General features: G+C 37.0%; 2 protein-coding genes across 2 annotated transcripts; one reads left to right on the top strand and one right to left on the bottom strand.

The window, feature by feature from the left end:
* Positions 1-39,722: 39,722 nt before the first annotated feature.
* On the bottom strand, positions 39,723-50,694 carry LOC113969111 (cytosolic beta-glucosidase-like). The gene is given in 4 exon segments (XM_027686316.1): positions 39,723-39,742; positions 45,861-46,088; positions 50,242-50,304; positions 50,649-50,694. Coding segments are annotated over 4 exon segments (357 nt in total).
* Positions 50,695-79,294: 28,600 nt separating this feature from the next.
* ADGRA3 (adhesion G protein-coupled receptor A3) lies at positions 79,295-134,979 on the top strand. Its single transcript, XM_027686553.1, has 19 exons — positions 79,295-79,569; positions 93,255-93,326; positions 100,160-100,231; positions 101,558-101,629; positions 102,884-102,955; positions 104,475-104,635; positions 105,560-105,773; positions 106,628-106,792; positions 114,507-114,708; positions 117,815-117,964; positions 120,732-120,893; positions 121,155-121,358; positions 122,462-122,675; positions 122,824-123,032; positions 127,724-127,848; positions 128,396-128,519; positions 130,307-130,452; positions 132,755-132,850; positions 133,039-134,979. Exons 1-19 carry the CDS (start codon positions 79,295-79,297, stop codon positions 134,279-134,281), a joined length of 3,978 nt encoding a protein of 1,325 aa, XP_027542354.1. The 3' UTR covers positions 134,282-134,979.
* The last annotated feature ends 9,200 nt before the right edge of the window (positions 134,980-144,179 follow it).

Genomic DNA, 144,179 nt, shown 5'->3' with positions numbered 1-144,179 from the left:
TAATTAATACTAATTAAGGCTGAGGCTCTTAAATATGAAATGGTTGAGAAAATCTGCAGGGATTGGTTTCCTATTTGTCAACTTTCATTTGAAAACAGCAGGTTAAATTCCAATCTGTGGAATGTTTAGCCTCAAACTATCACGCAGATTGTTTTGTATCTATGTAATTGCCAAAAACTGCTTTGGTCAAAACTCCTTAACACCTTTTATTGTTAATTTTGGCAATAAACCTGTTAATTAGTTAATTGTAAAGCATTAGTGAATCAAGTAAAAAGGACCCATCTGTTTATAAAATAAGATTTCTTCTGGGCGTAACATATACAAATCACAGTGGTAGACACCGTACCACCAATTTTTTGGTAAAGTCTCTCACTCCTTCCAGAGGTAAAATGTGACTTTGAAGGAGATTTATATTGTATCATGCACAGTTAATACCGTTACAATCTGAATATCATCAGAGGGACTTGAGACAGCAGCAAAGGACTATAGTCCCTCTCTTCTTTATGTCACCGATGTGAACCTGGCATAGACCAACAGCAGCCAGAGAGGTGGCCATATGAAGGGCGTTCAGTTTTCACAGCAAATTCACGGTATCTCTAGTTGGAGAAAAATTTTAAGAACACGGCATATTTTCATAAGGATTATTTTTATGGACAGACTTAGAAGCTAAATGAAGTACCAAGTTTGAGGGAATTTTACCATTGATTTGAATGGGAGCAGGATCATAGATTTTTTTCAGGAGAATGCGTAAGCAGTCTAGGAATCTTACACTGCTGCTACTTATCTCTTCCATGGCCAATTAAATAGGCTTCTTTTCTCAGAACTGTCAATGTGGCAGCTTTCATGAACACTAAATTAATCCTTTAAAGGAAAAATATGTTAAAAAATGTAATATCTTTTCTGATTTAAAGATACTGTAAAGAAGATCTCTTTCAATACAGAAAACAAATCTCTTGTATATTCATGTGGATTACAGAGTAGTTTTCATACCAAAATATTACATTTCTTTTATCAGAGCAAAGTAAAGATGATACAATATTCTTGTCTGAGATTAAAATATATAAGAATGGAATATTGATAGCAACATATAAAGTAAAGGAGGATTGGATGATGTACTATGGGAGCTGATAAGAATTGTATGGCTTCTAGCAAAGAAGTAAAATGACATAAAAAGATACAGACTGATGGCAATAGAAAATGCATTTATAAGGTGAATCATAGGAGTAAACAGGGAATAGTTTTTATAACAGCAGACAAACATTTAAGGAACAATGCTAACTGAATTATGGTTTGTAGCCAGGTAGGGTAGACTGATGCTTCTACATGCTAAAAAAAGAGCTGAGGCATCTTGGCCTGCAGTGGTAGCCTCCATTGCCTCAGGTCTCTCCCCAAGAGTTTTAAAATCTAAATAAAATGGGTTGTAAACAACTATTTTATTGGTGGCCATTGGGGCTCACTTATTCCACTTTGGATGCAAGGGAGCTACAAATGGGTCCCTAAAAAGATGCATAATTAGACCAAGTTAAGAGTGGGAAATCATATGAGACCCATTCCAGAAGCTGTGGAGAAAACTACTACACATGGAGAGAGAAAATATTGCCTTAGAATGTGACTCATCTAAATCTCATCATCTAAAATCAGACGCCTAATCAAAGCTATTCAGCTAGACGCCCTCTAAGGTTAAAGGAGAGATCAGGGGACACTTTCAAAGCATGATTAAATCTTTCCATCTTTCATTTCTGTCTAGGGATGGATGTAGACTGCAGGCTGCTGTTAATGCTGAGATGAAAACCAAGTACCTCATCAGTGGAGGAACCCAGGACCACGTTTAAAAAATGACTGGCGTGCTTTGAAATTAAGAGGTAGGTGCTGCAAACCCTGCAGTTCAGGTAGCTCGCCCATCCTGGCTGTGGCTCTGCCCTGGAGAGCAGTTAGAGTGGGTTAGGTGATGTAGCTCAAGATTCACCTCCTTCTGCCTCATCTCCGGCAGGAGTCTGCCCACAACACTGACTGAATAGGTTCATGATCATTAAAGTACATACAACTGGGAAGACAGCATACTTGCTGTGATGCCTGCTTTCCAGATATCTGACCTCTGCAGAGGCATTTGGAGTCTGGAGGGAGATGTCTGGCTTACCCTGCACAGCACCCAAAAAAGAGGGAGATCTGCAAGAGGGGAAGCTGTTTGGGGAGGGAGGCTATTGGGAGCCCCAAACAGGAAGTCAGAGAGTTCAGAGATTGTCTTCATCTGTGTTTCCTCAGATCCTATTGTAGGAATTAGGCCACTGCAGGTGCATGAGGGACATACTTCCTGCCATGGTTTAGGAATGGTATTTTCCAATTTAGTACTCCTGCTAAAACCATGCCGCTGCTCTCTCCCCTTCCCACTCCAATTGGAAGCACAAAAGGCAAAGATCACAGGTTGAAATAAGAATAATTTAATGGAAACAGCAATGAAATAAGAAAATGGACAGTAACAGCAAAAGTATTAAAAACAAAAGGTATAATACAAGGAAAGGATTTATATGGAAAGCCATAGCAATACCGATTGGCTCTTCCCTGACACATTTTCTCCTGACCAGAAAGAACGCCCTTCTCCTGGGAAGTGAGAGAGAGCCCCTTCCTCCTGTAACCAGCAATTATGTGAAGTGGTATAGAATAACATCTGGGACCTGGCCATGCCCCCTCCTGGTTACTGCAAAAAATTAACACTGTTCTGGCAAAAACCAGGACACTTCCCTAGTGAGAAACAGGATTAGGGATAAGTTTCTGCATGAAGGAGGTGGAGGTGATGGAAACACCCAGCAGCACACTGAGCTGTGCACAGTTCTGAAGCAGGAACTGCAGCTAGTAGACCTTGAGGCCATTACCGAAATACAGCAAGACCAGGTTGACATGAAACAAACCCACAGACTACGGAACGGACACCTTCCTAGCAGAAGTTTCTTTACAAACATTCAACTGTTGAGACTGGTCATCAGGTGTAACCAGTCTTTGTCTGAACTTGGATGTCAGACTCACTGTCATGAGGTATCTGATGAGGAGTGATGACAAAATAAATTATTTGTTAGAAGGGGTAAGGAACAACTCACAGCACTAATCTTCAGCTGGAAATATGTCCTTTTCCCAGTGTCAAAATTTTAAGCGGGGAAATACTAATTTGATCTTAAAACACTGATGCGCTTTAGACACAGCCGGCAGAAGGCTGCAGTCAACTGGTGGAGCTGCGCTGCTACCAGGTGGCTTGGGGAGTACAGGCACAGAAACATCTACAGAAAACTTGGGTGACAGGATGAAGCTAAGACGCTCAATTTTAAAATCCAACTCTGGGAATGCATAGTCAGAATATGTTTCACTGACTTTTGAAGTTAGCTTTGGGTCCTCGCACTTTCTTGAACAATATTTCTCAACCAGGTTTTGTAAGAAGGGTGTATAGCATGCTGCTTTATTGCAGCTGCCTGGAACAAAAACTACTGTTAAAAACAAAAGAAACAATATTTCACCCAACATACACAAATAATCTCACTACATAATAGATTTAGTTTAGAGCAGAAAACCAAACCATTCTGCATCCATCAGTCAAGGGATTTTAGAATTCACCTTAGGCATCTTAATTTGGAAGAACAGTAAGTAATACTTCTCCAAATACCATTGTTGTTTGTAGGCTTGAAATGCAGATGCCTTAATAGCTACTTTTCCTCCAAATCCTGTTACACTATTTGATTATTATATAGCTTCTTACTAAAGTTGGTGAGTGAGAATCTTAATTGTCAATATAAGTGTCATTTAGTACATTTATTTTAAAATATATTGACCCTGCTTTTTAAAACAAGTTAGAGATATTTTAGGACAGGCTGGGAAGCTACCACCCTTGACAAGACTAATTTAATAACTATCATAAAATTTCTGACAAAGTAAAAAGAATGGAATTACAACAGGAAAGCTACCAGTAAGAGCCTTAGCTTATTCAGAACAGTACTAATATAATAGACTGAACAAATCAGGTATATAAATTTCTGTCAATGTAGACTACCCATACAAGGTCTCATGCATCAGCCAAACTTAAACGACGTCCTTGTACAAACCCTGTGAACAGGAGTGAATTTCACCCTCAACAGTTAAAAAACTACCTTTCATTCTAATTGCATCAGAAAATTAATTTGTTCTATGCTCCAGTAAAACTGAAACTGATTCAGTCATCAACACATTGAATAACACAGTTTATACCACATTAACAAATAATTTGCTTTCAGACTAAGTAGAGGATTTTTGCTGTTTCCTTAGTAAAATCTGATTAATAAAAATATTGACATGTACAGTGCATTAACTGATGTAAGTGGGAGTTATAAAATGAAATAAGACCTTGACAAAAGCTTTTTTGAGGCACGTGAAGACATACTAGTACAGAAGAAAATGAAGAAAAATGTCAGGAAAATTACTGAAACCAAGAAAGCAGAGCTTTAGTAAAAGGCTAAGGAACAGTAAGGGTGAATGCAACAGGTTTTGGGCTTTTTTGGGTAGGAACTGGAACAAAATGACTAATACAAAGATATTTAGGCTACAGAGAAACAGCACCAGATCACTCAAAAGGAAAAAAAAAATAACAAAAGCAAAGGAGAGAGGCGCTAGAGCATTGAGTTTGAAAAGTACTATTGAAGAACATTGAGTGCTATATCCTTAGAAAGACTTCTAGTGACTGGGGCTCGGAGTCCCACTCCTTGGCTTAAGTAACTTCTCACATAGGGCCCATATACTTCAGCCTCCTGCAGGAGTGTTGATTTCACTCAATATGCGTATCGCATCCTCCTAATTATCCATCTCTTTGTATTAATGATGAAATAATACAATCTTCTATTTTCTCTAATTAAGTTTATTATGGAGACATTTTTATGTGCCTATTTTTGAAAAATGAAATTCCATTAAAAGTCAGTGTATCAGATCTTATTAATTCTATTACATTACAACATGAAACATTTAATCAGGAAAAAAAAAAAGACTAAATCAAAACCAACCCCAGACTTTGATAATACAGATAAAAAAATGCAATGTATTCACTCTTCAATCTCATTTTAAACACTGCAAAACTTTCCTCATGTGAAGTTTTAAAATCAATAGAGAATGACTTACCACATTCTCCTACGGAAATATATTTTGTCTACTTTACTGGGGATTTTTTCCCCTGAAAACACAATGAAATGCCAATGCATCTCACTAAGTCATTTTTTCTTCTTTTTGTAATTAGGAAAAACTAGATAAATAAATTGATATCAATTACCTTTGGGAAAATCAGGTTGGACTAAGAGACCTTTCAATAATTGGAATGGCAGTGCACTTTGCATTCTGTCAGCGCTCAGTGACAATTGTTCCAAGACAATTGATACACGGTGACGTTTTCTTTGTCATTGCTGGACAGTAGGGACTTTAGTGCCAATGATTTTCTGCCATCTTCTGAAAGTGATAGGGGCCTATGAATGGCTGTAGCAAGATAAAGTATCCCTTGATATCCCGTAGAGGAATTGCAATGTTTTGCTGCTCTCCTGACATGTTCCATGGTTGTGACTCCGGGGTACACACAGCTGAACGGTTTTGCTGAGGTTTGAAGTCTTCTTGTTCCTGTGAAGCTGCTGCTCAGCATCCCTGGTGCACCACTTGCACTAAGGAGAGACCATGGGGGGTGGCAGCAGCAAAAACATGGGGCCGCTGAAGCAGACTGAGGGATTCTTATTCTGCCGTTCTAGAAAAGAGAGTTCTAACCAGGAGAGTTGTAGCACAATATATTGACCACGTCAGAAGACTGAAAATTTCACCCTTAAAGCACTCAGTAGAATGACCAGCACATACCTAACTGACTCCAACTGCTTATTTTGGTTTTCTGTAATCCACCAATTTATGTCATATAATTTCATCTGTTTTCCTTGCACAGCAGTTTCATTCAAGAAGGAAGCACAGGCACTGAAATTATATAGATATACTTCTTTCAGTAATTACTGCAGCTGGAGTTCATAGACCACATTTTTCCTCTCAGGGCAATGTAGTTTGCCCAAAGTTCATCCCCAATGTTCCTCTTTGGTATGCAACTCTGTTTCAGGTAGACAGATTATCTGACATTAACAGAAATTCATTAAGGAGCATTGTGTCCACCATTCCTCCCGCACTTGGAGAGGTGAGAGCAGTGGATATTGCTCTTTCCTCAGTATAGCAGTGGCATGGCCATACTGGAGACAGTCCAGTGAAGTGTCGCAAAGATGATGATGGGACTGGAGCATCCCTCCTATGAGGAGTGTCTGAGAGAGCTGGACTGTTCTACATGGAGAAGAGAAGATTTGGGGTGGGGAATCTTATCAATGTGTGCAAATGCCTGAAAAAAGAAGGAAAAGACAACAATACCAGGCTCTTTTCAGTGGCACAGGACAAGAGACAATGGACAAAAACTCAAAAACAAGAAATTCCATTTTTACATAAGAGAAAACTTTTTCACTGTTGAAGGTGACTGAGCACTGGCAGGGAAAGTTCGAGGAGTCTCCATGTTTAGCAATACTCAAAAGGCATTTGGACATGGTCCTAGGGTACTAACTCTAGGTGTCCCTTCTTGAGGGAGAGTTGGACCAGGTGACTTCCAGAGATCCCTTCCAACCTCAACCATTTTGTGACTCTGTGAATTCTGTGCATGCAAAGAATGAGTGGAGAAGTGCATTTTGAAAATGCAAATTCATCATCATCATTCATAGGATTCTAATGCTTCCTGGGAGCAAGATATTAATTGCAAGTAAGGCCAGGAGTGCCTGACTTTATTGCACAGTACTTTGATGCAGATAAAGCATTCACAGAACATGTTTACAAACAGCTCAGTGAGTTATGCGGAACATTCCAGGACATGGCTTCCCCTGGGATTTAAACAACAGTATGTAGCCTGCCAGACTGAAAGGGTCAGGAGCTATATGTTACATTTTTCAATCTGACTGGGATCAGGCCTATATGTCTACCTTTCCCTGAGCTGCCCTTTGGAACAAATCCATCCTTTTTGGCATCTCCACTCCCAGCTTTCCTAAGTGCATGGCAATAAAGAAAAATACAGGTGAGAGTCTAGCAGCATGCCTAAAAGAAATGCAAACCTGGCTGATAGGTGATTTTCAGAAGAATTGATCAAACAAATGAAAATGAAAAGGCAGTGACATTCAGGAAAAAGAAAACCCAACAGATAACCATGAAATCTTTCCCTTGCTCTGCCAGCTCCAATGAGGATGTGTAAATGTGTAAATGATGGCAGTCACATCCATAAAACCTGAACAAACAACACGTATGTTTTGTGCATAGTCCTGCTTGGAAAAGATGTATAAGGATATTTCTGTCTGCTTGCTGTGAAAAATTTGGCTCAGGAAATAATTCAACAAGTGAAAATAAAGAAAATATATGGACCAAACAATGCAGATCCAGGCTAGATCAGAAGAATAATTAAACCTACACATACCTGAGTGTGCTGGTTCTTCTGAGATTTCATTATTCTTGTGAATACTATCTTCACAGCCCATCTATAATCTGTAAACATTTGCTTCCGTGGAAGGCAACATCAAAACAGTTTTAAAGCTCTTCTTTGCCACTAGGCCTGTCTATATAGCCAATGCTGGTCCAACAGTATCATCAAAAGAAGAAAAAAACTGTCAAGCTAGGTGCAATGTGCAGTAAGACTATGATTACACAACCTAAATTGAAGGCACACCTTAAGGCAACTCTTTATCCCTTCCAGAGGTTTGCTCTAATAGGTTAATTTGCTCTAGTTCTGATCCAGAGTGCCCTCCAGAGGGGAAAAGGTGACTGTGAAATTGCTCTTAAAATACAGCCTTGAGATGCACAAGGACATGCTTCTCTCTCTGCTCCTGGGAACCCAAGAGATGTAGACCCCTTCAGTTCTCTTTCCTCTTCCAAGCTTTACCTTTTCAAATTAAACTGAATGATGAAGCAAGGACTGTATTGAATTCTCTATGGCCTAAACATAGGATCCAAGGACCTGGCTCACTCGGGACATACAAACACGCCTCCAGTAACAGGGCACAGTGTAAGACAAGCCCAGGTCTCTGACCCTCTGGCTCAAGGTCTGACTACATCTTTTTGCTTTCTCCATTACTTCTTTCTCCTTACTGTTCAAACCCACAATAAATCTCAGAAACATTCTGAGGAAGATTCAACAGCCTTAAGACAGTGCCACTGTAATGATCCAGTGTTCTAGACTTCTCTGTGGGGCTGGCAAAAACTAAAGAGGATCTGTGAAAGACCTGTGCCTTTCTAGAGTGACAGCTGGAGGGCTGGTGGGACACCCTATAGCATTTACAATGCCACTGAGCATCTATATTCATAAACCTGAATAGCTCCCTCATTTGCTCCTTATAGTGGGAGGGATGAAATACAAAGATATGGGACAAATTCTACTTATATTCCTTGATGTATCATTATTCACACCATTCAAATAATACTATGATAAGAGTTATTACTCATTTAATTATTCCATGTCTGGGAACTTTCCAGGCTATTTGGTTAAAGATGCTTTAAGAATTCTAGTTAAATTGTTAGTCTGGCCCTTTGTACTCAAGCTACAGTAAATGTCTCACATATGATCCAAGTTCGATTTTGTTTGTTTTACTAGGAAAGAATGCTATTGAAAAAGCTTTCAGTAGTATTTACAACAACAACAACAACAACAACAAAAAACCCCCCAGGATAAAATGACTGCTGTTTTAAAGGCTGATAATAGTACAGAGATTGCAAACTGTAGTTTCAATACAGTTGTCTCTGTCTCCGTGAGAGCTGGCTGTTTTACATTACAGGGAAGCTAAACATCAGCTATTTCATAATATCTGTAATGGAAGAATTGTTCTTCCATTAGAACCCCATTGTATCTTGAAAGCATAAAGTTTCATTATTGCTTAATGCCAGAACAAATGTTATCCTTTTACTTTCAGAGAATTATAAACTGTGTCTTTATTTACTTTCATGGCACAATTTTCACACATTTGACAGATCATTGCTCATATTCTTCATTGTCATGATATTAGTGAAATGTAGCATAAGCTCTAAATTTGCAACTGCTGTCCAATCAATAAAAAGATCACACCATCTGAATAATGCTATGATATGTGACATTATCTATTCAACCGTTCTATTTCTTGGGACTTGTGAATACTGTCATATTGAAAATGAACACCATTTATGCTGACAGATTTTTCACCACTCAACACTTTTAATGAATGTATTTCAAAACGAGGTACCAGATTAAATAAATTTCATGTCATATCAAAACAGAGATATTATCATTATTTGTAGCAGCAAAGTTCCAAGTAAATTACAGTGAACTTACATATGCAATGCATTCAGCAAGAATAGAGTTTTTCAAATAGCATAAATCTTGTTGGATGTCAACTTGCCACAGCAATGATGTGTAAACCTTATTCTCCATATTTTCCTGACAGGAACAAAAATGTGCTTTGGCATACTTTTCTAATGCATCAAATTACTATCCAACCCATAATTTACTGCTAACACAAAAGTTTACTAAAGAAGGTCTGTAAACTTCAGTAGCAGACTCCTATATCCTTCATTAGCTAAAGAAGGCTGTTTCTGTGCATTCTTGCCAGAAAATCTTCTATCTAGATATTTTTCCTGTGGCCATGTTAATGTGTGCATTGGATCTAACAGTCTTTTCCCCTCCATGACATATCCTTTCTAACAGAATCATGCCATTTCTGGAAGAATGGCTCATGGATAGGTTTTCATTGGACTTACCAAGTCTTATTCTACAGGGAAAATATCATGCTTATGGTGCAACAGGACTTATACAGAATAAACCAGTACTGCTGCCCAGGTCCTGCACAGCAGGATTGTATTTGGATGTATTTGTATGGATTTGTATTTTTGCTGAGTGTTATATCTTGGTGCATGAAGTCTTTCAGTGTCTTCAGACAAGTGCAGCTCTTTCTTTCGATAAAGAGAGTCCTAAGAGGGTTAAATGAAATTTATGTACAATTAGGTAAAGATTGAAATTAGGAAAGATTATATGAGAATGATTTATCAAAACTTGTATGATTTAGAAACGTTTCAGTAACCGATGGTATTGAAAAAATGAAATTGCGAGACACTTCATTCTCAGACATATACTCTCACTTTTTCTATAGTGAAAGCAAATCAATTCACATTCCATTAAAATAATATGAATTGTATGTCATAAAAATACACTTACAAGCAAACTGGAAATATGATATAGAGCTCCTATCACAGACCCATCTATTTCTTGTGTAGTGGTAAAAACCCCCATGATTTCAGGTCTGTCTGACAGTACCTTACAAAGTTATGTAAAACCTGTCACATGAAAAGAGCTGAGACTGGATTCCTAGAGTGAAATTCTAGCTCCTAATTCTCCTAGCAGTAATATTCAGCAGAGATCTTTCTTGTGTCCGGCTCTCTATATGCTCTGTAAGTACAGTAGAACTTGTGAGATGTTAATTCTTTGGAATAGCATTCTTCCAGTTGCCAAGGCACAATCTGAAAGTAGCAGCTCCTCAGCAGAGAGATACCATGCTGTTCAGTCACTGTTAGACAGAAAACATCACCAAAATCATCCTAAAGGAAAGGTCTGACTTTTGTTTCATTCGTAAACCAGTTATGAGTGCCCTCTTTCTCTGTCACCTTCCTTCCGTAGTTTCACAGACAGTGAGGTAAGTTTCCTCACCTTCTTTGGATCGTTGTCATTCTTTCTGGAGCTAAAAGAACCTACACAGCCATACTGCAATCCTTGGAATTAGTGGGTAAGTCACCGAAGAGAAGATCACCTCTTACTTACTAGCCCAAAAGAAGTAAATGTCTTCAAAAATTAGGGCTGTATACATATCAAAGTTTCAGCGATCAGAAATCCAAGCACATCCTTAACTGCTCTCTCCTAACAGAGCAATGAGTTTAGAAAGCCCTTTAGAAATCAATCTTTAAGTCTAGCCTGAGAAAGTATTTTTATATCCTTAGTTTTAATGAAGGGAAGAGAGAAAAAATGTTTAGCATTACAACTAATGTCCTCTCGCTCTGATTCTGTGCATTTGTAAAACAGTAAGTTGGTACTTAGATATTAAGTGAAGGCCATCAAGAAATAGATTTTGATTACACATATAAGTAGGTAGACATTTTCCCACTATACAAATAGATAAAATAAGACACAGATATTAACTGAATCTCCTCACTGGTATAAGAAATTAGGCAATAACTTATCAATCCCTCAAGAGGCATGATTTGAGTAAAAAATATTTAAAAATAAGTAATGTGCATTTTGTAAAGTTTTCAGGAACCCAGTATCCCCAACTGTATTTTAGGACTTCAAGTATGATTATCCAGCATTTTGCAATATCCATTTGTAAGTTTGTACCATTCCTCGACATCAGATTGTTCCAAGCTGATTTATTTGACAGGTTAAGAAGAAACAGATTGTGTAAACCTCGAGCAGTTTGAACTGGAATGAACGGAAAGATTTTATCTTCCTTTTCAGCCAAAGATCATGTCACAACACTGTTACGACACAAATAAGTCAAGTTAAAGAAGCCACAGTGTAAAGCATTTCTTTTTAAAATAAACTAATTTTTCAAGCAGACTTAGTACCACATTTCCAGAGTCACAGCTCTGTAGAAAAAAAGAAATTAAAACATTTTAAGGATAGTCTTGCTTTTCATAGATCAGCAGAATATGTTTATACCAGTCATACAATACATTATCTGAAGATTCCTAAAAATGCCATGCATAGTGATTTCCTTGAACCTCGAGGTTGTTATGCAAGTATTAAAAATAAAGTACTGTTTTTACTCTCTCTCTTTTTAATGTTTTTCTCTAAGGTTTATTGTACTTCAGGCTCTGTATTATAAGCCATGAAGATCAATTATATCCTAAAGTATGGTGATCACTGCTGAATATGATACTCCAGATGAAGTATATAACTAGTAATCAGGTGCTATTAATTCAATTTAGTCTGATTCATCATCTGTTTCTCCAGGAATTAAATGTAGTGTTCTCTTTGACATGTGTATTGCAGTTAGAAATTCAACAGCATGTTAGATGAGATTAGTATGATAATGTCTTGTTGGTCATTACATTGCAGCTTTTTTTAAAGCATTAACTGTGAATAAACTATTTGCCCACTTATATATATATATAAATATTAATAACTGAAACTTTTGACCTTGACAAACTGTGATCACTAGTACTTGAGCTATCTTGAATCACTTCATTTGCTATATTCTCATTAGATAGTCAAATTAGCTCTAAAATACACCTTCTAATTGCCTCTAAAAAAATCCTGGTCCTCTGATGAGTTGACACACTGTTTTGACATATGTAGCTGAATTTTTTTGCATGAAAGCTATTTCAGCTGAAAAATCCTTTTCCAAAATGAAAATTTTCAGTTAAAATGTGGTTTTCTTTTGCTTTCCTAACAGTGAAAAATAACAGATTTCATTTTTTATTTATCTCATTTTTAAATTTCATTTTCATTTATCTTAATCTCCCTTTCTTTTACTTCACTTCTTACTATTACCTAGTTAGAAAATGTAAAGCAGTATGATGCTAAGCAGCAGTTCCCTCATATTACAATTATTGTAGAACAGCTAGTATATAATTACTTACAATCTGCAATAATTTTTTTTCTGTAAGTGTATGAGTTGAATAATGAGGTCAGTAAGGGAATGTGAATCAAATAGCAAGAGAAAGAGGAACCACACGGAAGACAGAACAATGCTGTCAGTACTGCGGTCTTTGCGATCAAGATAATATCCATATTCTTTGCTACTCTAATGGTATGAGCCAGGCTCTCCTTGTGTCGTATTCAAGATGTATAAAAGAGTCAACTTACGAGAATCTGAATGACAAGTCAGACTTGTCTGCTACCTGAGCTACATTTCTTAAGTGCCACAAATTTTGATAGCCAGTGAAGTTTCTCATGCATTGATACCTGTACTTTGTTCTATATCCCAGTGTGTATCAGTTCTCCTTGGTATCTGTCTTATGCTTAAGGCCAACAAGAATCTACAGTTTGATGATCTCTCAGCAAACTTATCTCAGAGCCTTAATGCAGCAAAGGGACCAAGGCACCAAAAGTAACAAGTTCCACTGGCTTTCAAAGCAGAATCTGACATGGTACACTTGCTATATCCATAAGTTGATGATTACAATCCTCCACCTGTGATAATCTGGCTGAAAAATAATTGACATGGGGGAAAAAGAGTATTCTTAGCCATGAGTGGCTAAGATAACCATATTCAACAAAGTATGTGTCTGATAAGCCAAATGAGCGGTGGGGACAAGACGTCCAGGACAGAGCACTTTCTTAGACCAGCCCAGCTGACGACAAAACAGACATGGAACTACATGCTGCACTCTATTTGCAGTCTGAGCTGAAGGTTCCAGTTCAGCAAAGCTTTTAAGCACACACCCAAGCGTCACTAAGGAAGCAGACCTCTGAGTGCACTTCATGAAGAGTTAATATTGTACATCAGCTGTGACTCTGCCCCACTAACTATGGGGTAATTAAGCAAGTGCTTAAGGGCTACAGCCAAAAATTATACAGTTGGAAAATATACCTCTGTTCTTCCAAAATACTGTTAGGATTCAGGATCTATAGAACTAAATAAGTCTAAATAGTTAGGTTTACTTGACCACTCATGTTTTCATAGAATAGAATCATAGAATCGTTAGGATTGGAAAAGACCTCTAAAATCATCAAGCCCAACTGTTAACCAAAACAGCACAGCTTCCGTGGCCTGGTTAGAAGAAAAAACTTTTGTCTTTCCATCCATCATGCTCCCTAGTGGTCTGGCTGTTAATATATAACTCTGTGACATAGGTGAGGTATTTAAATTCTTTCAAGCTGAAGGACATGAATCCAGGTGCTCTTCTTCCCAGATTGCTCCTCTAAAGGGCCTGTTAAATAATGAAGAACTATTTAATTCTCCATTCCTTAATCTTATAAACAACAACTACACATATATTCCGGAAAGATTAGTAGCCTGTGGCTACCTTGTTGGACACAGGTATCTCTGTAAGGTGCTACACAGCACAATTCACCTCAGAATCTTTATCAGCTTGCTACTGGAAGATGTCTGCTGTGCTTGTTGGCTTTTCTCTTTCCTGGTCTGATGTTTTTAAATCTGCCTTGGGTAGGACCTTGAAATTGGGGATGAAGTGGCACAAGTCCTGTCTCAGAGCTAACCTTTGAGACATAGCAAAGAGCTGCTATTTGCTGAATTGTTGTCTACAAAGGAAAACTCATGACAGCTTTAGGAGAGATTTCAGGTCTTGTCACTTTAATCACAAATTGAGAATTAACTAATCACTTTAAAGTTAAACAACTTCTAAAATTACTTTCTATAAACAGATGCACTATTAAAGCTGTTTTGTTTTTAGAGTGATTTTGGAGATGTTAATTTGCATGATCAATTAGAAGAGAGCATGAGAAATACATGTGGCTCTATGCAAACATTTTTAATTTTTATTTAAACAGAACAGAAATATACCCTCTTTAGTACTCAGATGACCTTCCAAATTACCATGTACAGTATCTATGGATTTTTAAGTATAATTAACAACTTCCATTTCAGTATTTAAGAGCTTCAAGTTCTGTTTCTTTGACAGTCAAAAGCTAATCAATCTTGTTCTCAAATGCTAATACAAGCAATTAAAAATAACATTAATTGAAATACTGCAGGGGCTGTTAGGTTTTTTTTTTTAACCTCATGGCAACACTAATTTACAGTACTAATTAGTGAATTGCCCTTTGTATTATAAATCTTTAGAAGGGAGAACTGGCCTTTAAAGCCCAACAGAGAGATGCAGATGGTCACTGTACTTTCAGTAAGCTTTCATGATAGCTATCAGGATATTCACTTCACTACATAGGCCAAACATGATGGATTATATTGTTTACAATGAAGAATATTAATTTCTGCAAAGAAAAATGCGTTGCCCATTTGTCCTGCTGTAAAACATGCAAATATCCTTTATAGGATAGATTATATTCTGCCCAGTTGTCTTAATTAGAAGAAAGAGTATAACTGCTTCATACGAAATAGAGGAGAGAAAGGTAAATGGGCAATATGTTATAAAATGGAACAAGACAACCTACGAAACATGGATAAAAATATATAATACATATTGTTTGCAAGCGAGCATAATTTAAAACTTTTTGCTGACCAATTAAAATTTCAAAAGAACAAAAAGTAAAATTAACACCTATCAAGTAACAGTTAAAAAATTATTACTATATACCAGAAGATCCAGTTTAATGTGTTGGTATGGCAAGTTTTAGTGTCTTTAACCAGGGCAATTAGAGTAGTTTCTTTGCCAGGAAATTACCGAAGGCTCAGTGAGACTGATTTAGGAGCAAGGTTGGGCGTTTTTAGTGATTGCACTGTAATCTACACAAATAAGAATACTGATTCTCCTTGGAAGTACCGTTATAGTATCACTCTAACATAGAAACATGAAAGTGCACTTAAGTCCCTCTATAGTCATGCAGACTGATTTTTCATGTTATTTTCTTATATTACTACTGTCGGTTTTGGAAATCTGATAACGTTTTGCATTTTAGTATGGAGAATAAAAGTATATCATATTACATTTTCCAGGGAAGACATCATCTGTGCATGCAGAATACCTGCTATTATACTATGTATATTCACTGGGCTACAGCAATGGAAGGGTGAGAAAAGGTATTGTTTGAAACGGTAAAATGAGAGGTGAAAGTAGGTAAGTACAGTAAGGTGTCATAAGTGAAGTCAGTCTCCAAGAGTCTGTACATGATATACAGGGGTTGCTGTTGAAACGCCAACCTTCCAGGAATGCAAATATTCCTCTTAGAACAATGGAAACCATGTTGGGTCCTATTTGCCACCAGGAGAAATAACTGGTATGTTTGACATCCTGCCAATGACAACTCTCACAAGCAGAAAGCATACATATAGGGAGATTTAAAACATATAACACACTTAGGGCTCTGGATGTGAAACTACAAATAATGCAGTCAGCCTTAGAAAAGGAGAATGAAAGTAGATTTTTAGACCTTTACTGGTATTTTACTATTTAAACAGTAAGAAAATAGGATGGTAAAGACAGATAAGGTAATGATTAGTTACTAATAAATGTTGAATTAGGTAACCTTCATTTTAATTGATTCTGTCCTGTTCCTGAAGATGAGTATTTCTTAGGATCCTCTCCTGTCCAGCTTTGTTCCAGACAAACTTGTTTGTAAATAACCACTGTGGAAATCTGATGCTGGCTGCAAGTTTATGATCTAGTTCTTTGGCTGAAGCTGAAGCACCTGAAGAATAACATAGTAGAGCTTCTCTGAAGTGCAAGATGAAGGTATCCTTAAGCAATCAAAATACCTGAACATTTGTGATACTGGGTATATCCACATTAACAGGATTATACTTTTAAGCACGCATTCAGACTCCTGTATGCAGCGGCAACATGATTCCCAGCATGGGCTTATGTGGTGCACTGTAGGTCTCCTAATGTTGAAATCACCCATGGTTTGTTTGAAATGGACCTTAAAGATCATCTAGTTCCAATCCCCCTGCCATGGGCAAGGACATCTTCCACTGGATCAAGTTGCTCAAAGCCCCATCCACCCTGGCATCGAACACTTCCGGGGATGGGCCATAAACAGTTTTGTAGTCTAATCTCTGTTCCAGAACCATTTTAAAATAATTGTTGCCATGCAACCTCAAGCTGTAGGTGGTCATATCAACTCTGCCATCAGTTGTATGAAAGATCGGGAAGCTAACATTATGACAGAGGCTGGACAAATATTGAAATATTGTTGGAGCTCATATATCACTTGATTCCTAGATCCTGAGAAACTGAACTGCATAGAGGTGACATGTACCAGCTACTGAAAAAGAAAGAGCAATTGTAGGATTAACCATCAGTGTAAGATCTGAATGTAAAGTACTTATTTTTCATCTAGTTCCTTCCCCATCTGTTAAATGTGAGATGATACTTAGTATTCAGAGTCTTAGAAAATCACTTTAAAGAAGAAGCATGAAAGATTCCTCTCAAAGTAAAAGAAAGATATTATTACTTTTTCCTCTTTCCCTCCCTCTCAAACGCCAAAAGGAGGAACTCTGGATTCAAGGACAGCACCTTGATGTAACACTGCAAGAGGTAAGTACACGTCCTTTATAAGAATAAGAAAGAACAAAGCCAACAACCTTACTTATTTATATATTAAGTCTTCCTGTGTTTTGTGAACAGCTGCAGATTGCAAGCATCATGTATAAAGGCAAAACAACTTTTTTTTAATCTAAGCATCTGAGCTATGTGATTCCCCCCCCCCAGGAGTATACAGACTTTACACATGACTTTTTCTTATTGTAGATCCTTTTCATTAAATAAAAAAAAAGTTCAACTTTTTGTCTCCATTGTCATAAGGCAGCAGCTGTTTAGCTAGTGCAATGAACCTCTTACAGTAAGAGTGTGATAGAGCAAGGGATGACTAAGAAAATTTGAATCTGTGTTATATTTAGGACAAGAGGAAATGGCCTTGAGTTGCTTCAGGGGAGGTTTAGTTTGGATATTAGGAAAAATATCTTCACAAAAGTGTTGTCAGGCATTGGTACAGGCTGCGCAAAGAAGTAGTCGAGTCAGCACCCCTGAGGGTATTTAAAAGGCATGTAAATGTGGCATTTACAGACATTGTTAAGTGGTGGACTTGGGAGTTATTGGTTAATGGTTGGACTCAATGATCTTAAGAGTCTTTGTAATTCTATGATCTTACAGGGATGGAACCTCAACTTTCTGCATTGCTTCTGCCTGAAAACTTTTTGCCTAGTCCATTTTAGATTGTGCCCTTCTAAAACAGGGTTAATTCGAACTGGCCCTAGGGTAGGCTGGTGCACCATGAAATTAAATACTCCTGAGATGCTCATCTGAGAGAGATTTCTATTGTTTGTTTCTTCTTCTTAGAATAAAGTGAGGAGCCAGGGCAGTGACTTGCTGCTGGTGTTACAAGACCCCACATCAGTACAGCACTGGCATTTAAAGGAGGTGGAGCTTTGTTCCAATCTTCTGCTGCTCTTTCTCACAGAATTTCTCTGGGGATGGGAAAGCATGTAATCAAAGTTGTCAGAGGGATAACATAAAACATACTGTAAGCTGGACAACATCAAAGGAAATGGCTGAAGTTAAAATACAACAACGTTTTTATATTCCAGTTTTAAATGAGTCAATGATTGAAAATGCAACACTCATTATTTATAACCTGTCTTTCTATGTAATCCAGGGGATTAGTCTTTCCCTTATGTTCATAAAGAATTGGCAGTAAAGTCGGCAGACCTGAATACAATATTGTTTTAGTCATGGAGGTTGTTCTACTCCCCTTCCCTACACTTGCACAAGTTCTGGTGTAGAGTGTGTTGAAGGACTATTGTAGGATGTTAAGCTGCTGTAGTGGGTTGACCTGGCTGGATGCCAGGTACCCACCAAAGCCACTCTGTCACTCTCCTCTGCAACTGGACTGGGGAGTGAAAATAAAACAAAGGGGTCATTGGTTGACATAAGGACAGGGAGAGATCACCCACCAACTACCATCAAAACAGACTCAACTTCAGGATGTTAATTGAATTTATTACTAACAAAGTCAGAGCAGGATAATGGGAAGTAAACTAAATCTTAAAAACGCCTTTTTCTCATCCCTCCCTCCTTCTCAAGCTCTACCTCCTCCCTGTTCCTGCTGCTGCTCAGAGCAAAGAGTCCTTCCCCTGCTCCAGCATGGGGTACATCCCACAGGAGACAGTCCTCCATGAACTCCTCCAACCTGAATCCATTCCACGGGCAAGAGCTCTCCATCAACTGCTGCAAGGTTGGTCAGTCTTCCACAGGGCAAAGTCTTCAGCGTGAGTCCCCCACAGAGCCACAAGTCCTACCAGCAAACCTACTCCAGTGTGGACTCCTCTCTCCATGGGTCAGCAGGTCCCTGCCAGGAGCCTCCTCCAGCATGGACCTCCTGTGAAGTCACAGCCCTGTCTTGGGCATCCACCTGCTCCGGCATGGGTATCCTCCACAGGCTGCAAGCGGATCTCTGCATCCCCCCGGATCTCCATGGACCTCCATGGGCTACAGGGGCACAACTGCCAGTGTGGTCTGCACCACAGGTGGCAGGGGAATCTCAACTCCCGCATCTGGAGCACCTCCTCCGCCTCCTTCTACACTGACCTTGGTGTCTGCAGAGTTGTTCATATGTTCTCACTTCGCTCTTCTCTGGCTGCAATTTCATCTGCATGGTAACATTTTTTTGTTCTTAACTGTTATCACAGAGGTGTTACTGTCACTCCTGATTGGCTCAGCCTTGGCCAGCAGCACCTCTGTCTTGGAGCCAGTTGGCACTGGCTCTGCCAGACACAGGGGAAGCTTCTGGCAGCTTCTCACTGAAGCCACCCCTCTATCCCCCCCACTACCAAAACCTGGCCACACAAATCCAACACCACTTCTCTCCCTTTCCTTTATCTTTGCCTATTAAAACCAATCTCCACAGCATCCTTCTACCTCTGTCCTGTAAGCTAATGAGTACAAGACAGTGTTTCTTTCTCTTCTCAGCTACAATTTTTTCAAGACAGAGTTGGTTTGAGAGTCTAATTTGGGTGATCATTTATTGTTGTGAAATTCAAGTTGAGTAAAGCAGATAATTTAGGATTTTTTAAATGGAACTTTTCACAACTTCCTCTCAGCGTGACAGCTTTTATGAGCTTTATCTGAAATGCACTGTGTATATTAAGTACAAGGCTACACACCAACTCCCAGTTACATTCTGCAGCACAGTAGACAAGTGGCATGCATGATTTAGCCCCCATACAACCCCTAAATTAAACATAATAATATGCATATGCCATGAAGCAAATTAGTATAACTATGTTATTGCTTGACTTCTCTGTGTCACATATGTTGTGGTGAAGATTTTGTGAGATAAGTAAGGCACAGCTTAAAGACACTCCGGCAACCCTCCTAGGTCTTTGTTCTTTCATTAATACCAGACTGTATTGCACTTCCCTGTATCATATGTCAGAGGCTTGGCCATACCTGCACTCATCTATCTGCCTAAATATGATGGTGGGTGTGAGACAAGAGTATAAAAAATGATCCTGGAACAATTGCTGGGGCAGCTGTTTGCAGATTTTCTTGGAAAAAGTATCAAGAGAAATTGTATGAAACTTTACGATGATCATATAACCCAAATAATCAAAACCAGGCAAAAATTAAGAGAAGAGAACCTGGATACTTTTGACTGGTTTAACTAAGAAGATAAACCAAACCTAATCTGCCTATTTCTTCCATATTCCTAGAAACATAAGCATTAATGCCACTAATCATATATGTGCATAATTTTTAAACAAAATGTAACACTGAAAGCCCATCTCTCAAGAATAAAGGATGTTGCTACCATAAGGCAAAGAGAGAAACAGAAAAAATTAGTCCTTAAAAACACCACTGGGACCATAGCTGCTACATTTATGTGGACTCAGTAGTGGAAATATGGCTCTGGTTTTGTGACAGGAAAATATTTCCTGGGTAAAACCTATGAAAATCCTGTTGTCATATCTGAACTGCACTACACTATGTTTTTGTTAGAAAATAAGCTATTCAAGAATCTATGGTACACTCATGTCTGTGTTCAATAGACTAAATAGGGAAAGAAGTCCCTTCATGTGGTCTGTTTGATTTATGACGTGCCTAAATCTTGAGGAAGAAAACTTATACCTATCAAATCTCTGTTCAAAGCAGTGTTGCATGGAAAGATAACTAAGATCGACAGGGATGTCTGTAGGTCCAAGGAAGTTGAAACAGATGTGATAAGCACTGCTCTTCTCTTGTTTCTGCTGCTTTTGACTTAAAACTATTAAAAGGGAGGGGCAAAAGCAAATCTAATTCAAAGATGAGACACAATAATAATATCCACAGTGAACTTTTGATGTTCTGCTGCCTCAGTAATAGAATGAACTCCAAATACAGTGAATTTCATGCTGACACTGATTAGAAAAACATATTAGGAACTCATTATTTCTAAGCCCTAAGCATGATTTTCTAACGCTGTTTGTTACATTGCGCACAAGTTCTTGTCTGCATAGGCTAGTCAAGTCATCCCAGTCTTTTATTTCTTCAGCAAGAGGGCCACCATTACAAAATTCTATAACAGATACTTTTATTTCAGCTTCAAAGAACAAATAGTCCCTACCCCTGAAGTTGTACACAGTAAATCACTGTAGGCAAGCCTTATCTGCTTTGTCATACTTGACAAAATTTTGCTTATTTAGGGTATCTCTTTGTTCCTAACATACCTAACCATAACAGAAGAAATATTCCACTACTGGATAGCATCTATCTTTCTTTAACTGCCTGCTGTGATATCTGGATACTATGATGACAGGCACTTTATAAATAGGCATAGATCTCCCTGCTCCTATCAGGCCATTTATCACTGTGTTTGGAAGATCTTCTAATTACTCTGCCAATGTAGGTGGTCACAGTAGTTGAAGGAGTTGCTTTAGGTAGACTGCCAAATATCTAATTTGTCTTGTCATCCTTCACATTAAGTGTCTATTTCTTGTAGGGTCATTTCTCTGTGCTCATTCTTCCTTGATAGCTTTGTTACCTTTGACACCATAGGCCACTTACTACTCCACAAGAAACTCCCACCTTTAGGTTCATGTGACACCAACTTATTGTTTCTTCATCTGGCTGACAGCATTAGAGAGTTAGTGCTGATGGATCCTCTATTTCTGCCCTGTCTCTGCTGGCATCTCTCAAGGCTCTGTCATCATTCCTTTTTCCCTCTTCCCAGTCCCTGCCTGAATGTCTTTGCCAGCTGTCCTGGACCCACTCAATTTCCCAGTGTTAATGCCTCCTAAATCTGCTCTTCTACCTGCAGCCTTGCTTCTGTGGTATCTTATGCTGGACTCCTCATGGCTTCCTTAGATGTTGCATGCCTAAGGATGAGTATGCAGCTTTCTTCATGGCAGCTATTCTCTTCATCACCAGCTTATGCACGTCTTATGGTTATTCTGACTACTCCTTCAGCCCTATCTCCTTGCAAACACTTCCTTCTAAGATACTGTTTCCTCCCATCACTGTTCTTCCATTTCCTCTGACTAATTTTACCCAAGCTCTTTTGCAAAGGGCTGAATTAAACTTTATTCTCCTTTGGTATTATCTCCTGTTCTATTTATTAGAAAGCTTGTTAACCAAAGCTATTTCCTACATTTTTTCTAAAACAGCAAGTTTATCATATGCATGCTAAAGTCTTTCAGACTAAGTCTGAAAAATAAGAGTTTATTAGTTCAAAATATAATATATTTATAAGCCATTATGATAAAAACCTTTGACACCAGGAATATTTGTAACTCTATCAAAGATATTTATTTTATACCATGGTGGGTAACTGTGTCTTTGTGACAGTACGGCTTATATCTTTGTGAATATGATATAAGATTTTCTATATCATATAATCATAAGATTATCTATAACTATGTAAATATTTCATTGCAATACATTACAATGTATTACACAGTAATTTCTCATTCTTTTCATCCAAAATGTACAGCTGTAGCAGCCGATAACTTGGGAATATTGTTTTTCCAGGTTTAAGCAAAGCTGATATTTCTATCTAGTCCCCCAAAACTGATGAAAGAGCAGAGATGAATTTTGAACCTGGGTATCACATGTTGTAGGCAAGTAATCTCAGAGGACACATCTAACTACTCTTTCAGCTTCTGTGATGGTAGACATAGGGAATGTTTTATTTTACAAATGACAACAGTCATGGCATAAGATAGGCAGAAAAATCTCATTTTAATCCTCTCTAATGCAATGATATAGCTTCATAGGAATGAAAACAGTTTAATAAATTACTTATCTGACAGACAACAAAGGCATCTAGGCAGGTAAGAAGAAGTTTCTTAATTGGTGAAACTGAGTAAATGTTAGGTCATTTTAAGCACACTGAGTTGGATTTGAATCATCATGTTAGAAGTTCATTCAGTGACCAGCTGACCTCCTTTGCAGGTATGAAATATTGAAAGTCTACTGCTGACTGCTCAGAGATTTTAAACGGTGGTACTGCTGAGTATTTTCCACTTTCCTCTATCTTTTCCTTTCATATTAAAGTTGCATTGCGAAGTTAAACACTGAAGATCAGTCAAGAGGTGTAGTGAGAAATAGTGAAAATTTCCTGAGAACAACATTTTGTCCTGATAGTGACAACTTTATAGCACCTAAAGTCTTCAGAGCAAGCAGATTGGTATGTATCAAAGCAAACATTATCAATTAATTACTTGGCATATCAATAAGGGAAATAATGGGGGAAACCCTGGATATGATGTAATGTAACAAACCTGTTTATTACAACTCTGCAGTTTTTATCTTCTCAGATTCTCAACTGGAAAGTGCTCCAGATATGGCCACTGATGCTCAAGATCATGAATATTTAGCACAGGTAAATAGCTGCCCTTTATCCAGCATGGATAAAGAGATTGACCTCAAGCTCTGACTGTGCAGAAATCTATAGTAGAGCTTTCAACTGTAAAAAAACCCAAACCCAAAACAAAACCCTTGACATTTCCATTAATGAGTACCAGCATGGAGGGTTAATTTATAAAGGAAGGGGTAGGTATGCTCAGAGTTGAACTGTGTCCCACCATGACAACTTGACTGTCACTCTTCTGTAAAAATGCACCTTCTGCTCTTCCTACCTTATAGCATCTTTAGAAATGCTCCTAGCTTTTTAAAATGTTACTATTAAAAAACATTGGACTGAGCCCAACCTGGGTTCATCTGCATTAACTATTTAATCTGAGAGATGGCTATATCTCCCTTACCTACTGCGACTTTAGCATAATAATCAAAATGGTGGTATATGGCATCTGCTGAGAATACTTGTTCACTGCTAATCTCTTCTTCTCCCTTTGAGGTCCTTTTAAGCAGACATTGGCTATTCCTTACCAATATACCTGGCAATACAGGATTATTTCACGCAAATTTGTGAGGACAAAAACCAATAGACAGTGTCCCTTTCTTAAAATGAAAATGTCAACTCTTGGTTTTCATAGCAATTTTACAGAAGTCATTGCATATCAACATTTGCACTTACCTAATTTTAGAGTAAGGACAATTACTAAGTTGCAGGTGTCAGGATATGCTTTTCCTACTGGATTGCCATTGTTCATAATCAACCATGCTCATTCTTTCTGAATAAAAGGAAGACTTGTACATTTGTACCAAGCAATCAATACTTATTCAAATAATAAAACTCCTTGTAGACTACAAAGCGAAAACTATGAAATACACTCTTCTGAAAAGTTCTGGAATTGGCATATTACAATATACAGAATCTGTTTCACTACCAAAAAGCATTCAACCATGCAAATTAAATGTACAAACAAATGATATATATGGATTTAAATAGATGTTTAATAATCCAGAGAATAAAAAAGAACATCAATTTAATACTGTGTGTATTACTGTGACTCATACCTGGACAGAGTTAGCAAATGTGACAGAAACACAAAGGGGAAAAAATTGGCCTGAACAATGGAATGAGATTAGACTGAGGCTTAGATTTCAACGGCGTAAACTAAAAAAGCAGAAAAGACCAAAGAAAGGAAATCAAAATTCCAGTAGAATAAGTGACAATCTGGATTGCTAACACCCATGTATGACATAAAGATGCCATACAGCATCACAATTGCCACACTTTACAAAAGTCTAAATATTTTAGTTATTTTTCTCTGTATGGAAATATGCAGAAAGAATCAGAAAATACTATCAAAAACATCTAAAGAGGTTTTCAACATCTGTACATCCACTGAGATTCAAAAGATATCCATTTCTTTTTGTGAATGATGAAGGGACTTAGGACTTCCTACTCAATGGCGCGTATATTCATGTCTAATCAGAGTTTGGTCACATTGATATTCAAATTGGGTCACATTTTCCATTGATTTTGGAATACTGAATTTTACCTATGTGGCACGTTCAGACATCTTCAGGCAACAGTTCCTCTGTGCAGTTTTGGTCACCTCTATATAAGAAAGATGTTAAGCTCTTAGAGACTGTACAAAGGAGGGCAATGAAGATGGTGAAGGGCCTTGAGGGGAAGCCATATGAGGAGGGCTGAAGGTACTTGATCTGTTCAGCCTGGAGGAGACTGAGGGGAGACCTCATTGCAGTTACAACTTCCTTGTGAGGGGAAGAGGAGGGACAGACACTGATCTCTTCTCCGTGGTGACCAGCGACAAGACCCAAGAGAATAGCCTAAAGTTGTGTCAGGGGAGGTTTAGTTTCGGTATTAGAAAAAGGTTCTTCACCCAGAGGGGGTTGGGCACTGGAACAGGCTCCCCAGGAAAGTGATCACCAAGCCTGATAGAGTTCAAGAAGCATTTGGACAATACTCTCAGGGATATGGGCTCCTGGGGATGGTCCTGTGCAGAGCTAAGTGTTGGGCTCAATAATCCTTGTGGGTCCCTTCCAACTCAGCATGTTCTGTGATTCTGTGATTCCTGTCTAACAATACCAGTCAACAAAAATGCTCAATATGTACTCAGGTAAACTAGAAAATTTTGTCCCAACTATACTGATACCATCTTAATGGAAACTTCAAGGTTGCTCTTGTGCAAGAGAAGGGCAGGTTTACAATACTATGCTTAGAGATCCAACCAACATTACACAAACCCCTCTCTTACCATGTATGTCTGAACTGATGAAAAGGCTGAATTTCAGTTCTGATTTCCAATTTCTCATTGTAAAAGAAATATTTTGAACTTGAATGTGATTTTTTCCTCATTGCCAGTCACATATCCTTTTTTTTAAAGGAAAGTAGGCACAGGAGGAAGAGAAGCACTATTAACAGTCCAGCAGCACACATGGACTTCCCCAAAATAGATGGATTAAGACAAGAAGAAAAACATTTTTGGTACAGAAACAGATTTGTATTTAAATCCTCTAAGGAATTATTAAAACCCTAATGAATGTTTTTAATTAACATTTACAGTGTCCTTTTAAGTGAAATCATTTAGGAGTTGCGGTGCAAACCTGTTAAACAAATTGCTAGTTTGGAAAAAAATCCAACTCTGTCCGTTAATAGCTCTTCTGTTTCAAATGGCCACACACACACACACATTAACACATATATATATATGTATGGGAACTGATAGTGGAAGATTTAAGCAATATTTAGGTAATTTTAAGGAGGAGCTGTGGATTAGACTTACATCAGGATTGTGAAAACTGGTGGCTGCAGTGCAGATATGCCATGCTACAAATAGATGTGTCTCTGCACCCCAGACTAGTAAAGAGAATTGATACCTTAAATAGATCATTTTCTATAATAGATCAATATTCTGTTGTTTTACAGATTCAGGTACATACAGTGGCTTGGCCAGTAAGAAAATCAATACAGAGATATATAATGCCATTTTTGCAGCTGGGACCAGTGTAAGGGAGCAGGATGCTATAGCAAAGTGTCTCCTTCAGCTCATCTCCAGTGACTCCTCTGCTCCCAAAATTCATAAAATTCTGCAGGACTAGCAAAGTGTTCACTGCTCCACAGGCTGAACTGCTTCTCAGTCTTGGAAAGTAAAAAAGATCAACTCTACAGCAGGGCTGTGGTTATTACTGGTAGGGGGCTAAAACAAGGGGTTGGTTTCACAGTGTGAAATAGCTTGCTTTCTTTTATCTGAAATATTTTGCATAACTATAGCAACCATACAGCATATTCACACTTCCAGCTGTCCATGACAGAGAGGGATGTCTTTGTGTTACATGGTTTGCTTTTGTTGCACACAGAACCAATGCTATTCCACAGTATGTTTTATATGTAATTTATAAACACTGCTTATAAATTAATAAAACTAAGGTCATGGAAAACCTTTTTGTTTAAGACATTTTTCATATCATATTAATCTTCTCTATTACAACTTTCAAACAGGTGCACACGCTTTGCTTATTTAAAAGCAATAGATTTAGACTGAGAGGATTAAAATGGACTTTCCATGACTAAAACTGACTATGGAGAGGATGCAGCAGAACACTGCCATCTCCAGTTACAGACCATGCACAGAATATAATGTGTGTATTATTCAGACACTTACTCAAAATAAATGAAAAACAGGCATGAGCTCTGGCAAAAGGCTCATACTGACTGCCAGGAAAGAGGCACATACACATTTGAGCCCTTGATCACAGCTGACACTAAAAAAAAAACCAAACCAAACCAAACCAAACCAAAAACAAAATAAAAACTGATACCACAGAAACAAATAAAACATTACTCCCCACATACTAGTATCAACAAATTGCCAAAATTCTTATGATGAGGGACTGTTCAATTAAGGACTCTAACTTCAGTGCTTTTCTCACTCAGCTTATATTTCATATAAGGAAAGGGAATCTACCTTTCTCTTTTCCTACGTCCTTGCTTTCTACTTGTCTATGACGAACTTCTGGAAGACTTATTACAAAATTCTGGGAGATAGCCTATGACATGGGATAAGGGAGGGAACATCCAGGCTGAATCATGAGGGTCTGTGACCCACAAAAAACAGAGGTGGAGGTTTAGACTGAAAGACTGCACTGATGTGGGGTGCTTTTTTGCCAGTGTGAAGAGATAAGTGTCATCCAAATACATATAAAACAAGGAGAGCAGATTTGTAGCTGATCAGATAAAGAGGATGATTATGTCTGCTGCTACCACTGTAGAGGGAATAAAAAGAGATGAGATAATACCAGTAAAACATATAAAGTGTGAGAATGCATCTCCTGAGATCCAGGTGGAAAAACGTCTCATAAAGTTTCTATACCTAATATCTCATGATGGCTAGAGCAGAGTTTCAAACTTAGGTTATCACGAAGGTTCATTGGTGCCACACTCTCCTTCTCCTTACCTCTCCTTTCCATCCAACCTGCCTTGGCCACACTCTTGAGACTTTGTGTTCCTGCTTCAACCACTAAGCCATGCTGCATATAACTCTGCCTTCCACACTGGATTGATATTTTTTCCTCTGTCACTTCCCCAGTCTTAGATCTGAGACTGCTCCTTGCCTTTTCCTTGCCTGAAATTGCATTGAAGTTCACTTGAAACACAAATTACCTGTCAGATCAGTCATCAAGCTGTAACACTTGTTATTAGTACAGTCTCATGTTCTGGGTATGATTTGTTTGGAAAGACAGTGAGAAATTGAATGAAGCCTAAAGAAAAGGAAAAGGGATCAAGAGATGGAAAAAATAAATTATGAGTTAAGACCAAGAGAAAAGACAAATATGCATGGCCTGGCTAAGAGATGTCTGAGGCTGGAGGAGAGGAAATAGATACTGACAGCTGTATGAATAAACACAAAAGAAAAAGAGAAAGTATCTAGCACAGCAGTTAGAAACAGTAGCAATAGAGAAGAAGGAAGTATATTGAGATTAAATGATAAATATTAGACAGGGAAATTGCTTTCCAAATTGGAGTCTTACAATAATATTAGCATTCTACTTTTAAAACAATTTGTGGAATATAATTAACCTTTTACAAAATCTTTATCTTTAAAGATAAAGTCATTACTGTTTCACACCTATATATGATTACATCATTTAAAAACCTATCACTGCCTGCATAAATGATAATGATTCTCAGAGAGGAGAACAAGTAAGAACAACCAATGAGCATTAGCATGAAACATGTTTCCCTGTATTCCTGGACAAAGCTTGAGTGGTTTTCTGATTGAAAATAAGCATACCGTAAGTGCAATTATGGTGTAAGAAGTGTAGAATTCTTTCAGCCAAAAAAAAAAAGCAATTGAAAAGATTTGAGAAAAACATAAATATTCAAATTAAAAATCTTCCCAAAGAATCAGCTTGACTTTTCTTTACAAATGGAAGTATATATTTTCGAAGTGTCCTGACTTCAAAAAATATAATAATTTAAAATAATCTAAATAATAAAATCATATACTGTGGATAACTCCATTCATTTTTGTTGGTTGGTTGGTTTGTTTTAGCTTTGTCTTTAGGCTAATAAAATAATTATTTATACAGATCTACTTCCACAAAATCAGTGTCTAATACTGTAAGGGTACATCCCATACCAGCTTTCTTGTAATGATTTACAAACAGTCATTGTAGCCAGGACTTTTAAATTTGTAGAATAAAAAAACCAGGAGATCAAAAGATCATCTAGGTTTACCCTCAGTAAATCATAGGCTCTTAAATTTCACTAGTTTCCCTGGAACGTATCCGAAACTTGTGTGGCTAAGGTATATCTTCCAAACTACACTCAGCACCGACGTGAAGGCAGGAGTGCAGAATCCAGTCCTTCTCATAATTTGTGCCAATATTTAATTGTTTGCACTGTTAAAAAAACGTGTCTGATTTCTCATTTGAATTTGTCTGGCCTCCAGCCATTGGCTCTTTTTATGCTTTTCTTCACCAGACTAAAGAGCCCTTTAGTACCTAGTATATTTTCCCCATGAAGGTACCTGTACACTGTAATCAAGTCACCTCTCAGTCTTCTTGTTGATAAGCTAGACAGATTGAGCTCTTTAGAATCCCACAGTAAGGCATTTTCCCCAGCCCTCAAATCATTTTTGTGGCTCCTTCCTGAGCTCTCTCCCATTTTTCACTGTCCTTTTAAAAAAGTGGACACTAGCGCTGATGAAATATTCCAGTAGCTGTCTCACAAGTTCCTTGTGCTCTTTGCCGTACTTATTCATCCTCTGAAGAAAGGCAGAGCTAGTCAGAAGGCACCATCTGGTGAGGAAGTCGGACTGGTAGGGGGCAGATTTAAATACTTAAAGAGTAGCAGAGGGGAGGGTGGAATGGGCAAAGGACATTTAAAGACTGACTTGCCAGACTATGATCATTTTTAGTTTCCCCAGGAGGTTAGTGAATTCTTCTCCCTTGGACTGCTATTACCTGTGTTTAAAAAGGTGAATAGCAGCACACTATAAAATATGGAAAATGAAAATTTCATTGGGATTACACATGGATGAGGAAAATCAGCATCTGCCTGCTGGAAAACACAGGACTAATGGGGGTAAGGGAAGCAGGGAATAAAAAAGTGGAGAAATGTCACGATAGTCAAAAAGGAACAGAAAAAATCCACAACACTCAAAAGAATATAAATGGGAAGGGAATTCCTCAACTCTAATTGCTGTTGAAACCTATATTAAGAAACACTGAATTACTGAAGTCTCAGGATGGAGATCCAGTATTGAAGCTAATGCCCACCCTGCAAAGTCAATACCTGAGAGAGGGGTGACATGATTTTTCCCCACTCAGATCTGCAAATTGTATTTCTTAGTGAAGGATCTTTTTTAGAAGCTTATAAAGATGTTGAGTAAAGGACAGGATGCAGAACCTGGAGACTGTTTACTTATGCACCCAGCTGCTCATAACTGCTGGGGTAGCTCATGAGAAAAAGACTGCCAGACAAGCATAAAGCTAGTTGCTGAGATCAGAGGCGACAGTTTGAGTTGCAGATATAAAAGGCATGCAAGTCCAAGAGAGAGCTTTCGAATGACTTTCAGAAGCTGCGGAAGCCAAAAGGACTCTCTTCTCCCCTTCTGCAAGGACTAAAGCATTTTCCTCTGGCTCTTCATTCAGCCATGCTTATTCATTCCTTTAAGATCTTTAGATTGGATTTTTACAATGCACAGTGACTGAGGAATAAATGTGAAAAGTGCATGGCAGTTTCAGTTGTTACAGCAGGAGCCGACGTACTACTGTGAGGTATTAGCCCAGGCAGAAAATATACTGCATGAGCTCTTCATTGGGAGTGCCGATCCTGTATCCGCAGTAACGGCAGCATTGGTTTGCCACTTCTTTTTTTTTTAAATCATCCAAGTAAACAGTAAGAATTCATTATAAGGACACACACCATTTAAAAATGTGATTTTGAACATTCTTTGTAAAATTATGCTTCACATAATTTCCTAGAAAGAAGAGTGCAAACTACTGTAGTACTGTCATTGGGTTCTGACTTCTTTTTAGAAACATTCAAACACCTAAGGCACATACAGTTGATCCTTTCTGAAAAATCAAAACTTTCCTTTGTTGCTAAAACCCTTTACTAAAACTCCCATAGCTGCTGCTGATGTCCGTATTGTTTCATATCAATGTTACCGGAATCCCAATAAATTAGGCAACAGAAAAAACATCAACAACAAAAATCACACTTTAGCTGAGAAGACAGTGAGGGTCTCTAGGAATTCAAAAGTCTTTGCTAGACCTAACCCAATCATGTTACTCAGGGAATAAAATGGAAGACTAACATGGAAGTGTCTTAAAGACTTCTTAAATACTGAAACACAGAGGAGATGGTGTGAGATGAAGGAGAAAGAACCTTTTCAGGTATTCTTTCCTTGTTTTGCAAACAGCCATTGCAGAGGAATTTACTTCTTTCCTTTAATTGGCAGTTAACCCCTTGAATCCAACACCAGCAAGCACTGTCATGCAAGTCCAGTTCACTCCAGATTTTATCTCCAATGCAAGATTGTTAAAAAAGCCCTGTATTCTGATGCTTCCAATTAACTTTTATGCTGTGTAAATGTGCCAGGATGCACAATTTGAAAATAGAACACAGAATTGCTATAAATATTAGGAAAGTCTTTATTTTCAGGTGTTACTTTTACAGAGTAAAATAGTGACACCAACAGAGAGTTCCTTCTCTCACGGAATAACAAGGAAAATACATTTCACTGGTACATTATGGTAAGAATATTAAATGTAAAAATAAATTCTTTTTAAGCATTCATGAACATGTTAAAATTAATTCTCCTTTTGAGAACCTAATTTTCTTATGTCCCTTTCTTTCTTCCTTCCTTAAAATAAATTGTTAGGGAACTCTAGAAAACATCATGTTACTGGTCTTCTGTTATTCTAGCATGAAGAAGTAAAAGCTATGTTTTATTTTCCAATTTATATATTCTAAATTTTATTATATCTGGACAGATGCAGCATTCTTACAGATGAATAATGTCTTGAACTTATTTTACTATTTGATAATTTGATTTTTCATTTCCCAGAAATATAATCATCCACCTTTTTTTTCTGAGCAAATTATTCCACCGTGTAATAGAATTATAAACTCCTCAAAAATCTGTTCAAACACTAGACTTGCCACACTAGGGATAAGTGTCCTTAATATATTTGAAACAGTAACATTTTGAATTTGATTTCCAGCTACCATAGAAGTTCAGTAGATGACTTTCCCATTAGTGTTTTTGAGAGACATATATAGTGCATTCAGGTACATCTTCATATTCTTTGATATGAATGTTTATTTCTAAATGTGTTAGCAGCAGGAATGTGACATTGCACATACAGAGTCAGGACAGGAGAGCAGAAAAATCCAGGTACTATTCCTATTATTATCCCATCAGCTTTTTGACCTCAGCTAAATTACACTGAACTTGTGCTACCTCAATTTCCATAGTTTAACACTGATATCAAGATACTTCACTCCCTGTGTAACGAAGCCAAGTACTTCTTTATGTAAAAATGGGAGATCCCTTAGCAAAAATTGATTCAATGCAAATAAGCTAATGCAATGCTATGGTTGGGAATCTGAACAGAGAACTATCAAAAAATGCAAAGGTAAACTCCCACAGCAATTATAAAGTAGGTCATATTGAACGTATGTGTTAATGCATTGAAGGAGCATATACTTGCTCGGTAAAAATTGCATTGGCTTTAAACACCCAGACATATGTGAGTTCAAATCCAATGCACTGTTACAGCCTGAAAGTTGTATTTTCATTTAATAAGACTGTATAAGAGATAATGCATTGTTTGCATTTTATCCAATCACTTCTGATATTCCCCTCTATTGATCAATATGGTTTCTTTCCTTTTATATTGACATTGTGGCAGGATATACATAGGTCTGCAATGACACTACTTTGTTTGACATTGTAATATTCCCTGTACAGCTGCATATATATCCTTTTCAGCTCCATAGAATGACAATAACTCCCATGAAATCAAATTATGAGTTATTATTATCACAGAACATAATGAAAAATAACTGGTTTGGAAGCTGGATAGCAATATATTAGCTACTCACCCAAGCATTTCAAAACACAGTTGTTTTTTAACGTAGCAGACTCTAACTAAGTTTATTTTTTAATTCAGCCTCCTATTTTCACTTCTAAAAATATGTCTTGGAAAAGATCCGTTCTTCAGTAATTGTCAAATGAACATTTGACAATTATATCACAGATCCAACTTCTTAAATGGTCAAGAACAGATATTTAGAGAGAAAGGTGAGAAGCAAGGCATGAATACTTCCCATGGAAAATACTCAGGAACACATGAACATCTTGCAATAAAAGTTGTATTAGCACCACTAAATTCAATAGCTTTCTCTCTAATTTTCTAATGCCTCTTGAATCAATTTTCATAATAATTTTAGTCATGCGCTCTGCTCTAAGAAGAAATATGTTTCCTGTTGTATATTAGAAGCCAAAATCTCATTTTATAGAACATAAATCTGTGACTAAGAGGTGATAGGTATCTAAGTACAGATGTTTATTCTAATAAACTGAACTTATCTCTTAACTCCAGGAAAGATATATGCCAATATGGAAAAGCTTAGCCAAACTGCATTACATATTAACTTAGTTTCTGCTATTACTGATCCTGTACATAATCCTAGGAAAGGCATTCAGAATGCACTTAATGGGCCTGAGTTATTTAAAACTGAATTATCCTAAAACAGGGAGATATAAATTAAAAGCTGTCTCAAAGATACAACATTACCATAGTATTTTTTAATGATGTACCACTGTGGATTCAGTACATTTACTCCTGAAAGGCAACTCCAAATGAAGCATGTGGCATAGAACTGATATCAAACCGAATGATGTGATGTGCCATCCACATCTGACGAATTTAAACTCACAATTTTCATAAAAGACTGCTTATTCATCATAAAGGCCAAAAATCTCTCCTTTTTATTTGTGAGGGTTGTTTTTTCTCAGCAAAGTTGTCATTGTCTTTCATCTTGTACAATAAAAAACAGAATCAAAAACACTACAGTAGCTACTTCTGATGTGGGGATTACATTGTGCATGTACAAATCACTTCCTATGGGAACTCTTTAAAGTGCAGGTGAGAAACAATTGCCCCTAACTTTCTGTCCACATAGATGTGATTTGGAGATTAAAAATTGGTTAGTGGTTGAGATCCCCAGTCTTTGCTTGCACAACTAAGGCAACCAGCAACAAAGCTGAAGGCTCCTGATTTTTGCTTCAACAATGCAGTAGTGCTGCTAAGCAAAGCAAATAATATGTCTGTAACAAGACTAATACCCCAAAGAGATTTCTAGCAGAGACTTAATCATGAGCTATCTGGCAGTAGTACAACATCCACAGTGCCTAATTGCTTAGACTATCCTCTCTGAGGTAACGAAAGCCTCCCACACAATATCTCTCCTTTACAGAACAGGAGTTATTCTTGTGCTGCAGTTGCTAACGCTTTTGAAAACTAACAGTTCACCAGAGGCTGGGGTCTACTTACTTCTGATCCAAAGCACATCCCAGGTACTGCATGAGGATGAGATACTGTCTACATCTCAGTTCCCAACTTCAACAAACTGCTGCACCACTCGGTCTAGCTGCCCTTTTTCCAACACTGCACACAAAGCTCCCATGTCTTAAACAGCCCTTTTCCCAGGGACCATCTGATCAACCCGTAGACATCTACCAGCTACTGCATAATCTGCCTTTTAATTTAATATTTTTTCAATCAAAATTAAGACACTGGCAAGGAAAAAATTCACTCACATATCTTTGTTTCAGAGACCTTCTTCTGTTGTTGTACTAACCTGGCTTCTAATACCCTAATTCCAGTAGAAATTTTCCCAACATGAGCTCACTACTGTGTTTTCACTGGAGATACTTGTGAAGGCAGATTACAGGTCATTTTGGAGAAAGAAATTGTTCCTTCATAATTTTGCATTGGAAAACTGCTGGTTAAGAGTTGAAAAAAAAAGTCTCACTTTTGCAGGTTAAAATATTCAGATTAAAGGATTAATGTGAAAAAATGAGGTCTGAAATTTCAGTAATGAGGAAATACTGCTACAAAGTCGCAATTTCTGTTGTGTAAGGTGGCCTCATACATTTTTCCCAAGAAATTATATGTGGCTGTTATTGTCATGATAGGAACTTTTAATACTGGCATGTAACTGGAACTTTATTGAATTTTACTTGTGTATTCTGGACCTTTTAAAACTATGCTAAAACCTGATAAAAATATTGTCCTATCCTTTCTATATCTTTATGATTTTAAATATTTCTTGGTTTATTTTTTTGGGGTTGGTTTGGGTTTTTAAAAGCTTTGAATCCCTTGTAGTATTCTCAATAAATTCAGCTTGATTTTAATGCTTCTGCAGTGACTACTGCAAAGCTTCTTAACTTTTACAGTATAATGCAGTCAATGTATTTATAGTTCTTGAAAATGTCACATGGCAATGTTATACCAGGGACAGCACATCTCACAGACTCCTTAATATGTCTGCATTGTTGTATTCTATTTGTAGAGGCATTTTTGTCAGTGGCAATGAAGAAACAGAGCTGCTGCTGCAGCTCTTTCAATAACATTCAAGCTTATAGTTGACCCGAGGGGCTCACATTATGACATCCATATTTAATTTAACAATAAATCATATTTTCATGGACTACAGTATTGCATTATAATCTCACTGTTTTATGTGCATGGTAATGCAGCAAAAGCAGGCTTGTACATATCTACAACACAGACTAAATGGTTAGTTCATGAGAGTGAGCTCCAAGTGTACAGTGACGAAAAGATATAAAAGGTTTTATAACAATTCTAAGAAGTCTGAGGGAAAAAGAGCACAAAAAGCTATCCAGAAGGAACTGCATTTAACTTAAAGTTCAGTTTTTAAAAATCTTCCTTAACTGCACCACCTTGCTTACTGTCAGTTTTAGTTCTGCTCTGCACTTCCCATTGCAGTCAGCATTCTCTGTATCTCATTTTCTCTTCTGCTTCATTCAAGCATATTTAAGGAGAAAATTAACACCATCTGAATCTTAAGGTTTACCCATCCTTTTCTGCTCACAATCATTTCTCCTATTTGCCCTGCATCCTTTACTGCTGACCTTCTAGCTGACTCCAAATTAAATGTTCATATGTTTCCTATTTACTTCCAAATCTAGTCCTGCTTGTTCACATTTATTCTTGCTCATCTCCCTTTTATTTGCCTCTGCTCATATCACATCACATCATCCTCAAATTCTTTACTTTCTATTTCTACTAACTTCCAATGCCTACTTCTTGCAGCCCTCTGCAACCTAAAACTTATTTAATTCATTCTTCCCTCCCCATCAGAATTATTAATAATCTTCTACCGGCCAGACTATGAAATACCTTCATTTCTTTTCTCCATCAGCTGCCTCTGGCAATAGTTTACCCATATTTGCACCGCTCTCCTCCATAGACTTCATGAAACTACATTATCTCTTTAAGAAGATTCCACTTTTCAAAACTAAATACTTTAAACTACTTTTTTTTTGGTAGCATTGATCTTTGGTCTAGATGTCATGCTTAACACAAATTACATAAAATTAAGGAAGAGCAACTGTAGTAAAAACCATTTGACTATTCTGACCTATGTTCTCTCTTTACCTCTCATCCAGCTTTTTGTTCATCATCTCTTCATGCATTGTATCTAAATTAGATTTTCAGTTCCTTGGGGTAAGAAGACATCACTTTCATTTATCTGTAAAGCACCATGCATGCTTATGGCTCTGTAGAGGTGCTAAATATGTATATCCACATTTATTAAAATATTGATGCTTTTATCTATTCATATATTGCAGAAGCAACATGGCAGCAGTTGTACCCATCTATAATAGCAATGATGTGATTTATAGTAGCTGCATGCTGTTCGCTCTCTGTTTTCTAATTTGTATCTATATTGCTCTTTCTGGTCTTGTTAACTAACCAAAAAACAAAAATCTCAATTTTCTGTGACAGCATCGGGGTAACATACAGAGGTTTTACTACTTACCCATATACATGATCACAATCTTAGGTGAAGGATGATGTACAAACTCAAGACTGCTCTTGCCCGCCAAGATCTTGTAATTTAAATAGTTCTGATGACAGTAAAAATATTAGAAATTTTGGACATGTAGCTTGAGAGGTGTTGAAGTATCTGACTTTCAGGCTACTAGAGCATAGCTCTTTCTAAAATGCAAGATCTTGAAAAGGGAAGATCCCTATTATTTTGAAAATTTTGGCTGTCAAAATTAACATAATTAGTGTAAACATGTATCCTAAAAGCTAGGAAGGTTTTTAATGAAAAAAAAGAAGATAAAATGGGGATAGTATCAATCCAATAAACATACTAAAATATTTTTATTAACAAGTGCAGTAACAAATTGTACATATACTCTCCTTTGTAGTGAAGCATATTTATTTCTTGGTTAGTAAAAAAGAATAAGTAGACATATCCAAATCCCTCAGCAGAATCCCTGAAGTCCTCTACCATGACTCAGAGCCTGTTGCGTGAATGAGCCAGTACTAATAATTTCAAAAGTTAGGTCAAAAGATAAGGAATTGTTGTAGAGTAGACACTGAATGCAAAGCAATTAAACTGTTCTGCTTCATGTAACACTTAATAAATGGTTAAGCATTTAAGCATTGAATAAAGTGAACATCTTTGAGTACCCTGCTTTGCATCAATCTGAGCTGAAAACTTGAAATAGGTTGCTCATTCCTGGGTCAGTACACACAGAGTGGCCTTGACAAACTGTTTACTCAGAGTAGTAGGAAAGAAGTTACATGGGGATAATGTTACTGAAATGTCTTCATAGAGTGCCTTACAGCTGATGGATTTAATAGCTATATTATCTTTGCATAGAAGGAACTGTTTCAGCCAGCATTCCACCATGTTTTTTCAGTGAATAAAATGATAAAGATCAATCCAACTTAATTTCGAACTGCATGTATAACAAAACCTGTGTAAGGTTGCACTAGTAACAGTCAGACCACATATGTGTTTAAAAGCTTTGCTGGACTGAATGGTAAAGCTAAATTTTACTCAACTCTTGAGGTTTCCCAATAAGCATGTATCTCCAAGCTAGTCCCCTTCATTCCTTACTATGCATGAAGAGAACAGTGTCAACAAATCCATCATCAGACCTACCCTAAGTATTTACTTCAGGATAAGCCATTGCACATTGTAAAACAACTAGATTCAGTAAATTAATTCCACTGCATCAAACACTGAGAATCCAGTGTTTATTCATTTCTTTACGTCTTCAGAGAAAGTCCGGATATCTTGTCTACAAAATTATAAGTAAAACTCCTTGAAAAAACTGCTGTCACATGCCAACTACTAATTTCCAGACATGGGGCCAGATATGGCACAGCCTCAGAAGCGCTCTCTTAAGACAGCTGGTAACTGGCCTGTCTGCCTCAGATACAAACGGGCCCTACTAGTTGGTTTCAGTGTCAGAAAATTGTCCTTTGCATCTTCTACTTAGTTGTAGAAAATATGTAATTGGCATGGATGACAAGTGTAAATTGCAACTTTAAACAAAAAGGAAGAAGATAGAAAGGTAGCTTTTAAGTGAACATTCTAAGAAAGAAGTAAGTATAAAATAAAGAATATAAATAGCAAAGGTAAAAAAAGCATGACGATGAAAAAATGGCTACAAAAAAACTATTGAACTATGATATGACATTCATGATTGTGATCACTTTGGACAAATACAACAGGGATGCTGTTATCTAAATGAACTGGCATCTTAAAGTACATTTCACTGGATACATAGTGAGAAGATCTACTTTCTGTAAATTACCTTAGAGAATACTATAATAAATAATGGCCAGTCTTTGCGAACGAAGATTTGGGGAAAGGTCTTTTACCTTTCCAGCCTGCGCAATGGATTTTTTAGGTGAGACACAGCTTGCGCTGAACTGAGCCCACCCTTTAATCCTAAGGTTCATCTGCCGGGGCCAAGCAAGCTTGGACAATGGCAGTGAGGTCCTCAGGACGTAGGTTTGTTTAGAGTGACCTTCTCATAGATGGATGGCCTCACAGGGCTAACGGGCTCCATCTGCCCGGGGGGACTGGGATTCGAACCTGGGTCGCAGCGGTGAGAGTCCCACATGCTAACCACTAGGCCACCAGGGGTCCCCTAGAGAATACTACCAACAGAAGGAAGGTAAGGAAGGAATTTCTAGAAGATTGGAAATTGGACCAATATAAAAACTACAGATAAAGCGTAAAAACAGAGCTTTACCAGTGCTGAACACTTTTGACCACTTTGACATAAAGGCAGAAGCTGAGTTATAATGACTTAATGGCCCTGTAGAGAAACAATTTGTTACACAGACCTCATTGTATGTGGGAGGCTGTATTGTGCAAGGATAATATGAGATGCAATGGTCAGGTTTTTAGATCCCCACAACTTTACATTCTTCACAATGAGAAGTATGAATGATAAGCACTTCTGAATGTGGTTGCTTTGCTCAATGAAGAACTTGACCTTACAAAACTGAGTTTAGAAATTATGTATATATGGAGCACCTTTTCATTTGTTTCTACATCAAGACGTGTGGGACAGCATTTAAACTATTTGTTTTCCTTTCAGCTAAACATTGTTTCCAATCACATCACTTTACTCTGATTTACAGAAGTTTTAACTTCAAGAATCATTGGTCGTTGCTGAATGAAAATAAGCACAAAGTAAAATTATATTAAATTTGCACAATTGATTTTTCATAATTTTAAATATCACCTTTTAAAATTTCCTGTAAAATCAGCCTGAAATACTCCCATCATTGACTGTCATCAAGTAGAGCAGGGTCACTCTGGGAAATCCATTCTCAGTGATGTAAATTATAGGGTTATTATATGTATCCTAGAACAAGAGAGCAGAAGTTTTATTCAGAACAGATGTAAGAAAGCCCATAAAATCAGATGCATTACCCTCTATCTTTTCTAAGCTACAAACTAAAACTAGTTTTCACCAAATTGCACTGACCCTATTAACTTAATTTTCCATGAACTGACCTTTTATGACTAACAATGGAAAAGCAAAACTGTGCAAATATCCATGAAGACAGTGAAATGACTTATTTTAATGAGAAGACTAAAATATCTTTCCTGCATTAGCATCCGCTTATTGTCACTGCTCCTTAACCCCTTGGTACTGGCAGTCACCACACGTCCCATTGCCAGGAGTAGATGCATGCCAGGAAAGCCTTACTGCTGGCATCAGAAAGATCATTTCTGGAGTTCAAAAGATGACATAACACTGGCGTGTCATTTCAAACCGCAAAATTGCTATCAAATACAAAGGCAATAGGAAAACATTAGGGTTCCTACACTTTATAGCCACCAAGCAAAATTAAATTACGAATCCCAAGGTGACTTGTTTATTTATATCTTGTACAATGTCTTGTGCCATCCAGATGGGCTCCTCAGAAATCTTCAACAGAATTCAGAGTGGTTCTATCAATCTGAGTTCAGAGCTATAGGCACAAATCCACAGTCTTTTCACCAAATACCTTACCACAACTGCATCAGCATGTGATTTTTATGCTTTATAATCTGCCTTCTAAGCTCTGATACCAATACTGGGGCTATGCCTTTTTCACAACCACCTATAGCAACAAAATAAGGCACATTAGTAATGATCACTCAGTCTCCAAATGTTCTGAAGCAATAATTTACATGAATATGAATGGCCTCAACGATCTATTCAGTTCTCCGGTGTCCTCTGTTTTCTAAGGATTGAGCTAAGCCAAGGTGATACAGGGAGCAAGATGCCATTTCTCAGGTTATTAATGGTTTTGTATTAATAATTGACTCCAGGAAATATTAAAGGGAACAAAAAAGGGTTAATAATAATTTTATTACATTTTATCATTTAAAGAAACCTCACTGCACATTTTCTCTGTTATAAGATGCAAATATTCCCTCTCAACTGCATGCTGACTACAGTTACAAGACCCTAGAGTTGGCAAAAATGCTCAGCACACAAAATCTTCCAACCAGGCACATAAAATGAAATGAGGATGCAAATTTTCAAAATAGATCAGTGGACAGCAATTCCCCAAGAGAAAAATAATTCTGATGGGTGCTGGTCACATGAAAATATAATCCTTTCATTTAAATGCCTGAATGGCAGCCTGACTGCATGTGCAAGATACAAGCGTGTTGGAAAAAGCCTGATGCTTGAGAGCGTTACAGGTAGATTTGTTCTAATGAAAGCATTTCTCTCCTTGAGAACTGTGTCTTTTTTAAAGAGTTTAATGCCACCCTCAGCAAGGTAACTAAACTGATCTTTTACAATTTGAACTTGGTTAGCTGGATAAGCTGTTTTCTCTAGAATATTCTATTCTTCATCACTGTGCCAGCATGAAGACAAAGATACTGTCATGTATTCAACATTTTGCAATAGTGTGAATTCAACAGTTCCCTCATTAGATCTGTATGATATTTAAAGCTTTTCATTGTGTTCTAGTAGATTTTAGATGGAGTTTAAGGCACTGGTTTCTTTAGCCATCAACTTCAATGGCTTGGCAATAGTTTATCGAAGAAATCATCTCTCATCCTTTTACACTGCCACTGCTGCAGACTGCTCGGACCCTCTAACTGCAAGAAGGAATTAGCTCACCTCTCTAAAAGCTCATGACTTCCAACCTTTCTTGTCCCCTCTTGCTAAGACAGAGATCAACTTTAATTTCCTGGATGTGTTGTTATAGTTGGCCAGCGCTAGGGATGTATTTCTAGAGGCTTAAAAGGAATTCACCTTCTGTTCAGATTTAGCAGTGGCTGACATGAATATGTTTCCTAAAGGACTATTTTTATGCTACTGAGAGGTTACTGTAAGTTTAAATATCAGGATACTTTAAGCTCTCAAATAGGCATTTTTAGTTTTGCTCACAACCAAACACAACTGTATTGCTTTTAAGCTTTCTGAAAACACTAGATATTGAAATATACATCATAAGCTCTGGTTCAAAGAGTATCAATTAACTTGCTCTTTAACTTGAACTATCTGCTTTAGTGCGGTAATTGGAAAAGGCCAACAGTGACCTTGAATTATTATTTGTTAAGCTAAGAGGCTCCAGCCAGGAATAGGTCTCTATCATGCTAGTGGAATGTAGAAATCAGTCAGCCTTTGTTTCAGAGACTTGGGCTAAGTATACCAAAGTGTTTAATAACCTCAGAAACCTAAAATTCATAATATTTTTGTGAGTCTTAGACTACCGCATATCCTAATAAGTCATAGGTGCTTATGAAATATGTATCCCAAGGTCTTGCTGTATTGAAACACAGAACTGAGAAAGGTCTACAGAAGTTGAAAGCACAGCAGAGAGGAGGGGGAGGAAGACTAAGTTGGAAGTTAATAAAATATATGCTTAGGAGATTATGTATGGCTTAGATTATTATTCTTAACAGTTTCTGAAACAGAGATTTTGTTTAATCCAAAACAAGAAACTTGTTCTATACTTTTACCATATATTTCCTGCTATTTTCAAGTTCAGTTTACTGCATATTGATGTTTAAAAATGCCAAAGCAGAACACCATACTACTTTCTTCCTAAAAGGATATATTACACTTCAACTTAACCCAACTTTAAATGATTGATCTTAAGGATTTCTGCCAAATAGCTTCTGCCAAACAGCAATCAATTATGAACCCCAGATTTAGACAGTGCCTTGTCCTAAACGAACAAGTGTATACACATCCCTTAGCACAGCAAGACTCAATAAGATTGTTTGCAAAGTAATTCACAATAAATCTCACTGGTGGTTTGCTTTTCCTTCTGAATGCAGCACCAAAAAAAACACATTCTGAGGAAATATGTGCCTCTGTCTGAGCACACACTCACGTAAAGAGAAAGGAATATACCAGAATTATAAATTTTGAAAAGCAAATTCTTACCATTTGCAAGAGCAATTAGCAGCAAATACATCTTCTTACTGTAACTTTTGAATGGGAACCTGTTTGACTTCAGTGGGACTAGGTGTGTGTTAACTCTTTGCTGGTGGGATTACAAATTTGACTAAATAAACTTAAACTGTGAAAAAATAAATCCTTTGCTGGTACAGGATCCTGTTCTACCATATTGAGAGGAATCCTTACCTAGAGGACACTAGCATTTCTCATTCTAATTTTCAGATTATAAATTATCCAGTACAATTTATAACATTTAAGTGCAACTAGCTATCATTTATTTTTTACACCTCAATTAAACACCAATATTGAAAAAGATTTATGCTTTTGATAGGAAATGAAGAGAAATAGAACTGCATCTCTGAAAAATGTGAATGTCAAGTCAATTTTCCAGGTTGTCTCATACCTTCCAGAGTAGGCTGATCTAGTTTCTCGGCCTGTATCTGCAGGTCAGGTAGAAGCAGAAATACAGAAGAAAACATTTTTCAGAGGAAGTGTATTTATAAGGGTTTTGAGGAGATATTGCAAAATTTTGGGATTAGAGATATTAAGGACCACTTTGTCACTGGAAAGTGAAGGATGTTCTTTTCTCCTTTCTGTTGTCTTCTCTCCCCATCCTGATTCCCCAGCTTCATGCTGAAGTGAGGTAAAACATCAAATTCTCACATACCCCCATGTCTACAACTTCTGTCTTCTTCTGCACCAATCCCTAATGTTTAGCAGCTGTTTAGCTGGGATGTTTAGCAGCTCGCTTGTTCTGCACTGAGCACCTTTTAAGGTAAAAATAATTGTACAGAAATACTTTTAAAACTTGGCGTAAACTTGAACCTAAAACCTGACATGCCTTAGGAACAATACATCTACAAGATCACTGCTTTAAAAGACCCTACCTCCACTAACTTAGAAACAGTGGTTTTAAAGGTTTTCAAATGTCCTACATCTTAGGTGTGAAATTGGTAGTGATTCAGTTGGTGTGAATGATTTTATTTGAAAGGACATAGCTTTAAGCTTTCTAATTTTTCACATGCTCTTTGTAAAAATGTTTATATAGAAGATGATGGCCTTTCCATGCTATGCAGTTACAATTGCTTCAACAGATCACTGCACAAGAGAAGTGAACTCCTGCTTAATGAAAGCTGGCCTACTTGGAGTTCCGCCAATGCCCTTTCGTTAAATGTAAAGTTCATAATATTAATCAGGCAACTGCTTATACTGGGGATCAAGTGAACATTTTCTGAAATTAAAGCTGAGTTTTGTCAAAATGTTAGCTTTCCTTACCAAGTGCATTCAGAATGTCTGCTTGCTATCTCCCACTCTGACAACTAAGTAACAAAGCCCATTCAGTCAGGAGCTCGGTGGGGTTTTACAGTGCCTGCAGCCCCAGCTGAAGGAATATCGGTACAGCAAAGAAACCACAACGATTCAGCCAAATTTAAATTCAACACACCACAAAAACATTCCTAGGGAAAGGCAAGCTGTGCCAGTGAAAGCAGGCCACATATTGTAAATTTTGGTGGCAAAGAAAAGGCTTCCATTCAAGCCTCTCTGGGATACTGGCACGGTTTTTGCAATCAGGCTCTGCAGGGAAAAATGGCTGGTTGGTCTGTTTACAGCAGATTTACCAGCCCCCCTTTCTGAAATCTTGAAACAAAGGCTCCTCCACTCTCTGGTGAAAACCTTAATCTGCAGGATGCAGAGGATAGGCTGCTGTCTACTGAACAGCCAAGCTCTACATGACCAAAATTCTGGAGGAAAATATTGCTTCTGCTAGTATCCACCTAGTACAGATAAGGATAAACTGAAGAGCATTTGCTAAGAAGTCCTATCCCTTGTAGCCTTCCATCTCTGTAATCTTCAAAACAGGAAATGAAAAGAATTTCCAATGCAAATACTACCCTAGAAGTACAACGATATATATCTTCTTTGTAGAACTGAGATGCGGAAGAGTAGGAGGCAGGAGTGAGATTCAGAGGTTCATCCAAATTTACCTTGCTTTTTTTCTCCTCGGAACATTATCCTCCCAGCATACAAGAGACCTCAGCCAACTACTTTGATTCTCACATCCTAGCTGGTTCAGCTTCAGTTGCTTTTATTCTTCACAATTCTCTTTATTTCTTCTTTCTTCCATTCCCTGCATTCTGTAGGAACAACTGCTCTTTCCTGTCTTTTCCTAGTGAGTGACCTTAATATCTCCCCCAGTCACCACCAATGGAAGTAAAATAAATGAATCAGAAGTGAAGCAAATTTTATATCTGACTTCTAGCAATCTGACCAGCTTATTTATGGGCTGTATCCCTTTACATATTTACACTGCCTGCTGAGTGAAAACCCTTTAGAGCAGGGTCTGGCTTCTGTTTGTCAGAGAACTAAGTTCCTATCTGAGTCTGAAGAATCCTCTCTAATTTGCTGAAGAAAAATGTCTGGGAAAAGTATGTCCCTCAGTGCAAAATAATCAATGTGAAGTTCAGTACATTAGAGTATACTGATAAGCTATCTAAATGCACTTGCCAAATAAGATAACTTGTCTATTGTAAGTCATCCAAAAATATTCTCATGGCTAGGATCCCTGTAAGTATAAACATTCTGATGAAGCAAAATGATTTAGAGTTACAATTAAAAAAACTAGAGTAAGCAAAAAGATACATAGGAAACATAATAATAATCCTATCCCAAAAGATTGTGCTATCCAAGGGGATCTACAATATTAATTAGTAAGTTGTTGCAAACCTATAAAAAAATCATCCCATAATTACTCTGAAAAAAAGTTGCAATTTCAGAGCTACACTGCAGAATAGCATACTGGATTAATTATGCCAGACTGCAGCAATAACCTTGAATTAAAGCTGCAACCTTCTATTTTTAAGAAACAATTGCCTTTCTGGTTGATGAAACCTGTCGTCCCATCAGGTAACAGACGTGACCAGGAAAGAGAAAAGCGATAATGAGTCAATCCAAGCTGTTTGATACATTTCAAATCTTCCTCCCACAGAGTGTAGCTGCCACAAGCTACATCACCAGTCTGGTTCTTGAAAACTCGATCTCTTCCCTGATGGGTGAATATGTCCCAGACATTAGGGCCCTTTCCATCTGCATTCCAGCCTTCTGCTTGAAGAACAAAACTTGGTCGTTACACTTTTGACATCAAAAGACATATGTTGCATGTAAATATTTATCACAAAGTAGGCACAAAACCTTAAAATCCCATAGGCAAAATGTGCAGTATTCCCTCCCTGCTCCTTACTTTATTTAAAGTAACTAGGAACTTTCAAGTATTAATACATATTTGCATTAGGTTTTGCATTTATTCATATTTTTACTTGCTACTAACAATTTGAAAATCCAGTTTTAAAAAAACATTCAGAGTTGTAACACTCTTCATAGTTCCTTAGCCAAAACTCAGATGTTTGCCACTCTTGAGATATTATAGGTTTTCACAAAGGGCATTTTCTAATGCAACTTCCATCCATAAATGTAAAAGATCAGTCCGTATCAAAGAAAGCCTTTAGGGTATGAGAAATACATCCAACAAATAGGCACTTATGGCTTTCAGGATGTCCTTTGAAAAGCTTGACAGTTTGTTAAAAAGAAAGGAATGCCATTATGAGCCACGGCCCTAGGCATATACAAGTTGAATTAATAACATGACTCTGCAAAACTTCTACTTTTTGTTTAGCCAGACATTCACAGAAATGAATTTTGAATGCTCAAAACCACTGCATCATTTTCCCTAAACTTTCAGAGTTTTGGGAAATTTCTTCACAATTCCAAAATTGAGATGAACAGATTACCTTTAAAATATTCAAAATTTAGTTTTTGTCTGACATTTAACAACATATAGTATTTAATCCAAATAAATGCAGCTTTTTTCATTACAAGTTTCTTTGTCTTTCCAGAGCAATGCTGTAGATGAGAAAAATATTTCATTTTTTTATGTGGAGAGCTCTGTAAACTTACTGTATTCCATAAAACCCTGCAAAGTGTGATTTAATCATAAAATTGCAATTAACCTCAAAATGGCCAACCTCATTTACCACCTAGATTTTTCAGAGTCCCAGTGAATGCACGGTTCCAGGATTACTCTTTAAAAACTAAAATGACATTGTGTGTTAAAATTATGTATAAATTAAATATCAGTTGGGTTGTAAGATTAATACCTATATAATAGCTACATATCAATCCTCAATAAAAGTGTTTTAATAATCAATTAGTATCATAGAAATTAGAGATGGAGGAGAACTATTAGGAGGTCATTGAGTCCATCCCCTGCCAACGCAAGATTGCTCCCTTAAGTATATTCAGTACTTAATACACATCTGTCTTATTAAATCTAAGTTTAATGCAAGGTTAAGCATATTGAAGACACTTAATTTAAATCGTTACTAAAATCTGTAATATCATTTCTATAACCTAGCTTTTCAAAGATCATTGTCACATTTCATGATCTTTACAGAATTTTATCGCAGCACACGAACACTGATACATCTACATTTGGTTGGTCAGTAAATTAAATTTTACATGGGACAACCTTCAAAGTAGGTCACATTTTAGATCCAGACAGTTTGAGTTTCTCTTAATCTCAGAATTTATCACAGACTTTGTGCTCTCTCTGTATGCTCCTTGGAAAAATACAGTACTAAAAGTTTTCTATATCCTGCATCTGACTTCAAACATGACTACTGAAATAAATAGTCATTTGAGAGAAGTGCAGAAAATAAAAAATAACAGTAATTCTTTGGTGGTACCTAGAATTTAGAAGCCTCTCAGAGTAGGCTTTTTGCACCATATCATTATGACACAGCTCCTTTTTTCACTATGGTTGGAGTTAAGGAAAGCCAAAATCTGCCATAACGGGCAGCTAACACAGCTTCATTTAAGAACCATCATCTAGAGCAGATGCTGAATGATTTCTTAGTACCTGCCTGCCTTCCTCCAGCAAAGGAGATGGGAGGGAGGGGGAAAGGCATTTGGTTTTCAGCGGAGTATACAGTACTACTCCAATGGACATTAGCCACTACAAAACCCTGACTGGGGCTGTAGCAAACAGACCCACTTTCAAGCATTCCTCATACTGTTTGAAGAGCCTCTCTGTACAGCCCTGAGTATCTGAGCTACCTAAATAGAGTAGGAAGGCAACAGAAAGCTCTACATACACTAACACATCCTGCTGAGCCACAATTAGTCTGCACAGAGCTCTCTCTGCTTCAATGAACCAAGCTTGCACCTCTAAGTATGCTCAGAAACCTCCATGTTACACAGCACTTCATAGTGTAGACATAACCGGAGTTTTAGTGTGCTTTGGGGTCAGGAAAGAGCAGTGATAAGGAACTGATTTTACATTTAAAACACTTAGGTGAGACTTAGATACGAAATCAGCACGATGCCATCAAATTCATAATATAAATTATGATACATGTTCCCCATTCTCTGCAATTATTACAGCAGAACAAAATAGAATGCTTTTCCATTTAAGTGCAGCTAGTAAAGCAGGAATATTACAGATCAGAGTGTGCAAGTTTTCAGGCACTTTTCCGAGTACACTTTTCTTCTAATTCAGTTGCGTTTTCACCTCTTGGAGTGAAATTTTCTTGATCTGGTCTCTGACCAAAAAGTGAAATTTTGTTAATGCAGTTTGACTATTTGGCATATGAAAGAAGTGGAAAAAACCCCACTTTTAACATGATAAGAATTTTTTGCAACTTTTCCCTCTCTCTCAAAAAAAAAAAAAAATCAAGCAGAGAGTTGAAATTTAGCATAGAAATGGCCCTCAGTAAGAAGAAGTGCTTTTGAGTGTTCTGGTGCAAATTGATTTTGATTTGACTGAGTCATGAACCTTTGAAATCTGCACTTTGAGCATGCAGAGTACAATTGGTATGATTTTTTAGCGCTTTGAAATATACAGAGTGGAGAAGGTTGTGCTGTGCATAAATACATAGCTTACAGTAAAAAAAATAAAGTAGCCTGTCAGCCCTTGCCTCATCCACTGCGTATCTTGCGATATGTGCAACAACTGAGTTTGGACTCTACAAGAACTATTGCTTCAATCATGCTGCCTCTAAGTCGGAAGCTGCACAGCCTCCAAAGCTTTCAGGAGAAGGAATTCCCTGTTGAGTTTCTTACTTCTGCAAGAAAAGGGTCATTTGAGTAGTGTCTAGACCATATTATAGATTTTTTTTTAACGTTTTTTCCCACTCAGAAGCCTTAAGAAAGCTCATTAAAAATACATTAAGAGAACATTAAAGTTGCACATCTAGCCACTCAAAAGGCAGGAAATTATAATGTCATTCTGTATGCACACACAATTCATATTTTAAAAATTAGTTAGTAGAGCTGTGTGAATTGCAGGACTCCAGTTAGAATCTGGCCCAGAATATTGATTCCCTGGGAACAGCGAGCTGTGCAGTCTATTAGGTGAACTGAGCTCGTTAAAAGGTACTGAGCATTGGCAAGTACTCTCAATTTCAGCAATAACCAAGAACTAAAGGCTACATCCTCAAAGACAATTTAGGATCTACAACTCCCATTTAGGTACGGAAATCAATGGGATTTAAGTGCCTGTATGCTGCAGGGCATAATATGAGAAAATCAGGTCTATATGTATTTTGAAGATTTCTAAAGACACATTTATGAAAGGATAAAGTTTGGAGGGGTTATGGCTGTGAGTGTCCCTGTGTTTACATATTTATGTGTTTACATTCCCTAACCTGCAGCACCTTTTCATATTCTGCTGGACAAATCACTTTATCAACCCCTCTATTCAGTTGGGAACATGACACATGTCCCTGGGGGATGATTTCCACAGATCCAACTGTTAACCTCTCAGTTCATTGTTTTTCATAATCTTTGGAGATGAGTTTCTAACCAAAGATTTCCTGTGAGTACCAATGTCTGATGAGGCAATTCTCCTGTCCAGTCTCAGAATAGCCAATAGTAATTTACTTAAATTAGCTCTACAGAAAGGAAATATGCAAGAAATAGTTGAAAAATTACTTATATCTGCTTTTTTCCACCCCACTTTCACTAGCTAGTGAAGGGTTTCTCCTCCATTTCCGCTACCTAGCCACATTTCTGAGATTTGAAACATCCTTTACACTCTTCTTACTGCTCAAGTGAGAAGCGTTTAAACAGAAATGCTACATGATTTGCATCAGGTGTAGTGTCTACATAACGAGGCAAAGATCAAACACTCTCCTTCCTGGGTCTAGACTTTTCGTTCACTTGAAACGTCCTCAACACTTTGACAGCTAAAAATTGACACCTTCAATTTGATATGCTGCTGTAGCTGCACCCTAAGCAAATCCAACTGGAAAAGCAATATCCTCTGGCACCAGTTGAAGAGGACAGGTGAATACACAGCATTATGTGTGCTGTGGAGATGCTGGCTTCATTTGCAGACAACGCTTTCTGGCTTGATCGCTCTTCCACTTTTTACAAGCAGATTCTAAACTGAAGACAAAAATAAACCCTGTGCAGCTTCACACACTGAAGGGTAAGCCATGCACTTTGCATATCTCAGGATTAAAGCAGAGAGGTTCAGTCTGTTATTAGTGAAAGTGGAAAAGGTAGCAGTGGAAAAGCCCAGGGTGGTCACGGTAAAGGGGCTCCTCCTAGTACAAAGCATTAGTACACAGAACAGAACTCTGTTTCCCTTCACTTCCCTCTCACCTCCTACCTCCCACACAGAGGACTTTGTGGGCCCTCTACTCAACATAATTCCTTTAGTCACCAGGCAAAAAGTAATTTCCTCCTCTTCCAGTAAGCTTCAAAATCCAGCAACACCTCTTCTTTTCTGGCATCAAAATTATTTTTCTTTTTCTTCCCAACACCAAAAAAACTTGCCTGCAGTGGCTGAGAAAGGATGTTTTAGCCATTACATGTTTTGCAGGGGAAACGAATGAGTAGAAGATTTGTATGGGAGTACAGAGAGAACAGCCATCTTTCTCCTTCTTTAAAACCCCGTGGATGCTCATTTTTTTAGAGCAGCAATGACAACCTTATGGCATGTGTGCCAGAATCAGCATCTGCAAAACAGCCCTCAGGTCTCTTCCTCTACCTTCTGTCAATGCTGTTACTGCTCTCCTGTCAGCGGGCTGAAAAGGGAGCAGCAGCAGGAGGAGTCAGGTAACAAGTGAGATGGGTTGCAAGTAGCTTACTGTCCCCTCCCAGAAAACTGCAACACCTGGCACACTAGATGGCACTACTGCAATTTTTCTTTTTTTTTTTTTTTTTTTACTTACTGGAGCTTTCCCCCCAATTATTATATCACTAGATTCGCACTGCTTTTGCCAAGGTCAGTATCTGCACCTATTGGACTGCAGGCTGTAATGTATGACCACTAGTATTTTTTATTCTTTACTCCACTTGCACCTTCTTGATTTTGAAATCTTTCTGGGTGAGGACCTATGTCCGCAAAGCATTTTACATGTAACTGACACTTTCTTTGATAATGAAAAAGAAACCTTAACATACACAGAAAAGCCACTAATAAAGTCAATGCACATACTTTTGGCAGAAATGCACAATAAAAGAGTCAACTTCTTAAGGAAAAAAATTCTTTGTACAGATGCAGAGAAGCTGATTTAATTCCAAAATGCACATTGCAGAACCAGACAGTGCAGATGCAATGCAAAATAAATCAGGCTTTCACAGCAGGCAAGTATTTCCTCAAGTGTCTTTCAAAGGAAAGGTAAAAGCACCTTGAATACAAAGGAACAAAGAGGGAAATGAGGTACAACATACTAACTTATTCCCAAAACACATGCTGACACATGGTCTAGACAAACATACACACGGTCTAGACAAACATACATATCCTTCACACGTATTATACATATGACAAAAAAATCAATGCAATGAACTAGTTAATGTTTTCTGGTTTCATCTGCAAGGTAAGGACAGTTAACAGTAAAACTCATCAGAGCCACCTTAAATCATGATCAATAAGTATTAATGAACCAGAGTAATAATGTTCATTTTTTACATCATTAAATGTTACTAGGCATCTTTGAAAATGTGACATTTAATCTTTTCCCACAGAATAATACAATTCAATTTCACAATAGATATAATAAACATGTAACTCAATAATAGGGGGGAGAGGGGCAGAAAGGAGAGAGTAGCAATAAAAATCCAATAAAAAGTTTTATAAAAATGCTTAACCATAAAAACAAGGCTAAAAAGTGTCACTGCTGATTCCCTATTAGGAATCAACAGAGACAGAGATGGGCTTTAGGAGAGATTGAGTAGGAGGAAAATATTCCATAAGCAGTCTGGGGAAGAGTGAACAAAATTTGCCTCAGAGGTTAAGGCAGATTCACAGTAATGAGATAGCAGGTTATGTCAGATAAGTAGGCAGATACTGAAAGATGCAGAGCTTCAAAATTCAGAGAAGCTGCACTTATAGCAACTAAGCTCAAACTTTTCCGGCAACCTAATTTCTACATTTTTGATCCCACTTCTGGTTGTATTTCTAAATTCATGAACCTGCTCCTTACTGCAGTAGAGGGAGTTGCAATTATATTTCCACTAGACCCACTGCATGTGATGGCCTCTAGGATGCACCCACCTTCTGACAACTTCCCCTACATCCAACAAATAACCTGGCCCCAATCTGGATTTCAGTATTTCACTTTCCCATTGTTTTGTTCATGACATGTAAGTATAAAACTTTGAGACCTGTAAGTTCTATCTAGAGTCAGTTTTTCCAGACTAGGTTTAAGGTCTTCACATTTGCACTGACACAGACTATATGTAACCAAATGAGCTCAAGCCAAGTACTCGTAATAAAAAAACAAGCAGTTCCTGGGTGTTCAAATGTATTTGAACAAAGATTTTTTTGGCACTTCAGTGAAGAGCAGGAGTAATTGGCCCTGATGATAAGGGTTGGCAACCTAACTTTACAAAATGCTAGATATTTTATTAAGGTGAAAGATGAATAGGCTTTGTGTTGGATTTTAAGTCATGGGGGTTAATTATTATCAGAGGAATTGTATCTTGAGAAAAGGAGATTTTCCTCACTGAATTGATGTTTCCTAATTATGTATCATAAATATGTTTAATAGTATTTACTACAGAGTTTAGAAAATGAACTTTAAAGGGGTGGTGAAAATTAAAATCTTGTTCCTGAAATTTTACACTGTGCAAGGAACAGCAGAAAGATATAGCTTCTTTGGAAGCAAGACTCTATGTTTCTGAAATGACCAAAGATAGAAGTTCATATCTTCTGAGACTTCTCTTTGTAATTGCTTCTCATTAATTTAGCTTCCCTCCCTGGCAACATAATGGAGCTGCTGTTGAGAAAACAAATTTACTAAAACACTTTGAAGTCTGCCAGACAAACTTGATTTTTTAATAATAATACAAAATTAATGAATAGAGAGCAGAAGCTATACTGTCATATGCCTGAATTTCAGCAGTATACTGTTTTCTTTAGGATATTTTAGCACTGAGCTTAAGGTGTTCTCAATTAAGTTATGGAGACAGTTTCCATCTTCCGTTCTGTGGCTGCAGCAGAGGACTTCTAACTTTGATCCTCTAAACTGAGTCTTAATTAGAAGCCTCTGCTGGATTGTCGATTAGCCTTTCTTCTCCCATCTCCAATGTGTCAAAATTCTGTTCCCAAACTTAAATCAAATTGGAAATGAACTATCATGTTGACTGAAATGAAGGGTGATGACAAACAATAAAGGGTAATGATAAACAATAACTTTGAAGGGACGTATTTAGTGCAGTACACAAAGATTAGTATTACTTCTGATCTCATTTAATAGCTTCAATAATGAACTAGAAGAGGGAGTAAATGGTACATTAATGAAATCTGCAGATCTATTAAACTAGGAGGAGCTGAGCACACTGCTGAAAATGGAGAAATAATTCAAGGGTTCACAGGAAAATTAGAAACACAGGTAGAATATTGCAATGAGATTCAGATTAGAAAACAGATGAATAATATTTGGGTAAAAAATCAACAGATGGTAACAGGTAAAAATCTGGAGAGCTGTAATGCTGTAAGAGATTTAAAATTAAGAACATCAGGAAAACTAGGCAAGAATCTGTAACTGAGCAGTAGATATAAACAGTGAAATTTGGGCAAAACTATTAAAGAAAAAGTAAACAAGTAATGACTCATCTTAAAGCAGGTCTACAACCATCAGTTCTCTTCTGCATATAGCATGGGCACTGGAAAAACAGACTATCAGTCGGATGGTTAGAGACTTTAGAGCCATGGAAGTTTTTCCTCAAAGAAAATTTAGAAGTAAGCCATCCATATAACAGTGTTGTTCTTCATGAAGTGAATGACATAACAGTGAGCCACTAGCTAAAAGACCATAAAAAAGCCTCAGACTGAAGAAATAAAATATTCTCCCACTGCTTCTGGTAATTGCATCATGCAGCTTGAATATTTTGATATTGCTGAGGAAACTGCCAGTGTAATGCCAGCTGCTACAAGCTTTCCAATGTCAGATATATGTACACAATATCTTGGAGAGCTAAAGCTAGTTGTGAGCAAGTTAATTGCAGTGGAGGAGCTCACACAAATTACTCTTGCTGGGAATAATTCTACAGAAACTATAATGGAGGGCAAAAGTAATGTTACATCACTCCCTGTACCAGAGACAATTTTGGCAATTCAGCATGGCAACAGCATTAGGATGTATGGTATGTATTTAAAATGATATTCCATATTGGTGATCAGTCTTCAAAAGTCCTTGGTAGTTCTTGGATGTGAAGGCAATTGTCCTTTATTGCTGAGTGCCTCCATACAGTATTTTTAAGTGGGCTTGTCCGCTCGGGAGTTTGTCACTGTCAGTATGTTGTGACCCAACAGTGAGTGTGCAGAGAGCAGGGCATTGATCCACAGATTTAAATTTGCACACTTCAGTAGAAAACCTGGCAGAAGCCCTTTCATGTAAAACCGTGCTCTATTCATTTATATCTTGGCATGTCCTGCCGTTCCGCACTTCTGGATCATTCATCTTCTAGGGGAATAACTTAAAAACAATGAGCCATCATGCAAAAATGTCAGGATAAAAAAAGGAGGATATGTATATATGAAAAACAATACAAAGAGTACTAGAAGCATAGGTAGACCCCTGGTCCCTTTCAATGTACCCTGTTTGATGAGACAGCACTCTTTCACTGATGTTTCAGGGAGAGCTGTCTACATTTTCTAGAAATTGAGAGCTTCAGGATGTTTGTAGAGCTACCTACTGGCAAACTTGTTTGATATGATTTTGCCAGGAAAATATCTGCTGTAACTAATCAGATTCGCTGTGACTGTTAGAAAGACACATCTGAATGATCTTAAACTAAACTTATTAACATTTTTAAATTACAAGGCAAAGTCTTCCACATGTTTGAAAGCAGCATAATTTCTCTATTTATGTCATGAATCCGTAGGCTATTTCACTACACAGCTAAATTTTCAAAATCATGTACGTAGAATCTTCACTGCACATACCAAGTTCTGCTTTAAAACCTGTATGCCCATTTTTTATCACTATGCATGCTTCAAAATCCCAGCACCTTATCCAAGGGTTACCTCACTGGAACATCATTTAAGTGTCCATATGAATACAAAACCAGAGGTCAAATTCGGTTTGTTGGAAAACATAGGCCCAGTATCTGATTGCTTTGGTGCTTCTGAAGCTTCTCCCTTGTTAACAGCTAAATCACATTTACTCTTAGAAACCTGTCATACTACTTGGCTTTTATTGCTGAAAGATTATATACATCATGTCTATATTATTCTCCCATTCTAACATTCACAACTTACATATTTCCCAGCACAGGAATTTTTTTTTCTTACTTCTGACCCCACATGCCATCAACAAGATGTCAGCAGCCCCTGTTACTACCTGCATTCCCAGGAGGCAGAGGTGTGTGCTCATCACATCACATGGTGGGTAGAAACGTTGCTGGGAAGTTTGAATGCTTATAGGCACAGTATCATTGGAAATCCCTAACCACGGCCAACCAAATTTGAAAAAAAACTAATGTTTGTGAGAATACGTCTGAATAAATGGATTGACTGATATTGTAACTGATACAAAGCCTGAAAAGCTGATGCAATTATAATATTAGGCACCAGAGAATATACTTGAAGGAGATACAATACAGATGCTGATACTAAGGGAAATGCTTCAAGCAAGATGCATAAGACCACAATAAAGCAAAAATCAAAACCATCAGATAAACCTGGTTTTAAAACTGAATGATCACAGAAACATTTCTTTTTTTCATTCATATGAAGGTTTTCTCACCAAAACACTAATAACCTAGAAAAATTCTTAACACATTTTACTGGGTTTTTTTTCCCTTCAAGTTATTGGTTTGGGGTTTTTTTTGTTTGTTTGTTGTTGTTGTTTTGTTTTGGTTTTGGTTTTGGGTTTTTTTTGCTTTTGGTTTGTTTTTTTCTAATTATCATTATTATTTATTTTAACACATTCAAGGAAATGATTCTGCTCAGACCAATTTTGTATTGGGGATATATTGACAAAACAAAACTATTTCAATATTTATGATATGTATAAATGATATGTATAAAGTCCTGTAGAGCCTCACAATTTGTTTTCAGAATTAGCTTGAAATAGTGCAACCAGTTTTTATAGCACTGAAACTTTACCTTTTATTTTCTTTTTCTTACAGAAATACTGTTTTTCATGTCACTGACTATGACTTCAGCAAATATGCTTGAAAAGCTTCTTCCACCAGTCAGGATTAAGAAATCCCATTATACTAGTGCATTTACATAAAATTCACTTCCCTATATCAGCAGTATAGAACTATCTACTATTAAGCAGCAGCATACTATGAGAGACAGTAGCTGATATTAGATTTGTGCTACACCATTATCCTGTAAGTATTTTTTTCTTTTTGCAAGAAATACTATACATTGTACTCCTGAATTTTATCCTGGAAAATATTAGTGAACAGTACTCCTTGCACCTGGAAAGGGAGATAAGTAATACGGCAGTACTCTAATTTGACAAAGTAATTCAAATACCTATTTGAAATTCAGTAAATACAGGTTATTTTTCAAATAACTTGTGTTTTATCTCTCTCTAGTCTTCCAAACAGTATTACAGATATGCAGTGATGTCTTAGGATTATGTTATTCCGGAAATATCACCAAACATGTTCCTGACCCTGAAGCTAAACTAATAGAATCAAAAGAAAAAAATTGATACAACTGTTTAGCATAGCTCTCTCTTGCTTGATTTCAAAACACAAATAAAAAAAAAAAAGATTAAGGGATATGGTAGGTATAATGGTGCAGCACTGCCTTTTTTATCATTAGAGGTTGTCTCCTTACCAAAGAAGTCACATGAATGAATACAGCATCTCATTCATTTAAGCTCTTTAGATCTTCCCTCATGTTTTAGCTTGGCACAGAGTAAACTGAGCAGTCACACAGTGTAGGTGAAATCATACACTTTTTTCCCCTTCTGATGAAATACTCCAGACTTTTATAAGCACGTAACAAAGCTGTTTATGGGTAAGCAAGCCTATTTTTTGCATCCATCTCCTTTGTATCTCTCTTAATTGCCTCTTTCAGACTGAACCAGTGAATAGACCTAGTGATGGTTGTTGTATTAAAGCTTTTGGCTTCTGAGTGATCAATATTGCATCAAAGGCAATATTTAGAGCAGTGGGGATGTAGATGTTGGGCGCAATTATACACTGAGCTCTTAGAAATGTTTCTGGTTTTGCACATTCCCATGGAGGTCTGTAGAAAAAATCATGGGTGCTTATGTAAATAAAAGACTACATCATGATCTGTGGCATAGATTGGGGTAGAGAGGGCAAAAGCAACCTTTTATTTTCTAGCTTTTGAAAAGCAGATTTTGTAAATTATCATTATTTTAGTAGAATATATAGAGCAGCATATTAAATGTATTTAAAATCTGCCCACTTGTGGTGCTGCTACCCACATAATTTTTCTCTCAGTCTGCACCTAGGCAAGAAGTTGTAGCAACAGAAAGCCGTTACCTTTTATGTAGGCTATTACTGCAGCTTGTCATTGGTTTCAATTATTTGTTTCCTTGCCAAAGAGTGAGTAATTTTACGCTGAGTTCCAAGTTCTCCAGCGGATTGTGCTCTACTGATTATCAATTATTTTTATACTCTGTTTCTGGCCTCTATTCATGAACTTAGTGTCGGTTTTGCTTTGTTTTATTTTAACATACATCCTTTGGCAGAAGCAGGAAAATGGCAGGCAAAGTTTTGTTGGGCCTCTGAATTCTAGCATGGAGCCTGCTCCATGTCTGTAGAAACAGTCCAATCCAGTTAATACAAAGAAGTTGATAGGGGCTGAAGCTTTCTAAAGCAGACTGAATCTTTGGCAGATTACACAACCAAAAATTAACAAATTCTCCACTGAGCTTATGTAATGTGTATTTCTTCTCCAAGGCTTATATTGGGTCCAAATTTAAGGAATCTTAATAAATAGGGAAAGAGAGGTATGCTGACAAGCATGAATCACCGGTGTCCCAATTTTGATTCACTCCTCATTCAGTGTCTAGAGATGCTAAAGCTATCTTGTTTTATTCTGGCAAAATCCTCATGTTTCAGACACTTCTGATCCATACCACCCATACAAATTGGAAACTGAAAAGAAAAAGGCAGACCAGACTTGTGGTCTAAAACAGTGAAGAATAGATCCAATGATTATTAGAGGTGTTAGCTAAAAGATTTTCAAGAATCCAGTCCTTGTTTAGCCTGAGTCAGGTTAGAATGTGCATTCCTCAATAACCAGGTGAGTGTCTTAAGCAGCATGTATTGGTTATCCAGTACTGAACTTATAAATTTCTCTCCTTTTTTCTTTGTGATCATTCTGGATATCTTTTTGATAAACAGTGTATCATAATGCTGCATTCTGACAAAATATCTTGGTTCTAAAAAATGTGTCAGTTTTCAACAGTTAAAAAAAAAAGTCGTAATAATCTTTAATTTTTACATCTCATCTTTCCATATTCACTGTTTTTTTCCTTTTAAACATAGTGCAGAATTCCTCAGTGTAGTGGAAAAATGCAAATTTTATCACACTTCCACAAGTAGAATACCAAAAGATTTCCATTGTGGACTCTATATGGACACAGGCTCTACAAACAAACTCGACACAAGCTTTCCATTAAAGTCATTGGCAGTCGGATCAGATCTTAACCTTCACCAAAATGAATTTAATCAACTGGACTAAAGGAGAAAATAACACATGAATGCTACCTAAATTTTTCTTCCATCAAAATATCTTTCTTCATATGACTGTAACTGACATTTTTAAAGCTATTTTTGCAGTCTTCTTTCAACATGGCTGAAATTCCACTATGGCAATAGGATGTTCAATGAGTATTGCAAAAATTATTTGCATTTTTATTTCACTCTCCTTCTTCTAATCAAGATTAGCCAAGTCCTCATAAACATATGCTATATATAAGATTTCTAAGAGTTTCCTAAAGGCTGCAGGTTCGGTATTTTTCCTGCAGTTACAGCACAGAGCCTTGGATTAATGCCTAGAACAGACCCAAGGTGCGTATCTCTCAGCATGCTCTGTCATGTGCTATTGGTTATAGAGCTTGCAATTGTTATCCAGCTGGATTAGTGCCTTAAGCATACCTTTGCCATTCAAGGAGAAGGTTTAAACAGAACAAAATCTTTGTTCTCCTACAATAGTTCAACGAGAATGTCAGCACAACAAAGCAAGCTGGGAGCACTTTCTTAGGAGATCTTCTGATTAGTGTAACTCCTGTTTGTTGCAATGCCTGGTTATTTGCATGGCATACTTTACAGCCATTAATTTCTCTAGGTATTGGTTTGTTCTGTATTTAAAAGTAAGGTGACATTACTTTTTTGATACTTTTTTTTCATTTTTTTCCCTTGAATGTGCTGAGGTTTAAAATGAGAAGAGTTCACAGATGAAACAATGGAAGGAGAATACAAGTAGGAAATAACACTGCCAAAAGACAAAGAATCCTTAAAAAAAAAAATAACTGATATCAATTGTTTCCTGCCACAATACTGGAAGCACTCCAGCGCAAAAATATTCTAGTGCTGTTATGCACAGATCTTTCTCTGTCCCTGGAAAGACACTACACAGGAGAAAAGAGTTCCTAATGAAAAGAGAAATGATTTCTCAAAAGCCACAGAAGAAATCAATATCAGGATTAGGAAAATATTTAGATCTTCCATCAAGCAAATGTCCCTTTCAGAGGACAATACCTATCTGTACCTTCTCACATCTACTGCAGAATTACCTGGCACTAAGCACATTTCTGAAGAGCAGAAACATGCAGATCTATGTTTACTTTACAATATGTAATTAAAAAAATGGAAAGCTAGAAGTTTTTTGTTAGCTTTAATTGTCTTTCATATTTATGTGTATTCTGAAATCAAGTATATTGTTCTGCTTTGTTCTGGAAAGCACGTCTGTTGAAATGCTCAACAGAATATGAAACTTCATACATTCCTTCAAAAACTGACATTAACAGAGCTTTGTAACTGAAAAGTTAAAATGTCAGAAAGAAGACCTGAAACCCAAATTCACATAGCTCTGCCCTTCTCTGCAGTAACCTGCATGTACTGCTGAGTGGATGCTGAAATGTATCTTTTCATCCATAACTTCGCAATACCATTTCCTGTACTTAATTTACTTTGTATTTTAAAACTTGAATGATTGCCTATTAAAGTCAATACTATAGAATCTCAGCTTCTGTGGGGAAGGAAATATTAAAGGCACGTGTTCAGTATACAACCAATTCAAATATGAAAATTGTAATGACATTAGAGATTACCTTTTTATCATTCAAATTTCTCCTGTGAATCTGTAAGGGAAATAGGTGATTTTATGAAAGACATAATTATAACTGCTTTTGAAGTCAGTTGTGATCACAATCTACTAAGAGGATGGATAAGTATTTGACTATAGTACTAGAATTTTAACAGATGTGACAAACCTATCTGCAAACAATAGCAGCATCAAAAAACTACTATGCTTTTCCATTGTGGTTTATCTCTATCATTGCCCAACTACCACTTTAAAATTTATCCTCTTGACAATCATTACAGCTTGAATACAAACTCTTCTCAAACTATATTTGTACATATATTCATAGGTTTTTGTAGACATTCATCACTATGACAAATGAAGAAAACTTTTGTTTAAAGCTGGAAATAGCAAAAAACCGAAAGTTTGGCTATTTGAGCATAATTCAGGGAATTCTATGGAATAATGCCAGTATCCCACTCACAGCAGCTGATACCTGTAAAATCCCATTAGTTCACTCATCTTACTCACTACTGCAGGCACTCGTCTCTTTATGATTCTTTGACCATTGTGCAATCTCTCCTAGGTGCTTGTTTCTCATACAAAGTCACTGCATCATTTAGCAAGATAAATACCTGTCTGCACTTATTGTGAGACAGGAATCCCATCAAGAGGAGAGGAAATCAATCAAGTTCCCAAACATTGGCAATTTCATAATTTCATTTGTTTCTTAAAGCTCTGTTTCTTTTCATACATGGCTCATACCATTTAAAAAGAAAAATAGCTTGGATAATCTGTATAACTCTACCAAATATGAACAGACTGACAATAAAGCACTGACAAGAACATGTCTATACTAAGTGTTCTCTGAGTTAAATTTCAAAGTCATCAGATATAAGCGTTGCTTAAAGTTTAGTAAGAAAAAATACACAACCCTTCATGTAAGAAAAAGCAAACTGTTACATGATCACAAAGATCACAAAACTGGATGAATTATTTTTCTTCTCAAACTTAATAAGTGATCCCTAGGATAAAACTGACCTTTAGTCTGAGAAATTTCTGAGAAATTTCAACTGTTAAGGTAAAAGTTTGACAAACTCATAAATAGTTGGAAAGGATAGAAAGAAAACATTAAAAAAACCCTATAAATGTCACTATGCTCTCCATCTGAAATACCATTACTAGTACTTTTACAATGCAGTACAGACAGCAGACTAAAGTGATCAATGGAACAACAATCTCTCCTTAATAAAGAGGAAAAACATCATGAAAACTGCAGATGAGATCATGGATCATCCAGAAGACCACCTACTGAAGAAAAAGACAAAGAGGAGAAGAAAGTCTGTTTTAGCCAGCTTCAGTTTCTTGCTGGACTGACCCTTGAAGCACTAAGTCATCAGTTTCCAAACATCCCGTTTTACTGGCCAATTACTCAGCAGAACATGACATGATCAATGATCTGAAAGTTTTCAGCTGGTTGTATTGATCAAATATATAAACAAAACACAACTGTCAGCTGCTCTGAGTTTACTGCTGATGAAGTGATGTTTAAAACAATTAAAGAATTAATGCTTGAACACAGATGAAAAAAGCTTAGCTGATATAAAAGAGCAAAAATGTTCAGTGCTCAATTAATAATTTGCCTTCTAATTGATTTTTTTAATTGTTTGACTGGCAAAACAGAGGTGTGAGCTATAATTATCAGCTACCTATAATAGCTCTGAGGTTTTTTTGGATTTCTGTTAATTTTCCAAAGTAAAGGAAACAGGATTACTGAGGCTGCCAAACTCTTTTCAAATTATTGGTGCTAAAAAAAATAAATATCAGAAAATGCAAATTATTACAAAATGTGAAGGTTGATTACTTTTTGTAAAAAAAGCAGGCAGATGAGCAAATGCTATGAAATGCTGAGGCAAGGCTGAGGCACACAAAGGAGTTACGGTAAACTAATGAGCTTCCAGGTGTTGGCTGAGCTTGGGTAACTAATATTTGCACTCTTTGCCTCGAGCAAATCTAAAGAAAAAGGTGTTAGATAAATCTTTAGGGAGAGCACTCTCTGTTAGGAGGACCAGCCCTAAACAAGAGTTGAAGTCTGAAAAGATGCAACACTTTATGAAGAACCTCATTCCTCCTTGACCTACTCTGAAAATAGGAACAATTTCAACTTTTAAAGGCCGTAATTTAATTTCCCTCTGACAGCAACAGAATGATCCAAGACTCAGTACTATCTCACCTTTTCAAAGGAGGTGTCTATAAAACAGGGGCTGCTTTCAAGAAGAGACTTGAAGTCAAAGTCATTATTAGTCTCACTGGAAAATGTAATTTATGCCTTGCTTAGCCAGGTAAGATGGGAGGCAATCTAGTCACTAGAAAATAAGGAGCTGAGTTAAAGAAAATGGAAGGGAAAAGAATTAAGCATGAAAAGAACACTATTTAAGGAAAGGGTGAAAACTGAGAGATTAATTTACTGTTAGCTCCATTTTATCTCTTGTAAGTACGTTTTTTAATTCTTTAAATCAAAGTTCTTCTGCTCTATGTGTGTTGCCATTATTTCCCTGGAATTGAAAATGTCTGTTTTGTTCAGCAAGTGCATGTTAGAAATCTTGGGCTATTAAAAGATGGTGCCAATGTTAACTATTATACAAAGGATTAAATCTTAACTAAGTAGTATTAAAAAGTGACTTTATAAACCTTTAGGTTATTGGTACTTAAAGATTTTTTAAAGAAAAGAAGACCAATACGAAGGATTAATAGTTAAGGTTATGCAAAATCCACTTAATCAGCATGGCTAATTTTAGCTTTAACTAAAGCTGCTGGCAACTATGTGCATTTTGCTTTGGGGCTTTACTTTTGAAGAGAGTGATGAATACATTTTTGAGGTAAATTTATCTTCACTGAAAGTCTACCTAATGCTCTTTAATTGCTGAAAAAGTGATTTTAATAGCATTTGTATTTAGGAGAGGAAGAAGGTCTTCAGCTGTGCACCTTTAAGACCCTAAAATAAGCATTTTATTTTCACATATGGAATAATTTAATTTGTCATAAACTGAAGTCTTTTTAGGCACTTTCAATACTCCTTTTTTTTCTATATCATGAATGAATTAATTGTAATTCATGCAGGTTTGCCTCCCTATGCCTGCAGTTGGCCTGAGAAGGTCATCCCACCTTCCCCTTTCTCTTAGGATTTTTACAACTAGTACTTTTTCAGTGGAACCTGAAATCAGCTAGGATCATAAGGTATGATATACTGGATTAGATTCAGTGCATCCAGCTATGTGAATATTCTGTGTTTGGCAATGATCAGCAATTTCAGAAGAAGACACGTGAACCTCCAGTGAGCAAATGAACTTTCTCTCACCCTGTGCTAAGGCTTAGGCCCTGTGTACTAAAGCTGACAACTACATGTAATCAGATTCTGTTCACTCTATCTGAAATTAGGCTGAGTAACTGAACAAAAGGCACTTTAAGGAAACAGGGAATCTCAACACCATGCCAGGAGTGATGCTGTTTCTTCTGGCAGTAAATTTATTCTGTAATGAAGGTTGTGATTAGCTCTGTGCACTTACAGAGGTTGAGTTTAGAGTTTCAGCTAACTAGTCTAAGTGCTGTTAGCACTGTTACTGTGATAGCAATCTATTAAAGAGGCACATAAATATCCAGGTGGCAAGCTTGCGCTGATCTTGCTGCTACCATGGCCATACAGCCATACACAGCTGTGTGCATCTCCTATAGGCAGCATCTGCAAGGGCTGGTTTTACAGGGTTTTTTTTCAGTGCATGTCTTGAAAGCCTTGCATGTCTTGGATATATGTCCCACAAGAGATCTGAATCAATGCTATGTTAGAAAAGCTGTCTTCCAGATTGCAAATGGCAATTAGATTGACTAGGTTCAATGAAACTGAGATAATACACACTGCACTATTTCCCTTGGCTAAATGTCATCTGGTTATGCAATTCTGCCTTTTGAAAATCTTCCTGTTCCTGACATTCAGTCTTACTCAGATATTGTCTTTGATTCTTGGTTTAGATAATTGTATAGTAGACCTCTGGATGGTACTCTTTGCTACACTTCAGAAGAAGCTGTACCTCTTTGATTGGAAAAATATTGTTGTCAGAGATTTGTGGGAGGTATTTCTTTGAAAATGAATTATGCTAATAGTTCACTTTAAAATCTTCCAAGTTTTAACTTTTTCTGTTTCTCATTGTAGACTAGCACTTGGAGAACAGTAATTATAAGCAATAAGGATCTGAGCCTGAAATTTCATATACAGCTGTAATTCAAATTTATTCACCTTTAGGGAACCACCCAACCCCCATTGCCTTATGTAGTTTCTTTTTTTTTTTCTTTTTTTTGCTGGAGGCATTCAGAAAGGACATAGGTATAATTATTTTAACATCTGTTATCTTGTTTTGCATTCTTACTTACATTTATGTGACCACATGCTCTTCTGTGGGGCAGATCTGAAAATCATTTCTAAACTGTTTGAGAACTACTTATCTGTGTGTGTTTGTACGTACATGTTTATGCTACAGCTTCTCAATTAAAAAGGAAAAAACTACTCTTCCATATCTTCCAGGCAACATTCCTAAAAACTATTTGGAGCTATAAGCTTGACCAGACCTCCTGAAATCAGTTGCCGTTAGGTATATTTTAAGTGAAATTGTTGTTACCTATGAATAAATCTGTTTAGGTATGCTACAAGTAATGGTTTTAGTTCTAGAGTAGAATGTTAAGTATCTGTATCCATTATAACTTACAAAGAAGAATTGTGAACTTTGGAGGCCACGTTCTCTGTTCTTTTCACTGTGCTGCTTCAAAACACCAATGTCTAAAAAAGCCTGGCAATTAGCTGGAATGTAAAAACTGGGACATTAGATAGGATGCACTAATCTCAGGAACTTTTGAAAAAAGTGCCTGGCACATTACTTCCTCAGAAAGAAGAGGAGGTGGTGTGTGGGTTTCTTAAAATGCCCTTACTACCTGCTGAGACTAACTTAACAGATCTCATGTCTTCTGTTTTCACACTGCATCAACCCCCAGCCATGTGGGTCTCCAGTAGCAGCAGCTCCACAGTCACTCTTGTTTACTGTCTAGTCCACTCATCATAAGCAAAATTTCTCCTTTGTTAATTGCATGTATCCTTTATTTTGTTCTCAGCAAGCAGCACTTGCAATCTAATATGCATATGAATGTGCCTACCTAGAAACTGAGTTATAAGGGGGAAAAAAACTAAATCCATTCATTTTTATTATATGTTTTGAACTTCTAAATTTATCCTAAGATAATATTGTGATTGTACCGGAATGAATGCACATTTGAGGTAGCATTCATTATGGTGGAGAACAGTTACCTTATTCTTTGCATCTTTACATGTGATACTTCCCCTGAAAAAACTCAATGCAGTATATTTCTAGTATTTTAAATATAAGCTCCTAACTTTATAACCCCAATCTCTCTAATGATATTTTATCCTTGCCCTTTTAAAAATTAACTATTCAAGTCATGTGGTACTGAAATTAGAAGGCACACTGCTTATGAGTGCAAAGCCATTTCTGGGGAAGTCAGAAGCAATTTTGCATTTATTTCAACTTTAATGCTATCTGGACTATATTAAGAGTGTAGAAATGACTGTGACAAAAGTTTTACTGACCAGGGGTTTATTTGTTGCATATTTATTCATTATACTTTAAAATAAACACTACTGAAATCTCTATGTGCAGACAAAATCAACTTTTTAACAATTAATGGTATAATGGTATTTGCTTTTTCTTGTGTAAAACACTTTTTTAATTGCATCTGCCTATTCTCTGGGCTCTGCATTTCTTTTTTTTTAATTGATGTGCCCTTTCAATACTATATTTTTATTCTAACATCTAAAATACATATGTTTTCTTGTCAGATTTGAGTAGCTCACTTCCTGTTCAGATGTGTGCTCTGCTCCTCCACTTGGGAAGGCTGTCTCACAAGAATCTGCAAAACTAACTTGATAATCCTCCTTTAAGACATCTAAAAATGTTCCTTTTCTCTAATTTGCAATGAAAAGTCTTGATAATGATGCGGCCTCTGATGTTCCTGCTACAATTGCTGTCTATAAGTCTTACAAAGATCCTTTCATTGAAATCTTGGGCTCTCATGTCTCTGTCACCAGTTGTCTCTTAGCACATCAGCTGTTGGGACAAGAACAAGTTCTTGTTCTGTATTCTTAAAAGCCAAAATAATCTCTTAGGTGTCAAAACACATAGGTGGTCATACCTGCCAACAGCATGCCTATTCACTGTTGTAAAAACAAATAGATAATCATAAGAATATTATCTTTTATAAAGAAGACAGAGCAAAAGATCCTAGAGACATGTCATGCCACTAGACATCTTTTCTCACTCAGTCAAAACAAAAAGGCATAAACATTTCATGAATCCTGTGATTTTTAGATGAATGGACAAAAATATCAGTCAACAGAAGCAACATCAATAAAATTTGAGATAATTCTGCAGTAATCAAACTCTATTTAGATATGCATTGGAGTATTTAATATATCTAAATAAAGAAACTCAGCTGTGTAGCAGAAAAATTATGCTGATGTAAGCTGTTCTGGTGCTGGCATAGAACCAAAATTGGCTGTCATTTTTGCTGGTCTGCTCAGGTGTTTCTTACACTAGATGCTGTTTTATGGGGGGGTTAACTTTAAAAAAAGCAAAAAAAAACCTCTTCATGTCTAAATTGAGCTATGTAAGATGTTTGATCATGCAAGGTGGTTTTGATCTCCTCCCAGCTATCAGCTCAACTGGAAAAGTTTTTTCAGTATTTATTTACCTGTGTGTTCATTTTATGTTGGTTCTATTTAATCCAAATTTATTTAGCTTCTTTTTGAGAATGCCATGTGCAACCAGTATCAGTGTCTTAATAATATTAAGAAATTATGTCTTCCACTTTTGCTTTATGCATTCATTATTTCATCGAAGAAACCAATTAGTTTGGTTTCACTTCATTTGTGCTTTTTACAAATGTGTTACCGATTTATCACTGCATTTTCTCCAATCTGTTTACATACTGATTGCTCTTGCTTTACTAATTGTTCTAGTTATTTGTCAGGTATTGAAGTTAAATTTAGTGGCCTATAATTCTTCTTCATCTTTCTTCAATCCTCACTTATTCTCTTCTTTTAAATTGTAATATAATTTTAACCTCCACTTGGTTTCCAGAGGCAAAGAAATGGAGATGGATATTAAACTGAGCAGTAAACAGTAGCACTTGACTAATAAAATCTAGTTTGATTAACAAATGACTTAGTGGGCAAAGGAGAAAGTTCTGCTTAAACAAGACTAGAGAAGTGCCTGCCACCTTCGGCTTACAAGATCATACTGCTTCTTGACGCCTCCTGTTTTCTGTATGTCTGTATTTCTTCAGGGTGAGAGGGATAGTAAAGTAAAATGTTGGCACTGTTGTTTGTTTAGTATTTTTGGATCGTGAATCAGCTGAGATTAAAGATCACTGCTCCAGTTAAACTAGAGCTAGAGCTACAACATCAGTGCAAGGAATAGATGGCAAGAGCCAGAAATTATGTAATCTCTGGTTTAACCCCGGTCAGCACCTAAGCCCTACACAGCTGCTCGCTCGCCTCCACTGTGAAAGACGGGGGAGAGAACTGGAAGGGTAAAAGTGAGAAAACTCGTGGGTTGAGATAAAGGCAGCTTAACAGGCAAAGGAAATGCTGCACAATCAAGCAAAGCTTTGTTCTGTGACTCAGCCTGCCAGGAATTTATTTACCCTTTCCCATGGGCAAGTAGATGTTCAGACATCTCCAGGAGAGCAGGGCTCCATCAAACATAATGGTTACTTGTGAAGACAAGTGCTATCACCCCAACTGTGCCTCCCTCCCTCCTTCTTCCCCCAGCTTTATATGATGAACACGATGCCATATAGTATAGAACATCCCTTGGGTCACTTGTGGTCAGCTGTCCTGGCTGTGTCCCCTCTCAACTCCTTGTGTACCCTCAGCCTCCTTGATGGTGGGGTGGAGTGAGAAGAAAAAAAGGTTTTGACTCCATGTAAGCACTGCTCAGCAATTGATAAAACATCCCTGTGTTATGAATACCATTTCCAACACAAATCCAAAACATAGCCCCATACCAGCTACTATGAAGAAAATTAATTCTACACCAGCTAAAACCAGCACAATGAGATGCAAAAACGGGAGTTTTAGTAAGGCAAAGAAACTGGGCATTATTTGAAAATTGCAGAGAAATATAAAATATCTGGTTCTTAAGCAGCTGATACCTAACTCACAAGAATATTTTATTACTTAAATCTCATCACTGTTTTGGATCTTGGCCTTAAACTCAATGGTCAACCAAGAACGGCTAAAAAAGTAAAGGATAGAAAATCTATGTATATGATTTCTTTAACTAGCACAATTTAACTCTTTTTAAACATTCCCTATTTTCTAAGACTGGACAAGATTAGGAGGCTTGCACTCTTTCATGGCAATGACTGCCATCAGCTCCGTCAATATTCAACTTTCATGAAAGAGAGCACCAGATAATCAAGACCCTAGAAGGAGTTGTGGAAGAGTCCTCACATAACACTCTTTTATCTCTGCATCAAATACAGACTCAAAATCTAATAAGATTCTATACAACAAATGTGAAGCCAGCCAGTGCTTACCTACATTTCAGGAATGTGCTTTTGAACATCAATCCTTTGCTCACCTGATGTGACATATCAGGCCAGCCTCCATCCTGTTCTGTGACTCAGCCTGCCAGTGACAATACAATCCGGTATCCAATGCTTTAGAGTGGAAGAAAAAGTACAACATGGCATTGCAAACTTATGAGAACACAGCCCAGCTGCAAGATGCTGCAAAATATGAACCACTGGACAAACTTAACAGGTCTGCAAAGCAGCAGAGAAAATACAGTAGAAAACTAGATATTTGGAAGTCTGGTAAAAATAACATATTTGATTTTGTCTCTGTTGTGGGCATGGAGAATGCCATAAAGCATCTATAAAGGATACTTTTTTTCAGTGCTCAATTAGCTTGAGCATTGGACAACAAAGAGAGTCTGCTAAGCATTTCTCTTACTCAGAGGTGTTCCATTTAATGTCTTGTAAAGCTGAATGAAATTCAGAGAACAGAAGCAATCTTACTGTTGTGCCAGTATTCAAAGCATAATGACCTGCATGAACTTTTAATCTGAAAAAGTATAACACAATTGCAACACAGGATTGAACTGATCAACAGGGAAAAATTATAAATTACTAGCTGATGGGTTTAAAAATACATCTTTTAAATATATTTGAGCTTATTATTTCTTGACATAAAGTTTAAATGACTGAGGTAACTTTGCAGATATCATTTCTCTGAGTGCTATAGCACCATAAAAAATTGCATTCTGGTTTAAAAGAAATCAGCGCTATATGCTAACAACAGGACACACGTTCTTCAGGTAAAACCTTCAATAAGTCATAGAATCTTAGGATCCTTTAGGTTGGAAAAGATCTCTAAGATCATCGAGTCCAACCCATTAACCTAACACTGCCAGATCCACCACTAAATCATGTCCCTAAGTACTGCATCTACATGTTTTTTGAATACTTTCAGGGTCTGTGATCCAATCACTTTCCTACACAGCCCGTTCCAATGCCCGACCACCCACTAAACTTTGATAAGATCTTGTACAGAACTAGGTTAGGCCCAGAGCAACCCAATCTAACAGAGAAGCTGGCCCTGCTCAGAGCTGGATCTGAAGCAGATGATGTAAAGAGGTCCCTTCTAATGTAAATTACACTATGATTCTAACTGGAAAATCGCAGGTTTTGGTGGGAACAGTTTTGGGAAAAGGAGACAGAACCCTGTTCAGCTGTGCTTGTGGTTTGGATGTCAGATGTTATAGCATCAAGGCATGAGGTCTATCAGCAGAACATCATCAAAAGTTTGATTTCAGAGACATGGAGCCTTTAATGGAAAACATGCAGTATGTGGAGCAGCCCATTGTACTGTTTGTATTTAAAAATGTACATGCATGGTGTCTAGGTAGGACAAAGAACTCAAGGCAGATCTATAAAACAACAGACAGATAGTTCAGTGGGCTCCTGAACACTAATTCTCAATGTGCAGCAGCAGAAAAACAAAACACAGTCATAGAAAATACTGGTAAATACAAACAAAGAAGTTATATGGCATTGATGAGACTAGTATTGGAATACTGTATACAGTGTTGGTGCCTTTTCTTTAGACATGTTGAGGAACTTGAGAGGGTGAAGAGAAGATCCACAGAAGGGCTGGGAATACCTTTGTATGATAGACATTGTTTGGCTGTAAAAAGACTGAGAGGTGATACGATTACAGTGTATGGATATAATCCTGTGAATTAGATACAGAGCGCTGAATAATGCCTTTATACTAGTTTCTAAACATAGCAAAAATTGTTTTTAAAACTGAAGGTGTATAGTCATTTGAAATAGATTACTAAGAATGAATTCTCTACCTCTGGATGTTCTCAGAAATATCTTTCTAGAGAGCTTGAACAAGATACAATCTCCTGCGGTCAATATGGACTTGTGATGGCTTCCTATAGTATATGTTAGACTATATGATTTGTTTCTCCTGGTGTTAATTTCAAGGAACCTTGACCCTTTCTCCAATGAATTATCTCAGTTCTCATACGAAAACACTCTGATGCCAATTATTGCTCTTGTCCGTACAGTCTTCATCAAGGTCTACAAGCAGCATTTTTGCAGCTTCTCATATTCATTGTGCAGAGGACTGCAGCGATAGAGGCACTTTTATATCATCACTGTGGTGATCATGATTCATTTAAAAAAGAAAGTATTTCAAAAATTTTCAATCTTACATCTCTTCCTGAGAGTTGGTCATTTTGCAAACTAGAAATATGCAAATCCCAGAGACAAATTTTGACTCACTAATTTTAATGAACTGCTGAATGTCAGTTCCTTCAGTCAACAGGGATTACTTTTCCTAAACAAATATGTGATATTTTATTATCTCCAGGTAATGCTAATTACACTAGAAGAAAATGGAAGAGAATCTTTAGCATTGCTGTTAGCAGAAAAGCTTAGCAGAACATGATTCACAGGTATTCAGACCACCTAATAACTATATTCTAAATGAAACAAATTTACTCTGTCTTTAACACTAATTTTAATGGAAAAATATGAAACAAAGATCAGATCTGCTGGGAAAATAGGTAACCTTTTAAATTAATGTTCCCTGAGCCACAATTAATTCAGATTTAATAGGACAGTTAGTGTATGTTATGTGAATACTGATTATTAAACACTCACCAAGGATTAAAAGTTATGTAATAGATTCATAACAGTGAAATTGATATGGACCTATTGCATCTCCATAATACTCTGCAAATATGTTTTAGTATGTAGCTGCTATTTGTTTAATATATAATAACTGTTTAATGAAGTCTAAATTAAATACTTGAATCTCAATGGCCTGGGAAGTACAAAAGACAATTTAAAATATGTTTACTGTGCTGTGTTTATCAAGCTAAAATCACACTGTTTTGAAAAAAACCAAAAAAGAACAAACAAAAAAAAAGCAGTTTGTGGGGCCTGCTTAAACAAAAAGTTTTCCCTGGATAGCTTCACTGCCAAAACTCCCGTGAAAGTGCCTAGATGTCAGGATGATTAAGTACCCAAAGATCAGGATCCAGAAATTTTGCTGATGTTGACATCAAAATGCATTGTTTTCCCCATTTCCTTCTGTCTTGAGAAGCAAACCTATAATGATGTATTAATTGCTATTTATTACTATGCTTCCTATTGCTTCATTTTTTATGCCTTGTGATTGCTTACCAGAACTATAAGTAATCCTATGGATAAAATGTACTGGGAGAAAAGATCAGTACAAGTCTCACTGCAGATTGTTTAGACTGTGGCTTTATTTAGAAATTGAGGGTGCCACAGAGATCACTTCTCTAATGACATAGCTCTGCAACTAGACAGCCATGCTATAACCTACTGCTGTGGCTCCACCTGCTGAAAGGTATGGGTTTGAGTTCTGAAGGAGTGCCACGGTAAGACTCATTGCTTCTCCCATCCACTGACTGCTTTTTTTGCATCTCACAGAGTCATAGAATATGCTGAGTTGGAAGGGGCCCACAAGGATCATCGAGTCCAACCCTTAGATCTGCACAGGACCATCCCAAGAGTCCCATGTGTCCGAGAGTACTGTTCAAATGCTTCTTGAACTCTGTCGGGCTTTGTGCTATGACCACTTCCCTGGGGAGCCTGCTCCAGTGCCCAACCATCCTCTGGGTGAAGAACCATTTTTTAACATCTAACCTAAACCTCCCCGGCACAACTTCAGGCTATGTCCTTGGGTCCTGTCACTTGTCACCACAGAGAAGAGATCAGTGCCTTCCCCCCTCTTCCTCTCTGCATGGTACTGACTGTGCCAAGTGTCCATATGCCATATAGAGTGTAGATGCATTTTGGTTTCTTGACAGCAAGGACCCCAACCTCTGTTTCAAAGGCAATCTGTTATTTATTGTCATCCATGTGTTCATAACTCCTGCTCCATGGGCTGTGGGTACACCTCTGAGTCCAGGTGAGCTTCTTATCATCCCCCCTTTGCATTTTTACTATTGCCCAGGCCTAGCTCAGTCCTGCAGGATATTGTCTGAGCTACAGTTCCATGTCAGTGTAAGACTCAGCTGCTGCTTGCCTCTGGCCAGTGTAGTCTATTTTATTTTCGATATTATATTAGCCTTTTCCCTTCTGTTTTTCTATCTAAATTCTCTGCCTGAGTTTGAGATGTCATGCAGGGAAGAAAAAGAGAATCTCTTGCTTCAGGCGACATTACGCAGCCAATAAAATTGGGACTTTTCTAGGGTTAATGTTCTGTAAAATCTAAGGTGATAAGATTTGGGAGTGAAGGAAATACTTCAAAGTATTCCTGTTAAGGAAGTTTAACTTCTGAACTATTTGAATTGCTTAAGCATCAGACAGCTTTTCTTTCATATGCATTGTGCACACAACAGTGCAAATCCAATCTATCTATCCAGACATAATCACCACCATCTTGGAATACCATTGCCTTCTTTTAAGCCATAAGAGCTACTGTGTTAGTAATGAAGTAGTCCAACTTTTGTTTTCATACTTGTTTTTCCCAACAACTCTGAGTGTTTGAAACCTACTTACATTATAACATCTATTAAAGTATTTTACAAGGTATGACAAGGAGTAGAAGGAAAACTATTTTATTTCCATTTTTATTAGTAGATTATTGCTTGGAAGCCTATAAGTACATTAATGCTGAGTAATGTGCCTAACAGATGTAAATACTTTCAAAAGGGGCTGGAATGATGGTTACAATTTTAGAAAATTTTTAATGCTAGGTTGTATGAAAACTATATTTATCTCTTCCTCTTCCATGCAAATATATATTTCTATAGCTTTATTTTTATTTTTATGAAAATTCATATAAGATACACAGAAAGCTAAGATGTTTCAAAGTTATATGAAACAATTATTTGGAAGCCAAACACTGAAAAAGTGATGATGGAACTGTATGTTAAAAAGAAACTTTTCACACCATATTTTACATATTTTCAAGCTGTACACATTGCTTTCTAAAATTTAGCAATGGAACTGTATTTCAAAGTCAGTGTTCCATCTACAGTTACAGACTAGAACAGCAGAAGAGGAGTGAGATCCCCGTATGAGTCTGCTGAATCCACATAGAATGTTTTTTTTCCTTCACACACAGCAAAGAAAGTGAAAATCAAGCATGAGAATGTTCAGGTCCTGACTATTCTTTCTGCAGAAATCTGGTGGTATTTCAAGTTTTAATATAAAAGATTCCAGTGTCTAATTCTCACCTAATTTGGGATTTATTGGTAACCAAACCCAAACACCTCTAAATAAACAGCCTGGGCTGTCGTATAAATGTTTTATGCATTTCCAAATGTTTTATACATTTTCTATATGACAAACTAAGTCAATGAATGTCTGGTATTCTTGAAATATGTCTACTTAAAGGAACAATCAGGTAAAGGGAAATAGTGTTTCTCCTCAGACTCCCAACTGAGGCTAAAAGCTCTATTTTTCTCATTATACTACTGACACTGAGGATCTCTGACCTTTGACTGCAGTAAACTGGGGAGAGGGGCTTGCAGAGAATATCTCTGTGTCTGAGAACAAATGGAGAATATCCAACATGACAAACACCAACCAAGCATCTGGAAATATCTGTATATTCCACACAGCAGAGCTTGGGGTAACTCAGTGAACTGGCTGACAGAGGCAGGGATATCCTACAACCTCCAGCTGTGTAAGAAGTAGTTGTTGTACAAAGGTGACTCAGCACCCGCCTAGATTTTGTGGTTACCAACAGCAAGCCAGCATGTGTCAGCAGTTATCATCACCTCCCTGTACTTGGAATATCAAATAACCACAGTATTGCAGACATGGCTGAGGGCAACCAAATGCTTCCTCTTCCTTGACAAACAAAACATAGCTGATGATGTCTCAGTCCATGAAATGTGGTAGGTAGAAGACTCTGTGGCAGCGAGAAAAAAACCTGTAAGATATGAAGCAACATGGGAGTCCCTTGAGAGGAGAATTAGAAAGCACTCATTTCAGTGGAGGTGATGATAGCCCAGAAAAATGTGCAAGGATATAAAATAAGGGATGATAAAAGAAAAGGACAGGAGTAACAAAAGAATCGGAATGCAAGACAGACACAAAACACATAAAAGCTCCTATTTATCTCTGTGATCTGAGGACAAATAAAGAATTTGAAGTGCTGCCAAAGCTACCTTTGTTTACACATAAACACTGATAAGAATTTAGTTGCCTTCCACTCTTTCCCACACCCTTCTTCTTAATATACTGGATACAAAAAGTTAGAAATTAGTAGACTAGAAAGAAGAGAGGAAAAACTGTCCTTTTCTGTGGTTTCCCTAGTTGCCACTAGTACATTCACTTTAAATTACTTTTCAAAATTGAATGTACTAGTGGCAAATTTTATAAAGGGAAGAGAAACCACAGAAAAGGACAAGGTATGCTTATTGGGAATCTGAAAGCAAAGTGCATTCAAAAAAGTTCAAGTTAATGTCTCACTGCAAGGAAGCACCAACAAAATTACCAACACTAATGGAGAATGAGGGGATTGAGGGAAAGAAAGTTTGAGTATTTTCAATACAGAAAAAGAAGCAAAGAATGTCAGAAAGAGGTAATATTTTAGAGTAGCTGCTACCCCAGCTACAGCCAGTAAGTACTGGGAACAGCTTGCTTCCTTTTTTTGCAGCTGTATTAGCTATTATAATAAAAGATATTGCCTCTCCATACAAACCTTGTCTTTCTTGAAGTTGCTGAGGATGGGTTACTTTGCTGCCTAGATGGGAGGTTCCACTCTCTTCCCTCGTGCCCTCCTCTTTCTCCACCTCTGACACTCTTTTAACCTTTCTCTAAGTTGATTCAATTCAATGACCTGGCAGAAAACTAAACACAAAAAAAGGGCTCGCTTAATTGTTGAGTTGAATCGGTTTATTGAACAATCAGATAACCAAAGCAGATGGAGCAAGAGTGAGGGCATACAACCTACAGGTAAAGGGGCTGTTAGGAAGCTAGGAGCAACAGGGCTTTCTGGTTTTTGAAGCAGCCATATGATGTGACTTTGTTTTTATATCCTTAGACCACTACAATTACAATAAAAGTAGTGACCTAATAAACTTGACAAAGGTATATCGCAGTTAAAAAAAACCCCACACATGAAATTTGTTAGGTGACTCCTGTGAGACATGTTTTGGATTATGGGCTTTCCTGAGTCAATGTAAGAAAATACATTTTCAACTAGTTGGCACAGAATGGAAGTTGCAGTAATTTGCACGAAAGAGGAAAGATAATCGGAAAAGCATAAGCCTTCAAGAAGAGACTTTTGCTTGAAGCCTTCAAACTTTTTGAAGACACGTAAGGAACAATAGACTGTGGAATTAGATTCACTGCAGAAGCAGTGAAACTTAGAATAAAAATCAGAGAACAACACTTGTAGGTTTCAACAGCTGCAGTTTAAACAGAGACATAATTTAAAACTGTAGTTTAGCAACTGGGATCCATAGTTAGAGATCTTAGTAGGGGTGGTTTCAGTGGAGAGGAAAAGAACAGAGCAGATAGCTCATAAACATAAAGGGCAAGTAACATACAAATCTCTAAATTAGAATGAAAGGAATTAGACATGACATTAAGATGAAAAGCCATAACAACAAATTTGACTCTCCAGGATTATGGGAAAATGGAGAATTAAGATGGGCTGTGATCACAGACACCAGAAGCAACAGCTGCCCATTCTCATCATCACCTTTAGATTATGTGACCATATGGATCATCTCACTGATACAACTGGTCAAAACACACGCATTGCCACAAATGCAAGACAAGGTAGAGAAGCAAGTAGCTTGAGGGAAACCATGAGAATGTTCCCTTCAGTAGTACAATCTTGATTAGCTATTCTGAAATTGGGGTGATGCAAAGCCAAAATTCTGGTGGGATCAATGGTCTAAACTGGCACAAACTGCCCCATGCTGCCAGAAGAGGCAATTTTATGCCCTTTCTCCATGTTGATCCTTCACCCAGCACAAACCTTTTATGTAGTTGTGCAGTGAATCAGGACATGTTACTGATGCAGCCAAAGGTTATGGGAAGAAGGCAGCAAAAGGGTGGAAGTGTTTAATCCAGCACTACTTCTGAGGGAAAAAGTATCTTGGGCCATGGTTTGATACAGTCAATCCAGCTTTAAAACTCCTGGTGGCAGATCAAAAATGATAAGTTTCTATGATACAAAGCACCGTTCCAATAAAAACTCACTCTGCAGCCTGAATTTGTTTAAAACAAAGTCCAAAATGAAAGAATTAACTCTACGCTGGTGAATTTCATGCTAACTAGACCTCTCTTCTCTTACAGTTAGTATAACTGCACCATAAGAGTAGAAAAGCATTGTCAACTTTGCATTTTGTGTCCTGACCTAATTTAGTTCCAATGTGACAATGGCCTCGCATCTCACCCAGATCAGGTTGGTCCTGTTGAGTGACTCAGTGGTGCACAAATATAATATTAAAGTTCAGAGACCTGTGTCCTCTTTGCACTCTGGTCAACAATCTCAGTACATGGGGACAGGTTCCATTTTCATTTGTAAGAGGCCACAGTAAAGGGTGATTATGATGTTTTTACTGTAACCTTTTTCTTCTTGCTCCAATCCACAATTCTGATGGTTTGTCAGAATCTTTCATTAGGTTATGTCTAAAACTGAGTCACAGTCTGAGTGTTCAACATTATTTAAGGACATCTTAAGTTAAAGATTTTGTAAAACTCATTTTGGCAGCTGTTACTGCCAATATCTAAAATGGCATTTCTGTGTAATATCAGGTATTTTGCAGGGTGCTATTTACCAGTGCTCTTCTGCAAGGATGGAGCACCCTTAAGTTCTGAGTGAGGGACCAGAACTTCCCACAAGTTCTGCAAAATCTATCTTAAAATTTTTAAGTAGATGCTGCCAGTTCTTGTAATTTGATTGCGAGTTAGGTAACAGTTCTTTTATTCTCCTCACACCTACCACAGGTGAACGTATTGAGAATTTCAGCTGTCACCAGCACAGAAGCGTTTGCGCCTGGCAGGCCTAGCTGCAAGGAAATATGAGAACGTGACCTAATTACACCCAGAAAAGTAGCCCAAGTGTGCAATGAAAACACACGTTGTAGGTAGGGGTTTTTTCGCTTTTTTTTTTTGTTTTGGTTTTGGGGTTTTTTGTGTGTGTGTGTGTGGATGGGGGTGGGTGGTGGTGGTGGGTTTTTATGTGTTTGGTTTGTTTTGGGTTTTTTTACATTTGAGATTGATACTTGGATAATGTGACTCTCTGGCTGTCAAGCGAGAATAACTGCTTTCCTCGTTTTACAGGGATGATTTGAGGACAAAGGTCTCACAAGTGCTGCTTACTTCGCCTTAAGAATTTGGGAAGCCATTCAGAACTTCGGCAGGGGATTGTCCTTTCTCCACGGAGCATGAACGGCAACGCTCCCACTCGCTAGAGTGGAGGTGAGGGGCACGAGGCGAGTTATAGAAGCAGAGAGAAACCAAAGCGCTCTACTTCGATCCCTCGAGGGGGACAGGGCGCACAAAGCGCCAAAGGGGCGCTGGGCTCTGGGCTCTGCAGAACGCGGGGTCCCACAGGCACCGGCCGTCAGAAACACGCCAGCCCAGGGACTCCCTCGACCCCAGCCCGACGGCGCGCAGGCGCGGGAGCACGGCCGCCGCCGCAGCGCTTGCGCAGTGGTGCCGCGGCCCGGCGGGCGCGCTCGGTGCCGCGGGGTCGGGCCCCGGCGGGAGGCGGCGCTGCCGCCGCGCTCGGCCCGCCTGGCCCCACACAAAGGGACGCGGCTCCCGCCCGCACCACATGGCGGCGGTGCCGCCCCCGCGGGGCTAGGCCAGGGCGGGCCCGGCCCCCTCCCTCTCTCCCTTCCCTCCGCCGGCCTCTCCCGCCCGTGGCCGGGAGGAGCGGCGCGGGGCCCAGCGCTGCCCCGCCATGCCGCCCGCGGGCCGCCGCGCTCCCTGCTGCCCGCCGCGCTGCCACGGCCGCCGCCGCCGCCCGGTGCGGCTCCTCCTGCCCGCGCTGCTGCTGCTGGCGGCCCTGGGCGGCGGCGGAGCCGCGCTGCCCCCGGGCTGCAAGTACGACGGGCGCCCCAAGAGCGCCGGCAAAGCGGCGGCCGGCGGCCCCGTGGAGGTGAAGGTGGTTTGCAGCAACCTGGAGCTCGCCCAGGTCCTGCCTCCCGAGGCGCTGCCCAACCGCACGGTCACCCTGTGAGTACCGGCCCCGCGTGGGGGGGGGGGGGGGGCGGCCTCTGGGCGACGTGGACGGGGCGGGGATGCGGGCTGAGGTACAGCGGGGTGAGGTGGGGCGGGACTGGAGGTGCGGGTCGCCACCCTCCCCCCCTGGAGAAAGGCCCTGGAGCGGATGTGCTTTTCATGTTTTCCCTCAGCTTCCCGGGATGGTGATTTTAGGAGGGGGTGAAGCGTCCCGTAACTCACCGGAGGGGCGGGACCGTCCCGCGGAGGCCCTAACACCCCGTGGAACAGCATCCCCACACTCCCCCGCATCTCTCAGTAGGCGTGCTAGTTTTGTGTTGAGGGAAGCATCGCTTACCCATTTGAATAATAAGTTTCAAACACGATGCGCGACTTACTCCGAAGTAAGAAATGGATTTGCAAGTCGTTTTGCTTCGTCACTTTAGCAAAGAAGTTCGTAAAGTGGTTTGTGTTGGAAAGGAGCTTTAACGATCAGATGGTCCAACGCCCCTGACAGGGGCAAGGATCATCATCGGCACTGGATCGCATTGGTCCTAGAAGTGGAACCCAGCCGCAAGTGCCGTCAAGTAGTAGATAAGAGAGTCGATGAAAAGAAACTGAATTATGGGGTCTAGCTCAACATATTTATCTGCTTAAGTGGGAAACACAGGTTTGAAAGATCTATTAGTAATCCAACATTTAAAAAGTACAGAATTTGTGTAGTTCTGTCATGAGAACAATAATCTGCCTGCTCCTCTTGTGAACTTTGACAGCACCAAAACACCAAGAAGGGCTTCCTTCAGGAAGCCTTACTGAGGTGAGGCATGGACCTGGACCTATAAGAAAAGGGAAAGCCAAAAAAAAGCTTAAGTAGTAGTTCTCACTTGGCAATCTGCAAGGGTTCAGAGAATATTTGTAAATGACTTGTGAGAAGTGACCATAAATGTTCCTATGTCAAGTTTCTAAAGTAGAAAACCAAGTAAATAGTAGAAGGTAACAACTGTTTGAACAACAAATATATTTCAGTCTTTGTTAGCTTCAAGTGCTTTGCGGCTGATTAAATGTTAAAAATATGGTATTATCCATAAAAACTTTGATAAAGTAGATGTTAGTATTGTTGATATGCTGAAGTTGACTGTGGAGGTCATTTGGTTCAAAAAACTGAATCGCTGATTTAAAATACTTGAAGCTCTGATTGCTGTGAAAGATAAGCAGATATAAAACGCAGCAACCTTGCTGTGAGTGGATATTTGTTCATAATTACAGTGACAGAAGAATTTGGAAGAATGGTTCATCTTTCGTCTTGTTTTCATACTCCTTCAATATCTAGAGTGTATATAGAGCATATCTACATATGCTGATTAGTTGCTTTCAATTAACTGGCCTTTGAAGTTCATAGTAACTTCTGAAACATTTAGTTTTCCATTTTGAACTTTTTAGTAGATGTAGCAAGAAACTATAATTTTTTTCATTGTTATTTGTAGTAAATATCATAACTGTGTTGATATAATGTAATGAACACTTTGAAATTTTGCTTAAATATAAGGCAGGGAGTGTTAAATCAATGGTCCTGCTTTTTCTAAGAGAGTGGACACTAACTGTTGTGTTCAGGTTTAGAATCTTTTGAGTTTGTTGACTCTTGAGGCATGACTTTCCATATCTCTGAGTGTTTTGTTGTGGTTTGGTTGGGTTTTGGTGGTTTTTTTTTGTGGTTTGTTGGTTTATTTTTCTTAATTTTTATTTTTTTTTATTATTACCAGATGCATCTTAACCTGGATAGAAAGTGTTGGTGATTTATGGGGTTTGTTGCCAAGTGCCACTTCACTAACATCATGATTAGTAGTGGCTTAGTTAATCGTTATTTAATCTTTTGCCAAAAATTACTTTTTTCTTCCAAGCTGGTACTTAGAATTGCAGCACTTGGTGAATAGTGGAAGGTTGTCTGATTAGAGTCAAACTGCCTTGAGTTATCTTGAATCTTGATTCTTGTGGGATTCTTCTATTAAGATAAGTACTAGTTCTATTATATCTTTTTGCGTTAGTCGATCACTTTAGAGATAAATAGCTGAAAATAGATCACTGTGTAGGTCAGCTGCATTTTAATTCAGTTTTGTTTTATGTTGACTCTTTATTTTGCACAAACCAATTTTAAATAGAAGGATCTGTGTAGTTTTATATAATTTCTTATTTTTTGAGTGAGCTTGGAATGATGCCAATGAAGTGATTATATGCATTTTAGAAATCGTGATTTAATCCTTATCATTGGTCAGACTCTTAGACTTTCAGCAGATCAGCTACTGTGCATTTAGCATTTACAATTTCTTTTTCCCCCAAGACATGTTTTTGAGGACAAAAGTCTCTAAAAAGTGAGGAAATGAGAGAACTACTGGAAATTAGGATAAATGAGTAGCATCTGAGGATGCTGGCCGGCTTCTTTCCTTCTTGCACACCATTGTAGTTAGTGGTCAGCAATGATATTGAGAAGTTGGGCAAGGTCACTTAACTTAGGAAATGCCCTGGCCTGTGTTTGCCACAAAACATGTTATTGTCCCAGAAATTTGGGTCAATATTATTAGAATACAGTTATTAGAATTACAGTTCAGAAAAAATATCCTAACTTGATTTCAATTGATAAGAGACAAAATAAAGGAAACACTGGAAGAGGAGTATTAAAGTACAGGGAGATATTTATGGGAGATCAGGTAATGTTTATAATTTCTGCCAGTATGGTAAATTGAAATTCCTTTAGAATCCAAGTAGAACTAGCTGTTGCTTTACTGGGCAGAGTAGGTCAAATTCCAAGGTGAATTCAAGTTTGGTTATAGCTAGGGAAGGGACTTTTTTCCTAGCCTTATGTAATAACAACTGATGGGGATGCAAATGAAGGGTGGATCTACATGAACACCGTAGATGACTTTGACCTTTGTAGTTTAACCAGCCAGATGAGATGCTTTTGGTGTGAAGATACATTCACCCAGTGTTGTTAACTCCATACTTTGTCTGACATGCTCTGAGTTTCAGTAGATGCTGAAGCCATTGCCATGATGGACATTGAGGTAAGGAATGCATTGTACTCTTGTGATAGAAGCTGAGATAAGATATCCATTGCTGTCGTGTTTCTTGATGGAAGCTCAAATGATGATGCCATAACTTATTGGATATTAGCCATTACTTTGTTTTTTGGAAGAGAATGTGTAATTCCACTGAAGACAAGCCTTTGAAGTTGTGATACTTGTTATTTGTTGAGAAGTTTTACTTACCTTTTACGTATATGCTATTGGAATAGGAGTCTAAATAAACACAGAAAAAGCATATATATTTAGTAAAGAATTGTGTTTCTGAATCAGGAGACTTAATGGTCTACAAACAACTTTGCTTGACCACATATCCCTATAGGAACATAGGAGTATCAGTGTTTGCACTTACAAAAGTGTTAGGATTTACAAGCCAGAGCAGTGGCCTGGGTTTGTGTTCAGAGCTGTTCAAAGACACACTTAACTGAGTTGCTGTTGGGAAACATCTTAAAATGTTACAGTTTGTGTTCGGCTCCTAAATAAAATCACATCAAACTGCAGCTCAAAATACTTACTTGGCTTTCCAAATATCTGTGCAGCTTTTCCATTTGTAGCACAAATTCAAAATTTCAAAAAGTTTCAAAGCAAAATGTCACTCATATTGCAAAAAGCTGCTTGTATCACAATTTGGGACTACATTGTAACTACCTGAGTTACGTGTAATGTAAATGTCTTCTGTGGAAGTTTGATTCTTCTTTTAAAGTATATTTCTGTTACTAACTCAATGGTACTCTTGACAGCTATTGGCTTTCTTTTTTGGTTTTTGGTTGTTTTGTTTTGGGTTTGGTTTTTTTTAGAGTAGTCAATTTAGACTGTTTAGTCAGTACTAATAACTTGGGCAGTGATAACATTTTTTGAAGGTACAAAGTGCTAATAACTCCCATTAAAGCTGAAAATTTTCTTTGACTAGTGGACATGCAGGCTATGTAAAATGTGTTGTACTTGTGAACACGTGACAGTACAGAAGTAGTACTGGAGAATTGTTGTAGCCACAATGTAGTAATTCACAATTACATGTACATGCCTTTTTACCAGTGACATTCGACTCTTCAAAGTCATCAGAATGTTTCATTTTCTGGTAGGCTTGTGTTCTAGTAGACCTATTCAGTATATATCTGTCAGAACTTGTATGGCTTACCTTTTTGAGATGATAACCATATTAAAAATCACATTTGTGCTTTTCTTTATGTACTTTTTCAACGCTGATTCATTGCTGTTATTACAGGATATGGGCTACATACAGTATTCTCTTATTGTGTACACTTTTGTGTCTATTTGAACATTGCAAGAAAATTCTGAAGTCACAATTTGAACAGTGTTTTTTTCTAAATTCAATATTTAGTTCTACATGAATAACTATTCAGCTTTGGAAGGCAACATGTTATGTTGTTTATATGTATCCACTGGGATACACAGTCAAGTTTGAATAGTGTTGTCTTATTTCATGTAGTGTTGCAATAATGGCTTTAACACGTGTTGGGTTGTAATTGGTAATAGTCTTCATGCAATAATGATTGTATCAATTCATACTTTATTTTTTCAAAAAACTATTCTATATAAGCATTTTTAAGTTCTTAGGTGCCTTTTACAATGGGATTATCATACTTTTGATTAAATACATGAGGTAATTAGAAATATGGCTTCTGTACCATAGATACAACAAGCTTGGGGTTCAGATTTTGCATCAGAGCTACGTATTGTTTCCTGCCGAGTTGGAAATAAGGGAGGAGGAGAGAGATAAGTTCTGCAAAATTCTGGAGAGCAAATTTAAATTTTTGTAATGGAAAAAAAAATTTTCTTAAAATTCTCTGAACTACACTATTAATGTAAAATTGCCCAATACCTTTATTCCTATGAAGCTACCTATATAAGCAATGTTCTTTAAGTGTTCATAAACCCTTCAGTGAGTATTTAATGTTCAATGTGTTATGCTGTATCTAGCCTCAGGAAGACAGATTTTATCTTCACAACTAATACTTTTTTCTTTTATTGTTGTCTTTTATTGATCAGTAGTACTCCTGTTTTTGTTTCAGTTTGGCAGAACTGCAAAATACTAAAACTTTTATTTAATGCCAAGGGTAAAAGAATTCGAACTAGAATTTGTGCTGCAGGGATGAAGAACAAATCACTACTTGTGTCTCATTGCTTGCAATTTGTTCATATTTCAAAGGTTGTTTTTGTAATTTAAAACAACTATGGAGCTGCAAGTTTAGATTATTCATAATTTAATGGTTTATATGTGCAGGTTCATGGATTTGTCATTACTGCTTTATTTAGTCTGTATTGTCACCATAATGGTCTATAATTTAATCTATTCAGTTTAAATGCTTTCTTTGTACTAGTAATTAATCCATGAAGATTAAAAACAGTTGAGCACTCCTTTTCATCAGTGATAATAAATTGTTTTAAATTTAAGAACTTCAGATAAAGTATGTTTTTGTGAGATAAATGATAAATTTTAAATATTAATTATCATTAAAAAATCTACTAAATATCTTTAGTCCTTACACAGTAAATAGGTGAGAATTTTATTTTCACCTTTCTATTTCACTGTTTGTGTGTTTAGCAGTGAAAACTGCAATGTCTTGTTGCCTTTAGAGTGCTAGAGATCATATCCATTACTTACTGTTTATATGGATTACTACCTTGTGGCTCTGCCTCCTGTAATGCCACAGGGCATGTCCAGTGGTGCAGTACACTACTGTCTTTCAGGTCTCCAGCTGCTTTAGAGTGAGTGGGATCCAGTGCACTGCAGTGCAGAGCTTCTAGGTCCCAAAGGAGCCACGCTGCTTTGGTGGTGTGTGTGATCCAAGCTGGTCAGCCAGTTTTGGCAGGACTACAGAGTCGTCCCTTCTGGAGTAGGAACTTGACATTTTTGGTAAGACAGGCCAACTAAGAGGAAAAAGCCCAAACATAATAAATGCAGATTGATTAAAGACATTTAAGAAATAGGCAGCTAAATTCCACTATTTCCATCTGAACACAAAGGCTTATTTCTGTCAGATACAAGAACTCATTTATGGTTAACCTGTGTTTTTATAGAGTACATTTTACCTTGAAACTCAGATTTTAAAAAACATCCTGTCAAACGTCCCAGACAACTGATTCCAATACCTCGAACTTTTGTTTTAGGATAACAACCTCTGGTGTTAAAACGAATTTAAAGCAATTCTCAAAATTGTTTGTCGATGGGCTCATTAAAGTTTCTGTGGGTTGTAGTGAGGTGACCTTACAGCTCTGTGCTGGAGAAAGGAGGTTCCCTTCAACCCTCTCTTCCTGCTTCTGACACAGGGATGAGAAGCAAGGACACCATAGAGGAGATGTCTCCCTCTGAGTGAGTAATGTTACATCTGCATCCAGCTGTCAGTAAAACTGTAGCCTAAACTGGAGCTGATGTTTGTACCTTCACCTCCCAGTCTCTCACTGTGTGGATGTTTGAGGGTTTTTTCCTCCCCTCCCTGGCTCAGTACTAGCCTTTGTCTGGCTCCATGCCTAGTCAGTTCAGGGAGTTAAACTATCCAAAAACTGTTTACTTCTGTAGGATTAGGATATAAATCTTTGTAAATGTATCTTTGTGTGCCAGCATCTGACAGGAAGTGCTTGTCTAAACAAAGCACTTTCTAGAGAGCAGGTACACCTGATAGGAAGTGTAAATTCATGTGACACTGGGTGTGACAGTGTATGCTATAATTAATACTTCTATGATATGACACATTGAATTTATTTGCCATAACAGCTAAAGTTAGGAGTGTTTGGCTAGGCATCCATGTGCAGTATTTCTTGTGAAGTGAGTTACGCTCTTGGCATGTATGTATGGAGGTTTTCTGGGTTGGGCAAACAAACATGCACTGAACTGCAAGTGAGTGGGAATCCTGGAGGGAGCAGAAGGTAGTAAGACAGGATGGTTACTACAGAAAAAGTTGATCATCATCTCTTAAAATAATGCAGATGCTACAGATAAAAACAGGGGAGAGAGAAGTTGGAGGAAGCTTCCTAAAATGCAATGGTCACAAGGGTTAGATTACCTGTGCTTTTTGCTAGCTTTTAGAAACGGCAACTCAGAGTTAGTGTTGGAAGAAATTGGATGTTGTTGTGTCCTCTGAATTTTTTCTTAGGTAGGCTTTTGAATGTGGGATAAGTATGCGAAAGAGAGGTTTGATTGGTAAGGTTGTAATTTCACAATAATTTATTTTGAAAGTAATATAATTTTCAGCAACATTGCTACTTATTCTTGCATTCTATTTTGCCCCTCAGTTCTGTGCTTTTTCTAAGATGATTATTATTTAGTACTTTTACATAGAAAAACTTGCTGAGTTGCTCCAGTGATTGACACTGTATTTCACCAGAAATAAATTTCTCTCCTTAAGAACAGTTTGTTTTTAATGAAAAGCAATAAATAAAGCATATGGCCACTGAATATCAAGAAAAAACTTCTCTAATGGCAGTGCATAGTGAGCATTAATGCTTGAATAATGTAGGGATTGTGTAGGAAAATCAAAGGTTCCTTATGAGATTATATAAAGGTAGCACATTACCAGTTAAAAATTGAGCAATATAAATAGAGCTTTAATTCTGTAATTTCATTACTTGTGAGTGGTTTAGTTTACAATTTTAATATTGTTTAATATGCATTACAATGAAATAGCACAGGAAATCTTTTATCTCTTGCAAACTTCTGTTTTGCAAATATTTCATTGCTGAGCTTCCTCAATTATAATGCTTTTGTTGAATTGGAAAACACTGTCTCCTTTCGTTAGGGGCTTTGGAAGGATTCATAGTTCTTTCACTGTGTAGAGCTTGGTGAAGTGTTTTCATTTCAGAGTTACTTTTAAGCAAGTACTGTTCATGTTCACTTCAATCCATTACTAGGTTGCTTTTGACACCTGTAACTCACTAGAAGGCAAAATACTAACTGTTGAAAAATATTGGGTTTATATCTGTGTTAAATCACAGCTTCTACAAGATAAACTTTGAAAGATGTATTTCTTTTTGCATGTTCACAACTTTCAGCAGAAAGCATTTTTCTTCATTGCACAGATGGTTATTTTAGTTTGACTTGTTCTGGTGGCTGCTTTCCCAGTCCTTAGAGTATACAGTCACTGTGAAATGATCTGATTTATTTTCTATTTCCTGGCTCTCTATTTGAATCTCTTAAAATATGTTCTGGAAGCTACTTCAGCATTCAGCTAAAAGTTAGAGTCTCCCAGTCCTCATACAGGCTTCTTGATGGCCATTTTGACTACAGGGTAGGAGCATTAATGGATGTATGTGTTTTAATAATATCTGCTGAAAGGATTCATATGTGAAGTTTGGAGATGCATTCTGAATTCGTACCTCGTTGACTGCTGTCTTAGTGATGGTTGTTTTATAGCTGACTAGCCAAAATCGTTTCACAGGAAAAAACTTTTTCCACTTAGTGCTTACTTTCTTATTTTAATGGTAAAAACAGATGCAGCTGTGATTTTTTTCCTTCTATATAAAGAAGTTAGTACATCAACTTTAGTATCTAATGCTAAAATTCTTTGTAGTACAAAGGACAGACTTTGGGTTCGACTACATTTATGTTTTGCATGCTACCAACTGTGCTTCTACTGCTAAAGGTCTCACCAATAAGTAAAGAGTCAGAGTTGTTTCTTTGCAGAGGTTTGCCAAAGTCTTCTGCCACTTTATGGAGCAAAATGGAAAAAGGGCTTACTGATCCAAGCTATATTCAACAAAGAAACATTTCAGCAATGTTCTTGGAATAGGTGAAAAGCTGGGGGGAGTTTGGGGGTGTTTTTTGAGGGGGGTGTTCTATTTTTTCTTGAGGTGCATTATTTCAGATCACCTCTGTCTCTACAGCTCTCCTGCTCAATCAAAGGAAGAGGGAGATGTGTTGTATGAAGTGACTTGAGATGTCCATGATTCTTTCTAGAACCTACTTTTCAGCTGCTTGTTCTTCCAAGTTTTTTGTGTTAATTCCCATGGCTATGTTTTTTAACACAGGAACTAACATTGCTGTGTTAGTTCCAAATTTTAATTTTCTGATATGTAAGGGTTGGACAAGCAAAATGCATGTGTTCTAAGCAGGCATTGTTGATCGTTTAAAAGAAAAGAAAAATCGGATATGGAGCAACAATGCCATTGGGCTGTGGAAATGCCTTCATGAAATCTTCAGATACATCATTTATATTGCAAAGTCATTTGTTAAAGAAGAGTTGAACAAGATAGGAATGAGTGGAGCTCTCATCTCAGTGGTAGCTCTCTACTCTTTTCTCTTTAAACTTCCTAAAGATGGAAAAGTTAGCATATTTTCAGAATTACTTGCCTCATAGGAAAAATCATAGTCTTAAACTAGTAACTTAGAATTATTATTGATCACAAATAATATCCTGTGTCTAAGTAGTACATAATAGTCCATCATTTCACTGTACATTAATGCACAGAAACTGAGAAAGTGAGCATAAAACATCTACTTTGAGGTGAATGCTTTATGGTGTTTTGTCTTCTTATTCCACATCTCTTAATGCTTCAAATAATGTATAGACTAAATATATTAATAGCAAGTTTTAAACTGCATTTTTTTAAGATTATACTTACAACATTTTTAAGTGTGATGAAGTATTTTTGGTTATATGGTGTGTTGTAAAATCCATCATTTATTGTACTAAACCTTTATGGTTGAGCAACTAACAGCCTCTGCAGAGAAAATACTAAATCAGCCTGACTGTAATTTGTACATCACACTCAAGAGAGAAATTTACCTTGTGCACAGATATTCAAAGGCTTCTACTTTAGGCCTATTATTTTATAGGCAATGTCAGAAAACTATTTTTTTTTACAGAACTGTAATTTTTGTTTTGTTTAAATTTAGTTCAGTCAGTTATATCTACTTTTGAAGTGGTTCTGGCTGCATTTCGAATAGCTTCTTTTTCTGTCAAAAGTACAGATAAATTAATAAATTTTAAGATGAAGTAAATTATGACTAAGATACAAGTCACATCAGTGCTACCAAGGCTTATAATTTGGTTGCTTGCGTTGATTTAGATGTTTTGTGAACCTCATGGTTTGTTTTTTTAATTTCTCCATAAGTCTGAAATTGGTCTGTCTTTTCTTGCTGCTGCTGTTATGCCTTATGTTCACTTTACATTAACTATTAATGATTTTTTTATAAGCTCCTTCATTTATTTCTTTATATATTATTACTATTTTTCTTCCTGCATACGCTTCTGAAACCAGGAAGGATGTTGAAATAAAGGTGTACTTTATTGGGTTTACTGAATTAATCCTCTACCTACTATTTTTACAGATAATACTTACTATTTAGGTTGAAACCTTTTCGTCTTTGAGTAGAAGTGAGAGTAGTTTCAATCTGATTTTAATGTTTCAGCTAAATTTTACTAGCTTTGCAGGCATTCCAATTAGTAGATGATAATTATCATTATTACCACCACACTTTTAGTCTTGCAAATGTGTCTCATGGTTTTCTGTTACATGTTGTGCCTTCCTTGATGGAAAGATTCCTTGAAATACATATACATTTATTAGGAGTACCTGGGTTTCCTTGGTTTGTATGTATATTTAAAAAAAAAAAAACACTGTTTCATTTGTTCAGTCATCTAAGTTATCACAGCTGCAGCCAAGGGGCAATTTTCTTATTTTCTTCCTGTGAGATAACTTAATGTACTTGACTACAGAACTGTATTTTCACAAGAGCAATTGCTCTTAGCTGACACTCTAGTGCATATCACAGGCATTATTGGCACATAAAATAGCAAATTCTCAGTATACTTTTAAGTATTTTTTTCCCCTCATACTTTTCACCATTCCAGTGATCAGTCTTCACCTGGGATTGTGTAGCATACATACTATGATGATCACACTTTGCAGTTGACATATAAATTTATATCTTGGAAGATTCCTTGGGTAAATGTGTAGTTTAACATCTGTTGCTTGTGGAGCAAGCAAGTGGGCATCAGAGATGACTTAAGATGACCCACAGAAATACTGTAATGGGAGGAGAAGGAATGGGATCTCCTCCTTTTGGCATCAGAACTTGTTACCTTTGTTAATAATTTAAGATTGGCTTCAAATTCCCTCCATCAGACTGGAAATGGAAAGATTTTCAAGTGGTTTGTTCAGCTGTCATGACTCTGTATGTGAGATGATAAGAGTGACTCAAAGCCAGAGCTCTTAGAAATAAACGTGCCTGCACATTGTCTGTCTAAACCACAGAGGCTTGAGGCAATCTTTGAGAAACCTGAAGAAGAAAACTGCTTAGAGTAATATATAGTTGTGTCAAAATGATCCTGTTTTCTTGAATTGTTATTTCTGTATTTTAATTTTTCTTATTCATAATGTGTTTTGAAGTATTAATCCTTGTCATTAGATGATGGTAAATTATATGCATTGGAGGAAAGAGAGGTGTGGGGGTGTGGGTGTGTGTTTGGTTTATGGCTATTGTAAAGGATGTTTGAAAGATGTTGTAGACCAGAAAGAAATCTCATAGTGTCAGTTTTAGGTGCAGAAATTGTTATCCAGCCTGAAGATGTAATTGGTGTAAGTGAAGAAATGCAGGGGCATGTTACATTTGCAGGATGTACTTGATAGAGGACCTGTCTGAAATTGAAGTCACTGTAGCAGAAGCTGTGGCACAGCTTGACAGAGTGAATAAATTTCCAGGACAAGATGGTGCAACTGGAGAGCTTTTAGAAGAACTCAGGGATGAAAAAGTCATATGATGAATGTCTGAAGTCTTTCTTAGAATGAACTTGATTTTTGAGGACTGGAGGGATGACAAATGCTTGTTTTTGTAAGTGCATCACCACCTACATGGTTCCAAGTCTGATGTTTGTGTTGAACAAATCAGTAAAATCTATAATAAATATATTGGAAACCTGAATAAAGATACAGGTACCGTGTAAAATTTACATCATCTCTAATGGGAAGCTCTTCCCCACAAATCTTTGGAGTTCTTCAGAATCAGCAAAATATTTACTAGAATGATCCAGTATAATGAGACATAGATGCTTTTCCAAAAGGGGTGTCTCAGTCCCTTGCCAAAGGCATTTGATGAAAATACCGTCAGTCTTAAATGGAGGATCATTGTGTCAGCAGTTAACTTGCTAAAGGATATAAGAGAGTGTGGAAGTAAATGGTTCTCCTTCTCAGTGAAGGGGAGTCACTGAGACCTGTAGTGCGCAACTTATTTCTTAATGACCTGTAAAACTGTGAGTAAGGGATTGATATAGTTGGGTGAGTTGATTGATGTAATAAGGATGAGGGTAAAAGAGAGAATTTTGGAAGAAGTTTATGAAACTAATTGGGCAGTCAAATGGCAGCAGCAGCACATTGTAGAAAAAAAACCAAAAAATGTATCAGGGGTGAAAACAATTCTGTCTTAATATATAGGATGATCGGCACTGAGCTGACCAGGAATCTTAGGTTCTTGGCACAAGTGATAAAGGCAGATCAGGGAAATTGTAGGAAACAGACATCATTATTCCACTATGTAGATTTGTGACTTGTCTGTGTGTTGAATAGTATTTCAGTTCTGGTGGTCTTACCTCACAATTTTGAGTGTAATAAAGCTGGAAAGAGCTCAGAAATTCTTAAGGTGGCACAAATGACTTTTGTGTGAAGAATAATTAAGTAAAGCATGGGGTTTACATGTGTAAGGAGACATTTAGTTTTCTACATAATAATGCTAAAGGGAAGGTTAGGGAGGGATTGATTACACGTGATAGAGAGGGTAGGTAGGGATTGATTACTGCGTGTTTCACTGTAAGAAGTGAGGAACATCAAATAAAGCTGTCAGAAGGCATTTTCAAAACGAGTGAGATGAGGCATTCTTTATGGAATGGAGCATTGTACTGCGAAGCCTTTTGTAAGGAGTGTTGCAGATACCAACAGAGAACTATGTATCTCTATAGAAAGCAGGTCCTTCTAAGTAAGGAAACATCCAGCTATGCAAAGGATTTCCTACCTTGAGGATAATTTGCATCTGCTGACTGGCTGTGATTGGAGGATAGGGTACTTGACTAGATTGGCCTGATCCAGTTATTTCAATGGAAGAGGGAATTCACAGTTATGTGGTCCTTAGAGAGAAGAAAGGATAGATAGGAATGCTTGCTGAGCTTATTTGCAGATGTTTTAAAAAGATTACGTTTAGGAGTAGGATGAAAGTGTGAAGGATGGCTGGGAAAGGTGGCACAACCTGGGAGAAGTGAGTGTATGTGAGTGGCTGAAAGTGGCAGCGGAGGAAATTGGAAGCAGGCATGTGCTGCCTGGTTTGGAAAACCAAAATGGGTACAGAAGAGAAGAATGTACAGATTTGTTCTTTAATACTTAATTTTCTACTACACCAATTGGGTTTTTTCATTAGAATAATCCTAGACTGGTATATTTATTTCAGATATTAAATATGTAAGCTTGCATGGTACTTAGGACATATAACAGAAAATCTTCTTTTTCTCATTGGTAGTGTTTAAGCAGTGCTGTTGTATACACCTCAAGACAATGAGCTAGGCATTGTAGTTGGATATACAGGCTGCTAAACAAAAATATTTATGCCGGAAGTGTAAGCTGCAGCAAATAATTTTGTTACCATACCTATAATATATTGTTCTTGTCTCGTTTTGTTTACAGGATTTTGAGTAACAATAAAATAACAGAATTGAAGAATGGCTCCTTCTCTGGATTACATCTTCTTGAAAGATTGTAAGTACTTCTTAAAAAACTATTTTCACTTTAAAAATTAGGTGATATACTGTTTAGGTTTCATTAATAATTCTGAGAACAAAATGTCTTAAGAGACATCAAGATAAAGAACATATTTTTTTTGTGATTGAATGCTTAACATAGTTAAGCGTTCTCTTTATGAATGGCACGTAACAGCAAAAAGGGATTATCTCACCTGCAGGTGAGAGGGCAGCTTCAGTAGGAAGTTCACTGGAATGCTATGACGAATGGATTTGCTTTGGTGGTGGTGGTTTTGTAATACAAAAGCTTATGTTATTAAAAAAATTACTTCTTTAATTTCTTTTCTTATGAAGCGTCAAACCCTTTGTTGAACAGTTGCAAAGTATATTTCTAGGGGAAGTTGGATGTATTAGAGCCTCTAAAAGAGGCTAGATTTATGTTAAGTTTGTTGTGGACATATATTTTAAAAGTTTTGCTGCTTACTTCACAACTTTGGTATATACCGAATGTACAGGGGGCAGGAGTGAGTCTGATGGGAGTAGCTTCTTGGATATCTTATGCTTCCTGTTTTCACTTTCCCTTTCAGATGATATATTGCCTATGGGATAAGAAGCAGCATTGTAGCTTCTGTTACAGTCAGCTTTTTTCCAGCTGGTAGAAGGTCAGGATTGGCAGGTTGATCTACCTGGGAGCAAGCATAAACTTTAGAGATAAGGGTTTTTCTAGGCCATTTGACTGGGAAAGTAGCCAGTTTCGTAATCATCTCACAGCATCTAGGAAGAGTTCCAAACGACTTATGGCTTCAGGGGTTTAAAAGTATTTTATTCTTCCTCTAAAACTTCGGGGCTCCAATCCCAGTCACCTGGCCTAAATAAATTCAAACACTTCCACCACTTCCTCTCCCACATACCAGAAGAAAGATTTGTCTTTGCACTGGCAGATGAGCTTTATCGGAGAAGTAAGCTGTTGTGCCAAAGAAGCCAGACTATCAGCAGTGATGGCATTTGCTTAGGTAATAAAGGCATCTGCTGACAGTTGTTATTTGTTGAAACTCATTACAATTTTCAGACAGGAAATACTTGAAACTCTAGTTAGACTGAGATGATAATTTACATTTTCTCCCTGAGTCCAAATCCTAATATTCTTTAAAATCATAGGAGTGTGGCTTTCTTCCATTTAACTCCTGTAACTTGTAAGGTTTTTTTTAATATATTTTGTAAGGGTTTTTTTAGGTTATTTTAATATCTTCTTTCATGAAAAGGAAAAAACATCAGGAAGGCATCATTTTTGGAGCATTTAAAGTGAGCTGGGATGGCAGTGTTTTAGAAGGTATGGTGGTCTCATCTGAATGAGAACTCTTTATGTGCACTGTTGTAGGAGTTAGTGCATCAACAAAGGACTAATAATGGCCAGATGTCTTCATCATAAATGGAGGGAGAAATTGTATGATACAGTAGTTATTAATGTTTTTTTTTGTATGTATGTATAAGACTTATTTAAAAACAATAGATATTTAGCCATAGTAAAAGTAAACTTTTCTGCCTTAAATGCTCTTGGACAGAAACTACTATTTTACCTAAAATAATTTTTCAAACTTAAATGGATAATCAAGAATAAAAGGAAAATGAGTTGAAAACCACAGAAACTATTTTAAACATTTGCGTTATGTTGAACATAACACAGTTTCAAATTGTTTTCCTTAATTTTCATTTTGATAACTAACAAGCCTTGAAAATTGCACTTTTTTTGACAGTTTCTTGCTTATTTTTATTTTTTTCTTATTACTCATACTTCCCCTTGTTTCCTTATGAGTGTTTTCTTTCTTTGTAGATAAGTTCTTTTCCCCACATTTAATTTATGAGATGAAATGGAGACAACAGAAATAAATTCAGTCAGCATTTAAATAGTTAACTCAGACAGTATCATTGTCATTTAACATTACTGTTTACTAGGGGAGAGATTTTGTATGCATTTCATGCTTCTTTGTTCCTTCCTTGTGATGTTGTACTTGACAGCAAAAATATTTGCCATTTCTCTTTAGTGGTTTTCAGGTAGACTTCAGATGTGTTGATATATTTAACTAAGGCCTCTAAAAAAGTAAATCAAATGAATGCCAGGAACATGTATCTGCATAACAATTGATTGAATTTTAATCAATAATCACAACTTCATAATTCGACTGTTAACATACTAAACTTGTTTTCTCCTGTTTAGTTCTTGGACATTTTAATAAAAATGTGCATATTTTTTAAATGGTTTCTGTTATTTTATCAATTTTTCAGGTGAACTTGGGTATATGGTATCTACAACTGGCAAGTTCTTGCACTTTAGGTTATCATTTTACTCAAATGTGATATCTCTTGACTTTATCCCCATCTGACAATTCTGCACTGTTACTATTGAAAGGGAAAAATTGTTTTATTTGTTGGTTTTATGCACCAAAACTTTGAGGAAGTACATTAAAAATGGTAGCAATTTCAAATCTATTTGTTAATAATTTTGTTCATATATGTTAACTTATGAAAGTGTGAATTTGTTAATCCATTATTTTGTAAAGAGGTGGATAAGCTAACCAAAGAAGAGTTTTATTTTACTGGAGGGTGAAATGTTTGTTAGTTGTAGTAGGAAATGACTATGCTATGTCTCTATCTACTTTTGCAGGGAAAAAAAGCATGCAAATAACAGTAATCAGGTCAAAGACTTTAACTGTGTTAAGTGGTAATAAAAGGGTCTGTACAAAAAGATATGAAATATTTTAATCTCCAGTGACATTGTTATGCTATATTTTGATATTAGTTCAAAGTTCAACAAAGACAGATGCAGGGTCCTGTACCCATTCACGAGTACAGGCTGGGGGCCAATGTGCTGTAAAGCAGCTCTGTAGAGTAGGACCTGGGGATCCTGCTGGACAATAAGCTGTTCATGAGCCAGTAGTGTGTCCTTGTGGCCAAGAGGGCCAATGGTATCCAGGGGTACATTATATTGCCAGCAGGTTGAGGGAGGTGATCCTGCACCCCTGCTCAGCCCTAGTGAGGTGCACCTGGAGTGCTGTGTCCAGTTTTGAGCTCCGCAGTACAAGAAAGACATGGAGCTCCTGGAGGAGGTTCACTGGAGGGGTATGAACATGATTAAGGGACTGGAGCATCTCTGGTACAAGGAAAGGCTGAGGAAGCTGGGCCTGTTCAGTCTCATGAGGAGACAACTGAGAGGGGACCTCATCAATGTCTATCAATATCTGAAGGAAGGGTGCCAAGAGGATGGAGCCAGGCTCTTCTTGGTGGTGCCAAGCAATGGGACAAGAGGCAATGGGCAGAAACTGACGCACAGGAAGTTCCACCTGAATATGAAAAGGAGTTTCTTTACTGTGCATGCACTGGAACAAACTGCCCAGAGTCTCTCCCACTGGAGATATTCAAGAACCATCTGGATGCAATCCTGGGCAATGTGCTCTGGGATGACCCTGCAGGGAGGGAGGTTGGACCAGATGACCCACTGTGGTCCCTTCCAACCTTACCCATTCTATGGTTCTGTGAAACATAAAAATTGAGTCATGGACCTCTGTTGTATTTGCCTGCGTAAAATCTACACCCTATAGAGGTGTGGGAAGGATAGGCTGATTTTTGTGTAACGTAAAATCTATTTCTGCAACTTCTTACTTTGTCTTCTTGCCTCACTTCCCTTTTGAAAAGGCATTCCATTATAGGAAGAGTTCATGGTAGCTCATACGTTTCCTGTTTGACATTCACTTTCAGGTTGTGTTAAGGAAGAAAAGATAAGATATCCAATGGTAGTTGAGAAAGCTAAATAATGTATATATGTTGGTATGTGAATATATGCATAGTTTGTGCCTGCAGGATGCTTTATTAATAATTAAGACAGTATTTATTGTGCTGAGACAGAAAGCAGTAAATTTTTAAGTATGTATACGTGCACTCAGTTGGTTAGAGCATGGTGCTGATTACACGAAGGTTGTGGGTTTGATCCCCATATGGGCCATTCACTTAAGAGCTGGACTCAGAGATCCTTGTGGGTCCCTTCCAACTCAGAAGATTCTGTGATGCTAACTTTTAAATCATAGACAACTGGCTACTGAAACATTTCATTTTAAAGTCTAATGAAACGAAAGGATTTTCTTTTTCAACCATAGTTAAATGTAAGTAATCATTCATTAGGATATTTTTCACATCTTAACAAGAACATTGGGTGTGGCATTGAGGCTCTTAAAAATGTTTTTGCTTATTAGGAAGTTGCTATTTGCCTACTTAATCACGGATTTGATAAAGGACTGTTCCACTTAGACACAACAATATCTTTTATAATGAGAACGGTTAAACAGAGAGTTGTGTGATGGTAAAATTTGCATCCTTTGAGGTTTTCAGGGCTTTACTGTATGTAACAGTGGGGCAGTTCATCTGATTTAGTTGTACTTTTGTGCCACAGTTTGGACTACATGACTACCCTCAACACATTCCTTAAAACCTAAGTTTTTCTACTGTTGTAACGTCAGTTAGTCACCTTCACTGATAAATATGGGGCATCCTTATTTGCATTGTTATTCAGATTTAGGAGAAAATTTAGAATCTTTCAATAGGTTTTCAGTGTCAGATTGCTTACTACCTTTTTTTTTTTTAGCAGTATTTTTAATTGCTAGACCAAAGATATAGTTACTGTAAGATAAAAGATGTTACCCTAACTCAAATCCTCTTCTTTTGGGTTTCTCTTGGACAGGTTTTTCTTCTATTTGGGCAAATAAGTATATCTTGTCAGTTGAACTTTGCCAAAGAAAAATTAAAATCAAAGTTTGAGATGATTAATTTTCTGTTGCTAAAACTATTTATAAGTATTTATAAGTGTAAAAACAATGAAAACTTCAAAGCCAAATGCAGCTTTCTAATGAGATTGTCTCCCCCCCACCCTTTTATGTGAGAATTATATCAGTGTGTTTGATTTAACCATTACTGTAATTTCTTCATGTCAAAACTGCCCTAGATGCTGGAGTCCTGGTAGTTGTACCAGCCTCTGTGTGAATATATTTTACTGTTTCTGAAGGGCTGCCAGACATGTCATCACTGTTAATTTTGACATCTTTAGGTATCTCTTATTTCACAGTTTTCCTTTCCTAGTACTTTTTGATAGATGGATGCGTAACTAGTGCCTACGAAGGACTGCCACTGGGAGGCATAAAAAAACCAAAACAAAAGAGACTCCCCGACTGTTGTAGTTGCAGGTTGAGAAAATTCCAACACTTTGGACATTCATCTGTATGAATCCATTGTAATGGATTTCAGAAAGAGCTTTATCAGGGAGTACTCTTTGACTTTGTGGAGTGAAATTAAAGATCACTGATAGTCTAGACTAGTGGATTTCCAAGGCATGTTGTCAAGGTTTTTCTCCCTCAGTGTTTTCAACAGTGAGATTTTAAGTGGGAGTTACATGATTTTAAGCTGAAATTTTAAAATATGAACAATAATTATAATTTTTCTTCTCTGCTCCAAAGACTGTTGGTAAATAAGCAATGAATAACATTTAATATTCTCAGATTTGTCATGGTGTGGTACTGTGTTTAAAAGTCTGCTGAAAGAGCCAGTTCTTCAGGCTCCTGATACTGCCATTATACAGGGCAAGAAAATAAAGTTGGGATAAGAGAAGTGTGTATATGAAATTAATTTAATGTATTGCAAGGTAAATTTAAAGTATTTCAAGTATTTAAACTTTTTATTTACAGCTTCAAGCGTGATCCACGTGCCATGACACTGTTGTGCTACGATTAGTTAATCTGTCTGCAGGAAATGCTGTTGTGAAATCTTGGGATGAATTTTATTTTCAGTCATGCATATCTCTGTGATGGTAGATGTAATCCTCTTGTACTACTTTCTTTCAGGAAGAATTATTAATATTGTAGTAGATTTAGGAGATGTTTTTTCTACTCTTGCATATTAAAACAGCTTTTAAATGAAGTCACTAATTTTCTTTTCGAATGCAGAATGTTCAGATATTACCTAGGAATGAGAAATTTTACTTGTACTAATAAGTGTCTGTGAAGTTTCAGATAGTAGTCTAATAAAAATCTTGGGTGAATAAGGAGGTAGAAATAATTTTAGCATACATGCAGTGATAAAGTTTGTTCAAAACCATATAATGCTGTCAGCTGCTTTCTGTGACCTTTCAAATTAAGCTGTATCTTCAGAATATCTCAAGTTGGGAGTGAAAAATCCTGTATCAATTGTAAAGCAATTTAATGCCATGGTTACTTTACATTTCTCCTTACAGTCCCTGAGAATTTAAGATTTAAAAATCTGCTCTGGAGTTATTTCACCAGCTTTATTTGGGATCTTCAGCCAGGGCTTTCTTTTGTGCCAGCAGTGTAGGTGGAAATTTGCGATGTTGTGTCATCAGTGTATTTTTAGGATCATGTTTTGCTCCTTTTGGTAGATGTTGGGCACTACTGAAGTATTGAAAATTGGATAGACTAAAGAAGACAACATTGTTCTAAACGATATCGTACTGTGTAATAAGTAAATGTTTCACCCTGCATAGCTGTAATCTATTCAGACACAGTGGGAAAGTATCTTTGACTCTATACTCTTTCATGTGATATGAACTGATAGTATATTTAAGGGAATACTGCTGTATTGTAAGGGAAACATGCTGTTTCTATTCCTCCATATAGTTAAAATACAGATTTTTAAATTTTGAAAGATGCTACATCAGAGAAAGTAAAAATCTGGGTTATTTTTTTTTTCTTGGAGATTCTCAAATAAATTGAGGCAAGTTTGGTGTATCTTCATGCATGTATATCTGTTTTAAAGTGTAATTTATGGTACATGTAATGTCTTAATTTTTCCCCACAGGGATCTTAAGAACAACCTTATTAGTACCATAGATCCAGGAGCTTTTCTGGGGCTTTCATCTCTGAAAAGACTGTAAGTAGTATATCTAGCTAGTCAGTTTAAACAAAACAAACAAAACAACCCTCAGAGGGAGTAAGTCTTAGGTTCTGGAAATTTAGACAGCAAAGCTATTATATATTAAAAGTTGAATATATATATGCTGTCTAAATTTATACACACACTCATACACACATGTGTAAAACAAAGCCTGCTTTCAGTCTTATGACTGAAGAACATCTGCTGCTTGTGGCTTGGCAGTCGCACTGTTCTCACTGACAGTCTCTTGTATTATTCCTTTCTTCTTGTATTTCAGTGGCGTGAAACATCACTGAGTGAATGTTTATTCAGAGCTTTGATGCCATCAAGTCTTGTTTTGTTAAATGCTAAACTCCTTAAGATTTTTTTTTTCCATAGGTCATAGTGGAACATAGAGTCCCTTGCTATTAATATTATGCTGAAGTTACTGCACTGTTAATGCTGCTTTATTGAAGGTTATGCCAAAATTCCCATTAACACATTTTTGGGGGATTTATGCCTTGGCTGTAAAAGTTCTGTACCAGATGAAACTAGAAAAACAAGATTTTAGCATGTTGGCTTCTCTTTTCTTTTTTCCTCTTTTTTTTCTTTTTTTTTTTTTTTTAACACTCCAGATTTTTGGAATGTCTGTGACAACTTTTAAGTCTTGGTGATTTTGCCACTACCTCCCTCCCACCCCTGCTTTTCTTAATTTTTTATGGTATATATGTTGATTTGTCACTGATCAGATGATCTGGTTCACTTAAAAGGAAATAGTGCTGGTAATTGCACTTTTGAATACCTTAAAAATAAAATGGAAGGACTAGTTCCAGATCATTACTACTTGCAAGCTTAATTTTTATTTCTTTAAGAATGTTTGGCAATTTGATTTAAGACCTATATTGAAAAGTATATAACATTTAAATATTTATCTAGGTATAAATATAGAAGTAGTCTTATTTATGTATAATAAATGCACTAGTATAGGTCTCTGACATTAAAAAATTAAGTGATGTGGCACATGTGATGAATATGCTGTATTAATATGAGAGTTTACTTGGTAGGGATGTAAGCCTATCCTTTTCTAGGGGAATTTCCTGGTAAGGCTAGGCCTGTTGAACTGTATGTAGGCAACTATAATTACTTAAGAAATGGATTAAGGAGTCTATATGCATGTGTATACAGCTATATAGCAGTTCCTTGGGGGTTTTGCTGAAAAAGACCAAATATATATGTGGTGCATTCTGTTACTCATGAATCTTAGTTCATATACTTCTGTTAGCAGACTGTATGTCATTTGAAAATAAACCGGTTCATTCTAATGTTTCTTTTTCCTATTTATAGAGACTTAACTAATAACAGAATAGGCTGCCTGAACGCAGATATATTTAGAGGACTTGTAAACCTTATTAGATTGTAAGTATAATTTGTTTTATATAAATATACCTAAGTTTTAGCTTTATGTAAGTTAACATTCTTTGTTTCAAGCGGAGTAGTTTGTTTAAGTGTGGGTTGAAAGACAGACAGCTTTGTTACTCAGTAGCAAGCTTAAAGAGCAGTGGGGCCAACCCAAACCATATTATTCCCTGCTCTGTTGGCCTTGGCAACAGCTTTCCAGTTTCTCAGAAGGTATAGCAGGGGAGGTGGAAGTGACTAGCAGACTGTACAAAATATTTTCCTTAGAAAAATATTTCAGAGTTATAGAATCTTTTAATATCCATGCCTTCTAACATGGCATCGGTGTGGGTATGTTTTGCTGGCTTTCTTGCATGTTTTGTAGTTCTTTATTTACTTTAGAGGGGACCCCTGGTGGCCTAGTGGTTAGCGTGCAGGACTCTCACCTCTGCGACCCAGGTTCGAATCCAGCCAGTACCCCGGGCAGATGGAGTCCGTTAGGCCTGTGAGGCCATCCATCTATGAGAAGGTCACTCTAAACAAACCTACGTCCTGAGGACCTCACTGCCATTGTCCAAGCTTGCTTGGCCCCGGCAGATGAACCTTAGGATTAAAGGGTGGGCTCAGTTCAGCGCAGGCTGTGTCTCACCTAAAAAAAAATCCATTGCGCAGGCTGGAAAGGTAAAAGACCTTTCCCCAAATCTTCGTTCGCGAAGATGGGCCATTATTAATTAATTAATTTACTTTAGAGGATAACACGTATAATTATGAAATGTTTCCTTGCCCTGGTTTTTGGATCCTTTCACACAGTGCTTTCACTGATATATATATATATATAAATAAAATATATAGGAAGTGGTATGTATAATATTTTTTAAAAATATTCAGATTGATCAAACATGCTTCTTACAGCATGTTAATAGGAATACATCAGTTCACTGTGAACAGAGAAGTTTTCCAACTTCTTGAAAGCTATGCTCAACATGTGCTGATTGTTGCTTTAAATAAAAATAAAGTCTTTGCATTAATTTTTTTTCACAATCTTAAAATTCTTCAGCTAAAACAGAAGTATTGGGGAACAGTTTATTTTGGGATATTTTGCTAAGCTATTGACACCTGATTATTATTCTTACAGTCTTGTGAACTATGAGAGAGTGAAATAATAGTATATTGTAGTTTGTAAAAATAGTGTTATCTTGAAGAGAGTGGGGATTTTTTATTTCATATGTTGGTTGTTTGATGATAAGTTAAAATCATGATACTTTTATTTCTCAGGAATCTTTCTGGAAATCTGTTTTCTACAGTTACTCAGGGAACATTTGATCATCTTGGTTCACTGAGGTCTCTGTAAGTACTTACTGCATCTAATCTTAATTTGCATGATCCCTTGTGTTCTTAACAAAAAAACATATTATATACACTTGCTTTGTTTTGCATTTTTACTTTTAATCCTCCTAACTGGTTTTTCTTATCTGAATAAGCACTTGGCAGGTGTATGTATGTACAGATATTTGGGTCTTTGTACAACCCCCTTCAAAAGCTGCTCACTATTTGTTACATAGTTCTGAAAGAACAAAGCTCAATTGGCATCTGGGCTTCCAAAAGTTTTATTCTGAATTTATCATTTATAGTAAATAAATAGCATTTTTTACCTTTATAACAAGGGGATCAAATACTTTTAAGAAAGATCTTAGTCTCTGAATAACAGTATAGTTTTGTTACGTGTAACCATGGGTACATCATGTTATTTTGCTCTCTTAGAGTCATGAGTTGTAAGGAAGAAAGTAAATGAAGAAAATTCAGTGGTGATGATTAGCTTGCATTTTTTCTTGGTAGTCATGACAATTGGCTTCCTGTACTGTCTTTCTCAGAAGCTTTGATTTCTGGCTTTGACACTTGAGTTAATTTCTTTTTTTATAAAAGCAAATGTTTCTTTTCCTCCTCCAGCTTCTTTTAATTGTTCGTAAGTTGTTATTCCTGGTGTTTTAATTGTGTGTATAAAGATTACTGTCCAAGAACACCACAGATCAGACAGGAGAACCTGGATATAATCCTTGACATTAAAAATGTGTGTATCTGGAGGAATTCCTGTGAACGAACACCAAATGAAGTTTCACAGGAATGTTGATTTCGGGTTTGAAATGTTCTGCCTGTGATGTTGTGTTATCCTGTAGACATTTGTAAATGAAAAAAAGTTTTCACTAGACGTAAAAACAGTATAGACATAGCCATATGTTTTGGCATATTTTTAACTGTTTCAAAACAGATAAAATACTAATTTCTAAAATTAGTTCATATTAATGTCTTTTTATTTAGCTGACTTCAACAGACATCTGTGGGGAGGTTTGGTATAACTTTTTAGTAGAAAGTACTAACTTAACAGAGAAGACTTTATGAATCAGTTAAAAACCTTATGATTTTTATATAAAGCAGAGTAAAATTGTGTGAATAGTGGTTCTGGAAAGAGAAATGGGTGAGAAGCTGTTTCTGTTGATTTACTGTTAAAGCATTTGATAAAATTAAGCAATGAAGTGTGTTCTTAAGTTATGATGATGCATATGCGTGAACACCCTCCAGGAACGAAACTGCTAGAAATTTTTTCATGTGCTGGTATTAGATGTTCCTCATTTATGGAGAGAATTCCTTTTCTCAGGGAGTATGTTCTTTTGTTCTCAGATCACAGTTTGCAGAGGATTAGAGTATATTCTAGTGGGTAGAGGCAGGCAACTCCGCTGTATTCTGGAGTTTCACTGCTTATTGTTTGTGTGTCTGTGACAATGAAAGGCATTGCACAGCTGTTGATGTCAAGCTTTCAGACCTTGGAGTTTTGCAGTTTATCACTGTAAATACCCATTTTTTGTTGCAGAGAATTTCAGACTGATTATCTTCTTTGTGATTGCAACATACTGTGGATGCATCAGTGGTTAAAAGAAAGAAATATAACTGTACGTGAGACAAAATGTGCCTATCCCAAGTCACTTCAGTCACAGACAGTGACTGGTGTTAAGCAGGAGCTTCTGACCTGTGGTAAGCACTCCTGACAACTGAAAATTGTTTTCTAAAGCATTCTATGTTCTGTTAATATTAGGGAATAAACTTTCTCTGCTTTTTGTTTTCCTAAAATTCAGCACTTGTATGACAGTGGTAATAGTGACTCCTTTTCAGAGGCTGAATTTTAGTTGTGATTCAGTGTTGCTTGCTTTTGGAAATAAGTAAATTGATGATTGTGGATGTTAGTCTGTAGAAGCAAAGGATGAGTAGCATTCTCTAGAGATAAACTCCTTTTTTCTGCTAACCTGTGTTTTTCAGAGATTTTTACCTAAACTTCACAAGAGGAATTGGAAGCTGATAATTTCTTTCCAGAGTCTAGCTATCTGACTTTACATGTGTGAATTATTCTAACCCCAAATTTCTGAAGTTAAAAAGATCTTCAATTACTTTCCTACATGGTGATTCTGCTCTTGATTAGACTTCTCGTGACAAAACCATTATCAACTTGCTTAACTACTTCTTTTATTACAATTATTCCATCTATAAAAATGAAAAACTATATGTATTTGTGATTTTTGAGTCTTAGTAGTGAGAAGTTGTGAAGAACTAAAATGCATAAATATATTTTTCCTTCAAATTTGTTTTTCACTCTTTTGCATGTGGGCTAGCAAAAGATTCTTGAAATATATTAAAGGAGTACACATTTTGAAAAAGAATATGATGATAATTTGTATATTTCAATATCTGATGCACTAAATGTTTATATAAATCTTGCAAGATGCAATTTACAAGGTTATATTTTGGAAATAAGTAAATTGATGATTGTGGATGTTAGTCTGTAGAAGCAAAGGATGAGTAGCATTCTCTAGAGATAAACTGAGTGTATTTTTCTCCTTTTTTGAAAATTACGTCTATAACAGATTCTTACTATTAATTGTGGGTTTACTTCTTGAATTCTAGAACCGCCGCTTGAATTACCATCTTTCTATATGACTCCATCTCATCGTCAGGTTGTCTTTGAAGGAGATAGTCTACCCTTCCAGTGTATGGCTTCGTATATTGATCAAGACATGAAAGTCCTGTGGTATCAGGATGGGAAGATAGTGGAAACTGATGAGTCCCAGGGTATTTTTGTTGAAAAAAACATGATTCATAACTGCTCACTGATTGCAAGGTGAATCCATAGGGAGAAAATGTATTTCCCACTCCCTGTTTTCTGCTCCGATTTGGTGACTGTTTCCATAACCAGTAAGGTCCCCTCATATTCTCACTGAGTGAACATATGTAGACAGAAACATCCCAAGTAGGGAAGTAGTCTGTAACTTCAAATATCTCCTCCTACCTATAAATTTTGAGGAAGGAGATCTAGAGATTTGATTAGTCAAGCCTACATGCTTAAAATAGGATTAGCTAGAGCAAGTTGCCCAGAACTGTTGCAGTAGGGTTTTAATTTTCTTCAAGTTTTACTCAATGCAGTTCATGTAAAATATGTTTGTGGTAGGCCACATTTGTTCTCTTAGAATATTAAAATGGTGAAAATGTTGAAAACAAGGCATTTAACTGAACTACTTTTGGATTCTTCACTCTTGACTTACTCGGCATCTATGGAGTGGTTATATATCCTGTAGTTGTACTAGTAAATTAGTACTTTGGTCCTTATAACAAATCATGCATTTGGAAATTTATTTTAGTTTGGCCTTTCTGGAACAACTGAATGGTTTGTGTTAAAGAGCAATGATAACACATAAGGAATTTGGACTTCTCAGGTCTTCTTTCTGAAGTCAAGGGACTTTTTCCCATGGCTGTTGTTTTTCTTTCCTACCTTGGCAAAATTGAGAGCTTGAAGAATAGTAAATAATTCTCTATTAATTACAGTACATAGAGTTGTAGATAGCTCTGGTTTTGTAAGATCACTCATGGTTGTATGTAATGTGTTTCTCCATTGTCTTTCTGTATATCATCTTTTGGTAAAGCTTATATAAATTTTGTTGCAAGACTGAGTTTTATTTGTTTGTTTTATCTTCCCAGTGCACTGACAATCTCAAACATTCAGGCTGGCTCCACAGGAAACTGGGGTTGCCATGTGCAAACCAGACGTGGGAATAACACAAGGACAGTAGACATCGTAGTCTTAGAAAGTTCTGCACAGTACTGCCCTCCAGAGAGGGTTGTGAATAATAAAGGGGATTTCAGGTGAGTAACCTCAGGGTTTTTTTTCAGAGGAAAGTCCATTTAATCTCGTTTCTAAGATTTTATGCTTTAAAGGCACCTATGTGGATGTTTGCTTGTAAACTGTGTTTAATAGATTACTTGTATAAAAATATTATATGCTGACAGAAGTGCATGAAACTATACCATGAAATGTTAAACTTTCAACCAGTTAACACATCCTTGAAAGATATGGAAAGTAAGCTATTATATTTGAAATATATAAATGAAATTATTGGAATAGAATTAAACTTCTTAGATTACCTGTAAGTTAGAGTTGGACTACATACTGACAGGGTGATTTCCACCAGGTTATAATTCTCTATTTAGAATCTTTCTGCTCACATACAACAGAATCACTATATGAGAAGTACACAGCATAGTTTGGGGTTTTTCCCCCATTGTATTAGAGTAAGTAATATGAATGGTGCTGCTTCCTTTTAATGATTGTTGGGACTGTAGTGGTAGCTCTGATATTCCACTGTGTTGGGTGTTGCAGAGTATTTTATCTTTTGTTCTTATCTCTTCACCTGTTTTCCCTTTTCTGATCTTTCTGCTGCTGGTTACTCTAACAACACGTTACTCCTGGAGGTGCCAGCTGTAACAGATAGCTTCTGTATAGATTCTCTATATTTAAGGTAATTCCCTTTATAACTACTCTGTGTTATACCTCCCTGCAGTAGCTCCTACTGAGAATTAGTGTATGTAATAGCATTGTGTTCCCTACGGTGCATAGGGTTTCTTAATGTTGTAAAAACTGCTTTTATCCTCTCATTTCACTTTTCTTATGCTGCTTGGCTGTGTTGATCTTCTGCTTGGTCTTTTGTTTACACTTATAATCTTTCCCTGTGTACATTAGAGTTCTTTGAAGTCATCATCTTTGTATACAGCCAATCTAAGACCATAAATCTTTTATATTAAGAAATGAAAAGTAAGTTAAAGCATGTTGTTGGGACATAATTGTGGGGGGAGGGAAGACAAGCTTTCAAGTACAAAAGGCCTCCTCCAGTTGTAGCTAAAATTTAACTAAACTCCTGGCTGAGAGCATTAGTTCCAAGTTCATCTCCTTTATGTTCATTAGTTGGACAATTGAGAAGAAGGCTGGCTGAGTATGAGCAGCTATTTGTAAAGAAAGTAGTGTAAAGATCACTTGCTGCACAGAGGCAGTTTGGAACTACTGAAGAACTACACTTTCACATTGTAAGGAGTTATTTATATAAGAAACTTTGTGCATATCTTTTTACACTGTGGTGGTTTCAACTGCAGGGATAAGCATTACATTAGAAAATGAGAACTTCCTGCTTAGGGTAAAAGGCAAAGAAAGTCAAACAGATGCATGCTGTATTCATCAAAGAACACATCTATTTAAATCACTTATGCTTTTTTTTTTATGATACAAGTGTGAATTGTTCTTCTGTGATTAGCCATTAGAGGTGAAAACAGATGGTAAAGGCTTATTTCAAAGTGTTTTCCATTAAATTAACCTGTGCTGTTCAGTGACTGTTCAGTGGAATAGGATTTACCCCCTCTGGAATTCAGTAGAAAGAAATAAGATTTCAGGAAATGTTCAGCTTATCAAAAAGTTCACGATATCTGGGTTTACTAAAACAGACTTCCACTTGTAGCTTAGGTAGAGTAATAATAAAGAGTAATTTTTCACCTTTGAGAGCATATGGAAATAAGGCTTTGACTAGTGAGAAATGGTTCAGAGCAGATGGCTGTAAATGATCCTAGGTGAATTTGATTTTATAGTTTTTGAGTTGGAACTGGTTAGTCATTTTAGCTTGGAAGGTGTTTCAAAACTGGCATCTAGACTTTTATCCCTGCAGAGATGAGATAGCAAAGTAGCAAAAGACGTTTGTCATCAGTGTCTTTGGCTCAGTAATAGTTTAGCATAGTTTGTAAAGGTTAGCCAAAAACTTCAGCATAGAACCTATTTGCTTTAATTTAAATATTCTTTTAAGTCTTACTCAGCTAATATCCCTGAATGTGTTACAATCAATGATTAATTGAAAATACAGTTTGTATGTTAAAATGCTTCCACTTCAGTAAATCCTTTAACTGTTGTGTTTAACATGATTTTATGATGGCAGTTGATAGAATTCTTTCTTAAATATAAGAATTAACTTTTTGAGAGCTGTTACTTCCTGGGCATAATATATTTTAAAATTGTAATTATCATGCTAAATTTAGAGAATTACTAGGATGTAATAATTAAAGAATACTGGACTATCTGTAAGCTAATTAAATTATGATATAAAAGCTCATTGTAACTGAAAGTTATTGTTCATTTTAAGAAATGAATGCTTTCAAAACAGAATTAATATATATGAAGAAAAGAATTCTTTTATAGTCTCATGGACTGTTTTTTTTTTTTTCCCCCTGAAATGAAATTACAGTACTTAAACATAAATGAGCCATCTTTTCCCCCACAGCTGTCTACTCTTATGTATATGTGATAAATTTTGAGCACCTAATTATAAAGAGTAATGAAATAAGAGTGTTAATACAGTCCACATTTGCACTTCTGCTAGCAGATAGGTAAACTGTGAAAGATATTGAAGATTAGACTCACAAGAAATTAAGAATACAGACTTACATAGCATTTGTTTGGATGGTGAGAATTTCATTATTCACCTTTTGAGCCCTGCTGGAGGGATGTCCTCTCCAACTCCATCGAAAGAGAATGCCTCCTCAGCTCATCTCATACAGGTATTGGGAGGAAACAGTTCATGCCTGAGAATAGTACAGCTTAACATTCATTTAGCAAAAATAGGGAATAAGGAAAATGTAGTTGAAGCTGGAATCAGTTCCCCCATCTCATTCATCACTGGGTTGCAAAGCAACTCGTACCCATTGAAAGTGTATTGTGAATGAGAGAGGGAAGAGGATAAGGGCCACTGTTCCTCACAAAGCATTTCTTTTCATGACACTGTGCATTTGTATTGGTTTTGTGTATGTGAGATTGTGGCAGAAAGCTGTGAGTTTTAAATTGCCCACCTTCTATGTCTGGTTTAGTAGAAAGCTTTCTAATTCGTTATACGACTAATACATTAGTTTCACCAGTAAAATGTGTCTGTAGATATCTAAATTCTAATGGGGTTCCACATGGCTCTTCTTAGGCCCTGCTCTCTTGAACACCTTACTTATAAATGACTTGGACACAGGACTGGAAGGGATACTAAGCAAGTTTGCACATGACACAAAACTGGGAGGAGCTGTTGACTCCCTTGAAGGCAGGGAGGCCCTGCAGAGAGACCTTGGGAAATTAGAGAGAGGACTGAGCAATCACCAACCATATGAAGTTCAACATGGGAAAGTGCTGGATTCTGCACCTGGGATGAGGCAACCCCAGATGTATGTACAGACTGGGGAATGAGATGCCGGAAAGCAGTGCCATGGAAAGGGACCTGGGGGTCCTGGTCGACGGCAAGTTGAATATGAGTCAGCAGTGCCCTGGCAACCAGGAGGGCCAACCGTGTCCTGGGGGCATCAGACGAAGCATCACCAACCAGTTGAGGGAGGGGATTGTCCCACTGTGCTCTGCACTGGTGTGACCTCACCTTGAATATTGTGTGCAGTTTTGGGTGCTACAATATAAGAAAGATATTAAGCTCTTAGAGAGTGTCCAAAGGAGAGCAATAAAGATGGTGAAGGGCCTTGAGGGGAAGCCATGTGAGGAGGGGCTGAGGTCACTTGGTCTGTTCAGCCTGGAGAAGAGGAGACTGAGGGGAGACCTCATTGCAGTTACAACTTCCTTGTGAGGGGAAGAGGAGGGACAGACACAGATCTCTTCTCTGTGATAACCAGTGACATGACCCAAGGAAATGGCCTGAAGTTGTGTCAGGGGAGTTTTAGGTTGGATATTAGAAAAGGTTCTTCACCCAGAGGGTATTTGGGCACTGGAAGAGGCTCCCCAGGGCAGTGGTCACAGCACCAAGCGTGACAGAGTTCATGAAGCGTTTGGATGATACTCTCAGGCACATGATGTAACTCTTGGGGATGGTCCTGTGCAGGGCCAGGAGTTGGGCGTGATGATCCTTGTGGGTCTCTTCCAACTCAACATATTCTGTGATTCTGTGAAATTTGTTCTAAAAGTAGCACACACTGTAAGACTGTCTGGCATTGCTTGTATTCTTTTGAGAAGGTCATGGCAAAAGATGATAAAATGCCATGTAGGAAGATGAACACAAAGGAAACTCAGCAGGAATAAAAGAGCAGTAACAAAAGAGAAAGAGAGGGGTAACAAAAATAGGAAGGTGGAGATAAAAACAAGGAGAAAAGGCAAATAAGTAATAATAATAAAGGCTATTATAATAATCTAATAGCCTTTGAAGTAGTGTTAAACACTCAAACTCTCACTTTTTTGTTTGATGGCTACAGGAATTCCAGAAGATATATATATATAGCTTAGAAATCATACTTGTTTAAGAACATAGTCATTGAAGCTCTCCTGAAAAACTTGTTTTTTCATTTGAGTCCTAATCTGAGAAACCAGAGAGAAACTGTTTCCTCTTTTTCTAATTCTGTACCACTAGATGTGAATAGTGAGAAAAGGAACAGCATGTGCCATTTTTCAGTGAAAATATTTGTCTTGGCGGTTCTGTCATAAACATCTGTCAGGACTGCAGAATTTAAATTATCCTAAGGCCATGTGGCACTCGGTCTGTAAGGCAATACATTCAGTCAAAACTAAGCCGACCACACTTTAACTGAAAATGCTTTGGAAAAATACAACTTTTAGAAAACTGTCTGTAAAGACAGAGACAAATACCGCTTTCAAAGTGACATCTTTGATGTGGAAACTTAATAAAAAAATTTCGGCATTGATAAATGGTTTTGGAAATTATGTTTTGGCACTCCAGTGGCGTGTTTCTGGAAACTGACTCTTCATTCTGGAAGTGGAGATTTGGGTGTATTATGCAAGGTATTTGTGGGCCTGCATGTCTTCTAACAGCTGTGCCAGCTTATTTATTACTTGTCCTCGTCTGCCTGTGTTCTCTTTGGCTTCATTCATTGAAGGCTTATTATGGATACATAAGAATTGGGAATATAGAAGTATTTCATCTCTGTACTTGTTTTTCCAGTCTGTGTTGAATCAGAATTTATTTCTGTGTTGAATCAGTCCCTGCTGAATTTCATTGATTTGGATAAGTTTACGTGTATTGTATCCCCCTATCCTTCCTTCCCGCCCCCCAGCACATCCATAACTTGCTCTCTCTATGATCAGAGTTGGCCAGACATGATACAATGTGAAGTTTTTATTAACTTGCTAGAGTGAATGTAATGTTGCACTAAAGTTACTGCTGGAATTGTGGCAATTCACAACAAGGCTGTTGTTATTTTTACTGTGGAAGATTTTTGTCCTTTCTGCTACCTTTTCTTCTTTATGGGCAAAAAGATGGTAAAAAACTTATGTTACCATTGCAGAATCCATACCTGTTCTTTTAATTAATTTCTATTCTCTAAAATACCTCTGTATAATTCCAGGCATTTAAAATCTGTGCTAATTATTCTTAAATTTTTCTTTTTTCTTTTAACTACCTCCATTGCCACCAAATCTGGTATAAGTTTTCCTTTCTGATAGTGGTTGATGGTGACACTTCTGTTAACTACTTGAAGTGGCTGCTGAGGCTTTGAATGTAAGGGAATGCTTATTTCCTAGGCTGGATGAAGCTCTGCTATGATACTCAAATAATCTGCTGTCTCTTCTAGTATTCAAATACTCTGGTGATGGTCGTAGTAACAAGTCTCTGTGTCTTAACAAAATTATATTACTACAATATAGAGAAGTTACCTGTAATGCCAAAACTGTGATAAAATTTAGTTAAATTTAAAGTCCCTATTTTCTAGTTTAGTTTGTATTTATCATCTAGTCTTTTGCATTAGATTTCTTACTGACTTTAAATTCTTTTATGGTTGTTGCAATATAGGGATGCCATCAGCAGCTATCTTTTTGTTGCTTGTTGCCCAAACCTAAGTAATGGTCAAAATGGCCTGCAGTAAGAGTCTTTCTTCCATTACTGAACATGCTAAAATTGTTCTGTTGGAACTGATTAAGAATAAATAGGAATTTGAGATAGAGAAGACTTTCAGTATACCTCAAAAGTTTAATCTCTTCTATTATTTAATATAATTGAGAAGTGTAGCCTTTTGCCTTTGTCCATCCCTGGAGTTAATTCTCTTCTCTGAGGAAGAACTGTGATTAATCCTACCATCATCAGTAAGAGGAGTTACTTAACTGATGAATAAGGAGTAAAAATGGTCCTTACTTTTTCAGTTTGTCCGTTTTGGCAATAGTATTTAAGTTTTTAATTTCCTGGAAATGGAACACCCTTCAACGTGTTTACTTCATCCTCCTGCAAACACAGAATTATTTTTTTTCGAAGATAGATATATTCTGAGCATTTCTTAATTTGACCCGTAGCAGTGAATATATGGCCATTTACTAACAGACAGTCCAGATATAAAAGCAAACTTTGAATCACAGTGTAATGCACTGGAACTTTTTGTTTGCCCAGTTCAGTTTTTGGATTCAGCTGCTTTGGACAAGGCCCTTTGAAATACTTAAAACTGAGAAAAAGTATGTTAGCTCGTAGGGCTGTTCAAGGAGCTTGACTTATTTATGGTACGGAAAATGGGATGATCAAATGAAGCTCTGTTGCTCTCAGTTTTATTTAAATCTTATATGTCGGGTTGTTGGATTTGAGATACTTAGCATTCTGCAATTTAAGTATGTATCCTTTTTACTTTTAAAATTTAAGAAATTTAAGTATTAGTGTTTAAGTATTAGTGATTGATAAAATACTGCTTATGCATATATGAACAGGAGAGAGTGCCAGAATCAGGACATTCTTTGCCCTTCTCTCTTCTCAGCATTGCAGCTTAATTCAGGCATGGTTTCCTTCTATTCTTAGTTTTCCTTGAATCAGTTCTGCTCTCATGAGTGATCAGTGCATTAAAGCTGTATTGCAATCTAATTTTTGTATTTATCCTTTATTTCTTTTTTATCTGTGTATATGTTTATACAGATAAAAATTCACAGTAAAATTAGAGGAGAAAGTGGAGAGAATGTTAGAAGTTTTCTTAAGAAGTGCTTAGTTTCATATACCTTGAGTGAAAAGAATTATTTTCTACTTTCTTAACATTTTTATCAAAATTTTTTCCCATTAAATTCTGTTTGGTATTTTGTTTGCAGGAGCGGTCAAAGTGGTTGTACTACTGCTACTATTCTTCAGTACTGTAAATGTAGTCTTCTGTTCATATCTGCAGTTTGGTACTGATATGAATGCAGTTGTTTGAAAGTTACATTAATGCATGCAAACAGGACAAGTAGAAAACTAGTATTCAGCTTGGTTTTATAGTGTTAACAGGTTTTTTTTTTTTTGTGAAGTAGGTAAGGGTTTTTATAAAAAAAACCAGGCTATTTTTAATTATTTTATAAGCACTTCTTCTCTCCACCTGAAACCTCATGAAAGAATTTTAAAAAAGCATGCTAGCATTAGAACTCATTTTGTTAATAGACACAAATATGAACAGCTTGAAAATACTGAAGATGAGCCAAGGTAGCCTTTTAAATAGTTTAGAGATGCTTAGTTTTGAGTGTCTCTTTATTTCATGTTGTAATGCTTAATCCTTTTATTTACTTGTCATGTAAATTTGTCTAAATGTGGGGATTTTTTTCCTTTTGACTCCCCAGGTGGCCCAGAACATTGGCAGGCATCACAGCATACCTGCTGTGTACACGTTATTCTGCTGGCAGTGGGATATATCCTGGCAACTCACAAGATGAGAGAAGAGCCTGGCGCAGATGCGACAGGGGAGGGTACTGGGCAGAGGAGGACTACTCCAGGTGCCAGTATGCAAATGATGTGACTCGAGTTCTTTATATGTTCAATCAGGTAATTTGTGCATTTCTTTAAAATCAAATTATGAAAATCAGATTAATGAAAATAAAACCTCAAAGGATTCTTCATCTCTTTTTTTAAGCTAGTAATAATGATGGTCTAGATCAGTTATGATGAATACATGCATCTGAGTACTGTAGTGGAACTTACAGGTTTAGGTTAAGAGCTTGGTTTGGTATCTCTCTTGAGTGCCCCCAGATTGAAAGTGCAAGGGAAATTTTATTCTTTGTACTCATGTAAAGCATAAGAGAGTGGTGCTTGTTGTGATTATTTTTGTCAGCTGGATGCTCTGTCCTGTCCACGTGCTATAAAGAAGCAAGGCAGGCTCAAGCTGTAATGGAGAACAGCTCTTTTCATTCTACTAATAGAGTAGTCAAATTCTGCTCTGCTTTTGTTGCTGTAAACCTCTGTGACCAATGAGAGTTGACTAGTGAAAGCAGTGAGTATTAAATAGGCTTCTTTAGTCTTTTAGCACTTACCAGGATATGAGAGTGTTGTAGAATTTAAATGTAGCTATGAAACAAAATTTTTCAGCTCCAGGCTCTATTTGAGGCTTATCTAGTTAATGCACACTTTCAGAAGCCCTGTTCTTCAGTGATGTACCCAACCTTGTATATGTAGGTGCTGTGTTGTACATTAGTCCATAAAGCTTTGAACCTCTGGTCTAAGCTTGTTGTTTTCCAGTCCAGTGCGTGCTATCGGATCACTAGTATCATTGCAACTGGGGAAACTATGGAGATGACATTGTCTTCAGTGTGGTGTTTTGGAGTTTATGTGGTGGTTGGTTTTTTGTTTGTTTTTAATAATACAGCTTGGTCACTTGAGTTGATGATGTTGGTAGCACCACCCGTGTCTAACATGGGACCGTGGTGGTTGTCTGACCTCAGGGTAGGATTTCTGTGTTGGGTGAGTTTGGAGCATTTCAGTTTGTGAGGTGACATTCTTTTAGAATAAACTTCACACTGCATATCTGAAGCACCACACCCCTAACTGACACAATTGGGATTTAAACTGGTATTTTCCCTTTTGAATGTCTTAGATTTATACACGTAGTGAAGTCTTGATGTCTGCTTGCTTGCTTGGGCTAAATCCAGTTGGAGGCAAAAGCACTGAACTGCATTTTGTGTATGTGGATTGTTGCTGACTTGTTTCCTCTGTGTTCAGTTGCTTTCTATTGCATACATAGTTTTTTATAGCTCTAGTTCCCTGGGAAAGGTGGCAAGGGAGGGAGGGAAAGAAAGGAAATGCCTCTTTTGGCCCAAGATAAACTTATGGGTTGACATAATTATTTTTATTTTACTGCTTTATATTCCTAGCCTTAGAGGTGCATGCCATGGCTTGGTCACAAGAAACATGTTTAAGGGTGGTGTTTCTTAATGACTGGTTAGCAGGTGAAAGATAATGTTGGGAATCAGTTTGTCCTTTCCTGGGACACAGCAAGGTTGAGTGTTCGCTTATTTAGAGCTTTGATGCTGCTGATTTGCTTTTTTTCTCACCTGGGAATTCAAATTTTCCTGCAAGACCTGTGACAGCTCAATGCTACTCCTGCCTATGTACTGTAGTCCAGCTGCTTAAGAGACTAGATTACTTAAGCTTGTTATAACTGGTTTCGGTTACCCAACATTTATCTGGTTGTGGAATAATACTGCCAGTTTCGTGGTAGAAAGTTTAAAATGTGAGGGTTAGATTGGTACCTTCAAAAAAGCAGAAGTGTAATTTTCATGTGTGAAGTAGATAACTTCCTCTTATCTGCTTAAAAATACATGTACACAGGTATGGTACACTGAAGTAGAGGTTTAAGATTTTTTTTTTTAGGGAAGAAGTGGCATGTTTTCGTTTAGAGTTTTTTTACTCCTTAGAGCCACCTTCTTTTTGCATGTCGTAGGTCTGGAATTTTTAGCAGTATTCTGCACAGAAATTTATTGTCTCTGAGACTAATATTAAATGTAATCATAAGCATCTTTGGAGCCTTTGAACAAAAAGGTAGTTGAGGTGTTTTGAACTTCAGGATTTTACCAAGCATTTTAAATTGAGTAAGGGTCTAAGTTTAAAATAGAATGATGCCCTTGTAACATTTGTATAAGAACATGTATATTTCACTGTTCTTGTTTGTGTATATTGAACAGGTATAGTTTTAGCTGAAAAGTAATTGATGATTAAAGAAAAAATTCAAAGAAATTATACAGAGTATCTGAATTTGAAAGTTGACTTTGTTCAGCATGTGTTATGACTTTGAACTTTATTTGCACTTTAAATGCATGACTTCTGGCATATTGGCAAAAATTATCTTCTATTAGGTGCATTCAAATCTATGTGCAAGTGCTAAGACAGCAGGGACAAAGACAGAGTTGTGCTTATGTAGCACATTGCAAATTTAGTAGGGCAGACTAGATATCTGTACACCAAAAACCAGAGAGACAGAACCTCTCTAGTTTGGATTATCATGGATAAACAGCATCTGAACATGAGCTGATAACATTTGCACAGCTTTCCACTGTGCTATATAAAATTTCCCATTTTCAGTCCCTGCTAGCTCAGGCATGTTGATGTTGTGTATTATTTAGTGAAGAATTTTCCAGCATGTGGCTTGCTTCAGGAATGAAATCATGAGCTCTGTCATAGGAGATCTGTCTTGGTTTTATGTGTGTATTCCTTTCCAAACGTTTCTATAATTACAGAATTGAGAGTGAATGCTACAGCAGTGGTGTGTTTGAATTTGTTTTAGCTTCTCTTACTATAAAATGCTATATTTTAGGAGCTTTCTGTTGTCATGCCTAGGCTTTGGTGAAAATTAAAATAAGCATTTGACAGTACTGTTTTGGGTTTTTTTGCTCCTTTTTTCGTGCAATACCTCTCTCCCTTCTAGGACAAGAGCACAAAACCCAGTTTCTGGCTGCAGGTACAAATCTGCAGGTTCTCTGTCTTGTAGGAAATGTTTTGCTTAAAATCTTAAGATGGTAGTCCTTGGCTACTTAAAACACTGTCATTCCTGTGAGAATTGCTCTCCTCTTTGAGAGAATGCTTATTTATTAATTGATGAAATGTTGTCTCTACCTTGTACTTTTCACTTCAAAATGTTCATGTTTTGTTCTCTATGTAGATGCCTCTCAACCTTACTAATGCAGTGGCAACAGCAAGACAGCTCTTGGCTTACACTGTTGAAGCAGCAAATTTTTCTGATAAGATGGATGTTATTTTTGTGGCTGAAATGATAGAGAAATTTGGAAGATTTGCTGAAAAATATAAAGAGGTAACTGGATAATTTGCCATCACTTTAAAGATAATCATAGTGTTTGTCCTTAAGTGTTCTGAGCAGTGAAACCTTCCCAACACTAGATGCAGGCACTGAGTTAGTGGATTATCAGATTCTATTGCATGTTTTTGTTTGTTTAGTAGGTCCCTGAAGTTGCTGACCCATGGTCACAGACTTTGCATTCGCGCTGAGATGATCCAGCATTCACTGGACCTGTAATGTGAGTAACACCTCTGGTCAGCACTGGAGCAGGGAGATAGGTACAGTAAGTCTGTTTTTATTTAATATGGAGTGGGTCACACAGGTTTTCATTGGTATCCTCTTATTTAAAAATACAAATAATGAAAGCCTCAGAGATCCTCTCAATAATGAATAAAACAAGACTTATCTTCTCCCCTTCCACCATGGTAGGCTGTCTTTATTCAATATTGAGCTTTATCTCTAAGGTTTTCAGTATTCTTCTATCTTGCAGGATATAAAATAAGACATTAAAATAAAATCTTAGAGAATGCTCATTGCTGGGGAGAAAAATACAAGTAGTGGAATAGTCCCACCAGTGGGTAGGAACTCTCTGTTTCACTGCTGAACAGAGGTTTTATTGATCTCACTGTACAGTGCATGTTGGGAAGTTGGAGACTACAATGCCTCAATATTAAACTTATTCGAAAAAATAAAAGGCAAATTTTACCCGTCCACCCCTCAGCAAACCAGAAATGCTGGTTCTACATCCTTTGCAGAACTCCTTGGAGAATTTTCAAGCTAAATCTCCTTTTTGCAATCAGAGCTTGGATTTTTTTTTTGCATAGTTTGGAATTACACACGCAGTTCATTAAATGGCTGCTTTTTTACCTAGTCTAAAATAGAAACATGTTTTAGATTACTGCATGATTTACTACATTAAAACGATATTTGTTTCTCAGCTGTGATTTATTGTCTGTAGAGTGACACAATCTGGCATTACTCTGCCATGTTTGAAGGTAATGGATAATATGAAAAAATAGGTTAAATTCATAGGTAGTTTCGGTCTTAGTATTTCTTTTTCTCTCAATTGGTTTGATTTGAAGCCAACCTTTATTTGCTGGTATATTCAAGGAACACAAGTGCAGTTTCATGTAATAATTGTAGTAGCTAGTTAGTAGACTAACTTTTTATGAGGGTATTACTCCACAAACTTGTTCTTGACACTGTTATTCATATCTATTTACTTACATCATCTTATTGTTAGTTCCTTAGTTTGTGTTACAGTGGCTATTCTGAAAGATTAGTACTATGAACTAAAAAAAGGTTCATTTAATAGCTCTTTAATATCAGAAGAAATAAGACAAATGTTCAGAAACTTCTTAGCAAAGTGTCTTGTTAGAATACAGTTGGAAAAAATTGTGCATACCTTGATAAGCAGTAGAAAGAATAGTGTGTCATATATTTTCAAAGTATGGAACAACTTCAGTTCTTCAAGTTCAGGATCCTTATACTGATAATTTATTGTAAAATCGCCATTTGTTGATGTGTGAAACTTGCTACCTCTTTTCAAGTAGTAATAAGTTATAATAAGGACCTTCAATTAATTTAACTTTGATTTGTTCTTGAGAATATAATGAAAACAGCTACAGCCTGCAAATTTTACCTGAGACTCTGTGTTAGTTGTTGAGAATTTTTACTGAATATAATTCTATCCCTCAGAGAGACGGTTCTAAAAGTAGTAAATATTTTTATATTCCAATTCTGGCCTTTATTTTTACAGATTAAAAACAAACAAACAAAAAAGCAAACAAACAAAAAACAAAACAAAACAACAACAACAAAAAAATACCCCAAACTACTGTGTTCTCTCCTTATTGGTAATACTCTGAAAAGAAATTGGGAAGCCTGGATGGTAAAGGATATGTCTTCCTCACCCTACCCTGTCTCTCTTCAAGCAGAAAATTCCAGTCCCTAAATTTAGCAACTATAAATTGCATTTCAATTTAACTAGAAAATACACTCACCTTTGCTTTTTGGTCCAGTATTTATCACTGCTCCTTAAATGTTTTGAAAATCCAGTGTAGGTCAATGTTGTCAATGTAGATGCTCATTAATTTTGGCAGAGTTGTGGCCTCAATGAATGAGTTCCCTTTATAGTTTGTATTTGTTTGTCATACAGAAGGCAGGCCAAGGGCTGTGAACATAAACTTAAAACTATGTAATTCATGGTTTGAAAGCAGTACTGCTACTTAGAGGTATTTACTGTCTGTCTCATGTATACCTGTGACCTAAAACAGGTCATGCAAAATAAATGACAAGCAAGAAAGCAATCAAAAAAAGTTAGACATGCTGAAAGGAAGTGAAACAGGAGCGTTCTGTGCTAATTTTTGCCTGTATTACTATTACTCTCTTCAATCATACATGCAAACTATATTATTGTTAATTTGAAGTTTATTTTAGGTTTCAAAGTTGATTGTAAATAGACCTTTAAACAACTAGTACAGTCGAACGTGGAGTATTCCTCTCTTTGCTTTTAATGAAATATCTGTATTTATCATGGATTTTTTTTCTAAGTAAAATATAAACAAACAAATTACGTTGACATAACATTTTTCTTCACTGGAGGTAAATGTCTGAGTCAAAGTATTTCAGTATCTCAAGATGACAAGAGGTGATGGAAACAGTAACAACCAGTTTCCTTTTGCGTTTTGTGCTGTCAAGTCACTTTGTATTTTCTGATAATGATCCTACTAGATGAACACTTTCAAAGCTATAAAAGAGTCTTATTTCTCTTCTGTGTTAGCTTGGTGATGTGATGGTGGACATAGCAAGTAACATTATGTTAGCTGACGAACGTGTTCTGTGGATGGCACAAAGGGAAGCCAAAGCTTGTACCAGAATTGTACAGTGTTTACAGAAAATTGCTATGTATCGGCTTGCAAACGGAGCTCAAGTTTATTCTACTGTAAGTATGAATTTATTTATTTAGAAGACAGTTTTCTTGCTCTTGAGTTTGAATAGTTTTTTATTTTTCTTAATGTGGGCGTTTTCTGAAATGTCTACTATTCCTGTTGGGAGAAGAGCAATACTCTGAACAGATTTATCCCTGCCAGATAAGCAGGAAACGTCTTCATGACAGGTTTTTTGTGAAGGCGGAGAATTCCTTTATTTATTATCCTTTCTGTGGTGTGTGAAATTATTTCATGTTTGATTTTTGTCGTCACAGTATTCTCCAAATATTGCTCTTGAGGCCTATGTAATAAAGGCTGCCGGCTTCACTGGGATGACATGCACCGTATTTCAGAAAGTGGCTACATCAGACCGTACAGGACTCAGTGATTATGGGAGAAGAGATCCTGATGGAAATCTAGATAAACAATTAAGCTTTAAGTGCAACGTTTCAAATACGCTGTCAAGTCTGGCGTTAAAGGTCAGATACTCTTGCTTTCCAAATATTTATACATAAGGTATTATTACGAAGTTTGTAGGGAAACAAAGTTTATAATTACTAATTTTAATGTTAAATTAGCATTTTTATGTAATCCAGAATGACTGTGACAGGAATTAAAGGGACAAGGGATATTAGAGTTTGATTATAAAGAAGTTTTTTTAATGGACACAGCTTTTAATAAATAGATGTGGTTTTCTATTGAAAGGTATTCAAAGTTCTTAAGTTGAAAGATCCTTTCAGACCTTTTCATAAGGATGGAAACTGAAACACTCCCTAGTTCATAATAATATGTCTTTATTTTCCTGTATTTTCACCTTCATTACATATTAAACAGATATTGCCAGTCTCCTTAAATATCTGAAATACTCTGCTCAGAGTGATACTGTAATAAGCGTGAAACAGAAAACTGACCTGAAAGGTTAATTTTGTGTTTGTGTGTGCATGTAGTGTATACACACACACACAGATATATCTATATGTGTGTGTATAAAATGGAAAAACTTCCTCATATTCCATGAAAGTATTTTTTCAGTTACATTCCCCAACTTAGCAGTTTGCTTTTATCACTTAATTTGCTTTAATGTCACTGCAGGGTGTATATTAGAAATTATACTTATGTAATCGTATGAAATTATGTGCATGCTTCTCTACCCAAGTATAATTTATATACAAGTTGAATGCTGTTTGTATACAGCATTCCTGTATATTCTGTTTTGAATAGTACTAGTGTGCAATTACAGCATTTTTGTCTGTATGCTTGCCTTGGTTGCTGCTTCTAGTTGCCAATAGTCGAATCTTGTAATACTTTACTGAAACCGACTTCAACTTTGCTCTCTCTAAAAAGTAAGGCAATTGCAGAATCTTAACTTTTTTTTCTTTTTTAAATTTTTTAAGACTTCAATAACTTGATTAAGCTATTTTATCCTAGATTACTTGGAAACACCATCTAATAGGTTTGTCACAATACACAGTCTGCTAAATGCATTCATCTCTGACATGGTTCAGTTAGAGGAGTTGCTAATTTAGTCTCTATAAAGAGTTTCACTTTATCTTTAGAACTTTAAAAATCTGTTTATTTCTAGAACACGATTATAGAGGCTTCTATCCAGTTGCCAGCTTCCCTGTTCACCCAAAAACAAAAAAGAGAAATCAGACCAGCAGATGAATCTGTCTACAAGCTTCAGCTTATTGCATTTCGCAATGGAAAGCTTTTTCCAGCAACAGGAAATTCAACAAATCTGGCTGATGATGGGAAACGTCGCACAGTTGTGACTCCAGTTATTCTCACCAAGATAGGTTTGTTTTTATTATTACTTTTTTTATGATCTTTAAGAAACATTTTTTACTCCTTTGTTTTGACTAGTATGTATCTAATCAAAGGTTTTAGCGTCTAACACCTTACATGTTGAGAAATTTACGTGTACATACATTTCCTTTGCAACAGATGGTTTAAACCTGGCCAGTCACCATGTCCCTATAAATGTGACACTGCGGCGCATTGCACATGGAGCAGATGCTGTTGCAGCTCAGTGGGACTTCGATCTACTGAACGGACAAGGGGGATGGAAATCTGATGGTTGTCACATCCTGCTGTCTGACGAAAATATTACTACCATTCAGTGCTACTCCCTCAGCAACTATGCTGTCTTAATGGTATGACGCTTCGAATTGCATTTCTTTCTGGAATTTAAAAATGCTTCAAGATGCAATTCTGTTTGAGTTTTTCTTGTGTTAAAGAGAACAAACTTTCCCACATTCCGTTTCACATAAAACTAGACGTAATAAATAAATCTTTAGTTTTCGCTCGTGTTGATGTAAATGTTGAGGTAAGGTGAGGCTTAAATAGAAATCTGTCCTAGTGGAATTAATTACTGAATATGCTAGACACAAAACTATTTTCATGTGTGAAGTAGTACATTATAGGAGGACATTTTAATGAGCTCCTTAATCAAATAGGCTTTTATGAACTTTAGTCTAGTAATGACAGGTTTTCTTCTACTGTTACCTTTATTTTAAACTATCTTCTCTCTGTTAGATTAAATTTGTTGACTTAATGTGTTGGCAGGACAGGACTGTTTTCCCAGGTATTTTTTTTCCTGTGATCCATAACCAAAGATAGCTATTTCATTGCAAATTAACTGTTCATTTGCTAGTATGTAGGTCTATTACCAGAAGACATCACTTGAAATAGGAAAAAAAATCAAAACACTTAGTAACTATCAAAAATATCTTTGAAATATTGCTTAAAACAAGTATCTAAACGCTAGCCTTAGCATATTGATATCAGTAAAATGGTTAACCAATTCTAAAATAGGGTCATAGAAAAAGGAGCAAGACACCTTCCTTATTGCTCTTCAGTTGCGAAAACTGACTTCTTTGTCTGTTCCCAGAGCTCTTAATTTCAGTCTGGCCTAAGCAGTTTCCCTTTTTACAGATGATGACTGCTACTCTGCTCAGCAGTACTCACCACAGATACTAAATGATAAAACATGATACATGAAAATGGTAGGCTGATAGGAAGCTGAATGAGATAGTAAGAGGTTTACGAAATTATTAAGTTTAAATTTCAGGTGGGCTTTGTTGTAGTTAATGTGCTCTGTGTGGAATTACATATATATTTTTATGTAATTGTGTGGTAAAAAGAGGATTCCTTTATGATGATCAGTGGATGAGAAGTTGCTATTTTTCTTTAGCAACTTAAAGTTTCAAAAATCTGCCTTAAAAGAGAATTAAGTGGTAAAATACCAAAAAGCTAAACATAAATAAAATTGATTTAAATGCCCAGGTTTTACAAAATGCTCGAAGAGAGCAACTCTTCACTTTACCTCTGAGAGTACTGTTGTAAATTACTTTAAACTGTTACAATCCTAGAGTTCCTTTTTTTTATTTTTAAAATATATAATCCCTTCCTAAAATATAACAGCATTCTTTAAAATGGAATTAAGCTTCATTTGTATGTGTAGAATGCATGTAAAGGGAGATTATGCTTTGAATTGGTCACATTTCTGTTACCTGAAGGAACAAAAATGAAAAGGATGTTCAATCTGCTTCTGTAAAGACTAATTCTAAATTAATATGTGGTAAGATTGTATGAATACCTTCTTGGGAATTATAGTGAGAACTGTTGACAAGCAGAAATCAAAAAAGTTAGAGAAAGGGGCAATTTTCTTCTCTTTCTGCTGGTAGCTCCCATTGTATGCTTGGTTGAAACTGGTATTCCTTTAATATTTACTGTTTCCCAAAATATAGAGAATGGAGGGGTAGGGGTGGGTGGAGGGGCACAGAGTAATAATACTTAGCTGATATATGTTCCTTGGACACAGTTAATAGACTGCAGAAGCTCTGGATGTTTTAAGTGGCTGCTGAAGAAGGTTTTCATAATGCCTATCTATATATTAACCAAAAAGACATTATAACCTTTTTCATTTGTAAACTCTCATCATGTTGTGAAAGTCTGGGTTCTGGTCCCAGGCTCATAACAAGTTCTTTTGAGTTCAGTTTTAGAAGTTTGCTTTTTAATTCAGCAGTTCTCATTAACATCAAATACATGGACAGCAGTGGTAGGAGAAACCTGAACATGGTAGTCCATCATCCTGGCTGGCTGGTGAATAACTTAACCAGAGTTATTTTGCTCTATTTTAGGCTACTTTACTTTAGTATGTATGTGTGTAGAAGAAAGCACATTGTAACGTATTGACCTGTCTTCATACATTTCAGAACATCATGTAAAGTCCTCTGATAAGGAAACATCACTGAGTGCCTAGTTGTCTGATCTAGTGATTTAGACAGATACAGTTGTAAAACTTTGTATTTATTTGGAAATTATCTTTACTACTGTTTAATAATAGAAGTGGTAAGCAGGAGATTCACCTGGAAACTCATTATTATAGGCTTCCAGCAAAGTTAAAAAAGCAGCAGTGGTGGTTGAGAAGAAACAAGAGTTCTGCTAGTTGAGTATAAACCCCCTAATGTTCTTAATGTCATTTCTGCTGTTATTTTGCTGTCATTCTTTTTTACTGAATTTAGAATCAGTTTAGCTCAGAAATAACATTGTTAGCTCCCCTCACTCCATTTAGTAAGTCTGATAAAGAATGTCAGTCATTGATAAGAATTCCACTGAGTTAGTGTATATTGGGTCAAGACCTTTGGTAGCTTGGTGAAGCATATTGAGTTTTTCTCAGATGTTTTAGATTATTGTAGATCTTGTGATTTTTAGTTCTTGTTTTTGAAATTTGCACCGGTATGTCCGTGACATCGTGCTACTTGACACCAGTCTGGAAGCAGCAACCAGAGTTGTCCTGCACTTTCAGTTCCCCGATAATCACAGTCTGGGTGTGACAAAATATTAGCTCATGCTTGTAAGAGCAATGAGTTCCCAGGGATCTCCAGCTGGGTATCATCCAGGCCATGGGTAGTGTTGAAATCAGATGACACTGGCTGCCTGAGGCATAATATCTTATGATCTTTTCCAGGTGCCAAAGAAAACCACATAAGAATCAAACTGACAATCTGATGAAATTAGTTTGAAATGAGGTTGTTGAGTTAGTTAGGAATAACACATTTATATTCTGATGAAAAAACAATTCAAGGAATGGTGAAGAGACTGCTGACTCTAATTTAATTGTAAGCCTCAATTCAAAAACTCTTTTCCTGTCTCTGAAATCAGATTACCTGTTTTAAGCTTAAAACCGGATTGTATATCACTGATTTTTCTCAAAACAAACTGAAACTTTCTTGTAATCTTTTACTGTTCTTTCTGAATGCCAAGTTTGTTCTCCTTTTCCCTAGCACACTTTTGAACTTTGCCAGCTTTAGAGCTTTGAGTGACTAACACAGAATTATAGGTGAGAGAATTTTATGTATCCTACCCATTCTGAAAAATTATTTTTAATAGATTTTTCCACTAATCATAGCTAAGAAGAATTACTTTATTTTGTACTGGAAGGGACTGAAGGGGTTTTTTTGAGTCATCATGTCGTGTCTGCGTATGTCCACCCCTGGAAGTTTCATAAATTGTAACTGCTTCCAAACAGAACTGTTTCTTCATAAAATGAAAATGTCACCTCAGAGTAGATTCAGAAAGCTTAATTGATGCTATGGAGCTGTTGAATTCTTTGAGTAATCAACTATCTGTTCTGGTCAAATCATAGAATAACAGTCTGGTAGGAACATCTGGTGACATTTGGTCCAGCTCAAAGTTTGACTGCCTTCAAAGTCAAATTGTACTGCTCTAGGTCATATTCATTCAAGCTTTCAGTATCTCCAAGGGCACAATCTTTCTGGGCAGTATGTGACCACTTCAGAATTCTTTTCTAGTATCTAATCATAATTTTCCATGTTGCTGGTAATAATGTCTGTTGCCTTTCATCATTTCATGGTTCAGCTCCAAGAAGAGTTTGACTACTCTGTTTTCTTTATACCTCCCCAGTAGGTAGTTCAATATAATAATGAGATTTCTCCCCTCTTCCATTCCTTCTTAAAGACTGAAGACATCTTCAGCCTCAGACATTGTGTGCTTCAGCCTGCTGATCATCCTAGTGATCTGTTAGACTTGCTCCATCCAGTATGTCAGTGCCTTTCTTTGAGAGTTCTACACAGTGCTGAACAGAAGGGAATTATCAGCTCACCCATGTGCTGTCTTTGTGCTCACACAAGTGTGGCCTTAGCAGTGTCACCTGTAGCCTGACTTGGGGTCAGCTTTTGTCTACCAGTACCTCAGGTGGTTCTTTGGTTGTTTTCTAGTCAGTGCAGTGCCTAGCCGATATTTTTGTGTGTATGGGATTATTTCATCCCAGATGCAGATCTTTTAATGTTTTGCTTTGCGAAATGTCATGATGTTTTATCAACCCATTTCTCTGGCTCACCGACATCCCTCTGAGTATCCTCCATTCTGTTCATCAGTCCCCCCAGTCTATAGCATCATTCACAGAATTGCTGAGATCACTTTCTGTAATGTTCTTCGGGTTGTTAAAGAAGATAACCATAACTTAAACACACAGTTGTTCTACGTGCTGTACACGCAAGTATTTTAAGATGAAAAAAATGCTATGTGTCTATAAGCTGCTTATGTCTATGTAACTTCAAGCATATATGAAGTTTACTTCTATAAGATTAGTGACTGTATTTATAAAGGTCAGCCATAATAGCAGGTAATTGCAGAAGAAACTCAGGAACATCAAATAAATAATTGTGGAAAGTCGGTTTGGGGGGAGTGGGGAGGGAAGGAAGACATTTCATCTGGAAGGTTCCTGTTACTTCTTCATTTGTGTTTGCTTTGTTATTTCTCCACCCTCAAAAAATAGTAAGATATAGTGGACTAATGGTTTTTTTATTTTTGTTATCAGGACTTGACAGAAGCTGAATTATATACACAGCCAGCTGATCTTTTGCATCCAGTAACTTATGCCACTGCTGTGGTTTTGCTAATGTGTCTGTTGATGATCATGGTCAGTTACATATACCATCACAGGTATGAATCAAAATTGCTAGACTAAAAACAATTAGTTTTATCATGCTCAGGACTGACTAACTTTTCTTTTTGATTGGAGCATGATATAGTAATATGCGTTTGGTGTTTTTTCCCGTTAAAAATTGTTGATGAAGACTAACAGTTAAGCAAATAGCTATTTCATCTTTCTTGAGTATGATAATTTAAGTCTCATAACCATGTCTTTCCTTTAATTTTTGACTTTTGTTTCATGATGAAAGTAGAGACCATTCAAGAATGATGGTAGAATTTAACAAACTGTTCAGCCTTTTACATTTCTGTTGATGTGAAAGCTTGAAAGCCTAAAATTTTTAAATCAGGCCCCAAATAGATGTATAAAGCTGGTTAATAGGAGGGTGTTTTAATTTCCTATGATGAAGACCAGAGATTGTTTGACTACCACATACTTTGTAAACAAATATAATCATTAACAGTAATTATATGTCATTTATCACGTGTATCTTGCCAGTTACTGAAAATCAGGAATGTCAGCTGTGTTTTATATTGTCTAATTTTTTTCTTTTAACAGTGTGATCAGGATCAGTGTAAAAAGCTGGCATATGCTAGTTAACCTAAGCTTTCATATTTTCCTGACATGTGTGATGTTTATTGGAGGCATAACTCAGACCAGGAATGCCAGCATTTGCCAAGCAGTAAGTAAACATACAAACACTCGAAAAAATTAGTTATCAGTTTCATACTTCTATGTATGTATTTGCACCCCTTGCCTTCTACAAACCTTCAGTGCTCTATAGGCATTCATCAGAATGTAAAATTTAGACAAAAAACTAATGTTTTGTTTTGGTTTTAGAATCATAGAATGGTTTGGGTTGGAAGGGACCTTAAAGTTATCTAGTCCAATGTCTCTGCAATAAGGAGGGACATCTTCAACTTGATCAGGTTACTCAGAGCCCCATCCAACCTGACCTTCAGTGGGGCATCTACCACTTCTTTGGGCAACCTGTGCTTGTATTTTACCACCCACATTACTTCTATCTAATCTAATCTTTCAGTTTAAAGCCATTACCTATTGTCCTGTCACTACTTGCCCTTGTAAAAAGTTCCTCTCCATCTCTCTTGTAGCCCAGTTTAGGCACTGGAAGGTGCTATAAGGTCTTCCCAGAGCCTTCTCTTCTCCAGACTGAACAAACCCAACTCTTTCTGTCTTCATAACAGAATTAGAGATTCTCTTTTATTTTCAAGAAGTCATGAAAATAAAACTAGTTCAGTACTGGAAAACCAGAAAGTGCAGCAGAAATTTTTTTCCCAAAATGCTGTCACAAAAAATAAGCTTTGTCTGTTACTTATAGGCCTGTATGTGGCCTTTACAGGTCATGTGAAATCTGGAATTAAACTACTTATTTTCCACTTGCTCAGTATAACTGAAGGGGAGGGAGAGAGAAGTGTTTCAAGCCTGCATGCTTTCTCTGAACAAACATCACTAGCTTTATTGAGACTTCTCTTTTTTAATGATTTGCTCTTCTGAGATTTGGCTGCCTCCAATTCAGTTGCAGTATTTTAGTATAGTAACGATTGCTGCTTTGGAAAAATGTCAGTGGATTTTTTTTTTTCATGTTTTCTCTTTGCGTCCAGTGATTCAAAAAAGTTTCTAATCGCTCACTGTAATGTTCCATAGTGCTTTTTGTTTGAATTTACACTAGGGTTGACAGGTCAAAATGTTGTAACGAAAAATATTCCTGATCTTTCTCCCACATACACACATACTTTTTTTCTTATCTTGAAGACAGTAATCCTTCAGGAGAAATCCTACAGATGGGCTGTTTGAGAGTTGTGCTTTTACTGGTGACTGAAAATTGCAGTCATCAGAAACTAAGGTGTTACCTCTTCCATACTGTTTTTTGTGCTGTCATGACAGTGTTGCCCTATAAGTAAGGACAAACAGATTCTGCTGTGAAGCAGACTTTTTATTAATGTTTGGGCTGGTTAAATATCTAATACACTTTCTCTACTTTTGCATTATATTAAAATCCCTGTCTGTATTTTGCCACCTGCTGCATACTTATCACAGTATTATTAGTTTGCTGTTCCCTTTCTTGTTTCAGTTTGAATAATACCTGTAACACAAGACACTTCAAAGTTGTCTTTTGTAAAATACAGTTTCCTAAAGTGTATGATTGATATGGAATCTGAAAAATTTTTGTTAGTAAAGTTCTTCCCCCATTAGTAAGTTATCCTTCCATTAGAGGCAACAGCAGCTATGTAGCCATTCCACATTCAGCTGATGCAAAAATGGGTTTGCACATCATATTTTACTTTTTTTGAAAACTACAATGATTTGACACTTAGAACAGTCATAAAATAAGATATGTGGTTTATTTCCATTATGGTGAGTTGTGTGTTTAATGGTTAATATATTAACTCAGTAGAAAGGAAGTGTTTGGGAGTTAATTCTTTTTTTGTTGCTTGGTTTTGTTTTAAGGTTGGGATAATCCTCCATTATTCCACTCTTGCAACATTATTGTGGTTGGGAGTGACATCTCGTAATATTTACAAGCAGGTAACCAAAAAGGCAAAAAGATGTGAGGATCCTGATGAGCCACCTCCTCCACCCAGACCAATGCTGAGGTGAGCCTGTTGTTTGTTTTTGTGTCATTATTTCCCAGGTTGCTTTGTTTATATTCTAAGCAGAAAATGTAACAGGTCACTACTGTTTTGTTCTTCCCAGGTCAATAAAGTTCCTTCCAGATTTTTCTGTTACTCAGCATTGTATTAAGGAGGGTGAGCTGAAGGATTGTTGGTCTTTGTGTATTACAGATGAAAACCTGTGTTGATGATATGTCAATTTAGAAATTGGTAGTGTTTCAGCATCACACTGAGAGTTTGATTGAGACTTTAGATAGCAACACAACCCATTAAATTATCATAGAAGAAAGAATGTGCAGAACTGTATTATCACACAGTTAAAAAATGCTGCAATTTCAGTAAATAAATTTTAATATGTTTTCCAAAGATTGTTTCCAAATAATTTGAAAAATAGGGGTGTCACTTATTATCAAATGAAAATAGTGTTCTTTATGAAGCATTCCTTGTAGAATTTTTATTTCTCAAGTCCCGGAGATGGGACAAACTAATTATGAAATTTACCTTGTGTGACATGTTCTTCATAGAAAATACTATCATACTTTGTTCATGTTGCTTCCTGGGCCCCGGGATATTAATTAAAAACTGCTACACTGAAATTCTCCACAAGGTGGCAGAAGTTGATTACCTTTGATTGGTTATAGGCAAATATTTAAAGAGCTTGATTTTTGAAGTACAGAGACTGCAGAAAAACAGAAATGCTTTTCTGATTATCTTCAACTAAAATTTGTAGTACTATATACAAGCATATAGAAGTATTTAATTGGTAAGTTAGAAGGTAACTTTATACCACTTCATTACTGTATTTGCCTTCCTTAACTTGTATTATTTTTCTTTTAAGAAGAAGTAAATCTGTTGTATTCACTGTATGCTCACCACCAGCTCTGCCTTCCAGCAGGATATTGAATAGTCTTTTTAACATCTGTTATGACTTTTTTTCCCCTTATCCCTTACTATTTGTTTAGAAGTTCTTGCTTTGGAAAATGTTGCAATAAAATTACCAGTCTCACAGGCTCAGCTTTGCATAGACATAAACATGAACATGCAATTTCAGATCCAAACACCTCATGAGTGACAATGGTGGCAACTCTGGAGATAAGTATGAGAACAGAACAAACATACTTTAGATTTTTCAGACTTCCTCAGTGTGCAACTTCTTGCAGATCAGGAATTTCCTCAGTTAGATAGATGTGTGATGTTTTTGCATGGAAGAGCCACAGAAAGTTATTTTTTTTTTCAGTTGTCTTCTAGGCGTATGTTCAAAATAAAATTACCTGTTGTGTAGTACCCATACTGCCACAAAAATCTGCTCCATCTGGCCAGCTTCTGATTACTGCATCTAGATACAAAATAAACCAATGTCAGAATTTGAACTTTGTAGGATTCAGCAACTAAATAATACACTCAGTGTATCTCAATTTACAAGAAAGTCTTAATTTATTTCAGGCTGTTGTTGTGTGTCTCAAGTGATACAGGAGCAATTTCTGGTGAAATGTCCAGGACCATCAGAATAGGTGTCTCTTGTTGATTAAACAAACTGCTCACCTGTATGTCACCGTAGTAGTTTTCACTTGTGTGTTCTGATCTGAATTTGGACTCAGCTGCAGGACTGAGTGCTGTTAATTGGAATGATTGTCAGTAATAACTGACGTACCACTAATGAATTCAGTGTGACTTCATAGAAATTGGAATGAAAAGATACTCCAACAACATATGCCCTTTGTCCTTGTGAAGGTATATAGTTTTCTTAAATACCCCCACAGGGAAGCAGGAGATGTGTACTATAAAATTACAGAGTCCATTAAAAATAAAAAAAAAAACAACCTGCCATCCACCAAAGCCATCCACCCCCAAAAAATTCCAAATAGCATGAGTTCTTATGGCTGATTTTCCTAACAGTATATATTAGGCAAGTTCATCTCTGGAACACGAGACATACCACTTGCTATTTTCCTTCTAAGTTTTTGTATTCTCTTCTAGCCGTTTACAACTTCTGACTGTCAGCTTTTGGTTCTTCCTTCTAATGCTGTATACTTCTGTTCAGTGTCTGCAAGTGGGAGGTGAGAGTGAGCAGCTGTGAGAGACAGCTTACAACAGGAGGAGAAAAATTGTTGTGAGGAAGACTTAGAGAAGAATTGATATTGCCAAAGCCCAAAGCTTATTCACCTTATTTTCATAAAGAACTTGCATATTTCTCAAATCCTGGAAAGCTCTTCTTTCTTTCATAGTGACTGAATAAAATCCGTTGCCATGAAGCAGACACTGATATACTGGATTTCCTTTTTAGGTTCTACCTTATTGGTGGAGGGATCCCTATCATAGTTTGTGGAATAACAGCTGCAGCAAACATCCGAAATTACGGCAGCAGACCTAATGCTCCTTAGTAAGTACCATATAACTGAGAATTCTGAAAAGATTTCATAGGTTTACTTTTCTCTCAATACTTGTTGCAATTAATTCTGATTCTTCCAGAAAATGTAGCACAGCCAAGATCATTTCAATGAACTGATAAAAGATATGTGATTTGTGAGAAGATGTTAATTTTAGTTCTTTGTTTTGTTTCTTTTACAGTTGCTGGATGACTTGGGAACCTAGCTTAGGAGCATTTTATGGACCAGCTAGCTTTATAATTTTCATAAACTGTATGTATTTTCTCAGCATATTTATACAACTAAAACGTCACCCTGAACGCAAATATGAACTTAAGGAACCCATTGAGGAACAGCAGCGTCTGGCCACCAACGAACACGGGGAACTGGCTCATCAGGATTCGTTGTCAGTGTCACTGGTTTCCACATCTGCTTTGGAGAACGAGCACAGTTTTCAAGCACAGCTTCTGGGAGTCGGCCTTACTTTGGTTTTGTATGTCACACTGTGGATCTTTGGAGCTCTGTCCGTTTCCCTGTATTATCCCATGGACCTGATCTTCAGCTGTTTTTTTGGGGCGACATGTTTATGCCTCAGTGCCTTTCTTATGGTGCACCACTGCATTAATAGGGAAGATGTCAGGCATGCTTGGATAACAACTTGCTGCCCGGGAAGGAGTACGTACTCAGTGCAAGTAAATGTGCAACCCTCCAGTTCCAGCGGAACCAACGGAGAGGCCCCAAAATGCACCAACAGTAGCGCAGAATCCTCATGCACAAATAAAAGTGCCTCAAGCCTAAAAAACTCATCTCAAGGTTGTAAACTAACTAACTTACAAGCTGCAGCAGCTCAGTGCCACCCTACTTCTCTGCCATTGAACACAGGTCCTCAGCTTGATAACAGTCTGACTGAACATTCAGTAGATAATGATATCAAAATGCACGTAGCTCCCTTAGAGGTACAGTTTCGGACAAACGGGCACCCAAGTCGGCATCACAAGAACAGAAGCAAGGGACATCGTGCCAGCAGGCTTGCAGTATTGAGGGAATATGCATATGACGTCCCCACAAGTGTGGAAGGAAGTGTGCAAAATGGCTTACCCAAAACTCGACAAAGCAACAGTGAAGGGCACTCAAGGAGCCGAAGAGCCTATTTGGCATATAGAGAACGCCAGTATAATCAGTCCCAACAAGACAGCAGTGATGCTTGCAGTACACTTCCAAAAAGTAGCAGGAATACTGAAAAAACAATAGCTACCAACAACAAGAAAGATATTCCAAGGAAACCAATAGCGGCTGAGCTGGAAAACCAACAAAAATCTTATGGCTTAAATTTAGCCATCCAGAATGGACCACTTAAAAGCAGTGGACAGGACGGACCCTTGCTCACTGCAGACAGTACTGGTAATATTAGAACTGGGTTATGGAAACACGAAACTACTGTGTAGCATTGTAATTCATTGTGGGACAAGTCCATATAAACTGTGATTACACATTCCTGAAAGCTATTAACACTTTTAAGGACTGTTTACAAACTCTAGGTACTTTATGCAGGGAGGGAACAAAGATAATCTGCCGAGCAAAAGATTGTACATGTTATTATCCTTCCTGTTCTTACAAAGATGAACTCTTGGTATTTTGTGAAATTTTTTTTGAAGGGTCAGTCTTGAGAGATGCAGAACACAACTTTGTACATTTTTATTTTTTACCTGTAACCCTGCAGATGTGTCCACAACACATTTCAAATTTGTATTTAAATGTATAATAAATAGTACTTTCCCAAGCAGCCGAAAGTTGGACTTATTTTTGGGGTTTTTTTAAATATTATTGCACTGAATGCCATCTTGATTTTACTAGTTCAGTGTCTGAAAATTAGGAGCTTCAGTTACTGAAGAAAATGCCTGGTGTCTCAGACAGTGCAAATAGCTCAATCACTTTCATAAGGCCTAGAATTTGGTTGAAATGAAGAAGCTGTGTTTCAAAAGGATTTTTTAGTATACAGGCAACTTGTTTTCTCCAAATCATTGTCTTGTACTTGCTGCATAAGTTAGTTATATTTTTAGATAGTTGTGACTTTATTGCAATTGCACAGAATTTTAGCTTCCTCAGTAATGTTTTTGAATAATAATCTGGTTTGCCCTCATAATTACCTGACTCATATGGGGTTTTCTAATTTTTTTTCATCATTTGTATTTGAGAAGGTTATGAACAGACACAGACAACAGATGCTTATTTGCAAAGGTCATCAGTAAATACCAGTGAAAACACATTCTGTTGCAATAGTGTGGGAGAATAATAGTGCAGGTGTTTTGTTAGGTGGTCATGGGATAACCTGGTAAGAATATGATAAGTATGCAAAATCAGAGTCTTCAAGTTCAGTGTCATGGTACAAGCTGACTTGTGAGAGAACATTTTGAGTTTCAAGTTTAATTTTCACTCCCTTGCAGAATAATCTCCAATACTACAATGTCTGTGTTTAAAAAAAAAACACAAGGAAGTTTCAGTAGCAGAACTATATAAATCAGGTTATCAGTTTAAAAAGCATGTAAATTCCTGCAGAACAAATAAATATTTTACAATAATGTACAATAATGCAAATTCTGAAAAATAAAAGGTCTAGTTAAGCTAATTTAAATTTAATTGCAGTGAAATTAAAAATAAGAGTCAAGCTAAAAATACTTTATATAAAATGAAATCTAGAATGGCTTATTTGTCAATTATGAGGGGTTTTATACTTAAATTATAGTTTTTTATACTTGCTGACGCCTCAATGTAAACAAGATCATATTTTGTGTCATCCTGCTGCTGTGACAAATTTGATGTTGCATTTGCAGAGTAATGCTTGGAGTTTTACCTGTTTCTGGTACTGATACCCATTTTTCTAAAACCACATGTATTAAATAACAAAAATGTTTGTTAATGCATTCCCTGAGATTACAGTTAACAGCACTCTGACATGATGCCTCTCTGCTCCCCTATACATGCCACTTGTATTGCACACCGTGAGGCTGTCACAGTTGCTGGAGATCCTTGGCTAATCTGTTCCTTTTTAAATGCCTAGTTTAGCTCTGAACTTGAGAATTGTCCATCTGGCTGCAAACTCTAATGATTTTTCACGTATGCCTCATTGCAATCAACTCCTTTTTCCTACTGACACTTTTTTTCCTCACCTCAATCCCTATCCTTGGTAAAACCATCAAAAGTTTTTAAGCCATAAACCAGGGTGCGCTTATACCCTTCTTCTTCTAAACCTGGTGACACTTGCTTTTCAAAGTCTGTTCTGCCACTATTATAAATGGGCAAATACACTCACTTTTGTCAGGGTGACAACCAGCTTTAACTACTGCTGTTTCTAGTGACTCCCTTTTTTTTTTGTAGATAATACAAACTGCCCCACTTTGTGTTATCTCCTCTCCTTTAGGTATCTGATTAATGATTGTAGTTATTTTCTCATTGTTGCACAAAAGGGCAAAAATGGGTTTCTTGTATGATGGGGTTTTTTTCCATTGGAGTGATGTAGGTGGTTTTTCATGCAAAGTTTAATTACAGCTCTGAAAAAAAGCTTGCTTTACACTGTTCGGAAAAAATATATGAAAAAGCCTGAAGATTTTCTGTTTCCAATTTCCTTAATAAGATACTATACTGAATAACTCCACTTTTTTTTTTTTTGAGTCTAATAACATTTTTGTTACGTAGGTTCTTTCAATTTAAGATTCTTCATGAGAAACACAGCAGATAAGTGTATTGTGCAGTGTTTGTCTGCCTATGTCAGAGAATAATGTCTTAATTTGTTATCATCTGAGCCAAAGCACTTCTTATATTAAAAGCACATGTAGCTATGTATATAGTGGTGAGTGAACTGAGCATGTTTATTAGTGCGATGATTTAAGAAATATTTTTACGTTAATGACCCTATGTGTACCAAGGCTAGTGATAGTTATTAGGTACTTAGAGAGGAGCTTATTCTTTATCAGCTCATCAAAACAGGGCAAACTATCAAGCTATGCAGAAGTATTACACATAGAATTAATTTTAAAGGCATTTTCAGGATCAGTTTCAAGAAAGACTAAACTAGTGTTCAATTCCAACAAAACCTGTGCAAAAGGTGGCAAGTGCTATAAGCAATGGGCAAGTGGATTCTAAAGGATAACTGATCTTACTCTAAGTCCTTATCATACCTTATTCAGATAATAGTCAATCTATGGCTGTTTTGACATTTTTCCACATTATATATGGATTATATTTTTCTAGCACTGTAATTTTAAAGATAATATAAAGTAAGCTTAAATTATTTGTATTAGTATAGACAGCTGATTAAATATAATCTAAAAGTATCTGAGTTTGGGCTACAGACTATATCTGAAGAGCCCTCAATGATTAAATTGCTGCCAGTTGTGCAACATACAAATTCATCTCAGAGATGATTGCTGCTCTTAGCACATGCCCTTACACTTACTGTCTGCAATTCAGTTTTCATGACCTGCTGCACTTGGAATGGGATAGGATCAAGTTGCTGGGTTTGACTTCTAGATCCAAAAATGTATTTTTGCCACCAAGAGGGACCCCCCTACATCAAATAACAACCCACAAACAGCAGTTACAAAGCATTCAGTTGTCTGAGATGCATTAGATACGCTGCCAAATAGCTTTAAAATGTAGATATTTTTTATATATTTGAATATTTGCTTAAATTATTTTCTTTGGTAATATCTTTAAGTTTCTTTTGTTGAGTGCTTATCCGTATAGTAGCTGTAAGGCCGGATACAAGCTAAAAGCTACTCTCTTGAAATCAGGAAAATAGAATAGCAATCAAAACTGAGTCATACACTTGTCAAAATGTTCCTTAAAAAATTCTTAAATGGTAACTACTCACAAGAAGGAAAAATAGAACCCAAATCCTAACAACGCTGTCCTGTCGCAGAGGTTTGTACAATGCATCCAAGATCAATTCAGACTGTCAAACCGACTACTAAAGGCTGCAGTAATTACCTGAATGGGTCCATGCATTGCAAATTGTTTAACACAATATTTGAGTACAGAGAATGTCAGACCTGCAGCTGTGCTCAGATACACTTAACTGGAACACCCAATAGTGACAAGTCTGAATTGGGTAAGCAAGTAGCCAAGTACTTAAAATCCTATTCCATTTGTTGCTTAAAAATTGAGGCATGGTAGCAGTACTATATTATACTTAAGTATTTTTGTTATTTAATACATGTGGAAATGTAGGAAATACATGTAGGAAATAAAACTCACTTTTGGATTAGAGAGACACCTTTGAAAAAACTATCATAAGCAAAGAGATGTTTTCAAAAAGGACTTTTGCCTTGCTTGATGAACATCTGCAAAGACAATTAGCACATGCAACAGTCATTGCTTGAATGTATGATTAAGACATGAAGGTGCAGATATTTTGCCTTTTAGTGAATGAAGAGCTCTCTGTATCACTGTTTGCTCAGACGTAATGTGTTATCAGAATGCCTTTGATGCTAATTATTTTAACTTTGTGTAGGTTAAGGAATATTTCAGGTGTTGGAAGAAACAATTACTTTTCGCTAAGTTCTTTCATTTTTACTTAATTCCATTTTTACCAGTTCTGTGTTAACTCTGCTTCTTGCTGAAGCTGTTGAGGTATAGTATTGCTGCTTTTTCACATTCCTGAGCAGAGTGAAGGATCAGTTTGCATTGGTTTTGTTGTGTCACGATTTCTAGATCTCAGAGGTTAATGGCATAGATATCTGTGAGAAATAAGGTTCTTGTAGTTCGAGATTAACATAAAATAATTGAAATGTGATTTTTTTAATCCCTGTCTTCAAAAATGGGGTCTGTTGTGTTGTAGGAGTTCAGTTTTAGTTTAAATTAGGTTTATATACCTTCTCTGGTTCCAAGATTGGTTGAATATGCACATTTGGGGAGATGGAGGAGGAAATTGAGTGGTGGGATCTATGAATACAGATGTACAATTTATTTTTTATGGAAGACTTGAATTTTGAAAACTGTTAGATTAGTAAGATTGTAAGTATGACAAAGGTTTCCCTCTGTAATACTAGCCCACCAACACCACCTCGCCGCTGAAACTTGCCTCCATAAAAGCAGGTAGGAAATATTTGTCCTTGGCTACAGATGGTGAGGAAAGCGGCCTCTGCCTTCACTGATCGGCCACTTCTTAAAGTGCAGAGCTAGGGCTGCTGATCAGGCCTCTCTGCTGCCTGCAGTTGTGGCTCACTCATATATCATAGACCAAATCTTGAGTCAAAAGAAGGATGGCTCTACAAAGTTGCAAGATAGAAACTGAACAGTCGGTGCAGGGATGGAGCTTGCTGACCTTCTCAAGGCATGCCTCACACCCAGCTGATTACATGTCTAATATGACTTTAGTTTAAAAAATCCAAACAGCTTTTAATCAGCAATTGCTAATGAGGATGGAAGTTCTTGAAAATTAATCACAGTTAAATCCCAAAATATACAATTTGACTATACAAATTAAGTGCTTAGCTGAACATGGCATTTTCTGAAGTCAGCATTTACTCAGTACAATAATACTTATAGATCTTATATTCTTTGAGCTTTGTGGTGAAATAGATCAGGCAAGACTTAAGATACTAGGGAAATAAAATTGAGGAGAAATTTTTAGTTACTATTCGATGAAGATGCTTGAAATTTTGCACTTGATACTTAAATGCTGAATATAGTAAAATGTTGATATACCTCTTCAAATGGGACATCACTGGAAAGCCTCAAATCCAATAGTTACATGAATGAAAGAATACTAAATGTTAAAATAACATAGATTAATCTTTAAGCATCTAGAGATTGTTTCAGAGACATACTTTTCATAAAATGAGTCTTGTTTTTTTCTTTTGTATAAATGTTTTGTCTTCTAAGTAAATTTCAGCTTTCACCTGGAGGAGGAAAACTTCAGCCCACTTGCAAAGGCTAAAAAGGGCCTGCTGTGTAGTCACTATGGGATTCTTGATAGGATGAACTGTTTCATATAATACATACCTGACATTTTCACTTTATCCACTTAAAGTTCTATTTGATGACTATGATCATTCTGTTTCTGTCAGCATCAAATGTTCCTCCTGCAGCCTTGTTCCTCATCTGTTACCAGCTACAAACTAACACTGATTGTCTGCTGCAGTCCCCAGCATGCTTCTACATTGTGACACTGTGGAGCAGCTTTCTGAATTGTTTGCAGCCATTTCCCTTTAAATCACAAATGAGTAAGTTGTTCCTATCAAGCGGAGTCCAAATCTGAGCAGCAAAAATCTGCAATATGCAGAGACTTAATTTCATCTATTGGGTGATGATGTTTCTGTTGGATGCAACTGGTGAAGTAGAAACATGTAGGAAGGACAGTTTTCTTCCCAGTGGAGGAGGCATCCCTGGTAACATCTGGAGCTGCTGAGCAAGATATTTAAAATTAGAATAAATACTCGGATGTAGTGTGCATCTAATTGTTAACAGGCTTATCTCTAAAAGTGCCAGACGTGCAACTTCAACAGGCTCTTACAGGAGCTGTAATACATGAACTTGTCGATTCTGTTGACACATAGCACTTAACTGGATCAGGCTGCAGTAAATCTTCAGCTCTTATAGGCTGAAGATGTACTACTATTACAAATTTTCAAGTAAAACTGTACTTGAGTTTAATCATGGCTTTATAACTACAAGGCAGAGAGTGTTTGCAGGGAAGAATATTTTGATGTGAAACAGAAAAGGATAGTTGAAAGGCCATTTTTATGGCAGTTGCAGATGTAAAAATGCCTATTCTCAGGCCATTACAGTCTCAAGATTTGACAAACAAAAATGGGTGCGCTCTCCAATACCTTGTTCCTTCCACATGTGGATAATGAACAACCCATCAGATTGCCCTAAAATACCATGATGGAGTGACATACACAGTTGGCCAGTACCTCTCAGCTGAAAGATGATCTGGATGTGGGAGCCACCACCAGTACATCAACACGTCTCTAATGGTGACTTATGTTATCATATCCTGTAAAGTAAGGTCATTGTTTATCCCATAACTGAAACTTTCTCTGAACCTCATACACAGCACAAATGAACTTTAAAAAAATGCCTCATTTAGAGTTAGGACAGTTTTATGTTATTGGTTTCCAAGAAATGCATCTTTCCATCTAAAATGAAGGCCCCTGCACAATGATAACACCATGTAGAGTAGTGTCAACTGTTCCCTCCAGTCCATGGCTCAATAGCTTTCCTGTCACCTTCAGCAGCCAACGAGAAGAATGCTGTTGTCTCCATCTTTTTGACAAAACTGGTTTGTAGTGTGAGATTTTTCTCATCTTTGTTTTATGTAAGTGAGCTACCTGGCAAGTTTAATTAATTAAATATATCAGCTCAATCAGTGTGATTTCCTCTTGCCTGTTATATTTGCCACCTTATATTTAGTGTTCCTAGATTCAAGACTGGGAAAGACAGCTTATGTCTTGCTCATTAGTTTTGTAAAGAACTCCTAATTAACCTCATGTATAAAGGAAATCTTGGGGAATTGTGAGGAGATTTTCTAATCTTGCCCAGTATTTCTGATAAAGGAGGTGGGAAGAGTTTTAGTCCAATGCTTACCACAAATAAACAACAAAATCTAACCCCAAGCTGGCAAACAACCAAAAAGCCTTCTCAGGCAATGAAACCAAACAGATTTCTCAAGCAGATCCCAAAAGGAATGAGCAAAATTTTAATACTGCTTAATAGGTAAAAGTGTATTTGTTGTGGTAAAGACACAGAGATGAAGCTGCTCCTTGCACTGAGGTGCCCTAAGAGTGCCTAGTGTCTAGACACGGTGATAATGCTGGAGTTTAATTGCTGACATCTGATGGTTCTAATTCAGCCCCTGCCAGGCTGTTTTTAAATCTTTTTTCTGCAAACAGGCAGGCAGACCCAGGAGTGTCACAAAAAATTATTTGGAGTGAGGTTTCGTGCCAGAAATACCACAGCAATTAATGGCCAAAGTGATCTGAGGGGTGATGTGTGTTCCCAAAACACCTTGTTTTAGGACAGTGTAATTACCACAGTCCTAGGACTAGGGTAAAATTATTTCTTCCCTGCTGTCAAACAGCTTGTGCTAAACCTAAATAGGCCCTTTTGGAGATTTTTTTCCCTTCCCCACCTCCATGAAGTTAACAGGTAACAGCTGCTAACTCAGCAAGTTGGTAGCTCAGCTTGTTTAACACATATGTCAAGTATCTTTCCTAATAGGATCCATATAATTTTCTGTTTTCCTAAAATAGTTTTTTTTCCCCCTAAAGATGTGTAATCTAATGAGCAAAGCCCAAAAAGCCCACCCTAAGTCCCCTGTACAACCTTCCTCTTTCCCCAGGAGTACTGGTTCTGCTGCAGGATGGCTCTATTTAACTGTGAAGTGTTTTTTAAAGCTTTGTTCAACATTATTGAAATTAAAGCAGAGGAGATGAATTTCTGCAAGGTCACAGGATTTCCTCTGGGAGACAACAGCTGTTTACCTATGTAAAGATGATGGGCTCTGTGGTAGCATGATATCATTTTGCGTCTGGAACAGAAATGTGAAAGGTTGTCTGGAGGTTTTTCTAAGAGCTGTTATATTATTCCTGTTAATTTTCTTACGCATTTCTGTTTTTCCACAAGTATCACCTTAGTCTTGTCTTCTTGAGAGAATACTAAATCATCATTCTTAATGCACAGAAGAATACCTAAGAAAATAAAAAGCCTTTTATTTCTGAAAGCACATGACAGAAATTCTAAATATGTGCCTACTGAAAAAAGGCTGTTTATATACTTCTATTAAAAAAAAAGACATTTGCAAACTTCCTTAAGGAAGTTAATTTTTCTTTTCAAGAAAAGATCCAAGTTACTGTTAGGGTGTATTTTTACATTAGGACAAGTTTTTCAATTTATTACAGAATAGGTGTCCAGAACTACAGAGCTGTAGTGAGTGCCTTTTAACACTTACACTTCGTTCCCTGTGCTCTGCCATTTCCATTGCATGTTCTGCACAGATGAAATCAAAGTCAGGGTGCTGTCAGGCAGGTGTTTTGAAGGGGAGCTGCTGGTACCTTGTGATAATGAGGCCCCAACTCCTTGTTTCACAGATGTGGAATCTCAGTGATTTGATGCTCTCACGCTAGCCATGATCAAATCCAGCCTTGGCAGTCAGAGTTACCTGCTAACTGTAAGGTATTGCTCACCCAGAATAACATACTAAAAATGCAGCAGGAAGAAAATTCATGCTCCTTTCCAAAACCTAACCTGCACAGCTGATCTGCCTTGACCTCGCATATAACAGCTGCAAGTAACAAGCCTGGTTTTCAGTCTGGAAAAGTTGTCCCTTAGAGAGCTGTCACCATGGCACATCACCTGGCAGCTCTCAGCCCATGGAGGAAATACAGAAAGACTCGTTTGAAGTTATTTGACTTGTGGGCAATAAGTATAAGGAAAATGAAACAGTGCATGTATTAACCAAATGACCTACAGAAAGTTGAAATCTTAGGTTAATAACAAAACTGTTGAATCATGTTTTTATGCAACAAGCCTAAGATGCAGAGTACTGTACACCATCCATCTCAGCTCTCCTATTTTCCTCCAGAAGTATAAGCTTCATACAAAGAAAGACAGCTGCCTAGAGCCCAGTGAGGAAGAAGCCAGCAAAGCTGATTTTTCCCACAAATTTTCTGTGGGCTTTGAATGACAAGAGCTAGTCTCTGACCTAGAAGGACAACTAAAAGCATACAAAGTCAGGAGTGACAATATTCTACATATAGTACAAAGAGCAAAGAATTGAACCAAGAATACTGGGAAAATGTTCAGATCTGTATGTCAAGCCTTTGTTTTAAGGAAACTTGCAATTAAAAAAAAAAATCCAGCCTTTAATAATGCAAAGATTCCCTTCTTCATTTCAAGGACAAAATTAAAGTTGGTGTGTTTCAAGTTACAAGTTGTGTGATGTTTCCTTTGTTCAGACTTAAATAATGCTTATGCTTTCAGTAGCATTACAACCAAATCTATTTGATAGTGGGGAGACAAAAAATCCCTAGAACTGTGCTCCATTTATTCGTGCAAAAACGAGCAGGAAGCAAAGAAACGTAAAAGGACAGATGAAGAGGGAATGGAAGAAAAAAATTGGAAAGATAAGGGGATTCATAGAAAGATTTTACATTTATGACAGGGCTCTGAGGCCAATAGGACCAGACTCCACTGTCTGCTGCTGCTCCTGATTCCCAGTCCTCCCACGCCTCCGAAGGGCTATGATTGCAGAAATAACTTCAAGGGCCTGAAAGATCCCAGTAAGATTTGAGAAGGAAGAATAGAGGAGAAAATTTAATAACACAAAGTTATAAATATATT

The sequence above is a fragment of the Neopelma chrysocephalum genome, unplaced genomic scaffold (genome assembly GCF_003984885.1).
Source record: "Neopelma chrysocephalum unplaced genomic scaffold, ASM398488v2 Primary Assembly neopelma1_71, whole genome shotgun sequence".
Classification (NCBI taxonomy): Eukaryota; Metazoa; Chordata; class Aves; order Passeriformes; family Pipridae; genus Neopelma; species Neopelma chrysocephalum.
Note: the sequence above shows the minus strand (reverse complement) of the source record. Positions and strands in the feature narration are given on the sequence as shown.

Bases quoted from the DNA above. Each gene is read 5' to 3' on its own strand.
- ADGRA3 (XM_027686553.1), top strand. From the start codon at position 79,295: ATGCCGCCCGCGGGCCGCCGCGCTCCCTGCTGCCCGCCGCGCTGCCAC. The intron at 127,849-128,395 runs GTATGAATCAAA...TTCTTTTAACAG, and splicing joins AGTTACATATACCATCACAG to TGTGATCAGGATCAGTGTAA. The intron at 130,453-132,754 runs GTGAGCCTGTTG...TTTCCTTTTTAG, and splicing joins CCACCCAGACCAATGCTGAG to GTTCTACCTTATTGGTGGAG.